Source organism: Ceratotherium simum, chromosome 2, assembly GCF_057802395.1.
Source record: "Ceratotherium simum simum isolate JZ-2026a chromosome 2, ASM5780239v1, whole genome shotgun sequence".
Taxonomy (NCBI): Eukaryota; Metazoa; Chordata; class Mammalia; order Perissodactyla; family Rhinocerotidae; genus Ceratotherium; species Ceratotherium simum.
In genome coordinates this window covers 46,022,393-46,157,626 of record NC_141901.1, presented here as the reverse complement: position 1 = coordinate 46,157,626, position 135,234 = coordinate 46,022,393, and the positions used below count along the sequence as shown (strand labels likewise).

General features: G+C 44.2%; 8 protein-coding genes across 14 annotated transcripts; 2 read left to right on the top strand and 6 right to left on the bottom strand.

Moving 5' to 3' along the window:
• Window positions 1–22,313: 22,313 nt before the first annotated feature.
• Window positions 22,314–24,580, bottom strand: H2BC21 (H2B clustered histone 21). Its single transcript, XM_014791746.2, has one exon. The coding sequence runs from the start codon at window positions 24,549–24,551 to the stop codon at window positions 24,171–24,173; it is 381 nt and encodes a 126-aa protein (XP_014647232.1). The 5' UTR covers window positions 24,552–24,580; the 3' UTR covers window positions 22,314–24,170.
• Window positions 24,581–24,756: 176 nt separating this feature from the next.
• On the bottom strand, window positions 24,757–25,876 carry H2AC21 (H2A clustered histone 21). The gene has a single exon (XM_087444152.1). The coding sequence runs from the start codon at window positions 25,822–25,824 to the stop codon at window positions 25,432–25,434; it is 393 nt and encodes a 130-aa protein (XP_087300278.1). The 5' UTR covers window positions 25,825–25,876; the 3' UTR covers window positions 24,757–25,431.
• Window positions 24,819–25,582, top strand: H2AC20 (H2A clustered histone 20). The gene has a single exon (XM_004435937.3). It carries the CDS (start codon window positions 24,881–24,883, stop codon window positions 25,268–25,270), a length of 390 nt encoding a protein of 129 aa, XP_004435994.1. The 5' UTR covers window positions 24,819–24,880; the 3' UTR covers window positions 25,271–25,582.
• A 9,237-nt stretch (window positions 25,877–35,113) lies between the features above and the next one.
• On the top strand, window positions 35,114–36,321 carry BOLA1 (bolA family member 1). The gene is made up of 2 exons (XM_004435939.3): window positions 35,114–35,210; window positions 35,589–36,321. Exon 2 carries the CDS (start codon window positions 35,592–35,594, stop codon window positions 36,003–36,005), a length of 414 nt encoding a protein of 137 aa, XP_004435996.1. The 5' UTR covers window positions 35,114–35,210; window positions 35,589–35,591; the 3' UTR covers window positions 36,006–36,321.
• A 2,257-nt stretch (window positions 36,322–38,578) lies between these two features.
• SV2A (synaptic vesicle glycoprotein 2A) lies at window positions 38,579–53,705 on the bottom strand. 2 transcript variants are annotated; one of them, XM_087444131.1, is made up of 13 exons: window positions 53,682–53,705; window positions 48,182–49,159; window positions 46,700–46,880; window positions 45,733–45,884; window positions 45,488–45,621; window positions 44,722–44,811; window positions 44,365–44,475; window positions 44,092–44,180; window positions 43,249–43,413; window positions 42,904–43,037; window positions 41,830–42,036; window positions 40,862–41,021; window positions 38,579–40,437 (listed from the first exon to the last, which is right to left on the bottom strand). In XM_087444131.1, exons 2-13 carry the CDS (start codon window positions 48,801–48,803, stop codon window positions 40,254–40,256), a joined length of 2,229 nt encoding a protein of 742 aa, XP_087300257.1. In that variant the 5' UTR covers window positions 48,804–49,159; window positions 53,682–53,705; the 3' UTR covers window positions 38,579–40,253. The 2 variants fall into 2 exon arrangements, with proteins under 2 accessions (XP_087300257.1, XP_004435997.1); XM_004435940.2 differs by lacking the exon at window positions 53,682–53,705 and adding an exon at window positions 53,075–53,189.
• An 8,377-nt stretch (window positions 53,706–62,082) lies between these two features.
• On the bottom strand, window positions 62,083–66,380 carry SF3B4 (splicing factor 3b subunit 4). Its single transcript, XM_004435941.3, has 6 exons — window positions 66,265–66,380; window positions 65,686–65,814; window positions 64,880–65,422; window positions 64,353–64,559; window positions 62,689–62,862; window positions 62,083–62,483 (listed from the first exon to the last, which is right to left on the bottom strand). Exons 1-6 carry the CDS (start codon window positions 66,296–66,298, stop codon window positions 62,296–62,298), a joined length of 1,275 nt encoding a protein of 424 aa, XP_004435998.1. The 5' UTR covers window positions 66,299–66,380; the 3' UTR covers window positions 62,083–62,295.
• A 1,211-nt stretch (window positions 66,381–67,591) lies between these two features.
• MTMR11 (myotubularin related protein 11) lies at window positions 67,592–75,653 on the bottom strand. The gene is made up of 17 exons (XM_004435942.3): window positions 74,589–75,653; window positions 74,145–74,235; window positions 73,585–73,706; window positions 73,292–73,352; window positions 72,982–73,124; window positions 72,415–72,493; window positions 72,168–72,303; window positions 71,836–71,923; window positions 71,588–71,676; window positions 71,378–71,502; window positions 70,855–70,921; window positions 70,565–70,635; window positions 69,860–70,026; window positions 69,392–69,565; window positions 68,951–69,133; window positions 68,220–68,513; window positions 67,592–67,889 (listed from the first exon to the last, which is right to left on the bottom strand). Exons 1-17 carry the CDS (start codon window positions 74,652–74,654, stop codon window positions 67,743–67,745), a joined length of 2,103 nt encoding a protein of 700 aa, XP_004435999.1. The 5' UTR covers window positions 74,655–75,653; the 3' UTR covers window positions 67,592–67,742.
• Window positions 75,654–80,240: 4,587 nt separating this feature from the next.
• OTUD7B (OTU deubiquitinase 7B) lies at window positions 80,241–131,648 on the bottom strand. 6 transcript variants are annotated; one of them, XM_014791750.2, is made up of 13 exons: window positions 131,361–131,502; window positions 115,999–116,201; window positions 101,352–101,501; window positions 96,524–96,712; window positions 94,555–94,782; window positions 92,998–93,099; window positions 92,098–92,225; window positions 87,725–87,837; window positions 85,705–85,832; window positions 85,248–85,397; window positions 84,279–84,393; window positions 83,286–83,370; window positions 80,241–82,303 (listed from the first exon to the last, which is right to left on the bottom strand). In XM_014791750.2, the coding sequence occupies exons 3-13, from the start codon at window positions 101,434–101,436 to the stop codon at window positions 81,095–81,097; spliced, it is 2,532 nt and encodes an 843-aa protein (XP_014647236.1). In that variant the 5' UTR covers window positions 101,437–101,501; window positions 115,999–116,201; window positions 131,361–131,502; the 3' UTR covers window positions 80,241–81,094. The 6 variants fall into 6 exon arrangements, with proteins under 6 accessions (XP_014647236.1, XP_087300196.1, XP_087300201.1 ...); XM_087444070.1 differs by lacking the exon at window positions 131,361–131,502 and adding an exon at window positions 127,538–130,820; XM_087444075.1 differs by lacking the exon at window positions 131,361–131,502 and adding an exon at window positions 125,017–127,526.
• Window positions 131,649–135,234: the final 3,586 nt, after the last annotated feature.

Below are 135,234 nucleotides of genomic sequence, written 5' to 3'. Positions count from 1 at the left end.
TCCTCTAAAATCCACCCTTTTCAGCCAGGGTTCAATGCCCAAATTGTGTCCCCACTGAGGCCCCACGTGGAGCTGGCGAAGTTTGCTGAATTGAGTTTTGCAAGAGGACAGCTGCTCCATAGGGAGAATCCACAGATGTTGTGCTTTCTGCATCGGAAAGAATTGGCTTTTTCTGAGAAATGTTTATTATTTTAAAAAATCTTGTGTGCCTTTTTGCATCTCTCCTTTGGTTCTACCTTCTATATGGTAATGAATCCCAAATCTGTATCTGCATCCAGACTTCTAGGCTCCAGGCACGTAGATCTTCCTGGTTGTTCTTTAGTCGTTTTAAACTTAAAACCCCAAATCTCCCCAAATCAAAATATTTAAACTTAAAATCTCCAAGGTGTGACTCTCATGGGTGCTGAGGGAATTCATTCTGCTCCTTCTCCCCATCATCAACCGGGTTCTGTGTCTGCTCGTTGAATGGTGCCACCGTGCACCACGTGCCTAAGCCAGCACCCTGGAATTCACGCTAGGTGTCGAAGGGTGGTAGACCATGCCACCCCAACATATGACTGTAGGAGTTCAGGACATGCCACCCCAAAATATGTTGCTTTGGTATATTGAGTATTTCGAGCTGTAGGCACTTGAAAAACAGCAAATGCAGGGACAGACTTCCTTTGAACTCCTCTTATCTGCCTAAAGATAGGGCCTCCAAAAGGAACTCGGTTGACATAAACCCCCTTCCCGGGAGTTTCATCGACCAGGGGAGACTGACTCTTGTCGCAGGAGAGAAGACTAGAAGTCCACACCACTCTCAGACAAACTTCGTCACCAACTATCATACGTCCCGTCTATTCTAAGGGCCCGTTCATCTTTCGTAAAAATCATTTACTCTCCCTTAGGAGGCCTACCTGCTCCCTCCCCTTTCTATTGAAGTCTGAACTCTAAGCCACCTCAGGGAGTTATTTATTTTTCCCCGGATATCTCCCATGTATAAATGTGGTATAGGTGTTACTAAACTTCTGTTTGTTTTCCTCCTGTTAGTCTGTCCTTCATTACAGGGGTCTCAACTAAGAACTCAGAAGAGTAGAGGGAAAATTATTTTCCTCCCCTACAATGTCTTCCTCTCCCTTGGCTGCTTCAGGGCAGAGAAGCACACTTGCTCTTTTCCGAGCCCTTAGCAACTCTTGCAGAATCGATCGCTTTATTTTACATCTCTTTTGCTCTTACACATTCCGCCCGCTCGACTGTCTGGCACTGATTTTTGTGTATTTTGCTTTGTCAACTGAATAGTTTTAAACACTAGTAGGAAAGAAAGGCACAACCGAATTGCAACATGATAAAACAGCCACAGGCCAAGGCTGACAGAAGTGATGGATTTTGGCGTCAGAGAGGACAGAACCCTAGGCACAATCAGAGATAGTCTAAAAACTTCCCTTTCGATACTGCATCCTCCTCCGAGGGGCCTAATCACCCATTACCTAAACAAAATTATCTCCAGAATAAACTCTCCCTTTCCCTGTTGCAAGTAAACTCAGACTGAAGAAGCAATTCACATGCAGGTGTGAATGACTACCTGGGGTATTTATAGCAAGATGTGACTCTGATGGGGGGTGGTAGTGGGAGATTGAATCTAACTGGTGGGATTAATAGAGTGGTTATTTTTGAGTGGGAGTGGGTTTCCCTATAGCCTCTAAAAACATTCTTCCTAAAAGAACAAGGATTGGCAATTCTCTCCAAGAGAAGTTTGGGGGGAAAGTGGTATAGAAGACTGTGAGAAGCTCCCAGCTTGCTTAGTGCTCAATGCAGGTGCTAGCCCAGCACAGCTAGCACAGGTTTGGGGTTTCTTCTGACAGTCAGGCAGCTGCTTTGCTCTAAGTCATGCTAGGCAGCCACTTTTAGCCGTGGGCAGGAGTCAGCCGAACAGTTTGATGGAGAACTGACATCTGCCATGCACTGCCTGTTAAATCTTAACATCTCTCATCTGAACTACTTTGCAAAACTCGATCAGAATTTCTTTTTGATTGATTCTCCACCAGGTCACAGAGTTATCTTGCTTAAAAACCATTGCTTCTCAACCTAATAAGATTCTATAATAGTGCATTGAGTCTCCTTCAACCTTGTCCCCGCCTGCCTTTCCGGAACTGTCCAGTTGCCACATCCTTCCCACCCACTCTAGCCACAACAACTACTCTATAGATCCTGAGCTCTATGGATACTATGGTTTACGTAGCCTTTTACATGTGAAGTTTTTCAAGCGTCCGGTTTGGGAGGCTGCTGGTATGTGGGGGAAAAAAATTAAAATAGGCTTATAAAATTTTAGCATATTTTCAGGAATTACGTTTAATTAATCAATGCTCTACACACACAATTACAAGGCAACGTACAATTTCATCTGTAGATTATATCAAAAGTCTAACTTAGAAGTCATCCACGAATTTGAGACTTGTGTCACGGTCCTTCTGAGTTTCCTACAATAGGCCCTATTGGGTCACACCTTTGCTTCCTGCCTCCATATATGCTGTTTCCTTAGTCTAGTTTATCTTTTTATTCTGTTTGATAAAATTCCTTTTTAAGGCATGGCTTAAATATCAATTTCCAAATTCTTTCCTTCTTCCACTTCCCATACATACTTTGGGTATATTTTTTATCAATAATACTATTAATTGCTATATTTTAATGAATTCCTTCCTTGTTCCAGGCTCTATGAAACATTTTTCGTGGATTGTCTTATTTAATTCTCAGAGCAACCCTATGAGGTATCTAATATTTGCCTTTCACTTTGCCAGTGAGAAGACTGTTGGTTTCTGAGTTCCCCAGGGGAAGGAGTGGGAGAGATGTGGGCTGGAATCTTTCTCCACCACTTTCCTCATCTGTAAAATGGGGCTTATAATACTTTTCTCTCAAGCCTGTGAGTATGAAATGAACGAATATAGGTATACTGTTGATTACAAAAATTAAATGAAAGGAATGTTGAGGAAGACGATACACTAAAAAAAAATAGCCCTTTTCTTTTTTTTTGGAAAAAAGGCTATCCATCAGTTGAGTTGTGAGCATTTTGTTCTAATTTTCCCCAGAAACCAGAAGTATTAAGCATCATGCTAACATCTGTGGCCTGAACACACACACACACACACACAAAGTCCAAGTCGTTTCTTTTTTTTTTTTCTTTTTTTTTTTTTTTGGTGAGGAAGATCAGCCCTGAGCTAACATCCGTGCTGATCCTCCTCTTTTTGCTGAGGAAGACCGGCTCTGAGCTAACATCTATTGCCAATCCTCCTCTTTTTTTTTTTCCCCCCAAAGCCCCCGTAGATAGTTGTATGTCATAGTTGCACATCCTTCTAGTCGCTGCACGTGGGACGTGGCCTCAGCATGGCGGGAGAAGCGGTGCGTCGGTGCAGGCCCGGGATCTCAACCCCGGGCCGCCAGTAGCGGAGCGCGCGCACTTTAACCGCTAAGCCACCGGGCCGGCCCAAGTCGTTTCTATTTAATAAATAAAAATATATAGCCCTTAAAATTCCTGCAATATGTAGCTTAAATCTCATGGGGATGGTTAATGGGATAAAAATACTTCTCATTTGTATAGCTTTAAAGTCCTGTGTGTAACGCGTTACTTGAGCCTCCCACATTCCACTGGGATATGTTACATTGGAAAGCCAGAAATCGTATGAACTTGTAGGGAGGGAAAACTTCCTTCTACCTTTCAGATTCTGTGGCTAGGCCTAAGAATTAAACTGACGTAAGACTGAGCAAAAAAGAAAAAAAAAGCGTTTAATATTTTTATGTGTACATGAGAGTCTTCAGAAGGAAAATGAAGACCTGAAGAGGCCATTAGGCCCAAAAGCTTATCTATCCCTTTTAAAACAAAGAACAATAAATTCTGGGGATGTGACAAGACAAAGGGGCTTGGGTAGGGACAGTAGATTATGGGAGAATGACTAGGAAATATAGGGAAACTAATGGAAGATAAGGGTTATTTCAGTAGATTTGTTTGTACAGATCCAGTTCAGTATCAACTCCCAGTCTCCGGTGATAAGAATGTTCTCCTCCTGGTACTGGGAGGGCACCTTTCTCGTGGGGAATTTTATGAGCTGCTTTTAGGCAGAAAGGAGGAGATCAGAGAGCCCTTCCTGCATCTGCTGTTTCTCAAGTACCTTCAGTTCAAAATAATCAATATACCAAAGTGGCACATTTTGGGGTGGCGTGTTCTGAACCCCTTCAAACTCTAAGCTGCTGTAGGAAAGGCAAATTTTTACCTCTACCCTCTTAGGGTTTTTGGCCGGGCCTGAGAATTAAATTGATGTCAGACAGATTAGCAAGAGAAAAGCATACACATTTATTTACTATAGGTTTTACTTGACATGGGAGCCCTCATAAGGAAATGAAGACCCAAAGAAGCAGTTAGAGTTGAACTCTTACATACTGAACTGGACAAAGAGTAGTAAATCACGCCAATGTAAGACGACGAAAGGGCCTGGGCTGGGGCAGCTAATGGTAGAGAGGTAACTAGGAAGATAAGGGTTGGATTAACAAGGTTTGTTTCTACAGATTTCTCTCAGTGTTGACTCCCCATCCTTGGTGATAAGAGTGTTATTTTCCTCCTAGTATAGGGAAGACATCTTCCATATGGGGGTTTTATCTCCTGATTTTAGGAAGAGAAGGGAAGATCAGAGCGCCCTTCTTGCACCTGCTATTTTTCAAGTGCCTTTAGCTCAAAATAATCCTTATGCCAAAGTGGCATATTTTAGGGGTGGCATATTCTGCCACTAATGGGGTTCAGGACACGCTACCCCAAAATATGGCACCTTAGCATATTAAATATTTTAAGCTGAAGAAATCTTGAGAAAAGGACAGAAGCAGGAAGGTCACTCTGACCTTCCCCGGACCTTCTCCCCTGAAACAGGTCATAAAACCCTCTTGGGAGAGGTGCCCTCCCTATCCCTGGAGGAAAGGAGCATCCTTATCTCCAAAGACAGAGGGAGGCCCAGAAGAATCCAAACAAGCAGGCCTTGCTGCTTCCCCCAGTTTGCTACACTCACCTGATACTCATTCACCTATCATATTTCTACACGACTGCCACGCTTCATCAAACCTAGCATAAAAATACTCACGTCTACCTGTTTCTTCGGATATTCCTTTCCTTGTGAAGCTTCCTGTGTCATGTAAAACTTATATTAAATAAATTTCTGTGCTTTTCTCCTGTTAATCTGTCTTTGTCAGCTTAATTTTCAGACCCAGCCAGGGACCCTAAGAGGGTCGAGGAAAACTTTTTCCTCCCCTACACCACCCTTCGCTGTGCAGTACAAGCAGTGTGCTCAGGACAGTTAGAAAGGGGAAGTTTTTTATCCAATGAGCAGGATGCTGAAGGAATGAGTTTGTCTCAGAATGGGATAAGGACAGAAGCTCAAGTCCTATGGCTTCTCAATTCGGCCCAGGGCTGCAGCCCACTCAACATGAAAGGGAATCAGGCACAGGGCCTGACCAACCCACAAACCAAAGATTCAGTCTCGTCTTGAGAGGTCCTTGAAGCGCTGGGGTTACTTGAAGTCAAGGACTCAAGACAAACCGTCTTTCTGCAACATTTATTTTAATTTGCCCCCTTTTCTTTCAAAATGCCACCAAAACTCAGGCAAGTGATACAGGCAGCTCCGGGCAGGAATGGACAAGACAACAAGGAGGGATCTGGTGTGTCTCGCTTGGCGTTCAGTTCCGACAGTCCAGTGAGTATCTCGGGTCTGAGCCCATAGAAGTGGCAGCGGGGAGGATGGTGGACCTGGGTTCAATGGTTGCCATAACCCAGGCCATTCCCTAGGAGCTCGGTCCTGTCAGTATCATTACCTGTTCACGTCCATAGGAGCAGACGCATGATTCTTCCTGGAAGACATCCCGAATTGCAGAGACCTGAGCTCTGTGTAGATATTTGAGGAGTCTTCCAGCTCAAGGATCTTGGAGTTTAAGCTGTTGGCCGGCATTGAACCACTGGTAGGCAGGACATACCTGCTCCTTGCCTCCCTTGCCCTCATCTGCCCGCCCCAGCCTATGTGAGGGCAGAGACTTGAGGTTGTCTCAGAGGGGCGATTCCTGCACCAGATGAGAGTGGAAGTCAAAGGCCTCTTAGTCTCTTTTAGGAATGAGCCTATTCAGCTGAGGGAGTGGGACATGATCTTGCAGAGCCAGCACTACAGAAGACTCAGACAGGAGCAACTGTGTGGGTCTTAGGTGACACCTCTTCTTAACCTTGATCATCATTTATTTCCACCTGGAAGAGGCCAGAGTTAATGTTTTTGTTTTGTCTCAGCACAGTTAATAGGTAAAAGCGTTACAGAGATTGGTGAGAATTCACTGAGGGGAATAGAGCCTGAAGCAGAAACACTTTTGAAAATATTTTTGCACTTTGCAAAGACTGTGGGGAAAAAAGAGAGAGCAGTGTGGACTGTAGCTGCTCCTGACAGGGGGTCCCCAGTTTTCAGCCCCAGGTTCACAAAGATTTTCAGAACAGGCCCTATTATGGGTTAAATTGTGTACCCCTACCCCCAAATTCATATGTTGAAGCCCTAAATCCTAGTACCTCAGAATGTGACTGTATTTGGAGATAGGACCTTTAAAGAGGCAATTAAGTTAAAATGGGGTCATTAAGATGGGCCCTAATCCAATATGAGTGGTGTCTTTACAAGAAGAGGACATCAGGACACAGACAACATGGAGGGAAAACCATATGAGGACACAGTAAGAATGCAGCCATCTGCAAGCCAAGGAGCGAGACCTCGGAAGAAACCAAACCTGCTGACAATTTCATCTTGGGGCTCTAGCCTCTAGAACTGTGAGAAAATAGTTGTTTAAACCACCCAGTCTGTGGTATTTTGTTATGGCAGCCCTAGGAAACTAATACAGGCCCTATGGTCTCTGTCCAGGGCCTCATTCCCTGCTCAGACCAATAATACATGATGGGATCGTCAGGATCTGTACTCTGTGTTATAAGCAGAAGCAGGAGTGACTTAGGGCTGTGCAGGGATGACACCTCTGCACCCAGCATCTCATCCATTGAAGTTTGTTTTCAAAGGTGCAGGCTGAAGTTCTCAGAGGGTGAGTGACTTTCCAGGGTGTCAGAGCCATGGGTGGCTGAGCAGACCCCTGAGCATGCAGATTTCCATGTCAGGGCCCTTCCTCCCCAGGATCATACTCCCTTTACTGATATACAACAGGTGTAAAAGTAAAGTACCAACCAACTTAAAATACCAAAGATAGGGGCCGGCCCCGTGGCTTAGCGGTTAAGTGCGCGCGCTCCGCTACTGGCAGCCCGGGTTCGGATCCCGGGCGCGCACCGACGCACCACTTCTCCGGCCATGTTGAGGCCGCGTCCCACGTACAGCAACTAGAAGGATGTGCGACTATGACATACAACTATCTACTGGGGCTTTGGGGAGAAAAAAGGAGGAGGATTGGCAATAGATGTTAGCTCAGAGCCGGTCTTCCTCAGCAAAAAGAGGAGGATTATCACGGGTGTTAGCTCAGGGCTGATCTTGCTCACAAAAAAAATAAAAATATACCAAAGATATCTAAGACTTCCCTGTGGCCCTGAGATTTGAGGATAGCCTGTGCATCTCTCATGGCTAAGGCAGTTCAGGGGTCCCTAGCTTAGTGGGAATGGCTATATCTTGCGTTCACTCCTCTCCTCACCTGTCTACCCACCTCTGTTCCTCCTGCCACAACAGTAGAGTGCTTACCCACCAAACTCAAAGATTGCAGAGTGTGGAAGGAGAATGGTGAAAGGAAGCAGAGGGAGAGGAGCACTGTTTCTTGCTGGTGTGGGACAGTGGAGGCCCTCCCTGGTTGCTCTTTCCAGGTTTCCTGTCAAAGGTAAAGAGTCCCTTAGGGGCAAGGCCTTGTCTGCATCATTGATCTCTCTTCCAGGGCTGCTATACAACAGAGGCTCTGGGCCTCAACCATGGAAGGCTTCTCTACTTCGCCCGACTGAGCCCCCTGCCCTCACATAGGACCAGGAAACAACACGCAGTGCCAATAGATGTGTGCACACTAACTTTCTGCAGAAGTGGGGCCCATCTGAGCCAATCCCTCTCACCCAGCGCAGGCTCAGGCCTTGGCAGGACACTGCTGGCTTACCTATCAGCAGCCCTCTTGGGGATTTGCCCCACAGGGCTAGGGCTCAGAATCTGGTTCTCACTGTGTGCATGTTCTGGGAAGACTATGAGGAATTCTCCAGTGCCTTCAGGGCTTCCCAAACTGCCACAGGCATTTTAGTGACAGCTTTGACACCTTTTTGGTAATAGGACAAAGTTGGCATTCCTGCCACTAACCTGTGAGGGCCAAACTTTCTAGGCCTAGTAGGAAACTTTTGGAATATCTTTATTGGTTTGAGAAACTAGGGTGAAGTGGTATCCAATTTTTTTATGTCAATATCAAAAGCTAATTGTTTCAGGTACTTACATAATTTCTCACTTTCAGTTTAGTCTTAAACAAAAGAAAATCAAGCAAAAGACTATTCACATTCTCTTAAAAAGTCTTGTCATGTTCAGCCGTGTTCCAGGAAAAGTCTGCTGTGGAACTGCATTGTGAATTGGACTTCAGGTCCTTTAATCAGAGCTGATAGTGGCCTCAGCTAAGGCAGTGGCTGAAAGTAGACAGAGATGAAGTGACGGATTTGAGGGTATTGTAGAACGTAAATTTGATAAGATTTGGTGATTTAGGCATTTGGAGAATGCAAGAGAGAGAGGAGCTTCTCCTTGGCTTAAGGAGCTGGGAGATGATGGTAGGTTTCACTAAAGTGGAGAGTTCAGGGAGAAGAAATTGCTTTTGGTACCAAGAAGATGCATAAAGCCCCTTCCAACCTGAATCTTGAAGTTGAGATTCCTGTTATCCATCTAGAAGGACACATTCACCATGAGTTAGCAATATTAATCTAGTCAGCAAAGGGGCTCAGCTGGAGCTACGTTAGGGGAAGCACTCAGCAGACAGATAAGGAGAACAGAAGGCAGGGATTAGATGAGATCTACCCAGGGCTCAGGGAGAAGAGGACTGAGGCAGGCACCCTGGGCAAGCAGGAACAGTGATGGGGCTGGTAGATGATGAGAACACCAAGAGACAGAGGATAGCTGGAGAGATAAGGACCACCAGGAGAGAGAATGTCCCAAGGAGGCAGAGGTGGTATCAACAGGGCCATATTGTACACTAAAGTTCAGAAATAACAATAACAACTTATGCTCATTAAGCTCAGTCACTTCTGACTATGCTTTATATTTCACATCTCTTGTAATCACCATGACAACCCTGCAAGGCAGGTAGGTGTTTTATCATCCTCATTTTACAGACTAGGAAGCTTTGAGCATTTTGCCCAAGCTTCCACAGCTAGTGAGTGCCAGGGCCAGGGACTCTGACCAAAGTGCTTGGACCTCAAAGTTCATATTCTTAAGCAGAAAACACCGAGGGAAGAGCACACATTGGAAACTGAGAGGGGAAGTGACAGGAGGTTCCTGATGCTCAGGGTTGAGGGCCACATTGCTTCAAGGGACTCTACCTGCTCACCTGCTCCCCGCCTGTCTCCACTGTCAACAAGTGGAGAAAGACCTGCACCCTGTGCCAGAGTAGAGCTTGTCACTCCTATGTTTTACAATCTTTCCATGCCCCCCACCCCATGACCTTCAGAATGACGCGCCCTAGGGGCCAGCCCCATGGCTTAGCGGTTAAGTGCGCGTGCTCCGCTGCTGGCTGCCCGGGTTTGGATCCCGGGCGTGCACCGACGCACCGCTTCTCTGGCCATGCTGAGGCCGAGTCCCACATACAGCAACTAGAAGGATGTGCAGCTATGACATACAACTATCTACTGGGGCTTTGGGGGAAAAATAAATAAATAAAATTAAGAAAAAAAAATTTTTTTTTTTAATTTAAAAAAGAAAAAAAGTGATGCGCCCACATATCATGGTCAGTACAGAGAAGCAGAGGCTAAGTGCAAGACCACAGACTTGAGCTTGAGTCCTGGCTCTGCCTCTCACTACCTGCACAACTTTGGCAAGATGCTTCATCTCACCAGGCCTCAGTTCCTCATCTGTAAAATGGGGATAATGGTACCTGCCTGGTGGTGGTGTTTGGAGACATTTAAAGAAACAATTCCCATAAAGTGACAAGCACATTGTCTGATCAAAACTAAATAATAGAGAGGCCGGCCCTGTGGCTTAGTGGTTAAGTGCGCACGCTCTGCTGCTGGCGGCGCGGGTTTGGATCCCAGGCGTGCACCAACGCACCGCTTCTCTGGCCATGCTGAGGCCGCGTCCACATACAGCAACTAGAAGGATGTGCAGCTATGACACACAACTGTCTACTGGGGCTTTGGGGGAAAAAAATAAATAAATAGATACTGTAATGGTGGATACATTTCATTAAAAAAAAACTAAATAATAGAAAATATTTAATACTATTACTAGCTATTCAGAAAAATTAAAACAAAATTACAAAGGTAAACCTCCTTACAATTCCTAAATTATAAACCTTCCTTGGCTTTTAATTAGTTGTTCACTAGCTATTCTCCTAGTTGCACAAGTTTGTTCTGGCCCTGCCCAAAGTCTGCAATTCCCAATTACTCCCATGACTTGACAAAACGCTTTCTTCTGTCCAAATATGTGCCCCTCCTGCAGCGGCCTACTGTTTAGTCTGTAGAATTCAGCCCAGTGTAGCTCTCCTCCTGTTCCCCCACCACCACCATCACCACCTCTACCTCCCCTGCCGCTCCTTCTCAGGCCGCCAGACAGCATTCTCCTGAGGTTCTAGCAAGCATACCCTCTCCTCTGTTTTAGCAGTTCCTCCAGGATTAATTTGTCCTTCCAGTCCCCCGCTAGATTCTGAGTTCCTTCAGGGTGGGCCTTTGTCCTATTCATCTCTGCAAGTCAGCATCCTGACAGTGCCTAGATGGTCAGGAAATACCTGAATAGGGGCCTAAAAAACCTGGCCTCACTCAGAAGGACACGGTACCCAGTCCCATCCCAGGTCTCAGAGAACTCTCAGGAATTTGCAGGCTAGGAGCAAGCAGGTCTAGCCTGGATGCTGGAAGGAACTTCCTGTATGTTGGCCCCAGAAGAGGGTGGAAGGTAGCTGCGAGAGGCTGTAACCCTTCCCCACAAATGGCTAAACCCTGCCATTAGCCTGCTTCTGGTGACCTTAGCTGACGGCAGAGTTCACCACTATCAACCCCCTCAATGGGATCAGTGCATGAAGGGAGATGCTTTAGGGAGCAGTGCATATTCGTAGTAGACTAAATAGCCCACCCCCAAAGATGTCCACATCCTGATCCCTGCAACCTGTGAGTATGTCACCTTATATGGCAAAAAGGATTTTGCAGATGTGATTAAATTAAGAACCTTGAGGCAGAGAGATTATCCTGGATTATGTGAGTGGGCCTTAAATGTAATCACCACAGACCTTACTAGAGGGAGGCAAGAGGCTCAATGGGGAGAAGACATGAAATGACAGAAGCAGAGATTAGAGTGATGAGGCCAGGAGCCGAGAAATGCCAGCAGCCTCTAGACACTGAAAGAGAGAAGGAATGGATTCTCCCTCTGGAGCCTCCAGAGGGAATCAGTCCTTCTGACACTTGATTTTAGCCCCTAAAGACATTTTGGGCTTCTGACCTCCAGAACTATAAGAGAATAAATTTGTATTGTTTTAAGCCACTAAATTTGTGGTAATTTGTTAAAGCAGGAATAGGAAACTAATACCATCCTTTCATTCATGAAAGACACTAAATTATTTTTATCTGGGGGGAGAGAGATTTGAATGTGATCAGGAGCAGAGTATGAAGTGGACTTGGAGGGAAGGCAGGAGGGAGGGAAGGAAGATAGCAAATGATAAAAAAGGAATCAGGATTGGGAGACTTAGTGCTCCACAGTGAACTGACAGGCTCCTTCATGAACCTGACCATCTTCCCGGACCTGCTTAACCCAGAGTTCCTCAGTACATCTCCACCTTTGCACATGGCACTGAGCGCCCCTAGACAATGGCTGACCTCTCCCAGCCATGGACCTCTGGAGGGCTCCCTGAGGCCATGCCAGGGCAGGAGGAACCCAGACTGGCTTCATTGTTGCCTTGCAGCAGTGGCAAGCTCTTGCTCTTGAGGGAAGCTCACACCCACACTGCTGCTAGGATGCAGTGTTAGTTTCGTAGGGCTGCCATAACAAATTACCACAAACTTGGTGGCTTAAAGCAACAGAAATTTATTCTCTCACAGTTCCGGAAAGCAGTAGTCTGAAATCAAAGTATCAGCAGGGCCACGTTCTCCTCAAAGCTTCTAGGAAAGAATCCTTCCTTGCCTCTTTCAGCTTCTAGTGGCTCCTGGCGTTCCTTGGCTTCTGGCAGCATAACTCTAATCTCTGCCCTTGCCTTTACATAGCCTTCTTCCCTGTGCCTTTGTGTCTAAATCTCCCACTCTTTTCTCATCCCACCCTAAATCCAGGATGATTTCATCTCTAGATCCTTAATTACATCTACAAAGACCCTATTTTCAAATAAGGTCACATTCTGAGCTTCTGGGTGGACATAAATTTCAGGAGAACACTATTCAACCCACTACAGATACTGAGCTCTGAGCCTCTTAGGGCCCTTTGGAAGCAGGCCCAGACTTATCCTGGTTTTCCCTCTCTAGATGCCCATGCACTTTCCACCTCCAAAAAGCCCTTCTGTCAGTCACTTACACCTCAGTATAAAACTAAGAGTGACAGCTTTGCATTTTTACTAATGATCCCTGTGTCCACGAGTGTGGGGTCTAGAGGGGAAGCTGTGTCTCCACTCGGGGAACTCCAGGATTCAGAAGCAGTACAGGGAGATATGTATGGCCCTTCACTAGATGCCTCTGGTAACCATGAGAAGGCCTGACCTGTCTGGACAACCAGTAGACTTGCCTGGGAAAAGCTGGAAGAGAAAAGATGTGGAGCTAGAATAGGGGCTCAGTGTCTCAGTTTCAATATCTGTAAAGTAAATGTACATACCTCATAGGATTATCATAGGAATAAAATGAGATAAATACACTTCATGGAAAGTACTTAGAGCAGAGTCTCAGCATGGCAATAAATGAATAATTATTGGCCATTTCATTAACATCGTGATAAACACTAACTGTTACAAGTCCTAGATCTTTCCATGGGAATATTACAGTCATGTTGTGGAAAGAAAGACTAATACACGGGAAACAGTTGATACATTATCTGAACTCTAGATGACTAGCATCTAGAGATCCTTCTAGACTGTGGCCCAGATAATAAGACTACTTGAGTTCCTGGGTGCCTTATGATTCACCAAAGCCTTTCACTTATGCCCTTTCATTTGATTCCACAACAGCCCTGGGAAGGAAAAAGGGCTTTTTATTCTTGTTTACTGAGAGGGAAATTTCTGGTGAAGATAAGACACCTGGGAACTTGGGTCACTCCACTAAAAAGTGGCCAAGATGAAATTTGAGCCTAAGTTCTGTGTTTTATTTTTCTTTTGTATTGGATTCAGTGTTTCAGGGGAAAGTGATACACACAATAGATACAAATAATATGATATATGTACTGTAGGGGAGGAAAAACAGTTTTTCTCTCTACCCTTCTGAGTTCTTAGCTAAGAACCCCGTAATAGAAGACAGATTAACAAGAGAAAAACAAACAGAAGTTTAGTAACATGTATACTTCATGTATACATGGGAGATACCCAGTGAAAAATAACAACTCCCCAAGGTATCTTAGAATTCAGACTTAAATACCATCTTAATAGAATGGGGAGGGAGCAGGTAGGCCTTTTAGGGGAGGGTAAATGATTTTTAGGAAAGAGAACTGGGCCCTTAGAAAAGATGGGAGGTATGATAGTTTGTGACAAAGTTTGAGTGCGGTGTGGACTTCTAGTCTCCTCTCCTGTGACAAGAGTCAATCTTCGCTGGTTGATGAAACTCCCAGGGAGGGGATTTATGACAATTGAGTTTCTTTGGGAGGATCTGTCTTTCGGCAGAAAAGAGGGGTTCAAAGAAAGCCTGTTCCTGCATTTGCTGTTCAAGTGCCTACAGCTCAAAATACTCAATATGCCAAAGCAGCATCTTTTGGGGCGGCATGTTCTACAACCCTTCAGTACAGAACCTCTCCTGACCTCAATCCACAGTAATAAATACATTTTACGTTGCCTCCCAATCCCATTCACACAAGAATATAAATTGCAACAAGTTTCACAAAATGATACTTATTATTTGTGATATATTCTGATATTTTCTCTTCTGCTTCTTAAATAAAGGAGAAATAAAAAGTGATCTCTATCAAGTAAATTGATTTCACAACCCACTAATGGGTTACCACCCATAGTTAGAAAAACACTGGCTATAGGAAACTACAAAGGATACAGTAAAAATCATCTTACTTACTTTAAAAGTCTTAATATCTCTCTGAACCTACCTTCTGAATCTCTCTGTGCTTGCACACACAACCTGATGCCTGTCTTTATGGGATGATGATACTCACATGAGTAGCTAGGGTGGCAGGTATGTTGTGATAGACGACAAAGAGAAAAGCAGGTTGAGCTCTGTGGGAGCTGAGAGGGAAAGATCAATTCCAGCTAAGCAAATCAGGGAACCCTTCCTGTAGGAGATGATATTTGAGCTGGATTCTAAATATTTAGTATTTGACACATGTTTAGATTGGGCGCTAGGGGAAGGTGGTGTAATCCAGGCAGAAGGAACAGCGAAAACAAAGAATTGTTATTGGACCACATGTAGCATAGGCAAAGGGCAGTAATGAGAAGTGAGCTTTTAGTACTGGGGATATTGGGGACCACTTTCAGGAGCTTCAAATGCGAACCTAGGGAGGGGCTGGTTTTACTCCATAAACAATGTTGGAGCAAAGGATATGAACAGGCAATATACAGGAGAGTAAACACAAAATCTATCAAAGTCATGTAGAGATGCTTGAACTCCTTAATAATCAAAAAAATGAAAATGAAAACAACGAAATATCTCTTTACACCGGATAGTCTGGAAAAACTTAGAAAGTTGGATGACCCAAGCATTGGCCTGGATGTGGGCTCCAAGGAGTCCTGATGCGTTGATGTTGGAAGATGAGGGCAACCATTCTGTAGGGGAGCCTGGTACTCCTTGGTTCAGTTAAGAATAAATGGACCCTAGTAACCGGAGTTCTGTTCTTGGGTTTTTATCCAAAAGATGTTCTTACATAGATCCATAAGGAAAATGTACAACGATATTCATCGCAGCATTTTTTGTGATGACGAGGATTTGGAAGAAACCTGGGCATCCATCACTGGGTGAGTGGGGACATAAAATGTGGTGTTTGCACATCATGAAATTTAATGCAGCCCTTCAATCAACAGATTCAATGTTCACATAACAACGTGGATAGCAAAGAGAGGTGCAGGTTGAGTTTTGTCGGAGCTGAGAGGGAAAAGCCAATTTTTTAAATACAGGTTAGAGAGAGGAGAAAGTAAAAACTAGAATAAGATAGAAAACATGATACCACTTAAGTGCATTGTGAGAAAGTAGAAATTAGCTAGGACTGAGAAAGTAAAAATCTGTTCTGCCATTCACCAGGCTGAGATGAACTAGCAAAGAAGAAACAGGAAGTTCATCTCCCAAGGACATGCTGCAGCTATAAAGAGTCATAATCCCCTTCTTTGAATGACTACTGCTTTCTTATTCATTGATAAACTTTGTTCTCTAAAAATCACAGACTATCAGAACCTTTGCTGTTTTGAAATCATAGCAAGAATAAAACATCCCCCTCCTGCCTAGAGGACCTAAATCGCTCTGACACAGAGAAGCGGCCTCGACTTTCAACCCAGATACCAAACTTCAAAAAAGAGGTTTCTAAACACAACGTTCCACCTTTATCTTAACTTTGTAGTTTCCAAGGAAACAGGACCCAGGATGCACTTCAAAGCCTAGTTCTGATGTCCATTCCTTCCACACAACACTGCTTTGCTTTGAGCCCATCAAAACTTTATACTCTACCTTCCCCACAACCTATGATAACTCTATTTTTCCTTTGTTTGGTGAGACATCTCACAGTTTCTTTGGTGTGTGTTTATTGAAAACAAGTCAATAAACCCAGCTTGTTAGACTAAGTGGTCGTCGTAGGCTGATTGAGATAAGATGATTTTTTTTCTTAGAGTTGGTGTAACTTATTTCAGGATTCCTATATTGATGGTTATATCTAATATTGTTAACTGCTATAAATGCTGCATCAACATCTTGCTTCTTTGACATTAGTAGTGTAGTATAGTGACTGAAAAGAGACTCTGGATTTTAATCCTTGGCCACTTACTGACTGTGTGACTCTGGGCACAGTGTTTAACCTCTTTGTGATTCCCTCTCCACATCTATAAAATGAAAATAATGATACTACCTACCTGATAGAGTTATTGTGAGGATAAAATGAGTTAACACATATAAAGTGTTTAAAACATCATTTGAGACCAAGGAAGAGTATATAAGCAATAGAAAAAAATACATATGCCATTCTAGTTTACCTTTGCATCTATTTAGTTAGTAGTAAAGCATGTTCTGCAGCTTTCTTAATTTTTTATTTTGAAATAATAATAGACTCACAGGAAGTTGCAAAAATAGTACAAAGAATCCCATGGACCCTTCCCCCATGGTGACATGTTTTATAGCTGTAGTACAATATCAAAACCAGGAAACTGACATTGGCACAGTACTGTTAACTAGTCTGCAGACCTTAATTACTTTTCACAGTTTTTTTAACCTGCGTTCATGTATGTGTGTTCATGTAATTTTATGCAATTTTATTTCATGTATAAATTTGTGTAACCACCACCACAATCAAGATACAGACCTGTTCAATCACCTCAGAAGAACTCCCTAGTGTATTCCCAACCACCTCCCACCTCACTCCCCTCTCCTGGAAACCACTAATCTGTTCATCTCTCTAGTTTTGTTATTTCGAGAATGCCATATAAATTCAATATACAGTATGTAAGGATAATTATTTGTAATGCATAGAAAGCAATACACTTTTTTCAAGAACACATAGAAGCAAAATTAGAATGACAGTCTGAAAGGGAGTAAAGAATGAACATAAAAAGGAATAATAAATAAGAAAAAGGAAAAATGGTTCTATTAAATATGTACTAGTGAAGTCCCAGTCCCAAACCCATAGGTCAGCCCATAAATCCCAAGGACATTTGGAGTTTGTTATTGCTGCTGTTTAGGTTGATTGCTGTTTATATTGTTGAAGGTTTTTGTTTTGTTTTGTTTTTTGTTTTGTGACGAAGATTAGCCCTGAGCTAACATCCGTTGCCAATTGTCATCTTTTTGCTGAGGAAGATTGGCCCTGGGCTAACATTGGTGCCAATCTTCCTCTGCTTCCTCAAGCCTCCACAGCATGGCTTGACAAGCGGTGCATCGGTCTGCGCCCAGGATCCGAACCTGCGCCCAGGATCCGAACCTGCGAAGCCTGGGCCACCGAAGTGGAACGTGCAAACTTAACTGCTACGCCACCAGCCCAGCCCCTTGTTGAAGATTTTTTTTTTTTTTTTTTTTTTTGTGAGGAGATCAGCCCTGTGCTAACGTCTGCCAATCTTCCTCTTTTTTTGCTGAGGAAGACTGGCCCTGGGCTAACATCCATGTCCATCTTCCTCCACTTTATATGGGACGCCACCACAGCATGGCTTGCCAAGCAGTGCGACAGTGCGCGCCCGGGATCCGAACCAGCGAACCCCGGGCCACGGCTGCGGAGCGCGCGTGCGCACTTAACAGCTTGTGCCACCGGGCCGGTCCCCCCTTGTTGAAGATTTTTAAAACTGTTTTTCAGAATTAATTAAAATGAACTGAGGGTCTACTAGGTGCCAGGCACTAGGATAGGCATTTGAAATAACATTTTCACCAAAAATATTCTCACAGTACGGGGGTGCTTTTTTTTATGGCCAATAATTCCACTGTCCAAATAACGTCGGCTGACAATGTTTTTAAGTGCACATTGATCGAAAATTCAAATGATATTGAAAGTTATAAAGGAAAAAGTAAAAGCCTCCTTCTGGCCTAACCAAATTCTTCTTCTTCTGAGTATCGACTATTATTAGTTTGACTTTGAGTTGATTTGACCTTAAGTTGATAATTGTTGAAGTTGAATAACGGGTATATTGGCATCTGTTTTAATTTCTCAGTTATCAAGAATTAAAAATACTTTTTTTAAAAAAAAAAGCTGATATTTGCCATCCCTGCATGAATATCTTGGAGTGTTTTGTTTAGAGATTCCCCCCCACCCCGCAAAGCCCCAGCAGATAGTTGTAAGTCATAGTTGCCCATCCTTCTAGTTGCTGTATGTGGGACGCGGCCTCAGCATGGCCGGAGAAGCAGTGCGTCGGTGCGCGCCCGGGATCTGGCCCGGGCGCCAGTAGGGGAGCGCGCGCACTTAACCGCTAAGCCATGGGGCCGGGCCCCTGTTTAGAAATTTTTGTTTTGTATTTGTATATGAAAAGGAAATTTTTTGTGTGTGTGTGAGGAAGATCAGCCCTGAGCTAACATCCATGCTAACCCTCCTCTTTTTGCTGAGGAAGACCAGTTCTGAGCTAACATCTATTGCCAATCCTCCTCCTTTCTTTTTCCCCCCCAAAGCCCCAGTAGATAGTTGTATGTCATAGTTGCACATCCTTTTAGTTGCTGTATGTGGGATGCGGCCTCAGCATGTCTGGACAAGCGGTGCGTCGGTGCACGCCCGGGATCCAAACCCGGGCCGCCAGTAGCAGAGCGCGGGCACTTAACCGCTAAACCACGGGGCCAGCCCTGAAAAGGGAATTTTGATAGTCATTGTTAAATTACCCACTAAAAAGTTTGCACAAAATTCTTCTCCCACTAATAGTGTATAAGAGTACCCTATTTCTCCAACCCTAACCAGCACTGGGTATGAGCAAACCTTTACATTTGGCCAATTATGAATCTCACAGTCCTCCTCAGAATCTCACAGTCCCCTCAGAGCTCAAAGGTGGCTGACATCAGCCTGATAGCCTGATACAGCCATTTCCACCTTCAGGGAAGCCCTGTTGCAGTGAATGAACACTCATTTGAGGTGGGAGGGTGCCATTTGCACTTGGATGGACACAGACCATGTAGCCTCTGAGACTTTCACTGTTCTATTCTCAGTGCCATTCAGCTCCTTTCTGTTTCCATAGTCATGTTAGCCTAGAAGCTATTCGAGTTCCTCAAAGTCTGTTTCCATATGTCTGCCTGATCCTGCAAGGTCTGGTTCTGCCTACCTGTGTAACCTCATGTTGCCGCACTCTCCTTCTTGTCCTCTAAACACAACCCATGCTAGACTTCTTGCAGTCCCTCCTATCTTCCTGAGGTTGCTGTCTTTCACTCTCCTGCAGGCCTTTGCCCATGCCACCCACTGCCTGGAACACTCTTCCATCCCAGCCTCTTCAGGTCTCATCCTAAAAGGCCCTTCCTCGGGGAGGCCTTCCTTACCCCATCAGTATTAGGTTAGGCCTCCCACCATTACGCTCTATCTGTACTTCTCCCATCTTAATACTTGTCAGACTTTATTATAGTCGCTGGTTTAATGTCTGTCTTCCCTTCTAGCCTAAAAGTCCAGGAAGACAGAAGCCACTCTGTTCTGTTTAACCTTGTATCCTCAATGCCCAGTAGATTGCATGGTATGTAGCAAATACTCAATATATTATTGAATAAAAGAATTAATTAATGATATCATACCTAACAATCCTTAGGAGTGAGAGAAGAAGAATGGTCCTAGAGAGCCTTTCTTATAAAATGTAAGAATGTTAATAGATACTTTAAAAATATTTATAAAATTAGTAGATACAGATTTTCAATCACCCGTATTAAATGAATGATTAAACTTAGTCTCTCTAGTCACAGAGACTCTCTCAGTTAAGGGTCAGTTTCTGAAACCTAAACAGAGCTGCCCCTCAGGCTTACTCCCTGTGCCAGAACTACTGCTTAGCCATATTATAAGCTCTGTTAGCCTCCCTCTTAAAGGAGCCAGGCTCCCCAAACGACATTGTGAAACCAAATATGGTATCAGAACTGCTGATAAAGTTTTACATTTTAAGCTTTTATTTTTTTCTTTTGAAGTTTGAACTGAGGCAGTGAGCCAGGCCACTGGAGGTTTGAGAGCAGGCGGTTGATGAGGTCAGATCTGTGTGTTAGAAGATTACTCTGGCAGCAGGACATAGAATGGATTAGAGAGATTTTGAGCCTAGGAAAACAGAAATGAAACCCTAACACTTACTCCCACTTGAATAGAATAAGTATTTGTGCAAATCTCTCATCCCCCATCTGACTTCCTTCCCAACTGAGGGCAGAAAATTTATCATGTTCATCTGTGGAACCGCCATGACACAAAGTTGGAGTGCATTAGAAAGTGGAGGAAGGACTGGAAACAACCCAACTATCCCTCAACAGGTGAATGGATTAACAATTGTGGTTGCACTCCATACAATGGAATACTGCTCAGCAATAAAAAGGAAGGAACTACTGATAAATGCAACATTATGAATGAATCTCAAAATAATTATGCTGAGTGAAAGAAGCCAGACACAAATGATACCACTGTATGCTTCCACTTACATAAAATTCCAGAAAATGTAAACTATCTATAATGACATAAAGCAAACCAGTGGTCGCCTGAGGGCGGGTTTTGGCGAAAGGAGGACATTGGTGAAGGCTGCAGGAGGAAAGAATTATGAAAGGGCACTAGGAAACTCTGGGGGTGGGGGAGGTTGATGGATATGTTCATTATTTTGCTTATAGTGATATTTCCATAGGTATATATGTATGTCAACTTAGCAAATTGTACTTTAAACACGTGCAGTTTATTGTATGCCAATTATACCTCAGTAAAGTTGGTTTTTAAAGAAGTAGAGGTGGGTATTGTAGAGAAATGAGTTAAGAAGTGTCATTTGAGCTGGAAGATATGGCCTTGGCTTGAAAGAAAGCTCTGGCCAAGCCAGAAGGAAAGGGCAGGCCAGGCCAGACCTGGGAAAGAGCAAACAGGTTTAGGGCAAGATGAGTAGACCATTTTAACCAGAGCAGAAAACCTGAGAGGAGAGCAGTAGGAGATACAGCTGTAAAAGAAGGAAGAGGCAGATTATGAAGGGCCTTGAATATCAAGCTTTTTAAAAGTGTGCATTGGATTGCAGTTCCACCACTTACTTCCTAAATGATCCAGAACAAGTTATTTAACTTCTCCGAGACTCAGTTTCCTTTATCTGTAAAATAAGAACGATAATAACGAAATCTATCTTAAATGGTGACCGTGAGGATTAAATGAGGTAATGCGTGTAAACCACTTAGCAGAGCACCAGGTAAATAGATAAGTGCTCAGTATGTACAAGCAATTATTATTATAACAAGTATTGTCATTAACCCCAATATAAGTAAACGTATACAGATGTTTGAGCAGGAGAAAGAAAGGATCAGAGAGGTTCTTTAGGAGGATTAATCTCACCATCACTAATTACCTCCCCTCCAGAGTTAAAATACCAAACTCGATCACTTCTACCCACTCCTCATTCTGTAACTTCCTTCCTAGTAAACACCATACCCAGGCGGAGCCCACAACCAGCAACTAAGGTTCTCTCATGTTAGTGAAGGGATTCCAGCTGGTGAGCCCCCTACCACGTGGGGACAAACTGAGATGTGTCATGGCCTCTAGGATGGAGAACCAGAGCCTCCAATCCCATCCTCAAGAATTTTAGCCACCACCACCACCATAGATTTATATCCAGGGTACATCCTGAAGAGAATAAAGCAGGTGGTATTTCTTTTAATTTTAAAGCATATATATTTCCCCCCAAAACCCAGGGAGGGGTCCAGGTTTTCAGAGTGGTCTTTCTTTCTCAAGTCCCTTAAGCACTGAACTAAGAGTTTATTCTCCGGAGAGTTTCTGAGGAGAAGCCTCTCTGTGCCTCAGTTTCCTCATCTGTAAAATGAGAGATAATAATGGTAACTACTTCATCAGGTTCTTATGAGGATTAAATGAGTCAATGTGTGTAAAGGGCCTAGAACATTGGCACATAGTGAGTGCTCTGTAGGTGTCAGCTAAACTTTCTTAAGGACTTGACTTTTTCTATCTTGTTTATAATACTTCATATTTGTGGTCATGTATTTTTCAATTACTAAGCAATTACAGTGTCCTCATAACAGGATATTTCAGCCCCAGTGCTCCTCTGGTGTAGAAGTAAGTCTTGCTGATGGCTTATAAATACGCATCCTCCAAGTCAGAGGCACCCAGCTTTTTCATAGACCCAGTAGTCGTTGTATCTGTTAATTTCATTTAATTAGAAAATATACTGCAGATAAAAGAATCCAGCCAAGCTTTTAAATTAATTGGTAACTTTATTAATAACAATAGAATCTACACACATTTGAAAACATACATGTAGGAAACATAAGATTTAATCAGTCTATGGTAATGTCTGGAGTCCATTTGGATTCATGAAACCCCTGCAATCAACTCCGGGACCCCTTAGCCAAAAGCAGAGTTTAATAACTGATCAGACCATCAGTGTATTTATCAGCAAAATCAAGGCTTGGACAGAAAGGTTCAACATTCTGTAATCACACAAAATAAAACTAAAATGCAATTGTCCTCGCATCTGAGGATACAAAGGTGGACAATGTTAGCTGCATGTCCAGCGGACCAATCACTGTGCTTCTCTCAACCTCATTTGTAGAAGGGATATTAACTTTGCGTATCTTACAGGGTCTCCTGAAAAGCAAATGAGATGGCGAGTGTAAATTAAAAGCTCATCTCGGTGGGGAACACAGGATGAGGACGGTGGAATTGGGGGAAGGGTGTCAGAAAAAGAGAAAGGAAAAGGATCTTTTCAGGGACCAACGCTCTGAATTTAATTAAAATCCAAAATAGGTTACATTAAACTGAGAAGCATAAAGGGAGGACTGACCACTGCCGCCTCCTTCTTAGGCGCAATAAGAATTTTAACACAGGCCTCCTCCTGGTTGTTGCCCTGAGGTGACTATCATCAGACTTGGGAAAGGAGCTCCAAAACTACTTCCATTTTCATCAGGTCTTCCCATATATTTAATGGAAATGAACCGCACCCATCCATCCAAGGAAGCGATTAAGCAAGGAGTGGAATAGGATAATTAATTCAAAAAGTATTAATTCAATAAGTATGTACATGTCCACTACGTGTCAGGCACGGATTGGCACTGATGATACAGGGGAACACCAGACCCGCCAAGTCTCTGTCAAGGGCTTGAGGAGAAAGCCCCACAAACAATAAGATAAACGAACCACACAATTTCTGACAGCAGCTAACAGGAAGATAAAACAGTTGAGGCACCAGGACAGGCAGGAACGGGGCGCGAATTCCTGAGTGGATGACTTGGGTAGGTCTCTGGGAGGTGACTTTCAGCCCAGACCTAAATGACCAATGCCTTGCGGTGACCCGAGGCTAGAACGGTCCAAAGAGAGCATTCAAAGAAAAAATGATTCACAAATCGATCAATAGGAATTTCAAAGTCTCAAAGTGAGCGGCGAAAACCAGAACCTACTAAGTCTGGAGCCGCGTGTGGTTTTGAATATTCACGTCGTCCAATCAGGGGAAGGCTAGGAACCAGAACCGCTGGGTCTGCCCGAGGTGCCCGAAACTGCTGGTATCCACAGGGAGCCACACCGCAGGGCAGAACTGGTGACCGGAGACCCAAGAGGCTGCCACTCTCGGGAGAATTCTTCAGAGCTGTGACGCAGTGTTCGCAGGACCCCGAGCTTAGTTGTGTCCTGGGGTCCTTTCTTAAATGAGGATGCCCGAAATCTCACTTCGTTTTAGAAAGCCAATAAAACATACCCAACAAAGCCACCAAGACACTGTAGTCTGGGGCCGGACGGTGGGGAGGAGCGTATTCGTAGCATCCTAATTTAGAACTGACTCATAGGAAAACCAAACACAGTAAGGGGTTAAGACGCGCCCTAGATTCAAAAGCAAAGCCAGTCACGCGCCAGGAACCTCAAGTCAGAAGAGCTTAAAATGCTACGAGTGCCATCTTCCACGACCTTTAGCCAACTAGAATAATTTACTTTGCGAGAAAGAACTAAGAGAAAACGCAAGTGAACAGAGCTCTTTTCTGGTGATTAAGTGGGTGGCTCTGAAAAGAGCCTTTGGAGTCAAGCGGGCGGCGGCTCGCGCGAGCACCGCGTCCCGGCAGGGACTCACTTGGAGCTGGTATACTTGGTGACCGCCTTGGTGCCCTCGGACACGGCGTGCTTGGCCAGCTCGCCGGGCAGCAGCAGGCGCACGGCCGTCTGGATCTCCCGGGACGTGATGGTCGAGCGCTTGTTGTAATGCGCCAGGCGGGACGCTTCGCCGGCGATGCGCTCGAAGATGTCGTTGACGAAGGAGTTCATGATGCCCATGGCCTTGGACGAGATGCCGGTGTCCGGGTGCACCTGCTTCAGCACCTTGTACACGTAGATGGAGTAGCTCTCCTTGCGGCTGCGCTTGCGCTTCTTGCCATCTTTTTTCTGGGCTTTGGTGACCGCTTTCTTCGAGCCCTTTTTGGGCGCGGGAGCAGATTTTGCCGGCTCAGGCATTGTAGCACACAACACCGATTAGCAAATAAAAGTACGAGAATGGGCGGGCCTGATCTTTTTATAACTACCGTATGCAAATTAGGGCTCCAAAAGTATCTCGCTCCCATTGGGCCATGTAAGGACCTTGCGTTATCAGTAAAAGCTACGTAACAACACACACTCTTGACCTTATTGGCCGATTCTGGAGCCAATTTAGGACCAATGAAAAACTCGTTCCTGACTCCACCCCTAGGAAAGCTTATAAAGGCTTTCCAATTGCCGATCTTTCAATACTGTTTTGTTGCAGAGTTTCTGGGCTTTAGATATTTGTTATAACTTGATTTTTTAATATGTCCGGTCGTGGCAAGCAAGGAGGCAAGGCCCGCGCTAAGGCTAAGTCGCGCTCGTCCCGCGCTGGCCTTCAGTTCCCGGTGGGACGAGTGCACCGCCTGCTGCGCAAAGGCAACTACGCCGAGCGGGTGGGGGCGGGCGCGCCGGTCTATATGGCGGCGGTCCTCGAGTACCTGACGGCGGAGATCCTGGAGCTGGCGGGGAACGCGGCCCGCGACAACAAGAAGACGCGTATCATTCCTCGTCACCTCCAGCTGGCCATCCGCAACGACGAGGAGCTGAACAAGCTTTTGGGCAAAGTCACCATCGCCCAGGGCGGTGTTTTGCCGAACATCCAGGCCGTGCTATTACCAAAAAAAACGGAAAGCCACAAAGCCAAAAGCAAATAAATCCTGACTAAGTAAACCAAAGATCAAAGGCTCTTTTTAGAGCCACCCAAGTTTTCAAAAAAAGAGCTAACGCGCTATTTCGTGATCAGCCCTTCAGTTGATACTTTAGTGGCTCTTAAAAGAGCCTTTGGGGAGAGTGGGGATGGTGTCAAGCCTCCTAATTACTTGTTCTTGCCAGGCTTGTGGCTCTCCGTTTTCTTGGGCAACAAGACAGCCTGGATATTGGGCAAGACGCCGCCCTGGGCAATGGTGACACCCCCAAGTAACTTGTTGAGCTCTTCGTCATTTCTCACAGCTAGTTGCAAATGGCGAGGGATGATGCGCGTCTTCTTATTGTCTCGGGCCGCGTTCCCCGCCAGCTCCAGAATCTCTGCGGTCAGGTATTCGAGAACCGCCGCTAGATACACCGGCGCGCCGGCCCCCACCCGCTCCGCGTAGTTGCCTTTGCGCAGCAAGCGGTGCACTCGCCCCACCGGGAACTGCAGGCCAGCGCGGGACGATCGAGACTTGGCCTTGGCGCGAGCTTTGCCTCCCTGCTTTCCGCGTCCTGACATTACGGCTAAAAACGCAGCTACAGCTTCTTTTTCAAGGAGAAGGATGTGGAAAGGATAACCAATTTGATGTAATTTATAAGAGCTACCGGGAGGGGTGATGGGAAGTAGTTTGATTGGCTAAAAGCGGAGCCCGATCAAACAGCCAATAGGAAAGCAGAAAGCAGACTCTTCGTTTGCATCCTGCACTGCGAGGAAGTGACGGATGTCCTAAGTACCTACCAATCGCTGGGAGCCACATTAAAGGCCCTTATTTGCATGCCAGTATTTTTAAAGAGAGAAGGCTTTCAAACAAAACGCTATTTTGTTTTGTTTTTTACTGAGTGGCAATTTTTTTCCAGTTTAGAGTGGTAGGTTTTTTCCAGCTTAGAGCAGGGGGAATTCCCAAGGAAGACCCAAAAGGACTGCAGAGGGCCTCAAGCAGATGCAGAGTTATTCCCACTCAAGGGTACGCGATTCTGAAGCCAATTATCCCCTTGAGCCCTAAATTACCCTCCAAGTCCCGCCCTTCTGTCTCGCCACAGCCAAACTACCCTAAAGAATATTCTACTAAGGGCGCCTCCTTTCTCTCTCAATTCAGTCGCCGCCTGCTGTCTGGCTTCGCCCAACCCCCACCCGCCTCCGCTGCTCGGAATCCTGTGTGACCAACAGCTAAAATAGATGTCATCCTCCTCTTGACCTCCAGGAGGCGTCCGATATCGCCTTGAAACGTGCTCTCTTGGCTTTCAAAATGTCGTCCTCTGACTCTTCTTATCCTGCCTCTTCCTCTGCCCATCCCGAAATCCATCTGGGCTCTGCCTCCCTACCTGCCCCACCTCCATTCTTCACTCTTCCTGAAGAATCTTACCCATGCTTTCAACTAATATCCAAATTTGTTTCAGAAGCTCAGGCCCTTAAACCTAACTGCTTACTGGATACTTCAACCCTTTTTTCCCAATAACTCGACCTATCCAAACGCAAACTCATCCAAACAACTCACCCCACCCACCTCTCTTTGCCCTCTTTCCCTGAATTGCACCGACTGTTTTCCAGGTACTTACACCAGAGTCTACTCTTCCCTGCATCTCAACACCACGTCCAGTCAGTTACTTCCTTAACATCTCGTCAGCTTCTTTTCTTGTCGGTCTCATTATTGCCTCAGACTTCAGCAACAGTGCCTTCAGACTCGTGTGTATAATCCTCCACCTGCCTTCCACTGAAATCTTTCCTGAAAGTTCTGTTTCTTCCTCCTCAGCTTCCCGTCCCTGGGAGTTCTACATCCCCTACACCATTTTCACCCTTTCCTGAGTAGCCCATAGGGACAGGAGGTGGAATACTATAGAGAAAAGAATAGATTTAAATTGTCTTCCTTGAACCCTTTTCTGATCTCACTTTTATCCTCACCTTTATTCAACCAACATTCATCTACTACATGCTACCTATCAGGCAATGGGTATACAGATAACTTAGACTAGTACAAAGAACTGTAATGAGATGCCTCTAGAAAATGGAGGAAATCTAAACTCTGGAAGTTAAATTTGTTAATATCTGTAGAGACTACCCCTGGCAAGAATGCTGGTATAGATTTGTGAAACACCCAAGTCCAATCAAAGGTGATGGGAGTGTTTCCTCAATAGTAGAATGTAACTGAAGATAATTCTAACCCAATCGGTTATATCATTTCAAAAGACACATGTGTTAATAGAAAGATGTGGTTCACATAGAGTCTAAACAGGGAGCAAGTACAGTAGGAATGTGTTGTGTTTCTCCAACACTAAGAGTATATGTCTGCTAGACACAAAGGTTTGGGCTATTATAGAAGGGTCCTTAGTTGTGAAATCATCAGCCTTTTTCTCACAGCCTGGGTGAAATATTTCTGAAGACTCTCCAACTTAGGTCAGATTCGGTGCTCAATTAACAACTTTCCAATTATTCTATTTCAAGATAAAAATATGAGACTGAGAAGGGGAGAGCCAGTTACAGGAAGATATATCTATGACTAGAAGTTAATGAATTTGCATTCTGGACTATTCATAAATTTCTTGTGTATTTTGTTAGCATGAGTCTCCTCGAGAAGCCAGTCAACTCTGGAATTTCTGATAGTGTCAACTTTTCAGACCTACAGGGCTGAGAACAAAACCCACGTAGCGGGGCCCCACCATAACTCTGGTACCCTTCCAGGCCCTACTTGAGGGGTCAGCTGACCTCCCCCTCTCTGACTTCTGATCTCTTTTTTACTTCTGTCACAGTGACCCTGTGCTATTAGGAAGGGTGAAGGGGAAAGAGATTATATTGAACCCTTATTATGATATGCCCTATGCTAGGGGCTACCTGTGAAGTGGATATAATTGTTTGCTTCACAGATAAGGAAACTGAGGCTCAGAGGAGTTAAAGCACTTGCCAAAGGTCATACAACCACTTAGTAAGACATGATTAGAACACAGGTCTGCCTGACTCAAAGACTGTGCTCTTCACCACTTCATTCACACTACTTCACTAACTAGATGTTGGGCTTCATGAAGTCACTTACCTCACCCAGCCTTGCTTTCTTCCTCTATTAAAAAGAAAGAGAGAGAATTAGACTTAATACTTTAGATTCCATCCAGCTTTCTTCCTCTATTAAAAAGACAAAGAGAGAGAGAGAAAGAGAGTGGAGGGGAAGAGAGAGAATTAGACTTAATACTTCAGATTCCATCCAGCTGTAAAACCTTATTAGATAAGTCTAGATAGGCCAGTATCCTACAAATTATACCAGGCTCAATTACTATCTATTGCTCCCCAGAGCTCCTTTCCCAACATTCTTACCAGAGCTATTAAAAAATAAAATAGAGCAGGTCATTTGTAAAAGTAGTACACCATCACAGACAAACAGGCTCAATCTTATTTCCTTTTATACCTCTAGGATTTTTAAGCAAAGGCAACTGAGTTCCCTCCCAGGCAATCTAGTTAATCAAACATTTATTTTGCATTCCAGCTCCATTCCACCATTCCATCCATAATCCTCTTTCTCCCCCTTTCCCTCCCCCTCTCCCACCACCACCCCCAGCCTCCTCCACACTGAGCTGCACACCATTCATGAGATGAGCTAGGCCTTTCCACAGCTCCCTGCCATTGCACATACAGTTGCCTCTGGGTGGAATGCTTCATCTTCCTCTTGACCTGGCAAAATCCTCCTCATCCTTCCAGTTTCAGCCTAGATATCACCTCCTCCCCCCACACACACAGCCTCAGTGTACCCACATCTCTTTGTTCACATCCTGGTGACAGCACTTACCACTCTGTACTGTGCTTTGACCTTGGTCTCACTTCCTTTCTGTGACCACCTCAACGAAGAGACCATGTCGTCTTCATTTTTGAATCAAGAGTCCTTAATTTCTTCTACCTGGCTCTTAATAGAGTAATTAAATGTTTTTGGCATGAATAAATGAGATAATACTCTTAAAGAATTAGTGTCTTCTTTTTTTTTTTTTTTGTGAGGAAGATCAGCCCTGAGCCAACATCCGTGCTAATCCTCCTCTTTTTGCTGAGGAAGACTGGCTCTGAGCTAACATCTATTGCCAATCCTCCTCCTTTTTTTTTGCCCCCAAAAGCCCCAGTAGATAGTTGTATGTCATAGTTGCACATCCTTCTAGTTGCTGTATGTGGGACACGGCCTCAGCATGGCTGGAGAAGCGGTGCGTCGGTGCGTGCCCGGGATCCGAACCCAGGCCGCCAGTAGCAGAGCACGCGCACTTAACCACTAAGCCATGGGGCCAGCCCCTAGTGTCTTCTTTTTTTAAATATTTTTCTTTAGTCAACAACCACTCTCCAAACACCAACCATAAACAGTAGACTGTGGTAGCCAGAGTGATGGGAGATATAATAGAAGCTCATCAATTCAATAAAAACAATATACCCTACCATAATAGAGTTGTTAGACTAAGTGAGAATAAATGTGAAGAACCTAGTACAGAGCCTGGAATCTCCGAGTCCCCAGTGCTGGTTAGAAGGCAGGATAGCTTAATGGTTCAAGAGCCCAAATTCTGCAGTCTGACTCTGGGTTGGTTTACCAGATCTGTGACCATGGGCAAACTACCAAACCTCTAAGGGTCTCTGCTTCCTTATTGGTAAAGTGAGAGTAATAATAGTAACTACTTCATGGGATTATTGTAAGAATTAAAAGAGTTCATAAATGTAAAACATTTAGAATAGTACCTGGCATCAACAAAGCAGGGACATCCCAAAAATCCTTTGAATGAATTTGCCATTTCAGAAATAAACATTGTGTTTATCCTCTGACCTAGCAATTCCACTCCTGGACATACACCAAACAGAAACGAATGTTTACATCCAACAAAAAGCATATACAGGAATGTAGTATAGTCATATACTACAATACTACACAACAATGAAAATGAACAAGTTACCACCACACATATGGATGAATCTCACATACAGTGTTGAGCAAAACAAGACAAACACAAATTAATTCATACTATGTGATTCTATTTATATGAAGTTCCAAACCAGGGAAAACTAATCTATGGTGATAGATGTTAGAATAATGGTTATGGCAAGGTGGTATTGACTTTCCTAGGAGCCTTCCAAGGTGCTGGAAATTTTCTGTATCCTGATATGGGTATATTCATCTGTAAAACTAAGCTGTACACAAGAATTGTACGTTTCTTATGTGTAAATTATACATCAATAAGCACAAATTAATTTTTTTAAATGAACAAATATCGAAGTAATCATCATGGGGGGAAAATTGAGTACTTTCTTGGGCATCCCAATCTTCATGGTACAGATTAGTGTTTATTGTTTTTGTTTTGTTTTGTTTAATTACACATGAGGTGGCCACCATAATCTCTTGGTGCTTAAAGCCTCTAAAATTCTTATTCTGGCCATGAAAAACCTTCACTAAATAATATATATTATTATGACAATATTATTATTAGAAACAAAGACACTAAGTTTGCCCTATGGAACTTGCAACCTGCAAAGCTTTCATTTATTTTTGCAACAGGAATAAAAACGATGTTGGCCTTGTCTAGTCATACACTCATCCATCCAATACATTTTATTGAACACCCAAGTATGCCAACACTGAGCTTAGCATAACACATCTAGAATGTAGTGAATACATTACCTCTGCTGAGATCTCTCTTTCCACATGGTTAGTTCCCTCTAGTCATTCAAATCTCGGTTTAAATGTCCCCTCCATAGCAAGGCCTTCTCTGACCACAGCATCCCCCCATTCCCCACCACTATCACTGGATTAGCAAGTTGCAAGGCCCTGACCAAAAACAAGTCTTATAGATTCCACCCCTCTAACAGTGTTCTAATTGATTTACTTCTCTCTAGCCTATCTCCGGTTATCTTTCACCAGACTACTGCCAAAGGCTTTTCCACTCTTCTCCCTGCTTCCAGTCTTCCTGTTCCTCTAATACATTCTGCACACACTAGCCAGAGTGATCTTCTAATAGAAAATCTGATTCTTTTCTCACCATATACTCTCTCCCCAGGTGATTTCACCCCCCTCACCCACTTCCCCACCCACCCACCCCTGATGATCTCATTTCATCTTCAATAACTCCTGCTTCAAATACACTTCTCAGATGCTAAAATTAGTAGACAAAAGCTTAATGAGAAACAGGATATTACATAGACTCACAGTATCTCCCATGATTACAAATGGACAAAGAATAATTTTACAATGTAGAACTAACTTTCACCTCAAAAAATAAAAATAAAAGCAACTAATTTTCACCCGAAAAAAAAATAAAATGGAGAAACCTGAGAGATACCACCTTAATCAGGGGATCAGAATTATCACTACCAATAGGACAAATCAAGTTATCTGCCCCCTGGTATGGTTCACTGAGAAGGACGCAACATCACTTCTGCAGTATTCCTGCCACAAATCCATGTCCTAAATCCAAATCATAGAAAACATTAGACAAACCCAAATTAAGAGACATTCTACAAAATAAACGGTCTCTACTCCTCAAAAATGTCCAAGTCATGAAAGACTAAGGAACTATTCCAGATTAATGGAGACCAATGAGACATCACAACTGAATGTAACATGTGATCCTAGATTGGATCCAGGACCAGAAAAAATTTTTTCGGCGGCTGGTCCAGTGGCATAGTGGTCAAGTTCACATGCTCTGCTTCGGCAGCCCGGGGTTCGCAGGTTTGAATCCCAGGCAGGGACCAACGCACCACTCATCAAGCCACACTGTGGCGGCATCCCACATACGAAATGGAGGAAGACAGGAACACATGTTAGCTCAGAGGCAGTCTTCCTCAGCAAAAAGAGAAAGATTGGCGATGGATGTTAGCTCAGGGCCAATCTTCCTCAAAAAAAAAAAAATTTTTTTCATTTTGTATAAAGAACATTAGTGGGACAATTGGCAAATTTTTGAGTAAGATCTGTAGGTTAGATAATAGTACTGTATCAATGTTAACTTCCAGAGTTTGACAATTATGTTGTGGTTATGTGAGAAAATGTCTTTTTTTTTTTTACTAAATACAATTAGAATTCTCCAAAGAAAGAGACTAATAGGATATATACAGATAGAGAGATTTATTATAAGGAATTGGCTCACATGATTATAGAGGATGACAAGTCCCAAAGTCTGCAGAGCTGATGGTGTAGTTCCAGTCCGAGTCCAAAGGCCTGAGAACCACAAGAACCAAGGCTGTAGTTCCAGTCCAAAGGCCGGCAGGCTGGAGACCCAGCAAGAGCCAATGTTTCAGTTCCAGTATGAAGGCAGGAAAAAAGCCAATGTCCCAGTTCAGTGGCAATCAGGCAGAAAAGAACTCTCTTTCTCAGGGAGGGTCAGCCTTTTTGTTCTGTTCAGGCCTTCAACTAATTGGATGAGGCCACCCACATTAAGGAGAGCAATCTGCTTTACTCAGTCTACCAATTTAAATGTTCATTTCATCCAAAAACACACTCACAGAAACACCCAGAATATTTGACCAAATATCTGGGCACCCTGTGGCTCAGGCAAGTGGACATATAAAATTAACCATCACAGGTAGTTAGACATAAATGGGCTTTATCTCTGAAACTTACTCTCAAAAGCTTCAGAAAAAAAGTATATATGTGTAGATAGATACACAGAGAGAAATAAAGCAAACATGGTAAAATGTTCACATTTGGGTAATCTAGGTACCAGGGTGAAGGATACACAGGAATTACTTGTACTATTTTTGTAATTTCTGTAACTCTGAAAGTACTTCAGAAGAATAAGTTAAAAATAAAATATATACACAGAACCATATATCCAACTTGATATCTTTTCTTGGATATCATAAAGACTCAAGTCCAAAACTGAATTCAGCACCTAATCTTCCCCCAGCCCACCTCCCCACCCTCTCAAACCTGGGCTTCTTCCAGTATTCCATATGTCAGGGAACAAATGCCATCCATCCAAAGGCAGAAATCTGATAGTCATCCTTCACACGTCCTCTCCCATAACTGACCCACTACCATATCCTGTGGATTTTACCCTCCTGATATACATCCTGTAGCCACAATTTTTTCCATCTCCACCTCCACCACCACCACCACCTTGGTCCAAGTCATCCTTATCTCTCACCTAGACTGCTACAATAATCTCCCAACTGGTCTCCCTGTTGGCACTCTTCACTCCCCTACAGTTCTCCACGCTGCAGCCAGGGATCTTTGCACAATACAGATTTAAGGAGAGCTAAATGCAATGCATGATCCTTGACTGGCTTTCTAAAAACGAAAAGTTGTAAAGAACACTAATGAGACAACTGGGGAAATTTGAACATCAATTGCATATTAGATAATAGTATTGTATGAATGTTAAATGTCTTGGGTGTGGTAATGGTATTGTGGTTAGGTAGGAAAATGTCCTTGTTCTTAGGAGATATATGCTAAGGTATATAGTGGTGAAGTGTAAAGATTTTTGCAACTAGCTTTCAAATGCTTCAGCAAAAATAACAATTATTTTATTACTATTATACAAACACATATTCAAAGAGAGATACAAAGCAAATCTGGCAAAATGTTGTCAACGAATATAGGTGAAGGGTAAATAGTGTGCTCATTGTACTAATCTTGCAACTTTTCTGAAAGTTTTAAATTTTTTAAAATGGCTAGGGTAAATATTACGTAATTAGGTTAAATTTCTTGAGTATGACAAGGGTATTGTAGTTATGTAGAAGAATATCCTAGTTCTTAGGAGATACATGTTGGAGTACTTAGGGGTGAAATGTCACACTATCTGCACTTTATTTTCAAATGGTTTAGCCAAAAAAAGTATATAAAATATTTAAAGTATATCAGTATATATAAAGTACTTAAATATGTCAGTATATAAGTATGTAATATATATAAATGTAAAAAATAGTGAAAGGTAGAGGATATTGCTTTGTACTATTCAACTTTTCTGCAGGTTTGAAATTTTTCAAAATTAGAAGCTGAGGAAAATACTTAGGCATATATAGAGAAATATAAAATATTAAGGATACAAAATAAAATATAGATTGAATTGAAAATTTATATATCATCTTGGAAAAATCCCATCCTGTTACATCCCTGCTTAAAACCTTCACTAGCTTCCCACTGCTCCTAGGATAAAGACAAAACCACCCAACAAGGCCTACAAGGCCCAGCGGGATCTGGTACCTGCCTCTTCTCCCGGAAGGCCCACCCATTCACTCCGCTTCCCATCACCATCATGTCTGCACTGTCGCCTCCAATCATACCTAACTACACCCGAAGAAACCACTCCCCCAAAGTTCTCTCTCCTCCTGGCCTTGGCACTTGCGGCTACTACAGCCTATCAGGGACTGAGAAAGAGGTTTTTGTGTTCCCCTAAATCTCCTCTCGGAAGTTTTCTGTGCTCTCCCAAGTCTGAGTGGCATGCCTCCTTAGCATCCTGTTCTTAGTCCCATCATAGCACCTAGCACACGATATTGCAGTTGTCCGCTCACTTGTCCATCTTCCCCAGTGTTCTGTAAACTCCTTTGAGGACAGGGCCTGTCTTTATTCCCCAGCCTCCAGGACTAGTCTGGCGCACAATAATTATGTAGTCAATAAATGGAATGGATTTCCATTTTCTTGTATGTAAAATAAAGGAGTTAGGCTACATGATCTACAAGATCTATTGGCAATAAAATGGATCGAAGAATCCCAATCCCAATTGCGCAGGAATTCCCATTTTCTTTGCGATTTCTCAGGTTCAGCACGTCCGACGACCTCACGAGTCGAGACAACCAGAGACTACAGTTCCCGTGAGCCTTCGGGACATCACTTAGCGCCTGCCCATTCGCTCGCGCAGCTAGGACTCTATTTCCCAGCGTGCCTCAGGACTCAAGGACCGCATTTCCCAGAACGTCAGGAGTTCCGTCCGTGAGCGGGAACTGCGGTAGCCAAGGCTGAGCGGAAGGTAGAAAGGGCCCAGCCCGGGGTTCAGAGGGGACACAGGGACACTGGCTCAACCAAAAGCCTGGAGTTTCACATACCCTCCTTTTGCAACCTCCAGCCCATTCCCTGCAAATCCCTTTAGTAGCGAACATGCCTCGCGCGGTGGCCGTCTCCAATCCCCCCTCGGCTGCCCGCGGCTGGAGGCCAGATTCCCCCCATGTCACACAGAGGAAAGGGGCGGTGTCTCGGGGCTCGCCGTCTGGCGTCCAGGCGGGCTCCCTGGAGGAGCAGAGTATGGACGTTGGCTGGGAGTAAGGGGGTGGGGAGGGTGGGGAGAGACTGCGTCTCACCAGGCGCGAGGCCCTGAACCTCACTGCTCTGGTCCTTGTCTCTGCTGTAGCCGATGCTGAGTGGGCAGCTGGTCGGGCGCCTGTTCTCCATGGCCGGCCGCGTCTGTCTGTCCCGGGGCCGCGCGGGATTGGCGACTGTCGGTCCCGTCGAGGCCGCCATTCGCACGAAGTTGGAGCAGGCCCTGAACCCCGAGGTGCTGGAGCTACGCAACGAGAGCGGTGGCCACGCTGTCCCACCAGGCAGTGAGACGCATTTCCGCGTGGCCGTAGTGAGCTCTCGCTTCGAGGGACTGAGTCCCCTGCAAAGGCATCGGCTGGTCCACGCTGCGCTATCCGAGGAGCTGGCTGGGCCGGTCCATGCGCTCGCCATACAGGCGCGGACCCCCGCCCAGTGGAGGGAGAACCCTGAACTGGACACGAGCCCCCCCTGCCTGGGTGGGAGCAAGAAAACTCGAGGAACTCCCTGAAGCCCCAAAGAGAGGGAGGACTAGGATCCGAATGGGTTGGGTGAGAATAAACTACTGGGGTCTGCTTCCCCTCAATACAGTCGTATTTGTAAGGGGTGAGGACCCCTGGGCCATTCTACTAGCGCATCCATATTCTCTGGAGATAGTAACCCATTTTAGATCAAAGCTAACCCAAGGAAAGAATAGAATTACTGACTACTGCTCTTGCCCTGAACTATTCAGGAAAAGCTGCCCAGTTTCATGTTAAATTGTGACTAAGGAATCACCAGACCTGATGACTTGGAAATAATCCTGTACATTAAAAGATAAATTATCATATGAGGTGAATTGCCGTGTTATTAATAGCCTGTTGAATTAGTGCTACGGATGTTCTTGGGCGAAGAAGAAAGGTACCTGTAACCTAGGGTGGTCAGGAAGGGCTTCATGGGGGAAGTAACCTAGTTGGATCTTTAAAGGAAAGCACAGAATTAAAGCAGAAAGGAGAGGAAAGGTGTTGCAGGCAGGGGAAGAGCCCAAGCAGAGGCATAGAAGTTGAACTGGGCAGTGAGTTATTGGACAAGACAGGAGTTATAGACACATTTGAATTTCATACTAGAGGAGCGTTCGGCTTTCTAACAGCCTGTCCATTTCCAAAAGAATTTGCATTTGTTTGTAAGAAAAATCTTTCACTAAAGCAGTGAAAAGATGATGACCTAGGAAATAAGTATAGAAGATGGAGAAAACTTTGTGTAGCCCTTTTCCTTATGAGCCTTCCAAATGTTAAGTCATATTTCTGAGGGAGCTCAAGTAATGTCTAGATAAGCAACTTTCTGAAGATCTCAATGTGCTATTCAACTTTTCTCCAATGAACATGAGAGTGCTAATATCTCTCCAACTTAGATACTAAAGAAGAAGCGTGATTAACATATATCTTGACCATTTCTGGCTAAAGAGATTAGACTGCATCTGGTTGGGCAGTAGGGAGTCATTGAAGCGTTTGGAGGAAAGGCATGCCAAAGAGCATTTTGGGGCAGATTGATCTGACAATGATGTGTAAGTAGGTTGGCATAGGAGACTGGAGGCACAGAGATCAACCAAGAGTGAAGGTGAAACCCTGACTTAGGTGTCAGCTGTGGAAATGGAAAGGAAGAAGTTGATTTGAGAGCTAACATAAAATAGTCAGAAAAAGGCTTGATTAGAACAGAAATAGACCAGAGAGTGGGGAGTCAAGTGTAACCCGCAGGCAGTGGTTTTCAGATTCCTCCCAGATAAGAATTCCCAAGGGAGCTTGTTTAAAATGTGGATTCTAGGTCCACTCTCTTCAAAAAATAGGGTTCTGATTCCCCAAGTCAAGAATGGAATCTAGAATCTATATTTTTAAAAGGCACACGAGAGGATTTGGAGGAAAGTTCTGTTCTCAAGAAACTACTCCTCTTTTTCATTTTTGGGGTTTTTAAATTTTTTTTAATTTATTTTTATAAATTTTGATTGTGGTAAGAACACTTAATGTGAGATCTATCCTCTTAAATGTTTAAGTGTACCATACATTATCATTGACTATAAGTACACTGTTGGACAACAAATCTCTAGAGCTTTTTCATCTTGCTTAACTGAAGCTTTATGCCTGTTGATTAGTAACTCCCCATTTTCTACCCCCAGCCCCTGGCAACCACCATTCCACTCTTTGAGTCTATGAATTTGACTGTTTTAGATACCTCACAAGTGGAATCATGTAGTAGTTGTCTTTCTGTGACTGGCTTATTTCACTTAGCATAATGTCCTCATGGTTTCATCCATGTTGTCACTTATTGCCTAATTTCCTTTTTTAAGGCTAAATAGTATTCCACTGTATGTATATACATTGTCTTTATCCATTCATCTGTGGATGGACATTTAGGTTGCTTCCACATCTTACCTACTGTGTATAGTGCTGCATTGAACATGCTAGTGCTAATATCTCTCCAAGATCCTGATTTCAATTCTTTTGGATAAATACCCAGAAGCAGGATTGCTGGATCATATGGTAGTTCTATTTTTACTTTTTTGAAAAACCTCCATATTCTTTTCCAGAGCAGCTGTACCATTTTTCATTCCCACCAACAATGTGCATGCGTTCCTATTTCTTCACGTCCTTGCCAACACTTTTCGTCTTTTGTTTTTTTGGTACTAGCCATCCTGACAGGTGTGAACTGATATATCTCATTGTGGTTTTGATTTGTATTTTCCTGATGAGTAGTGACATTGAGCATTTTTTCATATACCTGTTGGCTATTTGTATGTCTTCTTTGGGGAAATAGCTTTTCAAGTCCTTGGCCTATTTTTTAATCAGGTTGTTAGTTTTTTTGCTATTGAGTTGTAGGACATTGCCCCCAGGTTGTCAAATCTGGGAGACTGAGAGCGCCCTCCATCTGTAGAAGTGGATAGGGCAGGGTTGAGAGGCCAGTTTAGGAAGTAAATGTGATGCATCCTATTATTCTGGCCTTCAGTTTGGAGAGAGAGTTGTTTTTCCATCTCACCATCTTCCCCTCCCAGGACTATAAGGAGGCAGAACAGAGTTGGATGTAGGTACAGAGGCAAATAAGCAGACATAGCCGTTTCGGATTTTAAGGATTTGTTTCCTTTTTATTTTTCATCAATATTTTTCATTTCATTTTTCACATCAATGGAGTTGGGTTTAGGGTTCCCCAGGAGGGCAAGGGAGATGGATGGGTCCCTCCAGGAGGTGCAGGGAGAGGGCTGCGTCCAGCAAGTGAAAGGTGAGGAAAGGGCACACACTCACACACTGGGCACTGGAGGAGAAGGCAGTCCTTTGAGCACAGACACCAAAGAGTTAAACAGTCACCACCCGGTTCAGTGTTACAAAATGGGGGGAGTGACCATAGGGTGGGGCACCAGACGCAGCATGAGGAGAGTGAATTTGGATTTTCTTTTTTTGTTCTTGTTTTCACTTTTTTTTTTAACATTTTACAAACAGCTAAAAACTACAACACATCACAGCTACGATGGGAGGAGAGTGGGCACCGAAGAAAGCAGCCACACGGAGTATGGTAGGGCAGGGGCAGCTTAACCTTGAGGAGCCACTGTGTGGAAAGGGTGAGATGGGGAAACTGAGGCTTCTGCTCCCTGCATTAGGGGTCCCTGGCTTACTGCCCAACCTCTTCCCACTTTAAAGGAATTGCCAGGAGGGCCCCTGCTTCTTGCCCCTGCCCCAGCTCCTTGTGCTTTTTGATCTGCTGGTTTGACCATATGCCTGGTTTCTTTCCCTCTCCTGCTCCCCTGCCTGTGAGGGGACAGGTTGGGGTGGGAGGGCAGTTGTGCTCTTCCTGTCTGTGCTATAGTGGGTGGAGCCTCTCACTCCAGATGAGGCCTGTGCTTCTCAAGAGGGGAGAAGGTGGACCTTATCAGTTGCCCTCAGAAATCCCTAGACTGTGGGACTCTTATCCCAGCCTGGCCTAGCGCTCCTCCCTCCCAAGCCCGGCACAGAAACAAGACTAGGGGAGGTACTATGGGAGGCAGGGTTGTGTGTGTGTCCACAGAAATTACCCTTGGCTTGTATTTTAGGACAGTATAGTGACACCCCTGCCCCACAGCACATACACACACATACATAAGTGTACGCACGCATTCACACACACACAGTCCTGCTGAGCTGCCTCAGAACTTAAGATATAAATAAATAAGAATCAGAAAGCTAATTTCATAAAATTTAGGCTTCTTACTTATAGCCCAAATTGAGGGGGAAGTGGAGGCCAGGGGGCTGAGGTTTATTGCTACTCCCCCAGCATCCAACAGGAGGTGTGAGAGGGCACCCAAGGCCCTTCCGACTCTAAGAAGTTCTTTTGGTCCGTGGTCTACACCAGGCCCCAGCCCCCGGCATAACCATATGCCCGTGGTTTCACCAGGGCCTAGGCAAAAGGAATGAAGGGGAAGGCAGGAAGCCCTTTCTGGAGCCCCTGGAGCCGGGAAGAACACGGGCCCCTCACTAACACTGGGGGAGAAGGGTGGAGCCAAGCCTTCTCCTGTACAAAGTCGAGGGTGGTAGGAGGTGGGGAGTGGAGCTGCATCCCAAAACAGGGATGAAGGAGCCTTCTCTGTAGTCCCTGCCCCCGGAGTCACACACATGCACACGCGCACGCACACACGGCTAAGACACCAAACACAGGGGAGTGGGGAGTGAGGGCTCTGGGGGCCAGGATGGCAGGGCAGGGAGGGGGAAGAAATTGTTGGTCTCACAGTGTGCCTGCCACCCCCAAAGCCCCAGAGACCCCTTCACTGCAGCACCTGCCCCCGGGTCTCAGGCAGCTTCAGGGCCAGAGAACTACCGAGGGCCAGGGCAGCTGAGGCAAAGAGGATGGGAGCAGCCTTGGTGATTCCCACAAAGGATGTGAAGATGCTGATCCCCAGCACAGCTGCCAGCTTACACAGGGCATTCAGGAAGCCGAAGGCTGTGGTCCTGCTCAGGAGTCCCCCAGCGCAGCAGGCAGCAGGGAGGGGCCCCGCCCAGGAGGGAGACAAAGGAAGAGGCAGGGGAGGATGTGGGGGAAGGGTGGGTAGGCAGGGAAGTGAAGCAGGGATGGCAGGCAGTGTCCAAGAGGGAGAAGGAAGGACAGAGAGATCAGAGAAGTGAGGGAGGTACATCAAGGAATAAAGATACATTGGGAGGCAAGGGAGAAAGGAGACCAAAAAATGAGATTAATAGTTAAGACTTCAAGGAGTGAACACAAAAACTACCGGCTTTTAGAGGAGAAACTCAATGGGAATGTGCACCCTTTTACCCCTAAAGACGCCTTTCTCATTCAGCCCCCTTCCTCACCCCACTTCTCCCCTGCTCTCTAGGCCCTAAACCTGATGCCCTGCCCCTACCACACTCCAACTACCTCTTGTCCGAGGGGTAGAGTTCAACAGTCAACACGTCCAGCGCGTTCCAGGATGCAATGCTGACCCCCCCAAAAAGGCAGAGCAGAGCGATCATGGCTGACTCGCTGTTCCCGAAAGACAGGAAGAAGCAGGAGACACAGGACATCACGCTGGAGCCAGCTGGAGCCAGGAAAGGAGAGAGCAGCATGAGCCTGGCCACAGTGAAACCCATCCACAACCCACCCTGTCCCATCAAGCAGCGTTGAGGGCAGCCCAGGATGAAATTCTCTTTTTCTCAAGGCTTCCCAAAAAGAAGCCTTTTCACTCATCCCCAACTTCCTTTATAATTGTCTTTTTTGTGTGTGTGTGTGAGGAAGATCAGCCCTGAGCTAAAATCCATGCCAATCCTCATTTTTTTGCTCAGGAAGACTGGCCCTGAGCTAACATCCATGCGGATCTTCCTCCACTTTATGTGGGACACTGCCACATCATGGACTGACAAGCGGTGCATCGGTGCGCGCCCGGGATCCGAACCCTGGGCGGCCAGCAGTGAAGCACGTGCACTTAACCGCTACACCACAGGGCCAGCCCCTATAGTTGTCTTTTTATTAATAATATCAGCACCAACAATTTCTTCAGTGCCAGCTACGGGCCAAGCAATGGCCCCCATGTTGCAGATGAAACAGCCGGGCTCAGAGAGCTTCAGGAACTTGCCCAAGGTAGGGGCTGGAGCTGAGATTCAAAACCCATAACCTCAAAGCCTGGGCTCAACCACTTGCTATTCTGTCTGCCTCCTTTGCCCCTGAGAGGAGCTTCCATGGCAGGCCCCACCCCATCCTACAACCACCCCCTAAGCAGAAGACATGAGAGAGAGAAACTTCTCTGGCCAAGTTCTTCCACAGACTAAGGTGAGAAGCCTGTTGACATCCTCCATCCGCCCCCGGCCCCCTGATCAGTTCTGACACACCACCCAGCCTCTCCCCCTTACCAAGCATTCGGAGCCTGCCAATCTTGTCCATGAGCAGAGCAGACACGATATTCCCAGGAAGCACAGCCAGTGTCCCCAAGAAGCTGACAAAGTACACCATGTAGGCGCCTTCACCCGTCCCTGTCACGTCTAGTGGGCAGCCCTCTTTGTTGTGCAGGAATGTGCTGTTCACCAGACGGCTGTTCACAAACTTGTACTCAAACAGGTCTGGGGGCGAAGGCCAAGACAGGCAGGTGGTCACAGCAAATGTGAGCAGGAGGCAGCTCCTGCTTATGGCTCAGGGCTCTGCTTTGAAGGCTCTGCCTTCAGCAGTGAGGGCTCTCAAAGTCATTCAGGGCACTTATTGCAAAACATTCAATTATATCACCATAGGAACCAGGAACCTTTACAGCAGAAAATGACCATGGCCTATCAAATGAAACAGTGTGACTGGCTGTTTCCAAGTTTCTTCATTAATAGTCTTTGCTTCTGGTTCATTCTTTTTGTCTACCCTAGCTAACTATAAGCAGTAGCAGTGCCATGGGTTTAGGAAAAATTGCTGAGAAAAATACTAAAAATCATTAAAAGTCCTACCCATTATTTTTTAGTGCAAGGTGGGCAAAGCTCACCCAGTACTCCATTTAGAGGTAGGAAACCTCAGTCTAGCTCACACACCAGCATTTCATGTCCATATAGTTTGAGAATCACTGTAAAGAAATGGACTAATGCAATGATTCCCAATCTTTTCCCCACAAAATATCACTTTTACTGTTTTTGTTTTTCCCAAGGACCCTGTTTTTATGATTTTTTTCCCTCTTCAAAAGTGCATTAATATCACTGCAGAGTCATTTTAATTCCACCCAAAGGCAAAGAAACTTGATGTTTTTGTCAGATATTCTATCACAGAAAAGTGTTCAATTTCCATTAGATTTTTGGAATTATTGGTAGTAGCTAATAGGCTCCCATAACTCTTCCTCTAAGGCTCCAGAAAGCTCAGCCTCAGAACCCTGAGCTAGGGAATGAGGAAGGTTCCTTCTCCCCTCCTCAAGGTCCACCCCACCCTTTCGTCTGACAGCCTCCGCCATGCCACCTTACCAGTGTTGTAGAACACGGTGTTGATGAACGTACAGTTGCGGAAAAACGTGTTGCTGGAAGTAACATCCTCAAAATAACACTCCTCAAATAGGGAGTCCTCAAAGGACACTGACTTCAGACGCAGCCCAATGAACCTGTGAGGCCAGGATGGTGAGAGACACTGTCCCCTCATCCTCCCACCCTCCTCAAGACTCATTCCCTTAGAGAAGTAATGGGAAGCTGCAGCATTGAGGAGAAACCACGGGTGTTTGTGCCAAAACACTTTGTCTCCAAACTCCCAGACTCATAAAAGAGACAAGGGTAGAAAGGACAAGGGAGGAGTGAAGTGTAAAAGTCCCCACATACTTGTCATTGAAGTACTGTCCCCCTCGGTGGATCTGATTCTCCAAGGTGAAGTTAAAAGTCACATGCTCTACACGTTCCCCAGGGAACACTTTGGTGCGGGCTGCGTAGTCCACCGCCTGGAGATGGCGGATCATGTCGGGAAACCAGACAGTCAGGCCATAGTAGCTGAAGAGTCAAGAGTGATAGAATCAGACAGGCCTCAGGGATCAGAACCAGGCAGTCCAGAATGAGGGGGAAATAGAGGATCAGCCCATGTCAGGACCTTGCTCACCTCTCCAGCCCCATCTCTCACGACTCCTCCCTTCACCAACTGCTGTGGGTCTTGGGGGACTTTAGATTCTTCTAGCCCATCCATTATACTCTTTCTTATCTCCCAGGCATTTGCTCTTCCCTCTGCCTAAAACAGTCTCCCCATCCCACCCTCAGCCTGTCTCCCGTTTATCCTTTAGGACTCAGAACCCCACCCCACCCCTGGGCTGGGAAGGCTCCCCATATGCTCCCAGAGCACTTTGTACTTCCCCCACTGTGGCACTCATCACACTGCTTTACAGCTAGTTTTGTCTAGCTCCCTGACCAAGATGTAAACTCCATGAGGACTGGGACCACTTCTATTTCACCCCAGCACAGTACCTGGCACAGAACAGAAACTTAATACTGTTCAGCCTGTAATATAAGTTTGTTGGATTAGTGAATGAAGTAGAGGAGCAGGGTGGAGGATCAGAGGGGCTCTGAACAGCACCTTCCCTCATCATTTGTCCCCTTCATTTCCATTTTCTCCACCTCTCTCCCAACCCACACACCATGACATCCACCACATACCACCAGCGCCACCCACCTCCTCACCTGAATGACATGGTAAACCACACACCCATCATCATCAGAGTGATGCGTCGATATTCTGGACCAAAACAAGAGAGGAAATTCCCCCAAACCTAGGCAGAACAGAACAAAGTCAGGCAGTGGCTGCACTAACTTCTAGCACTCCCAGATCCCCATTTTTCTGCCCTACCACCTCCCTTCGGTTCACCCATCACTCCCACACACAGGCGCGAGCCCTGCTTTCCTCTCCACCTCTCCCATTTCCTTCTGTCTCTCCACCATCCCATCCCCCATTACCTGTCCTCCCAAGCTCAAGGCCCGGACCCCCCAGCGCTGGTACCAGGTCCCTGTGTCTGACTGGATCTCAATCAACTCATCCTCCTGATGAATTGTCTTAATGTGGGTTACCTAGGGTCAAGAGAAGAGGTGAGCAGTCACACAGTCTATATTTCCCAACCCCTTCCTGGTACCTCAGTTTCTCTTGCAGTAGCAAAATGGGAGGCGGGGGTGGATATGATACCCTGAGAGCTCTCGTTGAGGGAGAATGTGGTCGGAGATGCCTAGGAAGGTGGGGGCGGGGGGGTATCCAGAGAGGGGCCAGGTGGGGCTGGGGCTGCAGCGGCTTGGAGAACTGAGGGGAGGGCTGTGGCTTACTGAGAAGACGCGCTCAGGATGCCCCTTGGCTCGCATGTTGGTGTCATGAACTTGCTTCAGCACCATCCAGGCCTCATCGTGCTTCCCATTCTAGAGCCATAGACACAATCCTCACATCTAGGTTAGTCCCCCCTTGACCCAAGGTTATAGACTCCCTCCCTCAAACCTGGTGTCTAGAGTCATAGGACACAAAAAGGCTCCCACCTCAACCCATGACCTATGGACACATCTGACACCCACTCTGAAAAAGCCCTAAGTGGGGGTACAGCAGGACATAATCAGACTTGGGCAAGAGTGGGGGGAGTCCAGGAGACAGACACAAGCACAGGTCCTAGGGATCCCCTGGTACAACGGAAAGAGAAAACTGAAAACAAGGGGAAGGATGATGATGGGCAAGTACGTAGTCAGAGAAGGGGCAGCATCCTAACCCTGCTGGACCAAGATATAGCCGGGAAGGCAGTGGGGAGGAGTACGGGGTAGAAACTTCTCTTGAGCTGTAAAGTCAGGGCCAGGGCCAGGGCCCCTGCCTGAAAAGTCTTAAGCCACCCATGGGTGAACAGGTCCCCTGGTTTCTCCACCCACAGAACCCTTCTGGAGATATATTGCAAGACAAAGGAAGCAAGATGAAGTCCCCAGGAGTATGGACCCTGTGAGGAAGGAGTATGGACCCTGTGAGGAAGGAAGGTAACCACATATGATCAAACCAAACCCACAGAGGGTGTTTGAACAGAGGAGCCCCTGCTGCCCTCCCCCCAGCCCCATTCACCTCCAGGAAGAAGCGGGGACTCTCAGGCTGTGTGGTCAGAGCCCCGATGGCAAACACAGAAGGAAAGGCGCAGACAAGGACAAAGACCCTCCAGCTGTGGAACTGGTAAGCAGACCCCATCTGAAAGCTCCACCCTGGCAGGGAGAGTCACAGCATCAGTAGAGAGGCCAGAGGCTGGGGGCTCCACCACAGGGAGCACAGGAGAGGAGAGAGAGTTTGGGGTGCATTCCCTGGGGGCTGCTCACCATAGTGGGGGATGATGGCCCAGGCCATAGCAGCTGCGTACACTCCGCCAATCATCCAAAACATGCAGAGCCAGCTCAAATGCTCCCCACGTTTCTCCTGGGCCAGAAACTCCGAGAAATAGGAGAAGACAATGGGGATGGACCCTCCAATCCTGGAGGGCATTGCAAGAACTCAGCATTGGAAAATGGCCATATTCCTGATCCCCTGCCCCAGTGCTCTGGATCCACAAGTCCGTTTCATCTTCCAGACCTTTTCATAGAGACTTCTTCTCACACACAGTGCCCTACAAGCTCCCTCACCACCAGCCATCAAGCACCCATCCTTGGGACCTTGGGAAATAGGCAGACAGGTCTCAGGGAAAGGGGGGAAACATGGAATCTTGAAGAAGACTACAGAGTTGGAAGGGAAGGAAGATAATTACAGAAAAGAAGGGAAACCCTCAAAGAGCAAAGATGAGCAAACAGGGGTCCTGAGGGCAGGTAAATGGGAGCAGGCCAGAAAAGAGTTTGGAAACAAGGCAGAGAATGCATGCAGGTAGAAATGTAGGAGTGGGGTGGGTCAAGGCTGCAGAGTTCTGGCAGCTAGGGGTATTAGCAAGGTCTGTGGTTGAATGCAGGGAATACTAGACTTTGGGAAGGGGATAACTCAAGAGCCCACAGGGGCCCAGAGGTGAGGCTGAGACCCACTAGGCCTCTTCTTGGAGCCAGGCTCAGAATGGAACTAGATGGTGGGGTGGAGGACTCAGGAGTGGACCAGACATGGAATGGCATTCAGGACAAGCAGTAGACAGGTCCTGGACAGGGAGAAGCTGGCCTGAAGATGGTGAGAGGAGAAAGGAATTCATTCGTTCAACTCATATGTATCTGAAGTGCATCTGATGTGCCTGGCACTGTGCTGGGCCCTAGAGATATGACAGTGACCAAGGCACAGTCCTGCTTTCTGGGAGCTTAGGAGGAGGACACTCACCCAACCCCAGAAAGGAGGCGGCAGAAGAGGAAAGTGCCATAACCCTGGACGAAAGATGAGAAAAAGGCGAAGACGCTGTTGACCGAGAGTGAGATGAGCAGACACTGTCTCCGACCCAACCGATCAGCCAGACCTCCCCAGAGGAAGGCTCCCACCATCATGCCCAGGTAGACGATGAGGCCTGGAAGGAGGAAAACAGAGGCAGAAGGGGTATGAGCAGACACACTTCAATTCTCCCACTCACTGAACATTAAATGAGCTGAACCTGTGCAAAATGGAACAAGGATCTGAAGGACTTCTAGAAGCTAGTCTACCCAGAGATGAGAGCAAGTGAGAGAAGATGAATTGTGTGAGCAAAGATGTTGGCCATCTCTGCAAGCTGGGGGTTCAAAGGGGGGAATGCAGATATGGGAGAACCCCAGAATTCTCCTCTTTCCCTCCCTCTCGCTCTCTCTTGCTCACTCTCTTGCTCTCTGTGACACACACACACACACACACACACACACACACACATGACACCCTCATCTCTGGCTTTCCTGGAATGAGGAATGGATCTGCCTAGATTCCCAGCCCCTCCCAGGGTCCCCTCTATCCTCTCTGCCTTGATGCCCTCAAAGCTGCAGGAGGTGTCTCTTAACATTACCTGGGAAAGCAGTTCCATTCCTTCAATCCTTCTAGGAAATCCCACACACAAAATCCTTCCTTTACTCCTTCCAGCTCCAATACTCCTGGTCCTAAAACTCTCCTGTTTCTCACTTCCTTCATAAAATTCAGAGCTGGAATTGATCTTAAAAATCATTTACTCCAAACTCTGCATTTTACCCACGCCTAAGCCAAGCCCCAGGGAGAAGAAACCTGCCCAAGGTCTCATGGCAACTTGGTGGCAGAACAAGACCTAGATCCTTTCTGATTGAGTCTAGGGGGGTTCCTCCCTCAGGGTCCCCATCAGGAAGGACCGTTAAAAACCCTCGCTAACCCCTGAACACTCCCAAGGCTGACTGAGAACAAGTGTAACCAGCTTCTCTGGTTGAAGGCCCAGGATTCTTCCGTTACACCCACCACCCCAAACTCACCCTCCCCATTTAAACCAGGGAGTGGATACTGACTTCTCATTCCCCTAATCAGGGAAAGGGAGAAAGATAACAAGAGGGAAGGCTCTGAAGAAATATTAAATGGGACCCATCCCACCATGGCCACCTCCTGCAAAAGTAACTAAGCAGACCACCACCCAACCACTGGCCCAAGCCCCAGCCCAGCTGCCCTCCCCCAGGCTCCTCGCACAAACAACCTCACTAAGACCCAACCCCAAGGGGGGGCAGTGTGAAGGGAGAGTGTGCAGAGGAACCCTAAGCCGTCTGGGGACATCTTGGGAGCAGGGTCCTAGGGAGCCCAGTGGTGAGGACAAGAGTAGTTCTCAGAAACAGGGATGTTTCCAGAGTTTGGGGCAGGACAGGGCTGGAGTGCCCCCCCAATTTGTCTTACCCAGCATGCCTTTGTTGGAGTCAGACAGGCACATGTCTTTCTCAGCACTGGGCAGCACGAATCCCACCACAAAGATCTCAACACCATCAGCCATCAGCGCCAGACCAAGCACGAAATAGAGTGTCCACTGGAAGCGGCCGTGGCCACACTCTCGGAGGATGGCTTCATACTGCTGGGCCAGTTCTTCCCGTTCTTTCCGCCGTTGTGCCTCCCCTAGGCCCCCAGGGGGGCCCTCCCCATCACCCAAGCTGCCCCTCACTCCAGCCAGGGGTGCCCCATCTGCCATCCGCTCGCCTTTGCCCCCAGACTCTGCCCGGGGGATGCCCTGATATTCCCCCTCGTAGATCTCATCATCCTCATCATGGCCCTCAGTAGCATCACTAGATGCGCCACCTTCCTCCTCGTCCTGGGCCCCTTCCCCACGGTAATAGCCATCAGCAGGGGCAGGGAAGTCATCATCATCCTCCTCCTCCTCAAAGCGGGAGTAGGATCTGCGGGAATATTCATCCTGGACTCTGTCCAGGCCCTTCACCACCTTTTTGGCTGCATGCTTCTTGACTTCCTTGGCAATGTCTTTGGCCCCACGGATGAAAGCTGCCCGGTCTCTGAAGCCCTCTTCCATGATTGGGCTTTGGGAACACTTCACTGGATCTCCACCACGCCCTGATCCTTATCCAGCTTTTGCTCAAGGACTCGTGGAGTTAGAAAGATCCCTCCCCCAGTTACTGAGATGAAGTGTGTTTGAGTATCTTTGGGTTCAGAAGAGGAGAAAATAGGACGTGGCCAGTGAGTGTCTGGGAGGATAAAGGAGGGAGAGGAACTTTGGCCTATACCCAGTTCAGTTGGGTGCATGGGGAAGGGAGAGAAGGGATGGGGGAAAGGGAAGGGGAGGGGGAGCCAGGTTGAGGGGTGCTAAGCTGGGGAGCCAGGATAACTCAGGAAAGGCCGCGTACTTCTCTTCCAGGAGCCTCTGGAGATCTAGGAAAAATAAGAGGGAGAAAAAAGAGGTTGTGAGAACTAAGATGGTGAAGAAGGCCAATGTAGACCTCCTGTTGACCCAGAGCCCCACCGGGACCATGTGATACAGAGATGATCTCCTTGCTTCAAGCCCTCACTCAAAAGGAGATGACTGTCTGGGCCAACTGTGGGTCATTCCGTATAAGCCCCCTTACTTTGACCTTGGAGACTACACCCATGGAATTTGCTCCAGAGTCACAGTCACCTATCCAGAGCCTTTCTGCTAACCCCCATCAAGATCAGACCCCTTGCTTTACCACCAACCTGCAAAGAACAAAACAGGAAATATGAGAAACCAGAATTCCCTCCTCTAGTCTGGTCTGGATTTCTTACTGGGGGCAGAGCTTGGGGAGAATGTGCAGAAGGAGGACCAAGTCCTTCAACCTGTTGCCTTCAGTCCACTGCTGGCATCTGAAGGTGGGGCTTCCATAGTCCTTCCCTCAGGTTGCATGTTTACAGGCCTCACAAGGAAGAGTCTTCTCCCAACATAGCCCAGTGGGTAAAAGCTCGGCTTCCAGAGTCAGACAGATTGGGTTTGACTTCCTCCTTCAGCACTTGCTAGCTAAGGAACCATGGATATGTTTCTGAATATCCAAGCCTCAGTTTCATCTTATTTAAGAAGGGGAAAGTAAGGATTAAATGACGTAATGTGTATAAGCTCCTTACCATAGTACCTGGCATAGAAAAAATGATGAATAAATATTAGTTATTACTCCTTGTGGTGACAATAATATAGTGAGATACCCTCTACTCCCTTATAAGACCACAGAACGAAAGTCACCTCTGGATGCTCTTTAGTGTGAGCAGCAGAAAGGGATACTGGCAAAGAGAAAGCTGGTTTAGTGCAAAGCACATGGCAGTTACACAACCTAAGTTGAAATCTCAGCTCTGCCATTTACTTACTAACTGATCTTGGGCAGGTTACTTAACTTCCCTAAGCCTCAGTGTCCTTTTATTTATTTATTTATTTATTTATTTATTTATTTAGTGAGGAAGATCAGCCCTGAGCTAACATCCACACCAATCCTCCTCTTTTTGCTGAGGAAGACCGGCCCTGAGCCAACATCCATGCCCATCTTCCTCCACTTTGTGTGGGACGCTGCCACAGCATGGCCTGACAAGCGGTATGTTGCTGCACGCCCAGGATCCGAACCCGGGCCGCCAGCAGCGGAGAGCAGGCACTTAACTGCTATGCCACGGGGCCAGCCCCCTTTATATTTAAATTAGGGATAATAATCTCTATTTCTCTGAATCGATGTGAGAATTTAATCTTACAGTAAAAATTCTATAAATATTAGTTTCCTTCCTTCCTATTAGATCGAAAAATGTGAAAGAAGCAGGAAGCAGCAAGGGAAAAGCCGGGGGTCATACTTAGATGCTTTTGCCTAGTATCCTCCCAAAACAGAGTCTCAAGACCCCTCCGCCTGTATTCAAACTAATTCCAGCAGCTTGGTCCACACTGTCTCCCTCCAGACAAGCAAGGGAAGACTCAAAAAAGGGGAGACCTGGAACCTGAGGTCATGGAGAAGAGGGCAGATCAAAAGCTAAGAAAGAGGTGATGACTGGCTGCTGCCACCTTCCTTCAGGACATCATACAAGGGCCCCCTTTCACTGGTGGGGGTGGGAACGGAAATGACTGGTCAGACATATACGTTTCCAACATGGAGGTCTAAGGTCTATGGTCACACCTCATTCCTCCAGGGGATCCCTTCCTAATCCCCCTTAATCCTTTCTGCTCCTCCGCCAGAAGTCAAGGAAAAAGGAGTCCATGAATACCGCATTGCGTAGGAGGCTGGTATAGAATGAAGGGGGCCTTGGGCCTCCCCCCCAAAAAAGACATCCTCTAGAGGGAGGCATAGGAGAACCACCCACCACCACCCCCGCCCCCCGCAGCTTCCTTCATAGAAGCAGAGGAAGCAGGACTAGATTCTGATCAGAGATCATCCCCTAAAAATATCCTGCCACCTTCTGCTCCCACCCATCCAGGGGCTTCATTAAATGTCACACATGCATATACACACACACAGTAGCCCAGGTAGAGGAGGATAAGCAGTGCTATGTGGTTCAAAGAGAAGAACTGGCAAGCAGAGCCTTAGCCCCTCAGGACAGATGTGAGCAGTGGACCACAATAACCAGAACCAGTGACCCCTATGTCACCTTCTTTTCTTTGTGGTTCAGGACCCAAACCATCCCCCAAACTGCATGACAGTTTGCTTTCTTCTCCTTTCTTTCCCAACTAGGATCTCCTCACCAACCCTGAAGAAGGCAGATGGACCCACCAGACGCCATACCCTATGTTTGTTAACACTATTTACCCCTGAGAGGTACACATAGGGTAGAAAAGGCCCCCAGAGCCACAGCAGGATGTGATGGCTCAACAGCCAGCTTCCCCAGGGCCAACAAGCCCAGGAGGTCAGGAGGAAGAGAGAGAAGACAAATTCTTTGAGCTGGTGAGGGAGCAGTGCTATTTTTAGCCCCGAAAGCAGCACAGGGTGGCTAAGCCTGTGGGAGAGAGACAAGACTTGGAGAGGTGGAGGTTAAGGGAGACAAGATTCAGGGTTACATGGTCCTTTAAGGTTGACAGGCTTCACCTGACGGGAAAAATGTGCTCAGGAGATTTTCTGCAGAGGATGGAGGGGGGCTGAGGGGACTCCTGAGCAAACGCTTCCTTTCAGGACAACTAGCTCAGCCCTGGATAAGAGGGGGGTCCAGAAGCGCTCCCCGAATCAAAATCCCTGACTTTGGGGCCACCCAGATTCCCCAGTCCACCCTAGCCCAGGTGACAAGGTCATTAAGAAGTAGTCACTCATCAAAACATCGACCGAGGGGGAGGTGGGAGTATGATGGGGGAGGAGACGCTGGAGTACCCGTCCCCATTACAGCTGGGTGATAGAGCCTCGGCCTCCACCTCAGCCCCTACTCAGGACAGCCAAGGCTGCCCCTCCTCTCTCTACTGCCCACCCCAGGGTTAGGAAGATGGAGCATCCACAGTGCTGAGAACAAAAAGATGAAGGTGTCAGCTGAGAATGCACACGGAGGAATACAGAGAGGCAGGGACCCAAGGAGAGACCTCCACAAGCACAGGCATAGAGACCACCCCTGCCGGCATTTGCGGCGACCCCCTCCCCATCTCGCCTCTGCTCTGGTATAAGGGAAGAGCCCCTAGACTTGACAATCGACTCGCTGAGCGCCTCCTCCCCTTACCCACTTGGTCTTGCTGCTGGACAAGTGCCCATCATCACACAACACCCCTTCCCCTCACCCCAGAGCAAGAGCCTCCAGCCCACACCATCCGTGCCCCCAACCCTGGTAGTTTACCATCTCTATCTACCCAGCATTTCCATTTTTCATTCCCCTTCCCTCCCTCCTTCACCTTCCCTTCCTTCTCTGCCCCTCCGCACACCCAAGTCCAGGCGAGCAGACTGAGGCAGCATCCATTCTCTGGCCCCAGCCAAGGTCATTTATCATTAACGAGGCGCGCGCGGGGGCGGGGGGGGGGGGGGCAGCGCCAAGGTGAGGAAGAGATTGGCGTATTAGGGAACCCTATCCCACCTAACAACTCGCCCTCCCCCCCCCCCCCGTAATACCTGAGGAGGGTAGTAGGGACTTAGCTAAGGTAAAGAAAAACACCCATATCATGTATATATGTATGTATATATGTCATACACATATATACTGATCATACATATATATACTGACCAGCACAGCAACTGAAATAAATGTCCATTCAAACCACCACCAATCCCCTCACCCCTAAAGCGGGGACGGTCACCCTCCCCACGAGCAAAGCATCGGAGGATAAAATGGCTGCAAGGTAAGGCAAAGATGCTCTGCCTGCGGCGGGGTGGAGGTGAGAGACTGAGAGAGGGGTCTCACCTGGGCTGGGTTCCCCGATAAGGGAGTCCCGGGTAAGGGCGGGGGTCTCGGCCGCGGGGCTGGCAACAGCAGCGACTGCTCTGGGTACCAGGAGAAGCGGCAATGCAGACCTGCCCCCCCCCCCCCCCCCCCGCCACCACGCGCTCCGGCCCCGCCTCCGCCCGCTCCCCCCCTCCCCCCTCCCCCCCCCCCCCCCGCGCCACTGAGCATCGGGAGAGACCATTGTTGGGGGCGGGGGGGGGGGCGGTGGCGGTAGAAGAAAAGAGGATGGGGAGGGACACGGGGCTGTGGGAGAAATGATGAAGGGGCTAGGGAGGGGAGTTGTCACAGGGACAGCTGGAGAAAACACGGCCCTTCCAAGTAAAAGATGAAAGGAACTAAGGAAAGAAATAGTGATGTCAGGAAGACAAGTGGGAAGACAGAAAGAGAGGTGGCCAACGAGGCAGCCCATTTCTCAGTGCCCCAGTGCCAGAATGGCAGGACTCACGAATTTCAGGGGCTCTCGCTGCCTTCAAAGCACCTCCCTTTCCCTTCTCCCACTGCTCCCGGCCAAACTCCATTCCCACAACCCTCTCCCGAATCCGGAGTGCTCAGACTCCAAGTTTACCTGGCTATTTTAGAAAAAGCAGGAATAACAATAACTATCCTGAACTGCCGGAGGCAGAGACTCCTGGATCCCTGCCATTTCTTTCAGAAACAGTCCAGATTATTTGTTTACAGTGCAGTCAGACCTCCCATCCTTCATTCCGTTGGTGGCAGCAGAGGTGAGTACTGGAGAAGCTGAGGGGGTTTTACAGGCCTAACCAACTGGACATCTCCCCTTCCATTCATTTGCTGCAATGACTCAGAAAGGGCCTCCCGCAATACTCTTCCCTCTTTCTTTTACTATACACACACACACACACACACACACACACATGCACACACACTTCTGCTTCCAGTGCAGGAAGGAGTGAATTGGTTTCAGTTCTTTCATTTGCTCCTGTACCAACAATCTGGGCTTAGAGATCTAAGACATACCACTTGATGACCATCCCTGCTCCAGGTGTGAGGAGATATGTGGTGGTTTGGGGATGTACATACTGAATATGTCTACTTATTTTAGGTAAGGCCTTATGATATTCTGGACGGAGCACTAACCAGGGCCTCTGACCTGGGTTCTCACTTCTAATAAGCTTTGGGCTCTTGGTCAAGTTCTCTGACTCTCTGAACCTGCTTTCTCCTCTGGAAAATGGGGGGCTTGGACTAGATGCTGCATCAGCTCCCTTTCAGATCTAGTAGTATGTGTTTCTGCTTTGCTAAATATGGAGGTTTCAGAATGCTGGGATGTTACATGAAAAGGGCTGGCAAGCTGTGTCCCAAGAGACCTCACAGATGGCACTTGCGGTGTTGAATTTACCACTGACAGGGATGTGGGCCTGGGTTTCACAGACTCGAAAGCTACCTCTTGGAAATACTCATTTGTGCCAACAAAGTTCACAATTTACTGAACTACAAAGCCATAATACATAAGTATTAATTTACCGTGAAAAATTTAACCGTCACTCAGACTGCATGAAAACTCACGTCTGCATGTCCAGCCCATTCTCTCATAAGCCAAATCAGAATCATGATGTCAACATATAAATGCACAATCACATAACTGAACAGGAGTATCTGTATCTTTAATGGCATCTGGCCATCCCCAGTAAGGAGTGGTGCCAATGGGTTCAGAAAACTCTTCCTGGCTACAATTCTCTCCCCCATCTCCATGCTGTGGGCAGCCCTGCCAGTGCTCCTGGACTACTCTAACTCTGTTGGCTAAAGCACTCTTTCCAGGATGATACTTGGAAAGGCTGTGCCCATGTGGGCCTCAGAGACTCTCCCTTTACTAGGCTTTCATTGCTGATCCCTCTTCAGGTTGACACATTCTTTATTTAAATATGTTAATATTTTCAATTAGGTTATAGCCAAGTCCTGCTGGCAGGGAGCCTTTTCTTCTCTTTAAGGTGACTTCGCATACTTGCCACTTATCCATTACTTGCTAAAATAGAAATCTTGTACCGTACTCTTAGAAAGAAAGGTTGTACATATTTTTCAAGTTCTGAGGAAAGACTTCATCATTTTTCGCAGGAACCACGGACCCACGCACCTCACCAGCCACCCCTTCACAGTCCCCTTTGCTGGGTCCATTAACATTAGAGTTCTTAGGGGCTCAGTCCAGGGCCATTCCCCCCTTCCACCTACTCTCTTCTCCTTGGTCACCTCAGGTATGACCTGAGGTCATACCTCACCATGACTTTAATGCTGACTATATGCTAATGATTCCCACATTTATATGTCTAGTCCAGACCTTTCTACTAAACCCAAACTCAAATTCTCCATCTGTCAGTTCAACATCATCACATGGATACCTAATAAGCTTCTCATACTTAAGAGATCCATAAACAAACTTCTGATCCAGGTCTTCCTCATCTCTTCACCAAGGTGTTCAGGCCAAAAACCTTGGGGTTGTCCTTGTTTCCTTTCTTTCTCCTGTCACTACATCAGCAACTCTTGTCAGCCCTACCTTCGAAATATATTCTGAGGGGTCGGCCCCGTGGCTTAGCGGTTAAGTGCGCGAGCTCCGCTACTGGCGGCCCGGGTTTGGATCCCAGATCCCTGGCGCACACCGACGCACCGCTTGTCCGGCCATGCTGAGGCCGCGTCCCACATACAGCAACTAGAAGGATGTGCAACTATGACACACAACTATCTACTGGGGCTTTGGGGAGAAAAAGGGAAAAAAAGGAGGAGGATTGGCAATAGATGTTAGCTCAGGGCTGGTCTTCCTCAGCAAAAAGAGGCGGATTGGCATGGCTGTTAGCTCAGGGCTGATCTTCCTCTCACACACACACACACACACACACACACACACTATATATATATATATATTCTGAATTACCATTTCTCCACCACTGCCCATAGTCTAAGCTGCTGTCATCTGCCCTTAGCTACTGCAACAGCCTCTGTTTTCCCTATGTCCAATCTTGCTCCCCTAAAACCCACTATTCTCAGCAGTCAGGGTGATCTTCTAGAAACAAATCAAATCTGATCCAGCAAATACTCTCCCAAGAGAAATGAGTGCATATGTCCCACAAAAAAGACAAGTACAAGTATTTTCATAACAGGTTTATTCATAATATTCAAAAACTTCAAATGTCTGTCAGCCAAAGAGTGGTTAAACTTGGTATATTCATATGGGGACTACTATATAACACATTTTTAAAAAATTGGACTACTATATGCGACAGCATACAAAGATCTCACAAACAAAATATTCAGTAAAAGAAGCCAGACCAAAAAGAGTACACACAATATGATTCCATTTATATAGTTTGAGAAAAAGCAAATTAATCTACAGTGATAGAGAAAATAGTGGTGCCTTTGGGAGGTGGATATTGACGGTGAAGAGGCTCGAGGAAGCCTTCTGGGTGCTGGAAATGTGCTACATCTTGATCTAAATGGTGGTTAAAAAGGTGCATACATATGTAAAAATACACTTAAGATCTGTGTGTTTTTCTGAATATATGTTATATTGTGATTTTTTTTTAAAGTTTTAATGAGATCTTACACTCCCCTTTCTCCAAATCTTCCATTGGCTTCCATTATACTAAGAATTAAAGCCAAACTCCTAACCAAAGCCTAAAAGGCCCTGCAGAATCTGGTCCCTGCCTGCCTCCCCAACCCCCTTCCCCACGTCTCTCCCAGGCTTCAACTCTGCTTCAGCCTCACTGGTCTCCCTGCTGTGCCTCCAACATGCCCAGCACATACCCATGAGAGGACCTGACCAATGAGCATCCTGCTGCCTGGAACTCCCTTCTCCCAGATCTTTGCCTTATCATTCAGGTCTGTACTCGAAAGTCACCTGTCAGACACCCTATCTAAAAGAATTACATCCCTCCCCACTCCCCAGTCCCTATCCTATCACCCTGCTATATTTTTTTTTCTTACAACATACCCCTATCTAAAATTACGATTTTTGTTTACCTTTTTGTTTTTTTGTCTTCTCCTACTTAAATTCTCAGTTCTAAGGAAGCAAGGACCTCATCTGGCATACTTACTGCTATATCCCCAGTATCCATTAAGTGAACACTTAATGCAGGATTATTCCACATAAGCTAAATATTTACCTTTAGTGTATGTGATAAATTTCTTCTTACTCCTACTAAATATGAGTATTGAACTAATAGGTAAAGAATTTGTTTGAAAGAATATAAATTAATTGCCCACTGAGAGCTGCCCTATTTTTTAGTCTAGACTTATTCCTACCCCCCAGACTCAGCTCTTCTCCATAAATGGCTTATTTGGGTGGGGGAATAAGACTATTACCCAGGAGGTGATAAATGGGTATATGGTAATGATCGTTAACATCGTTAGAGCATTTACCCGATGTGGGCACTTTTATGACCACTTTACATGGATTGACTCACCTACCTCCCCCATAACCATATGAGATGATCCCCATTCACAGATGATGAGTTTGAAGCACTGATTGGTTAAGAAACTTGATACAGCCACACAACTCAGAACTTGAACCCAAGCAATATAGATTCAGAGCCCATATTCTTTTTACATGCATCCATTTTAAGTGTATAGTTCTATGGTTTGAACAAAAGTATACACCCATGTGAACACCCCCTTGCTCAAGAAAAGGAACATTTCCCTTGTCCCCAAAAGTTCCCTGTGCCCTTCTGCAGTGAATCTCCCCATCCTTGGCAACCACTGATCTTCCTTCTGTCACCATAGAGTAGAAGTGTCTTTTCTAGAGTTTCATGTAAGTAGATTCAGACAGTATATAGGTCTCTGGCTTCATAGCTTTGGGTTTCAGAGCTTTCCAGGGTTTTTAACCACTGCCTTATACTACTTCCTGGTGTAACTTCTTTCCCCACTTACCCATCAAATTGGCTACTCCTCAACATCAGCCACCCACCTATATTTTATCACTGCTTCTACCCACCCCACTGGAAGCATATGAGATTGTCAGGATAGGGAGGGTAAAGAGGGATAGAACAGGGTCAATGTCCGTACCTCTAAAATACCATAAAGTCCCAGTGAGAGATGCTAACAAGTGAAGCACCAAAATTCCTATCCTTTAGGAGCTTATAATCCAGTTAAAGAGAAGGGATATTTTATATAGAAAGCCAATAAATAGCAAAGCAAAACATTCATTCATTCAACAAGTATTTACTCAGTAAATATAGTGCAGTACAATGTGACTAAGCAATTGGCTCTGGATTCCAGATAGATCTTGCTTCAATTACTGTATCCACCACTTCTTATCATGTGACCTTGGTCAAGTAAATTAATATCAGTTTTCTGATCTTAAATTGGGGGTAATAATAAAACCCACCTCGAGAGTTGTGAGGATTAACTGAGATAATGCATATAAAATACTTAGTACTGTACCTGGCACATAGTTAAGAGTTCAGTAAATATTAGCTGTTATTATTTTTACAATTATTGTATATGTCAGGGACCTTTCAACACTCTCGGGAGATACAGATTAATAAAATGAAATCCTTTAAGAGTTCTTAAGAGATTCGGTTTAACGCAGGAATAGTTAGATTGGGATCCATGACCTCCTGGAATTTTTGCTTCAGGATATTGGATATATATGCATTTATGTATTTTTCTTGGGTGGGGTCTATAGTTTTTGTCAAATTCTCAAAGGACTGTCTATGGCCCACAAAACATTAAGGACCCAAAATCTAGAGCATGCATTCTCAATGGGGGTGACACTGCCCCCAGGGGGTCAAAAATTTGTTTGGTGGGGTGGGAATCTTAGATATTACAATAGTTCATGTCCCTCCAAAGGGCCATAGTAAACTGATATTCAGCATATATGTGAAATTAAAATTTCATGCATGGGGGGAAGACAATTAAGAAAAAATGTCTTCTTAGTGGAGGCAATTAAAAAAAAAAAAAAGGTTGAGAAATCCTGATTCAGCAAATAAACAGATGTGTGAACTGAAGTACCTAAGTGTACAAGCGATACTAGCTCTGTTCTGAGAATTGCTGAGCACCAGAGTCTGAAAGAGCTAGAGGGCAAAGATGAAGGGGAATATGGGGGAGTCAAAACGTAACCACTAGAGGAGGCACTCAAAAATTATTGTTGAATGAATGAAAGCTCAGAGATTCTGAGAATGAATGCCTGAGAAAATAGTGGGTCCAAAGAGAGAAATAGGGAATTCAGCAAAGGCACTAATTTACTCTGTGATGGTGTGAATTCATCAACGTCATATCAAATAACAGCCAAAAATACCACACAGGAGCTTATGAGAAAACAAGCTAGAAATTTGAGAATCATCAGCATAAGAGTAACAGTCGAAGTCTCATCGAGGATCAGTTAGAAGAGTCAATTCACTTGATAGATGACATGGAGGCAGAAGGGACACAGAGACTGAGACAAAGCCTCCCACCACCTGGGGCTGCTCCAGTGCTGGCCTCTGGCACCCAGGGCCGGGAGCCAGCTGCTAGCTGTGACAGCTTCCAAGTGCTCCTGGGACCTCAGCTTATAACCACATCAAAGCAACTTTATAGAAGAACTCTGTTTGAAATTAACGGGTCAGTAACTCCTGTTATGATTCAGAAGCCTGGCATCATCAGCCATTCATGGTGAAATATCATGTCTAATCTTCCTCAAGCTTCTGACATACATAACCAGACATCCACTAGATGACCCCACCTGCATGTCTCACAACTCACCTCAAAGTCAACATCCAAAATTGAACTTATCACTTCCATCCCTCCCACGAAAATTCTTTCTGCTGCATACTCTCACCCTTGATTCCATGCTCTCCTTCATTTACTATATCCAATCTAACACCAAGTCCTACTATTTTGCCTTTTAAACACCTCCCCAATGCATCTCTTCCTCTTCATCCCTGCTCCTTTCACAGCCCTCATTTAGGACTTCATTCATCTCTCACCTGAATTATTGCCAGATGCATAACTTGTTACCTTGCCCTCAGACTTTCTCTCTCTCAAATCTACTCTCTACACTATGACCATGGTTCTAAAACACAAATCTGTCACTCCCTTCCTTAAATCACTACTGTGGCTTCCTATTATGGATAATAGCCTCCCAACCAGTGTGCCTTGACAATGGTGCTCAGATACTAATTCTCTCAGTATTTGGGGCTGCTAGGCAGACTGGGACACTAGAATTCCTGAGCCAATAGCCTCCAGCCTGAAGCAGCTGTCTCCCTTTACCTCAGTGCGCTCTTTCAAATGGTTCTGTACCATGATGTGAAAAGGGACTCCGGATCACTGATGTGTGGGAGCTCCCTAACTGGCTCTGAGCTCACCCTGCCTCCAGCACCAAACAGCTTTAGCACATCATATACCATGCTATTTATCAATCTCTGCTTCTGCTCAGAAACACTCCATCCATCTAGAATGAGCTTCCCCTTCAACTTTGCCTGGGAAACTTCCTTTAACATTACGTCCAAGTATCACTTTTTTCTTAGGAACTTTACTTGGACTTTCATGTCAGGTTAGATACTCTTCCTCATCTCTCAAAATATTTCATTTCATAATAGTCTTACTCTCTTACTCTTTGTTTCATAATACTCTCATAATAACCCCTCAGTAATGATTGGACAGCAGAACTGCCTTCTCATCTTTGTATCTTCAGCTGCCTCCAGCACAGAGCCCAGGTAGGTACCATAATGTTACATGAATAAGAATGATGCCAAAGAACAAGAGGGCCAGGCTCACCTTTTCTTGCCAAGAATTTAGGAAAGTTCAGTTACATAAGCCAAAAAGAGAGGTTCAAGAAGCAGGTGATAGGGGCCAGCCTGGTGGCACAGCGGCTAAGTGCCCGTGCTCCGCTTCAGTGGCCTGGGGTTCACAGGTTTGGATCCCAGGCACAGACTGACGCACCGCTTATCAAGCCATACTGTGGCACCGTCCCATATAAAGTAGAGGAAGATGGGCACGGATGTTAGCCCAGGGCCAATCTTCCTCAGCAAAAAGAGGAGGATTGGCATTGGATGTTAGTTCAGGGCTGATCTTCCTCACAAAAAAAAAAAAAAGGGGGGGGGCCTGATATAACAGGATTAAATGCAGCAGAGAACAAAAAAAAAGGCCATTAGATTTGGTCTAGTTACTGAAAAGCTTTGAGTGCAGATTTAAATGTGATGGAAATCAGGTTTGGAAGGATTGAGAATGAGAAGAAATATAGGAATGAGATATAAATCCCTTATCCAAGATGTCTGGTGGTAAAGAATGGAAGAAAAGGAAGGTTTATCGAGTTCTTACTATCCCAATTCCAACTGCTTTTGCAATTATCTAAGATATTTACAGGTTCCAAAGAAAACCAGATTAACATAGTATGCTCAGATAAATCTAGCTTCCCTCCATAGTCCCTCCCTGGCCCAGTGGTATCAATTTCCATTAGTTTTTGGTTTATCCTTCTATTTTTTTTAATATAAACAAATGTAGACGTTACGTGCCACCCCTTAGATAAGGTAGCACACTATACGTTCTGTTCTGCATGTTACTTTCTTTATATATCCCGGAGATCTCTCCAAAACAGTATGTAGTCTTCCTCATTCCTTTTTACTGCTGCTCGCTACTCTATTGTGTGGATTTACCAGTTTATTCAACCAGTCCCTTACCGATGGATATGTAAGTTGTTTCCAATCTGTTAATACAAACAGTGCTACAATGAATAGCTTTGTGTATGTTACTCCATATTTTTGCCAGCATAAGTGAGAAGTTATGTTCTCACTTAATATTCACAATAACCATATGCTGTAGACATTGGGTCTCCATCTTATAAACCAAATGTATAAGCTTGATGTAAGGAAACAACTGCTGTAGTACACAGTGGTCCAGCAACTGCAACAGCACATTACAGAATATGCCTTTAAAACATGGAATAAACATCCTCACTCCTACCTTACCCTTCTTCTCCCAATATACTGACATCTCTTCTTAGAGAAAGGGAGAAGTTACTTTGCCAAAGAAAACACCACAAAGAATAAACAATGAGTTTAGTTTTATTTTCTCTGTGCCATTTGCAAAACACTTAGGACCAACGTAGAAAAAAGTAAAACCCCCTGTGAAAAACATTACACTTAAAAAAAAGGCTTGAGAGGGATTAGTGCCTTAGCCCCAGGGAGCTACAGCAACTCTGATTGGTCCAAACTGAAAAGATACTGGGAGGATATAACAGGAGGAAAGAGAATGAGAAACTACTGAGGGAGAGGGCCTCGAAGTGGGCCACGAGGGGGAACTGGGGGCCGGGGAGTGGGTCTGGGTGGAGGGAGGGGCCCCCGCTGGTAGCCATAGGGTGGGGGTCGTGGAGGGCCAGTGTATCCATGAGGGGGCATCAGTGGAGGAGGTCCACGCATACCATGTGGAGGCATAGGACCTGGGTGACCTACAGGAAGAGAAAGAAAAGTTAGTAAAAGCAAGAAATAGGAGACAGCTGATATTGGAAAAATGTAGGAAGAGGACAGACAGAGAGACAGTGAGAAAAAATTTAAGAAGTAAAAGTAAAAGAGGGCAGGAGACAAGTGGTGTAACAAAGGAAGCTGCAAGAATGTGATAGGTGAGGATGAGGGAGGTGGCTAGGGCCTACTCACCCATGGGAGATCCAAATGGAGGCCCTCGGGGGGGCATGCCCATTGGAGGAGGTCCAGGATGAGGCATTCCAGGTGGTGGTCGGGGTGGTGGCTGTCCCCCAGAGCCTGGGGGCCCAGCGTGGGGGTGTCCTAAGCCATGAGGGCCATGGTGGGCCAGCTGCATCTGAGACATCCCTATGAGACCAAAACAGATACAAAGAGAAAGGAAACAAAAGGAAGTTAAGAGAAGAAGGCAAAGAAAACAGAGAAAAGAAGAGAATAAAATGGAGAAAGAAGTGACATCAGGAAAAGAAGGGTATGTAAAATAAGGCTGGTAAAAAGTGCCCCTGTCCTTGACCCCATTCCAACGGTACAAACCAACCAACTACCCAATCAACTCCTCACCCACTTCACTTGCTCTTTCCATGATTCAGGCACTCTAATACTGCTGCCAAAGTATATAACAAAGGAGTGATTATTGTGTTGCCAGGATTTGAGAAGGTAGAAGAAACATTCTCTGAGAAAAGATCTAATTCTAAAGGATGAATAAAAATTTTTCAGGTGGACAAGAGAGTGGGAATAGAACATCCCAGGCAGAAAAGATTAGCATGTGAAAATCACAGGTATGTCAAACAGCGCAGTACATTCCAGGAAAATGAGTAACTCAGTAATAAAGGAGCAGCGTGCAGTCACAGCAGTAATGGGCAGGGGCCTGATCACAAAAAGCCTAGAATGCTATGGTAACAACTCTGAGTTTCACTCTGTAGGTAAAAGGGAGCAAGAGAAAAATTTTGAGCAAGAGTGTGTGAACATCTGTGTTTTAGAAAAATTACCGTGAAACTGGATCAACGGTAGAGAAATTGGAGTCAAAGTGTCACCTAGGAAATTACTACAATAAATTAGGTATGAAATAATGAGAATATGAGGGCCTTAACCAGGGCACTGGCAGTGGGGGCTGTTGCCAGAGATATTAATAAGACTTGGTATTAAGAGTGGGGTGATAGGTAATAGTCAAACATAGCTCCAAGATTTCTGAAAACAAATACTACAGGAAGAATAGATTTGAAGGGGAGGGATAAAAAAGTGGAGCTGTCTATTAAGCAGCAGGATTAAAGATCTGAAATGTTAATAACGATGGACCAGAAATATAGATCTAGGAGGCATCAGTGTAAAAGTAATGGAACTATGCAGAACAGAGAACCAAGCACAAAAACCTAGGGACAAGCGGAGAAAAAGAAGTTTATTAAGGTGGCTGAGAACGAGGAATCAGACAGACAGATGGAGAATCCAGAAAAACCAAGAGACAAGATTTCCAAACAGGAGGACATGGCTGGTTTCAAGTACAGCAAAAGTCAAACCAGATAAGGAGCAGAAATGTCCCCTAATTTGGCAATTAGGTCACTGCACTGAATGGAAGTCAGAGAGAATGGAAATAAAAGTTAAGGAAACAGAAAACAGCAAGTATAGATTACTCTTTGGAAAAACTTAACTAAGAAATCGAGACAGGATGGTAATTGGTAAAGTAAACACAGTAAAGAGTTTTGTGTTTGTTTTTGTAAATGAACGTTTGAAGGAAAGGAGAGCTCTGGGACTATTATTGTTGAAGGATAAAAAGCAGCAGCATGAGTGATGATAGAGCTCCTCTACGAAGCTCATCCCTCCCTTTCCCAGCAAAGAACACCCACCTGGATGGGGCATCCCACCCGGTGGGAATGGGTGAGGATGAGAGTGTCCATGTCCAGGATGTCCAGCCCCTGGGGTTCCTGCTGATGGGGGGCCATGTCCCCCAGCCCCAGGAGGCATAGGTGGTGGGGGCATGGCTGGGGGTATCCCAGGTGGAAGGGCTCCAGGAGGTGGCACTGGAGGTGGGAAGGAGCCAGGAGGAGGCATGCCTATAGAAGAAATGGAAGAAGAGTTAATGCTAGTGAGGAGAGACTGTCTTTAGAGAGCCAGTTCCAATCACACCTCTCCAGGCAGGATGAGCTCCTTTCCCCTCCTCCCAGCCCTCTAAAGCCAGAAGCAATGTTAGGCAACTCATACAACTTCAACTTTCTGGAGAAACTCAACAATTTTCTTCCCCACCACAACCAACATCCCTCAATCCTTCTCACAACCCACTGACTCAATGTCTGTCTTTATCAAGTTCTTTTTCCTTCCTCCTGCCCTCCCCTCCCCAACCCAAGACAAACATATTTTAAATCAAAAGCTTTACCTGGTGGAGGAAGCCCAGATCCCAATGATGATACCACAGGATTAGGGGCAGAAGGTGGAGGGGGTGCATCTGCAAACAGCTGATGGGGGCGGTCAGCCTGGGAGAGTGGGTTCTGGGCTGCCAGAAGTCGTTCAGCTGCTGAGCCATGGCGTTCACCCTTGGAGTCCTTCTTGAAGGCATAGGACACGGTGATAGGGCGATTACAGAGATACTGCCCATTCATGGCCTCAATTGCTGCATCCGAAGCATCAAACGAAGCAAAATTAATAAAGGCATAACCTTTGGAGTTGCCTGTGTCAGGGTCCCGCATAATCTTGGGGGTTTGTAAGATGACCCCAAAGGCACTGAAAGTATCATAAAGTAGCTTCTCATCAATTTCTGGGTCCAGGTTCCCAATGAAAATGTTGGCCCCCACATCCAGGTTTTTGTTGTGAGCTGATGCCTTGTTCACCCGTATTGGCTTCCCATAGAGTTTGATCATGTTCATAATCTTAATGGCATAGTCAGCATCTTCCTCACTCAAGAATTCCACAAAGCCATAGCCTGGGGAAGTGGAAGAGAGGAGGTTAACAACTTACGTGAAGTGATTTAAAATGGTGTAAAAGTCATTCACCTCCGAAAGCACAAAGAACAAGAAATAATAATCTCACTTCGATTGAGAATCGTTCCAGAAACAAACTGTGAGCTAGGCTTAAGAGAAAGAAATCTTTAGGTTGCTCATTACAAAACAGTTGTGAATACTGCTGGGGTCCTCCAGGAGCAGTTTGTCCCCTCAATAGCCAAATGCACTCTTGCCATGTACTCACCTTGGTGCTGACCAGTGACTCTATCCTTTGGCATGTGGGTGTTGACTACTGGCCCTGCCTGGAGAAATAGCTCCCACAGCAGTGGTTCGCTAACTTTCTCGTCCAGGCCCCCCACGTACACCGTGGCATCTGGAGGGCGGGAGCAGGAGGTTAGAGCAGAAATGAGAGTATGACAGCAAAGGAGGTGACAGAAATATGAAGATGGAATCCAGGCGGGGGAATTGAGAGTGAAGATAAGGCAGAGGAGCAAAAAGAAAAAAAAAAAAGACGTTAAATTAAGCCCTTACACCTTTCTCTTTCCAGGAACTGGAGAATCTTCTGAAGTCTAAGAGTTCTGACGCAAATTCTTTTTGAATTTTTTTTTTTTTGGAGCGGGAAGGCAGCAGGGGATTGGATATAGAGAGCATCACACCTACAGGCCTCAGCCCGCACCCAGCCACCCCGCCCCCAGCAGGCACCGGGGCCGCTCTCGCGCCCTCCGCGGAGGTTCAGTCTCCCGCCCCGGTAGAAACACTGCTGGCCTTAGTCGAGACCTCCCAGCCGCCCTGAGTCCATTCCGGGCTTGTCCCCTCCAGTCACCCTGGTTCCGCTCGGAGATGGGCCCGGCCGCCATGGCGAAAAACGTCCCGCCGCCTCCAAGCAGCGATTCCGCCCTCTGAACTCAGTCACTACTTCCACTTCCGGGGCGAAGGCGTACGGGAGGCTGTGGGCGGGGCCCCGGCGGGGGAGGGGCCGGAAGCGGCCGCGGCCATCTTGGGAGCCGCTGAGACGGCGCGGCTCGAGAGCCTCAGTTCTCCAGTGGCTGGTTTTGTGTTAAGGTGCCGCTGCGAGCGGGGAGGGCGGGGAAGGCGGAAGGGAAATGCTCAGACCGTCTTAAGACGTGCTAGACGTTAAAGGGTTATACTGCTCCCAAAAGTGTAAATTGGAAACCTAAAAGAACAAAAGTTTACTTTTCATATATTTTGTAGCCAGATGTTCCTTCTTTTGTTCCCCAGAGAAGGGTGTGCTGAGGAACCCCCCCACCCCAAGGACTCGGCTGCTTCGAGCGCGGAGGCAGCTCTCCACCCCGGGCAGCCGCCTTTGGGCAGATGCGGCTTCATCGCAGGGCTGGGCTTCAGGTATTTCGTTTTTCCTCAGGGGAGGGGATTGCGGAATGTCTGAGCTGGAGCGACGGATGAGTTCACCGAGTCGTTATTGCACAGGGGGGTGAGGGGAACCTGGGGCTCAGAGATGGAGTGCGACCGAAGCTGAGGGCGGTTGACACTGACGCCCGGGGTCCTCAGTCTTAACGTCCAGAACATACCGCTCGCCGCAGCGACAACACCTTGATATGCTTTTGCCCCATGTTTCCCCTAAATGAGAGGCACAGAAAAGAGAACACTTTTCCCAAATTGCATATGAATTCTGCAGAGCCTCACTTGACACATACCCTTATTTCCTTAGCAATATGTGGTGGGTGCCGCCTTCTCTTGGGTCACACCCACCCTCCATCCACCACTTACCTGAGATCTTTTATTCAGACACAAGAAACTATGCAGCAGTGTGTATAAATACTGAGCTTTAATGAACTCATTAATAGAAATGTCACTACAAAAATACACAATTGGAAGAGACAGGGTGTCTGCCATATCCACTCCACATACCCATAGAAAACTGTAAGGGAAGAAATAGAAATTAGAGTTGAAGAAGCAGCAAGAGGAGGTGAGACTGAGGTCTGTAGACCTTCTTGTTGGGACTGTTGAATAGCATCTGTTATCTCACAATTTAACAGCTGGATATCCAAAATGGATGCAATTTCCCTGAAAAAAAGAGGTGATCATACTTTGGATTATTTTTGTTTCTTAATTCTTCAAATTATAAGAAACAAATGAGACGGGACAAGAGTTAGAGAAGGTTAGCACCCCGCCATCTGCAATGGAAACAAGTCAGCCAGCTTGTTTAAGGGCTGGAGTGTAAAAGCTGAGGCAGCAAGACCAGATAAGAAAAACTGAAGGATTAGAGGAACCCTCCCCCATCTCAGACTGCCCTCTGCCCTGCCCATGAGAAAGCCAGCAATTTCAACGGGATTGGGAGAGAATGGTATTTGGATCTCTTTTCTTGGAGTGATCCTCAGGAGATATTCTTGGTGTCCATTTCCTTAATAGCTCTTGAAGATGGGATAGCTCATCCTGGAGGCCAGAGATTGTGGGAGCCGAGAGGCCCATCTGGGGAGGGGTGAAGAGAGGCAGAGAGGACTATTATTGCAGCTCTAGCTCTCTGCTTCTAAGATCTGTCCACTGCTTCTGGCGTCTTTAATTCTCTTTCCCCCTCCACTTATGCCCTAGGTTCCACTTGATCTAAGTCACAAGCAGGTTCCCCCGTGCCCCACACTCCCAAATGTATCCACCTGGATACCTACACTAATAGAACTTGACTTCCCAGTCCCTCCAGCCTCTTGCCTTTCCAGCTCCTAGAAATAGCTGGTTTCTCTTGGATCATCTAGTTCAGCAGTCAAGCCCCTTCTCCCACTCCCAATCCCTGTCTTCCCTACTCACCTGGACCTCAGGCCTTCCCCTCAGGTAGCAGCGTCTCCAGAGTCTGATCTGGGGTCCCAGATATCCAGGCAGCAGCAGCCCTGGGGGTAAAGGGCAAGCTCCCCAATGTGAGGGGAGCCCCCACTCCTGATCAGCTAGACTTTCAGAGGAGATAGCAGGTCGAGGGAGCCAACGAGAAGAGACTGCCAGCAGGGAGGGACTGTCCCGCCAAGGGCAGAGCTGATTCAGGGGGGTCAGGGCCCCTCTAGAGAAGAGCCACACAGAACTGGGGGGTCCAGGAACCATGAAGCTTGGCTAAAGGAGAAAGAGAAATCAACTAGCAACCTGGAAACCATATGACCCCAGTTTCCCCAAACCAGGTCAAGAAGGAATGCCCAGCTACCACCCACTCACACTGCACTATTGATGGAACTACAAGCCTACCCCTGAGAACTCTGTTTACTCTCCTCATTAGGTTTCAGACTAGACCTCAGGACTGATTAAAGTTGACTTTAGGGAAACTTGTAAAATGTGTGCATGAGAAAGGAGATGAGGAGGACAAAAAGGATGCCCTCTGTGCAATTCCAGGATTTCTGTCTTCCTGGGGACAGCGACTATAAATAACAGCTACAGAAGAGGAGTGGGATAGCTTTCCCTGGGGAACTCAGACACTGTGCCTTTCCACTTCTCCCCATCTAATAGGATGAGTCTGTGAGACAGTCAAGGGAATTTAGGAAATTTAGACACCTCACCTGCTGTCTAGGGAGCCAGGAATCTGGGCAGTGTTCCGGGTCATAGCCAGGATTATGGAATTGTAGTATCTGTTCATTGCTGTAGCGTAAATCCCAGTCCCAGACAGACAGCTGTGGGTTAACAGAGTTCCCAGCTGGGAGCTGGGAGTACCCTGGGGTATAGACTTGTGGATAGGAGTTGAACTGGACAGAAGAAACAAGAAAAAGGATGGTTAAACAAACATAAAAAAATATAATCCTTCTCTCAAGTCTATAGAGAAATCATGAAACTCTTATCTCTTACTCCAAGAATCAGATGGAGTGAAAGTCCGGTCCTGAGAGTGAGCACCAACCTCCCCCTTTCCCACCGACAGACCTCACTTTTCATAAATCAAGACTAAAATTCAGAGAGTACTTCTCAATGGGGGAAAAAAAGACAAGTCAAAAATGGAAGTCACTGACCTGTCCACTCTGCTTTCCACGCTCCCAGGGAGTGTCTCTCAAGAATGTAAGGGTGTCAGGAACCCTGACACTGTCTTGAAGAGCAAGAAGGAAAAACTCAGAGAATTCAAACTCAGCTGGAAACTGCTGGAGGAGCTGCCAGACGCAATCAAGGAAGAGGAAAAACACTGGGGCCTGAGGAGGGAAATTACGAGGTTGGAAGAGATTGTGGGGACCTAGAAGGGGAGGATGACAAAATGACGGGATGAGAGACACAGGGAACAGGAGCCAGTAGGAAGGTCAGGAATGGAATCTGAATTGAGTGTAAAGGGTTGTGGTCCCTCACTCATCTGGGTCTCTCTTCAAGCTCAGCCTAACTTCAGGACCCTTCTGACCTGATTCACCTCCAATGGATTATACTATATAATTTTCTCATCCCCTTACTTCTTTAGTAATACCCCCCCCAATACACTCCCAAAACATTCTCACCTCTTCACTGGCCCCAGTTCCCCCAAGTCGGGTCAGGAAGGGATGTCCAGCTGCCACCCACTCTCGCTGCACTAGTGATTGGAAGCCAAGCAGTGTTCGGGCTTCAGGGGCTGAAAGCAGCTGGACGAGTGAAGAGAGGAGGCCATTGAAATCACGATCACCGCGCTCTGGGTGATAAAGAGGGAGAAGGGACAAAGAAGGAGGGACCAAGAAACTAGGGCAGAAGAGAATGAGAAAAGGAAGCACGGCAAGAAGAAGTGAGAGGCACAGAGGGGAAAAGTTTTGGGTAGTTAGGATTGAGAGGGCACATAGAAGTGAAGACAAAACAAAGACCTTGAATGATTCACTTCATAGACTCCACTTGGATAGAAATACCCAGCTTCACATGTAGGAGGCAGAATCACAAATCTCAAACCAGCTTCCACATTGTCCTTCCCACCCCAATCCCAATCCCCATCCACTGATGGAAGGACGGGAACAGAGAGCTGAGAACCCTACTGTTAGGGACCACAAGCTTAGTGGGGAGGCAGAAGTAGCACTGAAGGATGAGTTAGAGCTCATGGGTAGTTCCTAGTAACAGGAGAGGAGGATGCTAGCACTAGAAGGGAACAAGGAGGCCTTATAGTTCTCCCTCTCTGAGCAGAACCAGTCAGGTGGGTAAAGGAAAAAGGCAAGGAATGGAGGGAGTTGACCCAAGAAACTCACCTTGAAGTACTACAGAGCGAACTCTGGATGTCACTAAGACTGAGATGTCACTGGCCTTTCGAAGACAAGACCTGGAGGGGCAGGTGAGGAAGGGGAGGGAAGAATGAAAAGCCTGAAGGGAGGGAGTGATGGGTCCTGGGATGAAACAGGCAGCTCCTTCTAAGGAGCAGCAAATAACAGTCTTCTTGGGAAACCAAGGAGAAGAGTTAATGGAAGGCCATTTAGGAGTCCAAGTTAACAGAAGGTTGGGGAGGGTCGAATTATAAATGATGGCCAGAAAAAGGGAGTACCTGACATAGTCCAACCATCGTGTTCCTTCCAGTGCTGAGAGCCATTTATCCTCAGCTACAGATGAATCTGATAAAGAATAGAGGTGTTAGAAGGGCAAAGAGATCAGAACTCAGGATTCAGAGTCTACAGCCTGAAGGGTTAAGAGTAAGTGGGGTAGTAGTTGCCTAGGGGTAGGGATAGGAATGAGAAGCAACTATAAATGGCCATGAAGTTTCCAAAATTAAATTGTGATGGTTTTACAACATTGTAAGTATAATAAAATTCATTGAATTCAATGACTTTTATACTTAAGAGGGTGAAGGGTGAATTTTTATGTCAATTATATCAATAAACCTGTTAAAAAAAGAATATGTTCGGTCAGGAAGACAGGAAATCAGTGAGTCTGTTGGAGATAGGAGATCTTGAGTAGAAAACTAAGGATTATCAGACTGAAGTGGTGCTTATCTATAGCAGGCAAAAGGTAAACTAGGTTAGGGTCAGCAGGTCTAGGGGTGGGGGTAAGGGGTCAAAGGTTATTCTCACCAGGCAGGCAGAGGTCCCTCAGCCTCAAGTGAGCAAGTTGGACATCTGCAAGACTAGGCAGCTCATCTATTGTATCTACCAGGACAACATCTGAATGCCCAGCCTGGAGCATCGACTCCACTGTTCTGGAGGGGAGGGAGTCAGAAAGTAAGGGAAGGAGTCTGCCCTGAACATCTAACCTTTGATTATTCTCATCAAACCTCCCCTCACCTGATATCCTCCTTGTTGGGGTCACTGGCTGTATAGAAGCTGGCACAGCGGAGAAGATCACTGCCCCCAGGGTGATGCCAGGACAGGCGCTTCAAATGGGTGAGAGGAGGATCATTGTGGGAGAAACTCCTAGCCTCACCCTACCCTTGCCCCCACACTGAGACCACAGGGATTCCCTCCCTCCACAATGACCCTTGACCTCCCATGACCCTCTAATCCCCAGCCATTACCCCGACCCTCACACTGACCGGTCCACGGCCCTGATGGAAGTGGCCAAATGCCCTCCTGACCTCACTGTCCAGAGTTCGGTTAGGGACCCACAAGTAACGGGGAAGGCTGTGAAATTGAGAGTTATGTCACAGCTTGGCTCAGTGACCTTGTTATAATGCAAAGCTTATTAGAAGAAGGCTGCTTAGGTGGGGATCCTTCCAAGGGATCGCAGGTTTAGAGATCTAGAAGGGGGATAGCTTTGTGGATGTCCTAGGGGACTGGAGTTTGTGAGAAGTCTTAGTTTTAGAGGATCAGAGAACTGTGGAAAGATTGCAAGGGCAGCAGGAGGTGGGGTGGACTGGGAGATCACCTGGTGGCTACGTCGAACCTCTCGTTGATGGTGCTGACCCTCCAGCCCTTGGCCCCCTGCTTTTTCCGCTCAGTCTCCCAGTCTTCTGATGTCTCCAAGAGGGGAATAGGTGGTTTTCTGGAACCAGAACTTTGGCCTAGGGAAGGAGTGAGGCACAGAGGAGGAACCAGAGACGCATCTCAGTTCTTTTTCTTCAGCCAGCCTCTGCTTTTTCACACTCTTCTTACCCACATGCACCCTTACTCACCAGCCTTGCTCAGGGTTATCCCTGCATATTGTTGGGCTTGACTGCTCTGGGCTCTGGCTTGGACAATGGCCATGGTCACCTGTGAAGGAAAAGACATCCCATCCTTTTGGCTCAGATTGAAGAAGTGAAAAGAAGGAAATGGGACCCATGTGTTGCACTACTGTCTTTGCCACCAATAGAGAAGAATAGCAAAGACAGTCCCTAACGAAGGGAGCTTCCACGGGTCATAAGGATTAGGTTCAGGAGAATACATCTAGAACCACAGAATCACAGAGTGTTAATTCTGAGTGGAATCTTAGGAATAATGTCATCCAACCCTCCCTGTTTTTCAAAGGAAGACACTTGCCCACAGTCACATTCCTGGTAATGGGCAGATCTGGGCTAGAATTCAGGCTCCTTTTTCTCATTATACTATCATTTATCCCAGCCTTTTAGCCTCTCCTTCAGGAGAGAAGCAGAGAGAATGAGGAGAGGAATCCTAGGAGATAGGGGAGTACTGGGAATTGCCAGAGAAAGGATCCCAAGGCTCGAAGGGGAGGAAGGATCCTTGGGTTGGGGGCCTCTTACCTGAAAGGCCTGAGGCTCTAGTCCTCCAGCCTCAAAACCAACTCTGAGCAGCCGGAAGTCTCGGCCGTGAATCAGAATCTCCTCAGGAATAAATTTAAGCAGGGACCCTGGACGGAGGAGCTGGATTCGGGACAGGCCACCCACTGAAGTCAAGAGTTAGAGAGCAGTGTAGCCATGGATTAGGGTCCCTCTAGGAGGAACTCTTCCAGCCCATCCCACTCCATCCCTGGCTGTCCTCTGAGAATAGAGGAAGGATGAGGTGGGATTCCAACACCCCCAGTGGGCCCCTTCACCCAATGCCCACACTTACCAGCCTCTAATCGCCCAATGTTGACCAGGGAAAAATCATATTCACTGCTCAAGGGAGTCTCCTAGAGGAAGCACATGACTGATGCTAAAGAGAGGAGATTTCACTCATTGTCCTGCCTTGGCAGCCCCATTCCTCCCTAGAGATAGTCCCCATTGACTATCCCTGATACATTCAAAAGACAGCCCTTAGGCATACTCTCAATATCTAACTTCCTGTAATGTTTGTCTAAATCCTTCTAGACTCCCCTACCCATTTCCTGCTAGCTGTCCTTTCCATCGCCCTAACCGTCTCACCTGACTCCGCTGCCATCCATAGGGCTGAAAGGTGACCCTCAAGTTGGTGCAGATCAGGGTTCCAGGCAATTCAGGTTCCAGCCCCTTCCTCAGCCCTGGGGCCCATGCTAGGATCTGCTCCCCTACGGGGGAAGAGGGGAAGCCAGGTTATGACTATTCCCAGTGTTGCCCACACTTGTATACACCCACTCCTCGGAGACAGGAGGACCTAAAGAGGGAAGATTAAGATCCTCCCTTAGCCCCACTAGAATGAAAGCTTAGGAGGAGAGAATTCTTTTACTCTAGAGCCTAGAACAGTGCCTGACACATAGTGGGCACTCAAATATTTATTGAATAAGTAAATGAGAAAAGGGGTAACAGGGTCATAAAAACAGAGGGACCATCAAGGTCCAAGCTGCCAGCCAGCTCAGGGCAGAGAAGAGAGCAAGCCTCAGGCAGAAGCACTTTGAGCCAGGAATGGAACACAGAGGTATCTTTGGCAAGGATATGAAACAAGGTTTGAGTAGGATGAAATTTGGAGGAATCTTTGGAGATCAGATGGATTGGAAGGGCATTATTACCTGGGAGGCATCCAGAGGCCAGGCAACTGCCAAGCTGACGATTCCTGGGCTCCGGCATCTGACTCCCCTGAACAGACTTTGGTCCAGAAAGCTGTGAAGGGTGTAGGGTTAATCCCCAGGCCTCTCCACCCCTGGGGTCTAGGATTACCTCGGCAGCCACCTTTGGAGGCCTCAGACTCTCAGGGGAAACTGAGATCAGTGGCTGTAGGGAGCTCAGGACCGAGGTTGGCAGACAGTAAAGGGAGGGGCTGGTTAATGGATAATGAGACAATGAACTTGAGACTGAAAAAGACAGACCAAGCTCCATCAACCGAAGTTGATATGAGACACCACCCTCCTCCTCCCCTAGATCCTTTTCTTCCCTCTTTTATCTCCACATCATCCCCATTCACACCCCATTGCAGACTGCCCTCCTCCCCCCAAGCCCAAGTTTCCTCTCCTTACCCCCATTTCTGGCTCCTCCTTCTGGGGGGCGATGTTGAAACTCTGGCCCCGGCCCCCCCACCACATTTCTCTGGCTCCATCCGGGGACGGAGCAGTTAAGAGTGGGAAACCTCGAGGATGCTCAAGCCCCTTGGGGAGAGGCTGAATCTTGTAGTTGAGAGGAGGCAAGTCAGGGCGAGGGGCAGGGGGAGGACTCAAAGGAAAGGGGTATTTGAGGTGCACAGAGCACGATTTGGGGTCTTTTGAAAGGTGTGTCCAGCCCAGCTAGAGGAGGCTCCTCGGAAACTTCAGTTGACTCTCGAGAGGGCGGGAGAGATGCCCGGCCCCTTAAAGGAGAATACACACAATTTTGGAAAAGAGAAGAGGAAGTGGAGAAGCCTGAGAAAAGTGAAGACAAAATGGGGAACTGGGAAAAAAATTTCCAGATTCCCTTCTTCACCCCAATCCCAGATCCTGTTCTCTTCCTGTTCATGAGCATTGGAGACTGTTTGAGGGAAACAGTAATACCAAGTATTAAACTAGAATAATTTGGGCCACTTCTCTGGACTCTCTCAGTGATGGCTTCCCTGGGAAGCTGTTTTCTTCTGTCTTCTTAAAGGGAGCCCGAGTTGGGGGATGGAGGGAGTGGGAGGAATGCAAAAGTAGTTCAGGCCTCCTTACTCCCTCCCCTGATAGACCTAACAAGTGGTTGAGAAGATGCAAATGGAAATTGGATCTCAGGGGATTTTTTGCCTGGGGAGGCACAAGAATTGGGGAGGGGGGTGAGTTAAGGTGTTTTTGCGTATCCTTCTCCAGAGAGCATGAAACATACCTCATGTGAAGGGTGCAGTGGAAAAGTAGGGAGAGAAATTGAAATATCTCCAGGGTGCAGACACAAGTACAGGTATGTTTACGTGCAAGTTCTTGGGGTGGGAGTGGGAGGCCCAAGGTAAAGATCTTACCACTACACACACACAAACCCACCAACCCACCCAACCAACCAATTGGAAACTATAGCCCACTCCAGGTACACGACTCCTCCCTCCAATCCAGACACCAAATCTCCAAATTAATGATTCATGTTGAGGACTTTGAAAGCTGAGGGCTGGAAACCTCCGTTCAGTTCAACAACCCCATCCCCCCACCCTCCCTCCCGCAACCCAAGAAGCGAAGATGGTGGGGAAGGCATGAGAGGGAAGTAAAGGAAATGTAGCTGATGGTGACTGGGGGTAGGAATGCAAAAATCTACATTTAGATATGAAAAAGACTGGAAATAAAATACAAAGTAAGAATTAATGAGCTGCTGTTTTATTGATTTTGAGTCTGTACAGAGGCAGCAATCCTTAGGTGGGGCCCCAGTTTTCCACAGTGACACTCAACTCTCTCCTCCCCCCAATACACACACCCTTCCGGCCTCAGCTTTAATAGGTCCCTGTCTTGGCTGCAACTGTGGAAATAGTGAAGAGGTTGTGAGACAGGAAGTCGATCTAGAACAAAGAGGCATACACCTGCTAGGAAGGTGGCCCAGAAGCCTGATTCTAGAAGTCCTAAAAGCTACCAAGTACCCCCAACCCCCACCTATATTACATGGGCCTCAATCTCTTGGGGGAAGAAAATACTTCCCAAGATCTGTTGCAACAAGAAGAGGTGTGTACCACAATTTTAAAATCCCCTTAGCTACTTTTCTTCTCCCTACCATCTTTCATTCAAGAGCCTCGTTCTATTCTTTAATACTCTGAGATGTAGGAGCAGCAGAGCAATATAGAGAAAAACATCAGGAGAATGGGGGAAAATCAGCGACAGAAAAAAAATGGGTGACTTGGATCAGCATCCAACCAGGAATGCAAAAGGGGCAGCAGCTGAGGGTTAAGTAAAAGGAGGACCACGTCTCACCCACACACATCCAGTGAAGGTTTAGTGGATGAAACGAAGGGTGGAGGGGCAAGGGGCTGTATCAGACTTCTCCATTTTCAGAATCCTGGTCTGGTTGCAGGTTTGTGCCAGGAGTGAAGGCTGCTGGGAGGGTAGCTGGAGGAGGGAGGTGGAGCTGAGTGAGTGACTCACCAGATGAGTCACAGATCCAGTTATAAGCATAGAAAGAGGCCAAGGTCCTCCCCACCCCCATTCCTCTCAGCGCTGCTGTCAGCCAGCTTCCTTTCCTCTCTTCTACTGCCCCTTACTCACGTGGCCAGTGAAGGGAGGTGGCAGGGAGAATGTCTACATGGGGGACGTCATGATAAATATTTTGTTAATCAACTTAAGTACCTAGGGCAAAACACCCTGTGATTTTCAGACTGGGTATCTACAAAGGGGAAGAGACAGAGTGTCTGTATGACTCACTGAATCTGCAGTTGAAGGGCCTGGAGCGAAAAGGAAATTAGAAAAATCTGGGGTGCAGGTGATTCCAGGCCAGGCAGGGGCTTCTAATTCTGTCTTCTCACCTACGGCTGTGCATCTGGGGCACTGACTCCTTGGAGAAAGAAGAGGACACAGAGTCCAGAGGTGTCTGAGTAATTCAGGGACAATCATCTCTGAAGCCCCTTTATTGGGAAAGAGAAAATGTGACCGGAACTTTGGACGTGTCGCTGTTTAGAAAGGAGTAAGAGGAATGGCAAAAGCTAGGTTCTCAGAAATCATTCAGAACCAGCTCCATTCTTTCTGGCTCAGTATCACCTCCCAAATATACAATACAAAGTCAGTGCTAATTTTTGTTTGTTTTATTGGTATGTGAGCTTTACTTTCCCTTGAAGAAGAAATTGAGCCAACAGGAAAGGGAGGGCACTTCCCTCCAGGCCCTGTACAGCACTGAGTTTAACACCATCCCCACTCCATAAAGAGATTGAATCTTTAAAAAAAATTTTTTTTGATACAATCTTTTTATTTTGTTGATAGAATCCAGTAAGAGGGAAGAACTCTTCATTAAATCTTATAACTCTCAGTAAAACCAGCACAGATGAAGGGAAGAACATGGAGGCCTATCCTACAGTATACCTGCTCCATCAGGGCTGGGGTAGAGAAAGTAGGGTAGAGGGGTAGCACTGTCTTAAATCAAAAGGGGAAAAACAAGAACCCTGAAAATCTACCCTCTCCAATAATAACATCAGTAAGTACCCCAATGCCCTGGGTTAAAGGAACTAAGTGCACTTATTTAAGCCTGAGAGATGATATCATCCCTCATCTAGGGTTACAGGGTCTACCTCCCCCATTCATCCACATACCCCTCCTTAACTAAGGAAGTTTTGTTTATTTTGAGTGCATGCCATGTACCCCTGTCCTCCCTTTTCCCCAACACAGTAATTGCATGGGCTTGCCTCTTTTACCCCCTCATCTTCCCAAAATACCACAAACCAACCCAAGTCTGTTTTCAATTCCCAGGCATTATTCCTTCACCTCTCTTCCCACACAACCCCCTCAAAGAACAAAGCAAAACAAACTTTACTCATCCCTATAGAAAAATATCCATTGACTCAGGGTCCCTCATCCTTAGAATGGAGAGTTTGTTTAATGCCTCAATAGTTACCTTCTCAAATTAAAAAAAAAAAAAAGTTAATTTATTTCTTAATACAAAGCTATAGGGCCTAAATAAAGTCCTATTTTACCATACTCATTCACCCCTAGCCCACCCCCAAGAATTTCCACCTTTTTTATTTGAAAAGAGGTCAAAAGGAATTAGGATTAATTTATAAATCGAAACAAAAACAAACATGACACAAAGTTTCTGGTTTTGTTCATTTGTCCTCAGTTTTTAAAAACAGAAGTATTAGCTAGAATCTAATAACAGATCAAATCCAAACACAGCAGTCCAGTAGAGAATCAACACTTTCCTGGTTTTATTCTCTGGGAAAACCCCTGGTCTGTTTCCATTCCTATTGGTCCAGGCCAGAATCCTATGATAACGATGGATGCCTATGGGAAAGACAGGTGAGCTGTGAAAATTTAAGGTGTGAGCTTGAGCCATCTGCTGGTTGGGTGCATGTTAGGGATGGAAGTTCACCAGGTGGTGGTCTCACCAGTGTTGTTCTAACCCCAGAAACAGGGTGAGGTGAGCAAGGCACTCAGACTTTGGGCACAAAAGTTAAAGGGTGCCCAAAAACCCAGTATTTTTTGAAAATCAAAATTTTAATGCAGTATTTTTTGAAAATCAAAACTAATGTAGAAAACTCCACAATGAACAAAGTATCAAAACTTTAAAGACAAGATTCAATCCCGTACTTGCTCCATTCAGCCTTACTTCCCTCACCCTAATCCCAGTTCTGTTGGATGCTGTCTTGATTTTGATATTTTGTTCATCATGGATTTTTTGCATTGATTTTTTTAAAATACTGCAATAAAACAGTATTTATCTTGATTACTGAGTTTTTCGGCACTCTCTTAAGTTTTGTACCTGAGGGGAGTGCTCTTCTCATACTAGTCCCAGTCCAGATATATATACATTCCCTCCTTTGGAACCTATTTCCTTTGACCTCATTGCTTGCCTAACACCAGTCTATTTTCAGATAAAAGCCTAAGAATTAATAGCCATAGGACATGATTAAACCAACAGACTATCCGATTCGGAAAATAAGTGACTTTCAAGTTTGTTGAGGAGAAAGGAACCTTTCTAAACTGTGAGAAGTTCCAATGAAGAGGACAGTCTTGGCTGGCTTTGTTACCAAGGGGGAAATATGATGACAACTTTCCTGATTGGGCAGAAGCAAATACGAGTCACCCAACACATACACCCAGCCTATCTCTGCCTTAGATCAAATGTGGGGATTACATTCCACGGGATGGGTTATGCGTACATACCTCAAAAGAGAAATCTAAATACAGAGAAATAGCCCCAAGTAACACTCTGGACACTTAAGTATACTTATTCCCCTTCTTCATATGCACCCAGGAGTGTATACAATTGCATAGTTGATTTTTTTCCCCAGAAAAAAAAATAAAGAAAAAGGAAAATCGGCCCAGGATAGGTCCTCCAGTTTAAAGCTCTTAGAAATGGTGCTGGCCAGAGCATAGGCTGTCCAGACTTGTGCTTTGTGCAAAATGCAAAGGAGCTCCCCCTATTGTGTCCACAGGCCCACTCCCACCCCCTGGGGGAAAGGGTTGGGTCAGGGAAAGGGGGAAACCCAAAGACAGATCAGCTCATTGGGAGTAATCTGTGATCTGTGGTTATAGTTCACTAAAATAGATTTCTCTACCTTTTTATAAATTGCCCCTAACCCCTATCCCATGTTTCAACATCAGTCCTATTATCAAAAATATCTCTTACAAATTTTTTTTATTATTTTAATAAACTAACCACAGATTAAGGTCAGCTATGGCTTAACAAAAGAAGCCGGGATGTTACGTTCTTTCTCCAAAAGTAGAGAGGAAGAAGAATCATTTAAATAGGAAAAAAAATATCAGTCTTTAAAATGTTTTTGCTTGCTGGGGTCTTTTTGTTTGTTTCTTTTCCGGAAAAAAAAAAAATAGTCAAAAAAATAAGTTGCTTTCTACAGAAACACAGCAGCAGAGGATGGTAGTGCTCTATTCAGGTTTTTGGTTTTGTTTGAAACAGTCTGGCCAAACGTCTGTCCTTCTCCTACCCCTCCCAAGGCGCATTCAAACCGCAATGTGTGGTTATTGCTAAGTAGTTAAAAAAGATCACCCCTGTGCCAACTCACCTGGAGAAAATCCAACACACACCGCTGCTCTTCCCTTCCCCACAGGGAATTTTTTTTAATAAAATTAAAGTCTTAAAAAAAAAAATCACAACCTTCTTAACTTAGCTGAGCTCAAACCTCAAAAAGGATGAGGAAAAGATAGGGGGCAATCAGCAATCTCCTCTTGAACTAGAACAGATGACCGATGGCTGTTTAGAAGGAAGTAAAACTTAAGAGGAAAAGGATTCTCCTTTTAAGTTCCTCCCTTACCCATCTCAATAAACCAATTTAATCTACCTCCCTCCTAATAAGCACCCATGAGCACACATTACTGCCTTGTCTTTCCAGATCCTTCAGGAGGAAGAATTTATCCAACCCTAATTTCCACCTTAATTCAAATTAATAGCAAATTTGTGTAATTTCCCATTTTCTTTCCCCACTCCCGACTCCACCACCATGTGCTTTTTTCCAACCTAAAAGAACTTTGGTCTGCTTTTTCTTTTATTAACTGAGAACCTCCTTTGCCTGTTCCTCCTCCAGACTTCTGCCCACCTCCCCACCCCCACACACCAAACCTTCCCCTCCTACTTTCCCTTTGGTCCTGGGATAGACCCAAGGGGTTATGCGACAGAATCACCATCTTTCCCCCCTTGTACCTCCTCAGTCCCATCAAGTCAAGATTGGCAAAGGACTAGTACAGCCCACGAGGCACCGTCCAGCCCTGACCTGCTCTTGCCAGCCTGGCAGCTCTCCAGGGCACACACACTTCAAAGTTTCTAGCCAGGCTCCCAGAAACATTACTGCATTTGCCCCGTCAACATGGGGGCTGGGTCTTGATGAGCCAATTAGTTGAGCTTAACTTTCTTTGTTTAGCCCCCTTGCCCGCCAAGGTTCCCTCATTCAGAACCTGTGCACCAGCAACTCCCCACCGGGTTCACGTTCCCTCCTCCTCAGTTCTTCCCTGTAACAGCAGGAGCAGAAGTTGTTTGTCTCAGGGTGTCCATAGAAGCTGCAGTTCGGTTGTTTGCATTTGGTCTGGGTTGGGGGAAGCCCCCGGGCACTTCCGGCCCATCCATCTGGCTCAGGGGGCTCTCTGTAGCCATTGCTATAGGAATCAGTAACGCGGAAGGTGGGTGGTAACAATGCACCCCTGTGAACTCCATCCTTGGAGTGACTGCCTGGCTCCAGAGAAGGGATGCTGTCCTGATGGGGGTAGGGTCGCCCAGGAGGGCATTGTCTGGGGAAGGTGGCATATGGTGGTAGGCCCCCAACACATGGACCCCCTGCCAACTGCCTCCGGGGTTCCTGGCAGTGGACTCCACCCCCAGAAGGCCGAGGGATAGTAAAGCCCCCAGGGTAGCCAGTAGAGAATGCCGTTGTCTTGGACTCTGCTGGGGGGGCAGTCAGCAGCTCCTCCCCGCCATCTGGCTCTGGCTTTTTGGCTGGAGGAGGCCCACTCCCTGCTCCTCCGTTCATAATCTTCCTCTCTGCCTCCTTCTGCTTCTGCTCTGCCAGGAATCTCTCCTCCGCATCAGAAAGGTAGCGCTGGATCATCTCCTCCTGATATTGGTGACGGTGACCCATCTTCAGGGTTCCAACAAAAATAAATTTCCCCTCCCCTTGCATTGCAATCCTCATAATGCTCAGGCTTTGCATCACCTCCTGGCTATACTTGCTACCTCCATTACCAACAGACTCAGATGTAGGCTTCTCAGATACAGGCCCATCCCCAGCTGCCTCCTCCTTACCACCCTTCCAGCTCTTCAGTGTGTTTTTCTTCTTCTTCTCCAGTGTCTCAGTGCCACTGCTTACCCCTGACCCCATTCCCATCCCTCCAGGCTTAGAACCCTTGCTGTGCATCAGGCCTCCCATGTTCTTCTTAAGCTTGCTCCCCAAGGTTTTGCCAAAGCTGCCCAGTTTGTTAGCCACAGAATCTGCCCTCTTCTTGTCCTTCTCCCGATCTCGTTTTGACTTCTCTTTCCGCTTGCTGCCCTCATTGCTGGTAGAACTGCTGCCAACTGACTCCTTGTCTGATTCCCCAGACTCAGGAGTGGACCGGGGCTCATCTCCAGCCAAGGCTGTGGGGGACTCAGGCTGGGCCAGGGGAGCCTAGAAGAGACAAGAACAGTATTGACAGTCATCCCATTGGTCTGAGTTGAGGGAAGCCCCCAGGGACCTCTAGCCCACCCAGCTGGCGCTCATGGGGCTCCCTGCAGCCACTGATGTAGGAATTAGTCATGTGGAAACAGCATAGTAACACCCCTACAAACTCCATTCTTGGAGTGACTGCCAAGTTCCGTGATGGGGTCCCCCAGGAGGGCATTGTTCTTCCCCAGCTCAGTCAGCTCTCCCATAGACCAGGGAAAGATGTATCTAATATTTAACTTTTATCTCACCCCCTGCAATTTGACTCCCTTCTATAATAAGGAGATATCAAAATGAGGCCTGACTGTTCTTCTAGAGCAGTGAGCAACTATACAATACGTGGCCTCTGGGTGAGGAGGGAGAATATTCTATAGATACTAGAAGGTCCTTTATTATAAATTTCTCTATGCCAAATTCTGCCCAAAATTAATCTCAAGCATGTCTTAACTAACCACAGCCAACCAAGTCTAACCATGCTGCATCCCCCTAGACATTCAGCCCTGGAGTCCATCAATTTGCCCTGGCTCCTGTGTTCCTGATCTATGGATAATAATGACGTCCTCAGAACCTCCTGAATCAGGAGCTCTTTAAGCTATTCTGTCTCCTCTGGTGCCCAACACAGAGGTCTATGTATAGAGGGCTTGGGACAAAGTAATGACAATCTCAAGCTCACCAAAAAGTCCAAAAAACTTTTCTTGAAGAATGTGTGTTAGTATCAGAAATCAGAGCTTGGTTGGAGAGGAGATGTGGAAAACAGAGGGCAGTGACAAGTAGAAAGGCAGGAAAAAGTGTCTTTTGGAACTTATCTGATATTTTCCAGTTATTCCTAACCTTGAATCATAAGCCACCACTCAGAAGAGATTCAGAAGGAGACCACCACCAGATGTCCTTGTTCTGTCACTGAAAATGAGGACGTACAAAGGTGAGGTGGTTGAGAAGTCCTCACCTGTGCATCAGAGGACACTGGGATCCACTTCACATTCATGTAGCTATGAAGCAAATGCAGTTTGACCTCTAGGGACAGGATTACACTGTGAAAAGGAGAAAAAAGAATTAAAAACATACTGTGACCTTTAAAAAGCAAAGCATTGTGATCCAGTTGGGAGGTGGGCTGGGAGAGGACTACATGGCTTGGGACTCAGACAGGGTTGGGTTTGAGTTATAGCTCTACCAAATACTAAAGCTTTATGACCTTCAGCAAGTCACTTCAACCTCCCCGAAACTCAGCTGGGGTTGACAATGGGGACAGATAATAATATCTATCCTGTGGGGTTGTTGTTAAGATTAAAATGGTATTTGGAAAGGGCCCAGCACAGTGTCTGGAAAATAGGAAATACTAAACAGTAGCCATTATTATTGTTGTTGTTATAAATATTATTTAAAAGGAGCTTTTGATAATCAGGTGAGAACTTTTTAAAAAGCCGTAAACTCTGGGTTTTTGAATCAATCCCTCTCAGTTGGGTCCCAGTTTCAGGAGCCCAAAGAAGGAAGCACAGGGTAAGAGGTAAGGAAGGAGCTTTTAGATTCATATGCCCTTCACAGGAAGCTGTGGAGGGAGGTAGGAGGAAGGGTAAACCAGATTCCGGGAGGCGGGACGGGGGGTAGGGGAGAATGTGTTTTCCTTGCTGTTTAAATTCCAGAAAGGCAAAAATCAAGAGCAAACTATTTTGGTCAACTACTTAAAAATCCTCTCACTTGAGCCAGAGAAGTGTGATTTGATTATCTTGATTTTCTGATTACTATTTTGGGATTCTGGGATGTATCAATGTACGAACACTCTTCATAGTAAAAGGAAAGAACAAGTCCATCTTCCCAAAGATACTGGAGCTAGGATATGACAGTCTTGCCTCAGAGCTGAGGAAAAGTCCCTGGGAGACAGATGCTGTATGTGGAAGAGATGGCAGCTACAAAGCAGATGGAAGGGCTAGGCCTGCCTCACCTGGCCAATCGGACATTGTCATTGTCATCTTTGCCCCATTCCCAGCCCTTTCCAGGGTCCACAGCAAAGTGCAAGGGCAGCAGCTTATGCTCTGAATCTGTAAGTGGGATCACAGCTGGAGAGGAAAAAACATGACATCAAAGAGTCTCCTTGAGGAGAGACCAAGGCAACTGAACACAGTCTGACTTAACTAAAAAGGAGGCTGAATCATAACACAGGTCTCTAACTGAAGTCACTTCTCAACTCTTACATGTAAATTACCCTAGCATTAAAAACTAACAGACTGGGAGGGCTGGCCCAGTGGCGGTCAAGTGCGTGTGCTCCGCTACGGCAGCCTGGGGTTTGCAGGTTCGGACCCCGGGCACGCACTGATGCACCGCTTGTCAAGCCATGCTGTGGCAGCGTCCCATATAAAGTAGAGGAAGATGGGCACAGATGTTAGCCCAGGGCCAATCTTCTTCAGCAAAAAGAGGAGGATTGGCATCAGATCTTGGCTCAGAGCTAATCTTCCTCACACACACACACAAAAAATCTAACAGACTGGTTTTCCCTTAATATCCAGCACACAATTTAGGCCACTAATCTCCATGACTCCCCACCAGTCAGTCAACTAACACTCATGATGTTCTTGCCAGTGAATGTGAATTCAGGGAATTCAAAATCATTATTAAGACAAATACAGCAAAGCATCATTTGGAAGGTTATGACCTCAATACATATGCTCTTTACTCCAGAATAGGGAGCAGGGAAGAGAAACTACTGTGTTTTTCCCCCAAACCATTTTCTTTTTTCTTAATCCTTCATTTTAAAACCCTGGTATATCTTATAGCTTAGTAAAACAGTATCAATATACGTGCTGTCTGGGCTTCATGTCACTTAATTCTTTCTTCTTACATTCTCTATCTGTTTTTCCAAATGAAAATAAAGCAAACCAAAAGACACCAGAGACACAGACATTGCATTCGATACCTTGTTCCTTGGCATTCTCCTTCTGTTCCATGGACACAAGTGCAGAAAAGTGGGCCTGATCGTAGGCGAGCACCAGAGGTGAGCGGTGACACTGGCTGGCTGGGACCTCCAAGGGCAGATAGATTCCCCCAAAGGGAATAGGGGCGAATGCTACAGGAAACCATGAAGATTATTATCAAGGCTATGTTCTTGCCTAGTGGGCAATCCCTCCACCCCACTGCCAATTGAGTCATCCCTTTCATTCCAACCCCTGTTTAATAATTCTTTCCTGAGAAGCCCCATCAATTAACCCCAACTGCTTTCCTCTGAATCTCTTGAGAATTTTGTATTATTCTAATTTATACCTTGTTTTTTCCCAAGGGTCTATATTTCCCCTTTCCTGCCCTCCTCCCAGTACTTAGCCCAAGGCTCTGCAAATAGGGGATGCTCAGGCTGGAGTGAGGATTAACTGACTCACCTTCCCCACCGGAGTCCCTCAGCATGGTGTCTGCCACGACGACTATGGGCCTCCTAAGCACATGGGCAAGGACAAAGACGTGGAATTCTTCTAGGCTCTCATATACAGGCTCCTCTGAACTCTCCACCCTAGAGTTGCAAGAGGGGAGACAGTGGAAGGGATACAGTGGAAGGGAGAGGGAAGAAAACAAAACAAGAGACCCCTGAAGACCAGTTCTGCAAAGAGGAAAAAGAGACTATCCTTTTCTGGTTTTCTAACCTTAAGGCTGCCACAGACATAGCTGATTATTTTATGCTACCATGGCTATTTCTACTTCCATTTCACAGATGGGAAATCTGAGAAAAGAGATTTGAAGGCTCTAGGGTTAAAGTAGTGTTAGGAATCTGAAGGTAATCCCTCTCTTAATACCCATGTTGTTCAACAACCTTTCCCAATTCTCTTTATCCAGTAGCTCAGTACACAACTGTGTAGCCTCATCCTGCTTACTTTACCCACCACAACCACTCACACATCACACTCATCATGTCCTACAAAAAAAAAAAATTCCTCCTCCTATGTTCCCTTACTTGAAGAACAGCCTCACCATCTACCTAGTGAGCTAATCAGAAATCTGTGAAATAGTTATTGTTCTTTATCTCTGATCTTCAATTAGTCACCTGGCTTAACCAATTCCATCTCTTAAGTGTCTCTTATATCTGTCTCCTCTGGCCCATCTGCAATCTACCACTCCTGCTCACACCCTCTCCTTCCTGGATTACTACAACAGCCTCTAGTCTCATTCTCCTGCACTTCGTCATCTACTCGGCTGTCAGTGTGTTCAAACACACGAATTTGCCCCTGTCACTTACATACTCATAATTCAGTGGCTTCCTGCCCCCTAAAGCAATGTTATTCAACATTGGGTGCTTGCTACAAATGCAGATTTCTGGGCCTTACATCAGTCCAACTCAACTGGACTTCCTTAGGGTGGAGGTCCAGAAATCTGCATTTTAAACAATCCTCTCAGATTATTCTTATGCACAATAGAGTTTAGATAGGTTATAATTTTTAACTTTTTATTACAGAAAGTTTCAAAATTTTAAACATACTCAAAACTAGAAAGAATATTATACTAAACTCTCATGTATCCATCACCCAGCCTCAACAATTATAAACACATGGTCAATCTCGTTTCACCTAGACCTCAATCTATTTCCCTATCAGCCCCCAGCCCACCCCACCAGATTATTCTGAGGCAAACTGGACACCATATCATTTCATCCATAAATATTTCAGTTTCTATCTCTAAAAAATGTCTCCTTTTAAAAACAACCACAATACCATTAATATCACATTTAAAAAATTTTACAATAATCAAACATAGACATTGTGCACATTTCCCCAACTGTCTTATAAATGTCCATTCCGATTGGTTGATATGTGTTTTTTTTTTTTTTTAAAGATTTTATTTATTTTATTTTTTGCCCCCAAAGCCCCAGTAGATAGTTGTATGCCATAGCTGCACACCCTTCTAGTTGCTGTATGTGGGACGCGGCCTCAGCATGGCCGGACAAGCGGTGCATCGGTGCGCGCCTGGGATCCAAACCTGGGCCACCAGTAGCGGAGTGCATGCACTTAACCACTAAGCCACAGGGCCGGCCCCTTAACTGTCTTTAAACTTAGGTTCCCTCTCCCTTTTTATTTTCATTGAAATTTATTTATTGAGGAAACTGGGTCATTTGTACTGCAGTTTCCCAAAGTCTGGATAGGATACAATTTTACTTCCTTAGCGTGATTCAAGAGAAACCTTAGCATGGCACACAAAAATCTGGATTGCCCAGCATCATCTCTCTCTCATTCTGCACCATGAACTCTATATTCCAGCAACACTGAAGTACCTGTAGGTCCTAGAACATACCATCCTGTTACACCCTTGCCATGGCTCCTCTCTTTCCTTCTAACATCCTCTTAGCACAGAGCTCTTTGGACACTGAGGACTCAGTAAAGATTGTTTCCTGCTCCCCCACTTAGCCATACTTACCCACCACAATTGGCTCCATTGGTACCTAGATGCATGCGGGGTTCACTTGAGGCAAGCTTGATCAGCTCATTCCATTCCTTCTGCCATTCATCCTCTGTGTATACCAACCCTGACTGTGTGAAAGACAGGCAGGGATATCAAGCAATTAGAGGCTAGGTTCAACAGGCAATAGCCATTCCAACTCACTCACATTACCCCACTCCCTATTCTATTAGCACCTGGCTTACAATTTGTACTACAAAGTCAAATCTCCTTTTTATAGTCAAGATTCACGAAAGAAAAGTCTATGATCTCTCTCACACTTCTTTCTCTTCCATTCTCTTCTGACCCATTCCAATCTAGCTTCTGTTTCAGCCCTCCAGCATACACCCCTCACCCCCTACATATCACTTAACCTAACTGACTCTGGCAAAGGACAATGACCTTCTAATTGCCAAATTCAGTGGACTCTTTGGTTCTCATCTTTCTTAGCCCTCATTTGGCATTTGATCTCCTCTTTAAATTTTCTTCTCCCTTAACTTCCACGCTACTTTCTCCTCCCTCTCTGAACTGTGTCTACTCTAGAAATATTGGTGTCATGTCAATGTTTTTAGCTTTGTTCCTTCTGGGTGATATCTTCTACTGCCATAATCTCATGTACTGCCATCTATATGCTCAGGACTCTAAAATCTCACTCTCCAGCCCAGAATTCCTCTTAATTTCTGTATTCACATCCAGCTGCCCACTGAAAATGGCCACTTGTCCATGACTACCTCAAACTCTATACAGTCAAAACTGAACTCCTACCTCTTCCAAAACCCACTCTTCTTCCTATATTCCTACCTTAGTGAATAGCACTATCTATCACCCAAACACCCAAGACAGAAACCAGGGAGTTATCTAAGACTCCTCTCCTTTCACCCACCCCACACTTGGATCCCTTTAGTCCCTGGATTCTTAAGTATGAACTATCGCGATGGATCCTTAACTGGTTTTACTACCAGTCATACATTCTTCTGATCCATTTTCTACAATGCTACCAGAAAGACTTTCCTAATATTGAAATCTGATGATGTTTGCTCCCTGCTACAAATTCTTTTAAGAACTGTCACGGGATATTAGATATAGGTCAAACTCCTTAGCATAGCATACAAAGTCCATTTCCTGGCCATTCCCTACCTCTCTAGTCTGATATATCATTTAATTAGCTGGAGTTCCTTGAATGCACCATGTTGTTTTATACTTCTGAGCTTTTGTGTAGTTTGTTTCTTTTGCCTGGAGCAGCCCATTCCAACCGTCAGGAGAGAACTCAAGTATCATTCCTCTATGAAGCCTTTCCGAAATCTCCCTGGTAGATTGACTACTCCTTCTCTTGTGCCCTCCCTCCTCAACTGCTATACAGACTTCTAGCATAGAAGTCGTAAACTGTTACTTTGTTGCAATTATGTATTTACATGTCCATCTCCTATTGCTACTCTTAAGGGCGGGGACTATGTCTTATGCAGTATGCCTAGTGCCTACTATGTGATCAGTAATCAATAAATACATGCTGAGTGAAACTATAATTTTTATCAAAGGAGTGGGAGAAGTGGTATAAACAATTTCAAAAAATCATATTGACTTTAGGATCTATATGATGATTTGGGAGACAGTCTACCTTATTAATTATATTTGCTTACATTCGTATTAAAATAAGTTTATGTAGCTTAAACACACACTGAGAGAGGAGAATCACACTGGAAACATGAGGGGCATCAGGAACAAATTTAACAGGAATGAAAGAGCTGTTGCGAGCACATTTTACTTTAATAATAAAAAAAATGCCAAAGCTATTTTCAGTTTGTAAAATGCTGTCACAAGTTTTTTCACTCAAAAATTAAGAGCAGGGGCCAGCCCGGTGGCATAGTGGTTAAGTTTGCACACTCTGCTTCGACAGCCTGGAGTTCATGGGTTTGGATCCCAGGTGTGGATCTACACACCACTCATCAAGCCATGCTGTGGCAGTGTCCCACATACAAAATAGAGGAAGACTGGCACAGATGTTAGCTCAGGGCTAATCTTCCTCACCAACAAAATTAAAAGGACAATGCACAGGTTATATATGGGGTGCTCTGGTCACTCTGCTATATGGTCCCCAATACACATCCAGGAGGATCTGTCTCCCTCTTCCTCTCACCTGTTTCTGCTTCCTGTTTTTATACACATAGCCACTAGGTGGTGTACCCTTCTAGCCTGAAAATGTTCTTACTGGGTTTTACCACCTATTTCAACACAAAGGAGGCTCGGGAAATCAAAACTACTTTAGTTTGTTTGGTGTTTGGTACTGGCTACAAGAAACTCCCCAGTCCATCACCCCTCTCCCCACATTCCCACTCCCAAGGTGGGGTATAATGCTATGAATGGTGAGCTAAAGCAATTATCTAGGCCACATTTCCAGTATGGAACTTTCAATGTGCTGAGTAAAAAGATTGCTCCTTTGCTAACCACTCTTTTCTATGCATGTATTTCCATTGGGGACTTTGAGAGGGAATAAGTGGCTGACCAAAAATAGAACTTGGGTATTTCTGGGTGTCCTGGATAAATCCATCATAATCTAACCCCACTTTTAAAATAATAACTATAATAGCTTAATAGCTGGAATTGGGCACACCAATTGTCTGACTGTTGCTGTCACTTCTACTTAATAGCTAGCATGCTCTGGTTTGGCCTTTTCTTGTCTCTAGAGTGGGAAAATCTAAGGTTCAGCTCTGGTGTGAATTCAACAGTGAAGAAGGCAAACTCTAGCCTGGCTCCAGCTAAGGCAAAAGAAATTCTCCACAAGGTCAAATCCAGCTCACCAGGGAGCCATGGGGTTTGGTGGTGATAAAGAATGCTGTTTACTTGGCCTTGCCCCGCATTTATTTCCCTCAGGAATCTTCTGGGGTAGGTAGGCTGATCAAAGGTAGGATTCTGATCTTAATATCATCCTAATTTTAACAATTGGATTCTTTGTTTTTGAGAAAGAAACATAACACATTCTACTCACATATTTTAAATCTTCAGGACATAAAATTCTTTTTTTTTTTTCTTGTGAGGAAGATCAGCCCTGAGCTAACATCTGTTGCCAATCCTCCTCTTTTTGTCAAGGAAGACTGGCCCTGGGCTAACATCCATGCCCATCTTCCTCTACTTGATATGGGACACCACCACAGCATGGCTTGACAAGCGGTGCTTCGGTGCGTGCCCGGGATCCGAACCTGCGAACCCTCGGGCGGCCAAAGTGGCGCGCACGCACTTAACCACTACGCCACCGGGCCAGCCCCTGAGGACATAAAATTCTAATAACTAAAACAAAAAAATCTCTTAGTTCTACATTATGGCCAGCTATGATAGAACAATAAATGGAGAAAAGAAACAACATGGGAAGAAAAAGATAAGTTTCTGAAGAGATATTCCCATATTAATGCCAGAAACACCTAGCCATATACATGGCAAAATACAGATATACATGAAGAGCAGGAGGTAAACATAGAAGACAGAGAGAGAATCAGGGGAAAAGCAAATAGGGAGACCCATTATCTCTATGTAAATGTGTAATGTCATTATTAAAGGGCAAGAGTCCACAAACTTTTTCTGTAAAGGGCCAGACAGTAAATCTTTTAGGCTTTGCGGGCCATGTGCAACTACTCTATTCTGCTGCTGCAGCAGGAAAGCACTTACCTAAACATACACATGTAAATGAATGGGTGGGGCTGTGTTCCAATAAAACTTTTTTTTTTTTTTTTTTACAAAACCAGTTGGTGGGATTTGGCCCATAGGCCATAGTTTGCCCAACCCCTGTTATGGGGATAGAAAGTACAAACAGTCCATTGTTACTTTCTTACACAAAAGCAACCTCGACATTTGCTAAACCCCTGAGAAGTACCATTCAAACTCAATTTAACAGGCATGCTTTTAACATTTTTAAACAAACAAAATGAGTATGTGAAAAACGAATGGTATATATGGCCAAAAAAATTTTTAAGCATTTACATTTCTATAAGGGTTGAAAACATAAGTCCTTAAAAATTGGTCTAGCCTTATTATAAGCAAAAAAACAAAACAATAAAAATCCTATGGACTTGTCATATGTCATTTTGCAAAGGACTGCCACTAAAGGCTTATTGAGAGCCCACCAGTGAAAAGTACAATGTTAGATACCTCCTCTATAGGTCTCTGCTTCCCCACACCAGTTCTCATGACTGTATCAGAAGGCATCTACCCTATGGTGTTATCTGCATTTTCTACAATTTCCAGGATTACAGGAGGAGGTTAACACCGACCTAAGCACCTGGAGACATTTCCTACTGGTAGGCACTGGGCATTTCCCCTAGGTAACTTTGGGGAATGAGGTGCTCCCATCCAAGCCCCCTCACCTCTTTATTCTGCTGTGTTTGCTGCCACCTCCAGCGCCGTTTTAATGCTTCCTTCTCGGCTCCCTTTTCCATCAGGGCATACAAAGCTTTCCGCAGCATCAAGTCCCTGTCATGGAAACCCCACATCCCTACAACAAGAAAACCTAACAGTAAAGACACCTTACTTTGACTCAACTCAACTTATTAATTATGATACACAGACTCTGGCATGAAGGAAATCAGGCTGAAGCCCAGATTCAAAGAAACCCCTGCTGTGACTTAAGGGAAAGGTACTTAAGAAAGAAAAGATGTTCCTACTCTGGAAGTTCAGAAACTCTGAGTGGGGAATACACCACATACTACAAACTCCTGACAGGAAGCCCTTACTCCTGATGCAAGTCTAACCAACTAAAATAAAGCACAGCAGCAGATAAAATGGGTCTGGCACATGGCAATCAGCATCAAAGCTTGAGGGATGTTTGGAAAATGGGGACTTTTTTAAAAGCTAAGGCAAATAATATATTGAATTATAAATAGGCTTTATAATTTAAAGTAAACATGTCTCACAAAGGACTGATGAAAACATATTTTTATACATCAAAAGAATAAATATTAAGTAGAATTATATACACACACATACAGCTATATACTTCTTGCTTACTGCTGCTCATTACTTCTGGGGGTCACCTCTCAGAGTGGGACCCATGCTAAACCCTATATTCTCCCCACAATCCCTGAACAAGACTGGAAAACTTAGGGAGGTTCTGAGTTGACACACACACACACACACACACACACACTCTTGCTCTGAATCATCACTTCTGCCTAACATCAAGGTGGGTTGGATTAAGTCCTGCACATGAGATTCAACTCTATCGTTTCCTTTCTACAAGGGAACGGAGGACCACTTTCAAGACGTACCAAGAGAGGCTGCATGCAGGAGGCAGTTTCCGTCTCCAGTAGTTGCCAAAGGAAGCAGCCTCTGACAGGTGGGATCCACACTCACCCACCAGTTCAAACGCCCTACAGAAACAGGAGGAAAAGGAGAGGAGCACATTATCCATAAAGCCCTTTCCACTTCCCGATTTCTAAAACAGACTCCAAATCTGCCTCCTCTAGGAAGCCTACCCAGAATAAAACCATAACTCTATTTCTCTTTATATCTTCTTTACTTATACCTAGTCGATCAGAAACTGGTGAGCACGATTGGTTAGATCAGTGGTTCTTAAGTGAGGTAAATTTTGTCCCCAAGGGGACATTTGGCGATGTCTGGAAATATACTTGGTTGTCATAACTGATGGGGGATGCTACTGGCATCTAGTGAGTAGAGGCCAGGGAGGCTGCTCAACACAATATAATGCACAAGGCAGCTCACACAACAAAGAATTATCTGGTCCTAAATGTTAGTAGTACTAAGATTGAACAACCCTGGGTTTGATGATGAGGCCAAGGTCATAGATTGAAATCTGTGTTGGCTATTTGGTCTGGCTCTGATTCCTTCACTCTGGTCAGGAGACTAGTAAATACTGTAGCAACAAACTCAGCACAAATCTATCATTGGTAAAATAAAAAGAACCCAAAGCATGTATTCAAAATGTCATGCAAGTTTCAACTGCATATACGATAGTCAGCATGTCAGCATGCATGCAGTGTGACTTGAAAGACAGGAGCAATACGACAAAGTACATAAAACACCTGAGAAAGAGAGTCTCAATTCTGTACAGTCATCCTACAATTGCCAATCCATTATATACATGAGGAAAATATTTTATGAATGATGTTTAAAAGTTTTCTTAAATTACTGAAAAGTCTACAGAAAAAAAAAACTGGCCTATAATCTCACTAGCCAGATAACTTCTAACTTTTAAAACAATTATAAATAGATGCACATGGTTAGTATAGAAGGGTACAAAATGAAAAAGCTTCTTTTCTGTGCCCCCTCCTCTTACTCCCCAGTCCTTGTTCCATGGGAGTTTTTAATACCTGACTAGCTTTCCCAGAACTCCCAGCTGCCTCAACCCATCATATTAACTAATTTTAACAATAATTTAAGACAAACACAATTGTAAAGGTAAATAAATCTTTTAAGAAAGGTTCATATAAATAAATGTGACTTTTAGATTAATTGCTACTGTGCATCATCTACAGCATTGGTTCTTTCATTCATAAGGCTGTTCCAGAGCCAATTATAATTCATTTGTATTTTTTTCACACATTGATTTTTTTATTGATTCCTAGACTTTTCATGTGTGTTTCTGGTTTCCCTTCCATCAAACAGGAAATTTCCAGAGGAAAGTGTCTAATTTGTGTCCTTTCTTTAACTTGAAGAAGCACCTAGCTCAGTACATGTTTATCTGACTGATGCTGACTGACTGTGACTGCAATCAGATCACACACTTAGACTGCAAGCTACTGGTCAAGCCCAGCCCCTCCGTGGAGAGCAGAGGGAAGAGCACAGGAAAGGAAGCACTCACTGACCTGCCTGTTCCAGGGCAACCAGCATGGACTGCTCAATGAGGTCTCTCTCTATGAAGCTGCGGAAGTCTTCATTGTACACAGTGAGATCTGGAAGCTGGAAGGCACAGATGGGCATTTCCAGGGGGTGCTCACTGCTCCCCCCACCCCCACCATTGGAGGAGACATGGGACCGGGCCAGGGAAACAATGCTGGAGCTGGCGTGGGAGATGCCCCTAGACAGGCGTTTTTCTGCAATGAGAAATGGAGTCACCTTAGAACATACACAGCCCACTCAGAGAACTTTCCACTCATGTGGTGATGGTTACCTCTTGACAAAGTTTCCAGTCAGGGAAAAACCGTGAGTCTAACTGGCTACCAAATTTTACAACCCTCTTTCTCAAGCCAAACACAATTGGAGAAATACAGAAAGTGGTATTTTTGCAGGCATTCACATACATTCCTCTTTCTACCCTTTTTGGAATTTGCCTGAACAACTTCTCCCTATGACTCTGTCTTCTTCCACTTCCATTTCCCAACATAATAGGGACCCATTCCATCTGGCAATTTGGTCATTGTTTGGTGGGAGGAAGAGGGAATAAGGGAATGGGGTTTCATTTGGCTAGACTGAGTCAAATTATCTCTCTGATAATTTTCAAGGTCTTGGAAATGTAGAAAAGGATTTCCATTATAGAAAATCAATGACAAATCTTACACATTCAGGAACTTTCTTACCTACCATCAATAACATTTATTTATATTATTTATTACAACTTTTCTTGATACTCATATTTATCAGAAATTTATAGGTACAGTCAATTCTTACTTAACATGCTACAGAGGAAGAGAGTAATGTAGATAGTGCCCCGAATTATTTCATTTGTTTTGACTACATGGCACTTACAATTCCCCAGCAGATATTCCATTGTGATCATAATTTGCTCAGTGTAGTATTATAATTCATTTGCATGGCTTGAGTTATATAAAGATTATCAAAAGAGCTAAAAATTGTGTTGGGTAGCAATTCTTAATCCAATGTTTGCCAGAGATGATGCACAAAGTAAGACAGGAGCTATCTAAAGTTATTTTATATTGATATTATTTTTTAAACTCTTTTTTTAGGTATTTAAAAAGTGCCAAGTGCCCATGGTAAAAAATCAAAATACTATCAAAATGTATAAAGGGTTACAAAGAAATCTCCCTCTCATTCAAAATTCCTGATCTCTTCCCCAGAGGCAAACTCTTGTATCCTTCTAAAATTGTTTATGCACATAGAAGCACATATAGCTTTTAAAATTATTTTTAAAAACATAAAACAGGAGCATACTATATACACTTACCTTTCTCAATAGATTTTAGAGATTCTTCCAATACAGCACATCAAGTTCTACCTAATTCTTTCTAATGGCTGCAGAGTATTCCACAATATGGATGATTACAATTTATTTAATCACTCCTCTACTAATAGAGATTAAAAGTTATTTTCAAGCTTTAACTTTCAAGCTTTACACTACATATGTGTGTCTATTTATGCATGTATGTATTTATTTAAAGGATATATAAATATACACACACACAAATATACGTAGATGGTAAATTTCTAGAAATGAAATTGCTATATATGCATTTTTAAATTTTGATAGATACTGACAAATATTAACCAAATACCCTCCCAAGAGGCAGATGGTAGTGATCCTTTGAATTCTTTCTTTTTGTGTACCATATGTCAACACTTAGACTGTTATCCTCCTCCCTCTATTTCTTTCACAGCATCTAAAGAAGGCCTTTATACAGGATAACACTCGAGATGCAGAGAGACAGTGAGGGGTTCCAGCACCTAGAGAGATTAAGGCCACCTCTGATCAGTCTGGCTGGGGAGAAGGGGGAGGAATGGAATCATCTTCAAAGGATCACTAAACTCTGACTCCACTTAGTAGTCCCCTCCCTTCCTTTCTACTCTGTAGACAGAAACACCCCTCAGTTACCCCACTACCTTGAATGATGTCATCCTGCCGCTGTAGGGTGGGTCGGGGAGGGCGAGCAGACTCTCTATCAGAAAACGCTTTCTCAGGGGTCCTGGAGCCACCACTCCCTTCACTAAAGGGCGGGGGCAGGTTCCCAGCATGGACTTGACGTAGCTGTTCAAAATCACTGAGGGCAGCACTCATGTCCCAATTCTTTCCTGTCAGGAGACAAAGCAAAAAGTGAATTGGGCACAGAGTATAGGGGAATTGAGGAAAGACAGAGAATGAACACTCTAACCGTCCTATCAAAACTAGCCAGCATATATTCATGTACTTCAGTCATTCTCCTTTTCCATACCCTGCTTTAATTTTCTTCATAACACTTCAATCTAAGATATCACAATTTATTTGTTTACTTATTGTCTATTTCCTAAGTAAGCTCCATGAGCAGAGGAAATTTGTCTCTCTGAACTGAAAGGGCCCTTAGAGACCTAGTAACCTCATTGACAGATAAAGGAAATGAAGCCTAAAGAAGCAGCGTCTTGCCCAAAGTCACAGCTAGTTCACACCAGGGCCCAGCAGGACTCAAGCCCAGGTCTCCTAATTCTGAGATCCAGAGAGTTCTTAGCCTAGAAGTGCTCTAGGGTGTCCTAAACCACCTGAAATTGTATACAAAGTCATAGGTTTATGCATTTTTCTAAAGAAAGAGCTAAGGTCTGTCATCAGATTATCAAAGGGAATCGTTAACTACCCCCAAATTTAAGAACTACTTGAAGAAAACACCCTAAATAATAGATTTGTCATAATGGATTTTTTTGTTGCTTTCTCCAGTTAAATTTTTTTTTTTTTTAAGATTTTTATTTATTTATTTTTTTCCCCCAAAGCCCCAGTAGATAGTTGTATGTCATAGTTGCACATCCTTCTAGTTGCTGTATGTGGGACGCGGCCTCAGCATGGCCGGAGAAGCGGTGCGTTGATGCGCGCCCAGGATCCGAACCTGGGCCGCCAACAGCGGAGCGCGCGCACTTAACCGCTAAGCCACGGGGCCGGCCCTCCAGTTAAATGATTCAATAAAAAACACTGCATAATTGTTCACACTTCTTTCTGTTCTATTCCATCTGCCACCACCTTAATTCAATTCCTATCACCTAGTGTCCACCCCCTCCAGTCCACTCTAAGAATCCCATGCGATTAACCTTTCTAAAGCACAGTTCTGATCATGTCAGTTCCATGATCAAAATCTTTAATGGTTTACCACTGCCTACAGAATAAAGCCTGGGCTTTGTCTGATATTCAAGGCTTTCTATGGTCTGGCCTACTTTTCTAGCCTTTTCTCTGTGCTTCAACATCCCTGGCTATGAAGTAGAGATGATACCATGTAGGGTTGTTATGAAGATTAAATGAATTGAAAGCACTTAGAACAGTGCTTGGTACACAGAAAGCATTATATATGTATTTACTGCAGTTGCTGTCATGTTTCTTATTATTATTATAATTCTCCAGTTAAGCTGTATTAATCATCTATGCCTGATGAAGTTACTTCTGAACCATTACAGTCACCATTTGTTTCAACTCCCTTTGCTCACTCTGCTTTAGTCACACTGGCCTCTTTGCTGTTCCTAGACTATACTAAGACTGCTCCCACCTACAGCCTTTCCACTAACTATTCCCACTGTCTGGGAGGCTCTTTCCCCAATATATCTACACAGACAATTCCTCATCTCCTTCAGGTATTTGCTCAAATGTCACATTCTTATTAAGGCCTACCCTGGCTACCCAATTGAAAATTGCAACCTACCTCATCATTCCATAGCACTTAATACCTTATAATATACTTTAGAATTGACTTGGTTATCAAGTTTATTGTTTATTGACTCTCTCTCCCACTAGAACATAAGGGCAGAGATTTTTGTTTGTTTTTCTTCAGGCATCTAGAACTTGGCACTTAAAAGGTACTCAATAAATATTTGTTGAAGAATGGAGGACTTGTGTCCTGCATAAATGAATGAATAAATGACACCTGTCTTGAGCACTGGGTCTGTATTTCCAACTGTCTGCAAAACTCCTTAAAATCAGGTCCTCCTAACAATCAACATGTCTAAAACTGAATGTCCATCATCTTCCCTCCTAAAACTTGCTTCTCCTCCTCCTCCTTCTATATTCCCTAAATCAGTAAAGGCATCACAATGCCTCCAGGCCAGAAACTGCAGTCATCTTTAGCTCCTCACTATTCCTTAGATCCTACTCCTCCTCTTCCCTCACTATCTAGTCAATCCTCAGGGTTGTTTGTACCCCTAAAACATCTCTCAAATCTATTCTTTCTTGTCCATTTTTATTGTCACTGCCCCAATTCAGGTCCTCATAATCTTCACCTGGTCTTTGGTCTTTTGGGAGGTGGCTCTCTAGTCTCTTTACTCCTAATCTGTCCTTTCTCTCATTTGTTCTTTACACTACAACCAGAGTTAACTTTTAAAGGAAAAAGCAAGAGATAGAGAGAAAGAAAGAGAGAGAAAATGGAGATCAGGTCCTTTGAGTCCCCTTCTAAATTATATCTTAGGGCCGGCCCCGTGGCTTAGCGGTTAAGTGCACACGCTCCACTACTGGCGGCCCGGGTTCGGATCCCGGGCGTGCACCGACGCACCGCTTCTCCGGCCATGCTGAGGCCGCGTCCCACACACAGCAACTAGAAGGATGTGCAACTATGACATACAACTATCTACTGGGGCTTTGGGGAAAAAAAGGAGGAGGACTGGCAATAGATGTTAGCATCTATTGCCTTGGTCTTCCTCAGCAAAAAGAGGAGGATTAGCATGGGATGTTAGCTCAGGGCTGATCTTCCTCACAAAAAAATAAAATAAAAAATAAATTATATCTTAAATCCATCCACTTCTCACTCTACTGCTACCCCCGTAGTCTAAGTCACCATCATCTCTCACCTAAACTATGGCAATATTCTTAACTGACTTTACCACTTCTTCTCTGGCCACCTTCCAATCCATTCCTTATCCTTCAACAAGTACACTACTAAAAACTCAAATCCAATCATGTCACTCCCCTGATTAAAATCCTTCACCAGCTTCCCACTAAACACAGAATGAAATTTTAAACTCCTTACCCTGGCCTACAAAGGCCCATGTATTCTGCTTCCTGCCTATCTAACCAGCTTCCTACCTTTCTTGCATCGCTCTTCCTACCTCACTCACTATTAGTTTCTCCAGTGTGCCAAACTCTTTTTCACCTTAGGGTCCTTATATAAGCTATTTCTTCTACATAAGCACTCTCTTCTACATCCCTTTGTCTTGCTACTCCTATGTATTCTTCCAGGTTCACCTCAAATGTCAGTTCCTCAGAAAGGCCTTTTTTTGCACTTCATATCTAAATTAGGTTTCTCTCTTACAATTCCATAGCACCCTCAATGTTTCTTTCACAGCATGAGTGTATGTGCACAGGGAAGAGAGAGCACAAGCACTAATTTGTAACTTAATTGTTAAGAGCCAGACTGAAACCAGATTGCCTAGGTTCAAATCCTACTTAACTTCTCTGAACGTCAGCTTTTTAAATCATAATACTGGGATAATAAAATCTATACCGCAGAACCGTTGTGAGAATAAAATAATATATCTCAAGTGCCTCACACGTATTGAACACACACAGGTGTTCAACACATGTTACAAGAGGAAGAGGAAGCATCTGAGCTGAATCTTGAAGGATGAGGAGAATAATTGAGGAAAGGACACTGCAGATTCAGGGAACAACTTAACATGATAGGGGAAGGGTGACAAGTTGGGCCTGGCTGGAGCACAGGACATACGGGAAAAGGTAATAGGAGATGAAACTGAAAATTCAAGTGAAGGGCAAAGTCTTACTGAATTAGCAAACCGAAATTTAAACCCTGATCTTCCATTTCCAAACTAATGCTCTTCTCACAGGTAGCTAAGCAAATGTCAAACTGTCACACCTTGCTAAGAGCTGACAATCTAAAAAATTACCTCCATATGCTAAGAAATTGCCCCTTCCCCCACAGGCTTATCTGTTTGTGTCATTATATATTTCCATCATCAAAAAGCATCTGTTTAAGGGGCCAGCCCAGTGGTGTAGCGGTTAAGTGCATGGGCTCCACTGCGGCGGCCCGGGGTTCGCCGGTTCGGATCCCCAGCGCACACCGACGCACTGCTTGTCAAGCCATGCAGTGGCAGCGTCCCATATAAAGCAGAGGAAGATGGGCATGGATGTTAGCCCAGGGCTAGTCTTCCTCAGCAAAAAGAGGAGGATAGGCAGATGTTAGTTCAGGGCTGATCTTCCTCACACACACACAAAAAAAGCATCTGTTTAATTATGACTCGAAACAAAGAATCCTACTGGCATGATTCCAAGCCTTAAGGACCTTAAAATCTACAATATTTACACTTATGTATATATACAGATAAAAGTAAACAAAAGCAGCAAAATGAAAACATTAAATTAATTCACTCTATATAGAATTACCCATACAAATTAGGGAAGGAAAGAAACAAAACCATGGATGATCCCAAATATGAAAATCCAGAAGTCATTTATATACAAAGAAGAAGTCTTACAGATCTAGAATTATGCTTTTAGTGGACTAATACAAAATTTCACTTGCATCACCTCAGCATAAATTGACAGTGGAGAAAGCTACCCCAAAAATTCAAGGTGAAAAGAGGATTTCACATTTTAAAATTATGGTAGGTCATACACAAAGTAGATTATTAGACGTAACAAACGTAAGGCTTACCATACACAAAGAGTCTTTCACCTTAAATCTTCCAAATCATCCTAACAATAAATATCACATTTTACTTTCTCTCTTCTCATTCTCCCCCAGAGACTCCTTACCTTCCAGGAGATCTCGGGCCAGTCCTGGCTCTGCCCCTGTGGAACGGACAAAATCCGACAGGACAGCATCCATGTCCAGGGTCATGTGATCATTAAGTACTTTCAGGCAGCTGATGTAGAGAGGACATAGATCAAAAGTCAGGCCTCCACCTGAGGAGAAAATAAACACATAAGGCTCAAATTGCACTGGAACGGGATAATCATAGCCCAATTTTAGCAGCTTCCTAACCAGATGGGGACACTAGCTCACTCATTTCAGTTGAATTTATTACGACGAGTAACATCTAGTTTCCTAATTCCTCATTAATTTCTTCACTACTACATTAACCATAAAACCATAATACCACTCGGAATAATGCTTTTCCTCTACCTCTCCAGAGTATTACATTTCTACCCATCAGTTTGCTTATCCAAACTAATGGAAGGAAGCAGCAGACTACCACTCTGAAGAAATCCCCACCTGAATCATTCTCTAACATAGCACCTTGTTTATTTCCTTCCTGGCACTTCATATACCCTGAAATCATTTTAATTAGGGGCTGTCTAGCCGCCTCCTCTAATATGTAGGTTTCTTGAAAGTGAGGAGCTTGTGGTCTTGTTCTCTAATGTATCCCCAGCATGTATCACTTGGCACTTGACACGGTGCCTGGCACACAGTCCCGTAGTAAATATTTTCTGAATGAATGAATGAATACTATGCACTTAATAACAGTTGATTAGTATTCTGATGCTGAGGAAATGGGAGGAGCAAACTGATAGTCAAAACTACTCTCAAGGGCTGGCCCCGTGGCTTAGTGGTTAAGTGCTCGCGCTCCGCTACTGGCAGCCCAGGTTCAGATCCCGGGCGCGCACCGACGCACCGCTTCTCCGGCCATGCTGAGGCCGCGTCCCACATACAGCAACTAGAAGGATGTGCAGCTATGACATACAACTATCTACTGGGGCTTTGGGGTAAAAATAAATAAATAAATAAAATTATTTTAAAAAGGGAGCATTTTAAAAAAAGAAAACAAAACTACTCTCAAAATAAAACAATAAGCTATTCACAAAGCAGAGTGGAGATCCCAAAGGTTCATAACAAAAGTCCGTCTTTGTCCACTAACTTCATGAACCCAGGACACTTGCCTTTCTCCACTCAGGACAAATGACTACCAAGTAAGTTCACCTGAAAAAGATCTCTTCTTTCAGACTTGACTTTGGCAGAAACTATGTCATTGATCTAACAGCCTGCAACAATCCACATCCTCTCAAGTTAGCAGCCCCCAATGAGGAAGCAATAACGGAGTGCCGAACAATCTCTAACCAAATTCTGCCACATCAGACAGGTTTATAGTTCTCTGCAGAAGAGGACTTGTTCATAAAGTCACCAGGTACATACCTGCCCTACCACACCCACCACTCCTCTGCCTTCTGGGGAAGGCCAAAAGTAGAATTCTCAAAGGTAACGGGTGACTCAGGTAACTGTCTCTTCAGAAACATCTCCCAAACAACCTGAAGTCTCTCAGATACGTTTTCTTCACACATCCCCCGGCCCCATGACCCAGCGTGTTTAGTGGTGTGATCAGATGCTAATTTTCTGCATTCCTTAGAAATATTAAGGCCAATAAACAGCAATGATTTATGGGTTATATAACCAGTAGGTCACTAACTTGATAACTTAACTTTGAACTTTTTTTTGAGAGCAAAATAAAAAGTATTCTCTCTTGTACTGTTCCAGGAGTACAAGAGATCCACGAGTGCAGGGATATGTTTTATTCATACTTGTAGCCCCAACCTCTAGCACAGCATCTACAGTATTGTAGGCAGTCAATAAATGCCTGATGAATAAATGATTAAATGACAAAGTGTACCTCCTCCGCAACAGTCACCACCAAACCAATCAATTTAAGGCTTAACTTAACAGATCAGAAATTCTTCATATCACCCCTCTATTTCTAAGGGTCTGCCCTGGTCCCAATCCATCTCTCAAAGTTTGAGAAACTCTCCTTTCTAAAGAGACATCAATTGTATTATTACTACTTCCACCATCCTCATATCATATGATTTTTACCTACACCCATATATATTAGCTGGGTGACTTTGGTCGAATTACTTACAGGGTTTCAGGTGTCTCTTGTATATCCTAGACTAGGTGACTTCTAAGATCCTTTCCATGTTTAAAAAATGAACTTCTTCAGTTCACTACAGCCTCATAAACTATGATCCTTACATTCTCTTTTGGTCTATGTATTATCAATGTCTAATTTACTTCCATTTCAATATTACAATTGTCAGCAAAGGCTACCAATACATAAAGAACTTTTGGCCTAGGATACCTCAAATTCAAAAGGTTAAGTTATAAAATAAATTAATTCCTTACATTCAATACTTAAGAATTAAATTCCTTCAGAATTCATAGACTAATGAGTGGCTTCTCCCTCCCCCAATAAAGACAAGAATTCCTTCTCTAAGCCCATTTCAGTCACAGGACATGGTAGTGGCCCAAATAAATTATAAATAATCCAAAACCAACAGCATAGCTGCAAGATTAATTTCAATCCTCTCTCTTGAAAAAAACATGCAAGGGAACTTAGTAAAGCCACTTTAATAATTTTCTGAAAGTATGTGGGAAATATACAATAAGCATACAAACAGCAGTCAGCAAAAAGGTGCTCAGCGGAAGAAAGAAGAGCTGATTAAGCCACAGGCATGTAGGCGATTTCTCAGCCAGATACAGGCTTCCAAGTGAGAGAAGCCAATGAAAACCATCAATGTCATGGCATCATAGATATCATATGCTAACAAAGTAGGTCATTCTTTTCAAAAAATATTTTTAAAAAATAATTTAGAGATCCAACATTTTCTAGAATGACTTGCTCAAAAATTCAAAGCACTAAACCAAACTTCTTGGCAGATTCTTATACTTGATGTCTCCAAGTGCATGCCATGGACTCCACCCTAACCCCACCCAACAGGTGAGGACAGCGGCTTTTGTTACATCACCACCACCACCTGGCTTGAGCTTCTCAAATTCCAAATGGATCCAAGGCAATAACTAAGACTCACAGTCCTTGGCTCTGTCTCAGCACACAGGAAGGAAGAAAAGAAAACAAACACTGGCTTTCAAACTTTCAAATGAAATAGAGGAGGCACTCAAATATTTGTTGATTGAATGATGTTTAGACAAATCTCAATTGGAGTCAAAATCCTCCAATCTTCCAATTAGAAGAGACTTTAGCAATTATTTAATCCAATATCTGCCCCTATGCAAGAATCCTTCTATTACATCTCTGACAGATAAATCATCCAGTCTCCAGATGAATACAAGCTCTGATGAGAACTCATTCCTTTGCCACAATGTCCATTTTATTGTCGGACAGCTCCAATCATTAGAAAATGCTTTTCTAAACTAAATCAATAGCCCTCCTCCCCATATACCTTTCACATAATAGTCCTTGTCCTATTCTCCAGAACAATAAAATCTACTTCCAGGAATGAAGGAATTTTCATGGAAAATGATTAGATAAAGCATTTCTTCACATAAAAATTTGTTGTGGATCAACACTGCCATGTTATGATGAGCCAGCCAGTGACCTTTATTTTGCAAAATCCTTCCTTATGTCAGTACTTGCTTTTCCCTGTATTCATTTGTAAATGTTTGTGTTGACTCTATCATATAAACTCAACATGTGGAAGAAATGAAGTTGTGTACCTTGTTCAAAATTCACTTCCGCTGCTTTGCCTCTCATCCCTACTTCCACTTCCCGGCCCTCTTGAAATGAGGACAGCAATCAAGAATAAAAACTAACAAGATAATATTAATTCAGCACTTTCAAAAACACTATCTTATTCATTAATGACAAAACTCTTGAAGCAGGTTTATTCGCTGTTTACAAACAGAGAAATAAATAGGCTTGAAAAGCCACGTGGGTTGCCCAAAGTCCGAACCCAGATATTTTGAACCCATGCTCTCTCTAATGTACCACACTGCCTTCCAAGGGACTAAGGCATTACTGATTCCCAGAAGTGCACTGATTCTTACCCATTTCATTCTTTCACCATAGGAAAGGGCTGTGCCCATCTCTCATATTTATTAAAGACTTGGACGCCTGCCTTACATTTTCCTCACTTCAAATCCTACCATTTTCCTCAGCAATTTCAACATCCACCTGCACAATCTATCCAACATTTCTGCCTTAGAGTTTCATAATCTCATCAAATGCAAAGACCTCCATCTCCACTCTAACAACTCAGTCCTGGAGCCTGCCATCTCCTGAAACCATTCCGCCTCTAAATCTTCAACTCCCAACATCTGACTCTGGCTACAACCTCATCTCCTTCCAGCTCTTCCTCTCAACCACTAAACCTACTCTCTTACCTCAAGACATCCTCATCTCAGACTAAAACATCCAATTCCGTAACCACCTTATTCATTAATTCAACAAAAATTCATGGAGTGCCTACTATGTGTTAGGCACTATGGTCAGAATTAGGAACACAATAGTGAATAGACACAATCTCTACCCTCACAAAGCTTCCAATATGGAGGAAAAAACCCACAAAATTTCCTAAACAATTATAATACAGAAATTTTGGAGTTATAAACCAATGTTACCACAATAAACAAAAAATAAAAGATTTAAAAAAATTAATAAATAAAAATAAAAATTCCTCAGGGCCAGCCTAGTGGCGCAAGTGGTTAAGTGCACGCACTCTGCTGTGGCAGCCCAGGGTTCACCAGTTCGGATCCCGGGCACGCACAGACGCACTGCTTGGCAAGCCATGCTGTGGCGGCGTCCCATATAAAGTAGAGGAAGATGGGCACAGATGTTAGCCCAGGGCCAGTCTTCCTCAGCAAAAAAAAAGAAAGAGAGAAGGATTGGCATATGTTAGCACAGGGCTGATCTCACAAAAAAAAAAAAAAATTCCTTATAAAAAAAATCAATATTTAAAAAAAAAAAAAAGAAATGCTGGGAGGAGGGTGTTATCTCCAATAGGGAGTCAGAAAAAGCTTTCCCAAGGAAGTGGTATTACACCTAAGAACAAAGAAAGGTAGGAATTGGAGAGACAAATTGGGAAAGAAAGAATGCTCCGAGCAGAGGAAACATATTTCCACATTCCATGGCAGGAAAGAACAAAGAAGTGAGAATGGTGCAAAATGAGGATGAAGAGAGGGCCTAGGTGACCCTGTTAAGGACTGAGATTTTATCCTAAAAGTGATGAGAAGCCATTGAAGGGTTGTAAGCAGGGGCAGGATATGATCAGACTTGAATTATTAAAAGATCACCCTGGTTGCAGTGAGAAGAACAGTTTGGAGGGAGCACAAGTGGATTTAGGGAGAATTGCTTAGAAAATTATTGCAAGAGAGATGACAGTGAGCTGGACTAGGATGATAGCAGTGAAGACTGAGAAAAATGGATAGATTCCACTTTGTCCCTTGTTGCCTAACTGAACATGAACCCAATGACTGATCACTTAATTTATTTTCCTGTAAAAACCTAGTTCCCTTAGCCTTCTTTTTTTTTTTTTTGGTGAGCAAGATTCACCCTGAGCTAACATCTGTTGCCAGTCTTCCTCTTTTTTTTGTATGTGAGCTGCTGCCACAGCATGGCCACTGACAAGCGGTGTAGGTTCTCGCCCAGGAACTGAACCCAGGTCGCTGAAGTGCAGTGCGCTGAACTTAACCACTAGGCCCCAGGGCTAGCTCCCCTTATCCTTCTATTTCGTCTGCCCAACCTGGATGGATCCCACATTCAATTTCTCTGCTACTAAATGGGGCTACTGAGCAAAACAAGATCACATAACCTTGCAGAGCAATATGACTACAAAATATGGTATTCAGTTTCATTCCTTTCAATGAAACACTGCTGTCTTTTGCTTGACTTTGGAACCTCAACCAATCTTCTTGACTTTGGAACCTCAACCAATCTTCTCAGCTCCTATCCCATACCTTCACCATTCTCCTTGAGCTGCCTACCCAATCATTATCACCTCCCTTACTCCTGGCAGATGACCTTGCCTCCAACTTCACAGAAACAATTACAACACAAAGCAAGAGGAGTTCCTTCAGGTTTCCTCCCCTGCCCTCAGCTGCTGGCTGCTATTCTTCTCTTCCCTGCAAAACTCCTTAAAATAGACTACATTCACTGATGCGACTTTCTCACCTTATGTTCAGTCCTCAACCTACCAAAATGGACTTCTATAGAAGGAGAACGGCACTGACTTATAGATAAGATCATTACAGTCCTCCTTACTGCCTATCTAAAGTGATCTCTTTGTAGCATTTAGTGACCAGCATACTTAGTGACCACTCTTCCTGCCTCTCTGGCTCTGCGTCTTCGTCACCTTTGTGGACTCCTCTTCCTGTTCCAGCACCAGCAGTTAGTGTACCCACAATTCTAACCTCAGGCCTTCCATCTTCTCATTTTATATCATCTCCATGACAAACTTCAGTCACGCCCCTGAGCACCAAATGCTGATGACTCCAAATGTATTCGCAGACCCAGACTCTTTCCGCCTGACCTGGGAATCCCACAGGCACTTCAAACAGCACATAAAAAACGAGAGCTCATTCTCTCATCTCTGTCCCCTACCCTCTCAAACTATTCTTCTTCCAGTATTGCCTATTGTAGCAAATGGTACCATCACCCCCCACCAATCACCCAAGCCACAAGCCTGGGGGCCACCCTAGACTTCTCTCTTGTTTTTTCTTCACTCACAAATAGCCCTTCACTAAGTTTTACTAATTTTACTTTAAAAATTTCTCAAATCCATCCAACACCTTCCACGGGATACATCTTTTTTATTCTCTCTCAGGTTACCATAACCTGGACCCCAGGAAATACTTTCCTAATTTCTCCACAAGCAACCTCCAGCAAGTGGTTGCTTGTGGAGGCTGATCAACCAAAAATGAAAATATGATAGTATTCTATCCCACTGCTCTAAATTCTTCAATGGATCCTCAATGACTAAAGCTTAAGATCCAAATTCCTATACATGACAAACAAGGCCCTTCATACTCGGCTCTACCTAACTCTCCGGCCTTATTTACCTCCCATCATTCCCCTTCTGGTACTGTAGTTCCCCAAGTACACTATGTGCTTCAAATTTCAGTCCCTTTGCACATATTGTTCCCTCTGCCTGGAGTGACTCCTGGTTTAGCAAGTGAATTCTTATCTCTTCTTTAAGACTAAGCTGTGTACTACCTCATTTGCAAAACCTTCTCTGGCTTCCCCAGTTAAACTGCCTACTTCCTCCTTGATGTTACACATTGTACTCTACTTCGATCATATTATTTATCACATTGCACAGTGTTTGTGTTTATTTTACATGTTTGTCTCCCCACTAAACCATGATCAATTTGAGGGCAGGAATCTTGTCTTGTTCATCCTGTATCCTTAGCATCCAAGCACCTGGTAGGTACTCAGTTTTTGTTCAGATGCACTGACTTGTATTTGTACAGTACCCCACTACACACACACACAAAACAGTATTGTTGATAATCAGATAATCAGTGTTGTAAACAGGTAAGTCTAAGACAGTGGCTCATCTCAAAGACATTTGCTTAAGATTGCTATATGACCTTATTTGCAACAGATTTCTCTCCCTAAACATTGTTTAACTCAGACTAATATTAAAATCAGTCTGCATGCTCTGAGTGCCCAACTACTTAGTAACAGAGAAAAATGACTCAAAATTAAATACTGATTGTAGATAACAGAGCTACGTTAAAATGCCTGAGAAACTACTGACCTTACATTCTCTCGTCTACAATATCCCCCAAAGCATCCACATTCTCACACTATACCCACTCTCCTGGTTCCACTGATGCATTACAGCTGTGTCTGAGTACGCTCCAATTCCTCCCACAACTCATTGGAAAACCACAACATTCAAGACTGTCAAGAATTTTCAAAGGTCAGAGACTCCTCCATGTCTATGATGTCACTCCCAAGGAATCCAGACAGGGAGAAAGAGGAGGAACAGAAAACCTTAGAAATTTCACACAATTCTTGATTAGGTGGGAGGGAGAGATGAAAGACTATCTTGGCAGATTGTTTTCAGTTAATATGAGTCCTTCCAAGTGAAAGAAACAAAATAAAAACTTCTTAGAAAAAAGAGAATATGACCAAATTCCATACTAAAGAGACTTATGTATCACTAAATGTTACAACTCAGAGATAAAAAGATGGGTCTAAAGTGAAGAAATGAAGTGAAAAGAAGTAATATGTGTTAAAGCTTAAGACATTATTTCATTTAAACTTCCAAACAACTCGAAGAGGTTTGTTTGTATTGTTAACCCCATATTATAAACGAAGACACTAAAGCTCACAAAGGTTAGGTAATCTACCCAAGGTTACATAAGTAAAAAATGGTAGACCCAAGATTTTTATGAACTCAGCCTGACTCCTGAGACCAGACACTTGCACCATACCACACTTAGTCCAGGGAGGAGGACGGAGAAACACGGGCATTCACCCTCACTGCTTCAACTCCTTTCAACTTCACGCTGAGAGAGAGAATTGGCTCTGGATTCAGACAGACCTACATTCAAATCCCCAGTCTACTACTAAGGGCTGTATAATCGTGGGTAAATAATACAACCACTGCCTCCGTTTCTTCATGTATAAAATGGGGAAAATATCTGCATTTCAGACCTCTTGTTAGGATTAAATAACTTAAGATATGAAAGGCTTTAGCGCAGCGCCTAGCACACAATAAGTCCTCAAAAAATGTCCATTGCTTTCTTTCTGCCTAACTCCACCCTCACACCCCCCCTCCACTCCCCCCGCCCCACCCCACCCCCCGCCACCTCCCTCCACTGGTGCCCAACACAGCCCCTGTAATTTTGCTTCAAAACCTCCCTCTATTCCTCCCAATCAAACCCTCCAGTCCTACACCCATTTCCAGGCACAGTCTTAACACATACACACAGTACCCAGTCTACCAGTCCCATTCCAGTGTCTTTCAACTCCTTGGGCCTTCCAGAAAATGTCATAAAGAGGCTTCCTTAGTTGTACCTTCTACCAGATAGTCCCTCAAAAATATCAGCAAAAGAAAAATGTCTGTCCTCTCCTAGATGTACAGGCACAGCTAAATACCTCATTCATTCCCAAATCTCTAGGAGGAACAATTTCACACATATTTACTGAAATCCTAATGTTTTAATCTACCAGTCCTACCTCTCCACCTTTACCCCTTACTACTCTCTTCATTCCAGATTCAAAGATTTTATAACATTCTCTTAACCTCATGCATGTTGTCTATTTTTTGGATTATTGGAAGGAAATGTTTACATCTCCTCCTATTCACCCTACACAATTCTGGGTTGTTTTCTACCTCCATTACAGCATATAATCAAGGAATATCTACTTTCTCTCCCTAAGTCAAACTTAAGAGGAAAAAAAACTCAACCCAATCATATAATTTGCCACTCCCAAAACAATTTATTAGTTTACCATATGCTATTGTGATACACACCAGTAAGGACTCAAGAATTAGCCCCATGGCTTCATCACTACCACTGGTATGTATTATGTGTCAGAAAAAGATTTAACTATTTTTTCAGGAGTTTCTAGTTTTTTCTAATCAGGCCTACAAAAGGTAAAACAAATCTCCAAGAGACAAATCCCATTAACAGTCAAATGCTAATATAAAGATCAGGGAGCACTGCACAGAGAACTCCTTTGTGAACTGGCATTTGTCTTTTCAGTGCTACTGACAAAAGACTCCTTGGATTATAGTTATTTGGGAAATTTAATAATTTGGAAGGCTTGTACAATGGAAGTGACCTTCGGAAAAATAAGGGTGGAGAGCGTCATAGAGAAAGTCTGTTATTATAATATTGGCACAACAACAGTAACTTGAATAGAAACAGAAATCATGTTAATGTTTATTTTTTTTAGATCCAGGCTAGTATATTTGCCACTCACAATGAGCTTTTTTTTTTTTTTTTTTTTTTTTATTTTTTATTTTTTCCCCCCAAAGCCACAGTAGATAGTTGTATGTCATAGCTGCACATCCTTCTAGTTGCTGTATGTGGACGCGGCCTCAGGATGGAGGGAGAAGTGGTGCCTCGATGCGCACCCGGGATCCGAACCCAGGCCACCAGCATTGCAGCGCGCGCACTTAACCACCAAGCCACAGGGCCGGCCCTCACAATGAGCTTTTTCTTCTTCCTTTCAGCTAGGGCCAAGGACAGTCCAAGGATTGGGTTCTCAATAAATTCAACTTTTAAAAGAATAGCCTATAAAAACAAAAGTTCTACTTGAGCCCTTAAAGATTCAGATTACTGAACTTTTGACATGAGAAAAAAAGTAAATACTACAAATCAACAGAGGCTAGTCTAATAGCAAAACACACTATTACTCTAGAATCAACTCTCAAACACTCAATAGCTGACAACCTTCTCTCCACTTCTTGATTCCTAGCTGTTGGTCATTTCACTGTCAATTACAGAACTTCCATTCAAGGTGAGAGATAGCAGAAGGAAAAAAATTCCAATTACTGTACTATCTATAATTAGTTATCCACAGGAAATTAACTCACTTTATAAATTTCTTCTGGTAAATTAACTTTCTTCAGCATACAACTACTAATTTTTTTAAAAGCCTCGAACAAGAAAAAGAAATTTGCCTTTTACAAAATTATATAATTCAGTTCAAAGAAAGATACTTTTTCTTAGTATTATTATTTTTTAAATTCTCCGTCTTCAAGTTCCACAGTTCCATCTTTCCTGGCCATATCTAAACCTCATTTGAATTCCTACAGGCCCAGCATGTGAAACATTTCCTGGCACTTGCTGTTATCATATACTGCCTTGTAATATTAGTTGGCCTTCTTAATACTCACATCTTATCTCTTCAATTTGACTATTAGTCATTCATTCAAAATTTACCAAGCTGGGTCCACCACATACCAGGCACTGCCCTAGGGTCTGGGGATACAAATGAAGAAGAGAAGCCACAGTCACACCTTCAAGGCACTCCAGTCTGGCGGGAGAAATCTAAACATGTTATTAGTGCCCAATGGGGTAACAAGAGGTATAAGGAGCAAGCAGTTTACCTGAATGAGTTAGAGAAGTTTCTCAAACTGAGTCTTTAGGATGTGTAAGAGCTCATCAGGCTGGAGGACAAGATACACTCTAGATAGAATTAAGATCCTTGAGGTTGGCACCTTTCTTTTATACTTTTAAAAATTCTAAACAGGCCTAACAAATTGCTTGGTACATAGTTGATGCCTAAAAAATATCTGTGGTTCTAAATTAGTCATGCTAGTCCACGTGTGTGGATAATTGAAGCTAATCTATACCTAAAATAGGCTTGCGAATTATTTACTGGTTTTTTGTGGGGTTTTTTTGTGAGGAAGATCAGCCCTGAGCTAACACCCATGCCAATCCTCCTCTTTTTGCTGAGGAAGACCAGCCCTGAGCTAACACCCATGCCAATCCTCCTCTTTTTGCTGAGGAAGACCAGCCCTGAGCTAACATCCATTGCCAATCCTCCTCCTTTTTTTCCCTTTTTCTCCCCAAAGCCCCAGTAGATAGTTGTATGTCGTAGTTGCACATCCTGCTAGTTGCTGTATGTGGGACGAGACCTCAGCACGGCCGGACAAGCAGTGCGTCAGTGCGTGGCCGGAATCCGAACCGGGGCTGCCAGTAGCGGAGTGCGAGCACTTAACCGCTAAGCCACGGGGCCAGCTCCTATTTACTGGTTTCAAATGTCATCATGCACCCCATAGATCCATATAATCAAGGTCTACATGAACAAATATATTTGTATAGCTGTCTGTTCACCTAAGAATAGCTTCTCTTTTGCTGTAATTTTTTGTTTTTAAAGCATTTTCACAAATATAGCCTCATTTAATAAAAATTTTAAAAATTAAATACTCTGAGATTTTTAATCCCCTCTTTTCTTATGGAAAACACATACACACAGAGAAGCTTACAAACTTAAATGACACCCAGATAGCAAGGAGCTTGGACCTAGGTATTCTAAATCTGAATACAGGATTCATATCAGTTCTCCAGTGATTTATTATTTTTTTTTATAATTTTTTTTATAATTTTATTTATTTTTCCCCCCAAAGCCCCAGTAGATAGTTGTATGTCATAGCTGCACATCCTTCTAGTTGCTGTATGTGGGACGCGGCCTCAGCATGGCTGGAGAAGTGGTGCGTCGGTGCGCGCCCGGGATCCGAACCTGGCCCCGAACCCAGGCCTCCAGCAGCGGAACGCGCACACTTAACCGCTAAGCCACAGGGCCGGCCCCTCTCCAGGGCTTTAGAGCTAACTCAAATCAGTCTAGCCATGCAAACTTCACAGGGTAAGGAACTCTTTAATATTTTGCTTTTAAAAATACTATGTTCATCCACACTGTCTACTAGCTACCACCATCCTCCCCACCCGCCACCAACCCCACCAATACACACATAATTCTTTTCCAGGTCGGAGTTAAGAAGCAGAAACTCCAACCAAGGGTACCCTGAGCATTATTTGGGTCTATTTCATTTGTATAGGTTGCGCCTTTTGTGGTAATAATTTTTCTTTTTAAACGCAACCAAGCCTCTTATATTTATGCACATAAAATTAGTTACGAGCATATAATACAATCTGGCAGTTCTAGTCCACCTGGGAATAAAGACTATACACTTCTATTATTTACATAATTAACACTTCAAATTTGGGTCTTATGTGGAAGAAGCCTGATGATAAGGTACAGAAAGTCAGTCTATTTTCCTCGTTTGGCACTTCAGAATTATGGACTTCAGAACTAGGATATCAGAGATCATTTCATTCCATACCCTCAAGTTATAGATGAGACCACGAGAACCAGGTGAGTGAGATTAAGTGACTTGCCCAAAGTCACAGAGCTAACTAGTGATAAAACTGTGTACTATATAGGACATAAATCTGTTGACTCCCATTCCAGTAATCTTTACTTGACTTTACATATGCCAATAACTTTCAATTTTCCATGTGATCCACTTTGTGGATTTGTCTATGAAAATTTCCTTTCCTCCTGCCACCCAGCTAAATCTCTTACTTGTACAGATGTGTACCAAAGAAAATGATGCATACTTGGAAATTTAATAGCTTAAGTAAACCATATTAAGGAAGGAAAATCATCTATAAAGAAAATCATGAAGGCACACTAAAATCAATTCATCACTTTGTTTTGCTCGTTACGACTAGAGAGATAAACTGGATTTGAAAAGATTCTTCTAGCATTATATTCCTAAGGGCTGAAGTCTTGTAGCCAGAGGGTAGGATATAATTATGTGTGACATGGGGATAGATATTTCTTTCTCTTTTCTATTGATAGTTTGAAGCTATAATATACTTCTCATATGCTATTAAGAAATCACAGCAGGGCCAGCCCCGTGGCTTAGCGGTTAGGTGAACGCGCTCTGCTGCTGGCGGCCCTGGTTCGGATCCCGGGTGCGAACCGACGCACCGCTTCCCCGGCCATGCTGATGCCGCATCCCATATACAGCAACCAGAAGGATGTGCAGCTATGACAAACAACTATCTACTGGAGCTTTGGGGGAAAAAAATAAATAAATAAAATTAAAAAAAAAAAAAAAGAGAGAAATCACAGCAATAACTAAATTTTTTACAGGATAAAATATAAAATAAAAACCAAGAGAGAAATAAAGCACCAAGTTTTTTGTTTTTTGTTTTTTTGTGTGTGAGGAAGATCAGCCCTGAGCTAACATCCATGCTAATCCTCTTCTTTTTGCTGAGGAAGACCGGCTCTGAGCTAACATCTATTGCCAATCCTCCTCCTTTTTTTTCACCCCCCAAAGCCACAGTAGATAGTTGTATGTCATAGCTGCACATCCTTCTAGTTGCTGTATGTGGGACGCGGCCTCAGCATGGCTGGAGAAGCAGTGCGTCGGTGCGCGCCCAGGATCCGAACCTGGGCCGCCGGTAGCGGAGCGCTCGCACTTAACCGCTAAGCCACGGGGTGGCCCAAGCACCAACTTTTAGCATACTACTTCTCCTTATCCAAAAGTGTAAAATGCCTGGAAGCATCAAAGCAATCACTTGCCTCACATTCACATTTATTCATGTTTATTTGCGGCAAAGCTACATTTCTTCTTCCTCTTAGGAAGGGCTGCCATCAGCACAGTAGCACCCAGTCACTGCAATTCCCTCCTAAAGAAAACCTTAACCTCCTGACAATCATTCAAGAAGCACTTATTAAGGACCCACTCTGTGCCAGGCAGTCTGCTAAGTGAAGCGGATGCATCAACCAATAAGTGATCATCCCTGCTTTCCAGAAGTTCATCTAACGGGCTAGTTCCAGAGAAAACCCCAGGACAGGTATCAGGTAATGTCCTTTATTCAACAAACATTTACTGAGTGTCAGGCACCAGGGACAGAAAAAGATAAAGAGGAAATTTTAAAAAGTAAGTGGTCTTTTCAAAATGTACTAAACAACTTGCTCTTTTGGAGTATTAAAATTACATATTCTTCTCTAAGAATGCCAATCATCAGAAGCTGACTGTAAAGGCTTTTGATGATAACACCTAACCAAATATTATGGTCAAAGGCATTGTTTCCTTAATCTTACTACTTTGGGAGGCCAGGAAGATACTGGCCTGACCAATACATTTTTTGTTATTCATTATAAGATCCATATTACAGGAATGTGATTGATCTTACCAACAAACTGAGATGAGTTGTTTCCTATGCAGACAGATGCTTCCAGTAGGATGTACTATAAGCCTCTAAAGTCAAACATATGACCAATCCTGTTAAACTTTCTTGCCACCATAGAGTACATCAAAGTAGTGTAGGCAAGCCTTCACAATGACGTAGCACCAGGCCAGGTTTTCAGGGTGACAGATCTCTGCTTTTCCTTCTCCCTTCCACAAAAAGTACAAAAGGTATCAATTAGTACACAAGTCATCTGGTAAATACCCCACTGTCCTCTGAGTTTTTTTCCTTGAAATAAATTCAGGAAACCAATCCTTGGAAGAATGAGTCCTATCTCATTAATATTTTTAATATTATTATTGGTAGTGGTGGTGATAGCAACTGCTAGCTTTGCAGTTCACAAAATACTTTCAAATGTATTATCTCATTCACTGAAAAAAATGGAGAGGGGATAAAAGGAAACATCATAGGCAACTATCTCAAATATCAAAAACCAAACCCAGTTTAACTGGAAATGAAAAGCAAGTATTTTCAATTCTACCAAAAGGTCATAAAGTGACTTCTATAAAAAAAAGCATAGGATTGACTCTAGCAAAGCAAAATCACAAATTTCCCCTTAAATTAGGCTATTAAATGCTAGGCCTAATTGACTCGATTTGTAAATGTTAAGATCTTAGTCTCAGCAAGAATCTGATATTATAAATCTTTGTTACTCCAATCGCTTTCCCAATGCTTCACCCACAGTTAAAGCCTTAATAAGGAATACTTACTGATGAGAAAGCTGCCCTAGAAAGACAAACTGACATGACAACACTCAGCATTCAAGTACCTTTTTAAGATTTAACTACCATTTATTGTGCACCAGTCAAGTACCAAGCACTGGGTTAGACAGAGCCACATAAATCATCTCATTAACCTCATGAGCCATGCCCAGATACTCCTGGTTCCCCAATACTAAAATGACTGGATCCCAACACTAAATAGTTCTAACACTTAAAATCCTGATCCTACCTAATTAACCCCTAGAACTCAACTGGAACTCAATTCCTACTGGAACTCAGCTCCTCACTCTCTCTCAGTCTTAAGCATTTTTTAAAGCTTTCTACTAGGTACTGTTCACAAAAAAAAAAAAAAAAAACTTGTGCCTGTTTTTACGCTCCTAACTCCAGAATAAATAGCACTCATCTCAGATATGGCATATATCATAACGGCATAATCTAAAAACAAGTACTCTCTTGGATCACACTAGCTAAAGAATAAACCCAGAATGCTAATAAAATTGAATTTCAGCTGGGCAGAGGACATTGGATTTTAAGTCTTCCCAACCTTGAGACTATTTTCTAGTCCTCTGAATACAGAAAGCCTTGTCTATTTGAGTTAACTGCAGAAGGCAAGTTTGACCCAAGAGTCCCCACTCACATACTCATCAGAGAAAACTGAGGGAAAAAGAAAAAAGTATTCCAACTGGCATGACCACATTACAATGTTAACAACACATTACTCACCATTGTGCTACATGAAAGAACTTGCAAGTGGGCAAGGAATGTTCAGGAAGCCAAGAAAACAAACAAAACTCTCCCGGTCCTCAAAGCACAAACACATCCAAATGCCAAAGCAGGTCACACTCTCCAGTTTATACCCAGGTATGAGTGGGTGGAGAGGGAGTGGGAAGTGGGGAGGAAGAGAGGAAAAGCATTATTGGGCAGGTGTGCTTGTCAGCATCAAGGCAGATTTCTTTTTTGGATTTATCAAGAACCTTTTTAACAATGAAATACTGGGGGTTCCACCTATTTTTATACCTTGATTTATTTACATAATCACAGAGAACATGCAATATATGTAAATGGCAGCATAATGTAATAACATTCCCTGTGGAATCCATCAGATCCACATCTAATCCTGGCCCTGTCACTCTCTTGCTGTGCGACCTAGGGCAAGTTATTTAATTTCTCTGTGCCTCAGCAGGGACCTCATTTGATATTCACTGTGGTATACTCAGCACCTTAATGCCTAAATATTTTGGATAAATTAGTAAATATTTTACTAACACGGTAATAAATATTTTGGAAGAATTAATCTATAAATAAGTACAAGAATATCTATCTATCTTATGGAATTGTTATGAATATTAAATGAGGTGATATATAAAGCATTTAGTTTAACTGAGGGTAGGGTCTCACTATTAAAGTTTTCTTCCTTTACTCCCCAGCCAGGTCACAAGTTAGAAGAGAAGAGTCATGGCAAGGATTAGGATGGGATAAGAGTTGCAGAAGCCAAGCACCAGAAGATGTTTACTACCAAGGACCTAGTCATAAAATCCAGGAATATTTAATCTTGGCAGATGAAATTCAATAACAGTGCCAGACCCTTAGAGTAGGCACATAATAAATGTTAGTTGATCCAGAAAGTACTATTTTGAATCTTCAGGTATCTGTTACCAGAGAGATAATAGCCTGGCAGAAAAGGAAAAGAAAAGAAAAACAATGGGAGGTGAGACTGAGTTGCATCTTAAATATATCCGACTACATATTTAAAAACAAAATATAAAGGATTTTTTAAGAGACTATTCAATTCTCTAAAATCTTCCCATTAACAAAAATACTCTATTGATTCACAGTATTTACTCGCCTTTTTAGGTAATAAGATCTCTGTAAGTAAACTGTTCTCAAACTGCTGACAGGGTAAATAAGCTTGAAAGATGTGGGTCCAAAGCTCCCCTCCTCCCTTTACTCCAGAAAGACTAACAGGGCTTTTGAGGCTACTTCACCTACAGCTTGTAACAAAAGCAATCTATCCACATGCAGGGGGAAGGACTATTTCATCTTCAAAACTGGGGGTCAAAGAGTACATTCAATTAAAACCAAAATCTGAAGGAATCTTTTTCCTTGACTATGAAGAATCGAATTTCAGAAGAAAATAGCTCTAAGAAAGCCAGGTCACTGTTGCATCATGAGCCTGACAGACAGAAGAATAAACATTTAGTGACTAAATATAAGGAAAACCTATGCAGAACTGAAAACAGCTTGTGGTTAAACCTCATCATAATGTGGTCTTCAACTTCCCATTTCACTTCCCAGGCATCTGCTGTTTTTAACCACTTGACCCATCTCCTCTTAAGCAATATGATATAGTAGAAAGAGCATTGAAGAACAGTCAAAAGAATAGGCTCTACACCAAGTTCTACTACTTACGAGGCATGCAAACTTGAACCAGTCACTTAAACTCTCTGTAATCCGTATTAACTGAGAATGTTGGGCTAGACTCAGTGCTCTGTGAAGGGTTACAGCACGGTATCCCTCTGGGAGCAGATGCATCAGAAACCAACCAAACCCAGCTCCCCTACTGCTATAACCCAGACTGAAATCACATGCATTGCTCTTATTTATCCCTTTCCCACAAAAGCAGTTACCAAATTCTACTTATTTTTCTTTAAATCACTCGAATCTCTCCTCTTTCGCCATTCCCATCACCCCCATAGAGACTCCCTTCCCAGGACTATTGTTAACAGTCCTCTAACTGGTATCCCTTCCCCCATTTTACACCATACGGTTGAATCAATTTTCCTAAAATACTAATTTACACATACAGTTCTCTGCTCAGGGATTTTTCACTACAAAGATAAACCAAACTCCGCTGCCTGAGATTTAAAGCGCTCTCCAACTTTCTTCATCTCATTGCTCTCCTAGGTGAAACACTATGTGACGAACTGTCTACTTGTCCTGCTCCCAAAACAAGGGGGGCTCAGCTCGCTGTTCTCCTGCCTTAATGTTTCCCCTCTATGCTTACTGGGTCTTCTCTCTTCTCTAAGGTCTAGATTATCTTAAGGGTAAGACTTTTTCCCTACCCACTCCCTCTAAACTTTTATATAACTCTATATACCGTACTACTCACTTGACACTATTTATCTTTTTATGCAAATATTCAGTCTTCATAACTAATTATTAGTTGATGACTTTAACTCTTTCTATACCTGAGGCCTAACTTTTCAGAGGGCAGATATCCAATAGAATGATTGTTGTTGATGGTAACCACTATTTGGACAAGTCATTTAAATTTTCTCGGCCTCATTTTCCTCACTTAGAAAATGATGACAATATGTAAATTTCCTTTCAGTTCTAAAACGCTATATGATGGTAAATATACTACTACACAGCCTGTATTTGTTTCTCACATTTCTTTTCTTCTCTACATGTATTTATATATATATAACTATGTTCTATTTAACCCAGAATGTAAATTCCCAAGGGGCCAATTCTTCTACTACTTGTTTAGTTTATTTACTAGGTGACACTTCCTTGGCATCTCCTTCGAGCATCTTGTCCAAATTCCAGCACACAGCAGGTGTTCAGTAGAAAGGAATTTATAGTCTCAACCAGGCAGCAAACATCAAGGGAAAGTTGTGTAAATGATTTTTTTCATCTTAATTTCCATAATGAACTAGTACATTATAAAAAATTACAAGACAATGTGAGAGGGAAGGAATTCAATGTTGTTAAAATGAGAGGTCACCTTGTGCCAAATAGCCAGGAATTTATTTTAGGCAACCAAAGCTAGGATACAGCAAATCTTAAGTCTAACTCTCAAATTCTATTTTCAGAATTCTGATGAGTATGGGAAGTCTCTATCCCTGCTCAGTAAACAGGGACCAAGTATTCTTCATGGCAGATAATCTTGTCCTTAATATTGATGGAAATTTTCAGAACATGAATAGTCTAAAACTCAGCCAGGTGAGCTCCCAGTTCACAGAAGATGAAAGCAAATACTCACAAAGGGACTCATAAGAGCAGGCAAGTTTTTAAAACAGATGAGAACTTGCTGTCTAAAATATTTTTGTTAGCAGCATTATATTTTCCCATTGTCTTGCCTCAATTCCTCACATGGGACTATCTTCATGTAACTATCAAGACTTACTAACACTAAAGCCTCAGAGGAATTCTCTTCTTTTCCTTTGATGTCAGTTATTAATGATTCAAAAGGCACTAGTAGACCAACTCATTTAAAATGACCCTGACTTTTCAAAGAAGAACTATTTTAGGAAACAAAACTGATACTTCCAAAGCTGAAGTCTATATATGATGTTTTCCAAGTAGGTATGCAGCCTGGATACAACTTTGATATAGTTAAGGTATACGGTTTATAAAGGATTCTAAGCCAGGTTTTGAAGGATGAGAGAGAAAACAGAACCTCTTTAGATGTTTATACCTATCCCCTTTTTTCCATTCTATTCCTCAATCCTATTCCGTAATATCTGCTAACTCCTACTACCTACTCTGTTTCTTTGCTCTTTCCCCTGATTTCTGCATCTCCCTCCCCCCTCATCCTAAGAACTGTTTGGGGAACCACAGGTAAGAGTCTGGTGCAGGAGCCAGGGCTCTTGCCCTCTTCCCTGTTAAGTCTCCAAATAAAATCAAGGGGCACAGGCAATTTTCTCTTCCATGGTTTTCCCCATCACCAGATCTCCCTTATTAAGACTAGAGAGGAGACATGTAGGTGGCAGGAAAGGGTGGGGGGAGTCATTTACTCAAAGGAACTGTAAGCTCATTAAAGCCAACTTGATCAATTACATGTAGCTATTGACAGCAAAAGTTTTCATCTCAGGCTTATTTCCCAGACCATGCTCTGGCCTACAACCCTCACACACTCCCCACAACCTTCCCAAATATACTAGGTATGTGCTGAGAAATAAAAATGTTTTATCAAAAACTTGAGCTAAAGATAACTACAAGAGAAAATCAGTTGCAAATTAAAGGTCAGAAATGCATTTTAGAATTATAAATGGACTTGGGATTACCTACTTCAAAAAGATCCATGATAATATCTTTAGAATCCCCAAGGGGAAATCAAGACCTGACATATTAGGTGTAACCATACAAAATTGCTGATACTTGACTGCTTTCACCTGCAAAATTGCAATTTCATATAGTTCAACTTAATACTTAATTTCTTCTTGGCGGGTGAGGGAAGAGCTTCTGTGAGGCCAAAACGATGTTATACTGGGACTATACGTTCCAGAATTAAACGCTTCAAAATATTCTGCTGAGATACAATCTAGTCTCATCAATAAAAAAGGAAGGTGTCATCAAAAATATATGTACATATGTATGTACAAATGTGTATATTAAGCTTTTTTCTTTAGGGGCCAAAGAATTCCTGGTTCTCAACAGTGTTTATTAAGTGAATAGATTGGCTGCTTTTTGTCAATGCCAATATCCCATCTCCAGTGAAGGTGTCAAGACCTTGATGACAAGAGCAGAATTTGATAGCTAGTGAAATGAGTCCGGCCACAGGAGCACACTGACTCAAAGGCCATCAGGATCAATTCCCAGGAGTTTTCTCATCGGGATGATATCACCGATCAATTCCCATTTCATTTCTCAGGGAATGTCTGTTCTCATCTCCTGCAGGAAGTTACTCTTGACTGCTCTTACCGTTTATATGCATTTTTATATAATTTTCAGTGCTGATTGTTTTTTATAAGCTTTATTTTTTATGGGAGCCACTATAATGCTCATAATTAAACTAAGTTCACCAACACAAAGGATTGTCTTCATTTTCTTATTCGTTAATTAACCATTTAGTCACTAATAGTTACTCAATGCCTACTATGTATAAGTTACTGTGGCAAGCCCCAAGAAGGATACAAAGACAAAACAGACTACTTATCTGCCTTTCAAGGCGCTTACAGTGTAGTAGAAGAGGCATGCCAAGGGCACAAATGAACTAAAATACAGGAATATACAACTACCACCAGACAAGTACCAATAAAATGAGAGGTTTCAGAAGTGGGAAAGATCATAACCTGTTGGAGAAAAAAAAAAACTCAGGAAAGTTTTCATGGAAGATGTGGTTTAAACGGGGACTTTGATGAGTAGGATTTTTTAACAGGGCAAGCCGGCGGGGCAACAGAGGAAACAGGCTTAAAGATTAGGTGATTAAATGAACTAGATCTACATGTAGATATATCTGAAAAACAATGCTGAGAGAAAAAGTTGCAAAAGGATATATACAGTATGATTCTATATATGTAAGATTTCAAAACAAAACTGTATGTCGTTTGTGCATACATAATATGTAAAAAAAAAAAAAAAAGTATAAAACATGAAATGGAATGATACATACCAATTCGGGCCAGTAGTCATTTCCCAAGAAAGACAAAGGGGGAAAGGATGCAGAGTAAGACTTCAGCATTTTATATCTTAAAGAAAGCGAGAGATCCAAAACAAATACAACAAAATGTTAACATCCATTAAATCTGGGTTGTGGGCTCAAAATGGTGTTAGGGTTCTTTCCCTGAAATTGTCTCAATATTTAAAATACCTCATTATTCAAAATTTTTAAATTAAGAAAGGGCCAGGTGCCTGGAAGAATAGTGGAGTCAGTACCACAAAAATAGTCAGGAGCAGGATGGTTCCCCTAAACTTTAAGGGAACATTTGATTAGTTCAGTTTTAGACTGAAGAAGATCCTTCATATCCCTCACATAAAGAGGCATGGAGGCTGACAAATACAGAAAAGAAGGAAGTTTTATTGCCATCCTAAATGGGATATCTGAGGGGAGTGAGAACCACCTTCCCACATAACATAAATGCCAGTGTAATCAAGTCATCTCCCCCAAAACAAAGCCAAGGAAACTTCCAGTTACATAGGAATTCAGATAAAGACTCACTGTGAGTAGCTATTCTGTGCTTCTTCTCTCCCCTCTCCTCCCCAAACACTCACAAACAAAAACAAAATGTACCCTTGCCCACTTGAGAAAGAATTAAGAATTGGCAGCTCTGCTAAAGTGGATAGTTTCCAAACCAAGGCCCTTCTCTGGAGAAGATGTTGACAGAGCCCAGAGAAAAGAGTAAAGAAATCACAGCTCAGTTCTGAGGAAGACATATCAACGGAAGGTATCCATCCTTCCACATCCCTTTGTGTCCCAACTTTACCCAGGGGAATATAAAGACCTCTAAGATGTCCTCTATCCTGTTCTTCTGCTCTTCTCTAGCAAAAATGACTAAAACAAAACATCCAAACTCTCACTTAGCACTTTAAACCCAATTTCCCTTCACAAAAATCCAGTGAAATTAAAAACACATGGAAGATTTAGAATCCAAGTATAATGACAAATCTTGTTTTTTTAGATACATATACTTTTTGTCAGTGCCCAATTTATCAGTCTATTTCTTTTACCAAAGTTTCATTGGCACAACTTAAATCTAAGTTTAAAAGAGAACAACTTGAAGGAAACTTAGCAGGAAAGACAAATACATCTGCACACTCAATAAAACAAGTACCTTGACATTCTTCTACATCTGAATCATTACAGCTGACTAACCCTAACATCGTATTCACTCCACTCCAGGGCACCCAACTGCCCCAGGTCAAAAGTCCCTATTCCTCGAGGTACTCTCACGGCAGATTTTCCTCAGCCACACCTGGGAAAACACCACTGTTCGCTTTGGACTGGTAAAAAGGACAATGGAATGGAATGACAGAAGTCCCTCTGTCTTCTAGAACGATGCAGTGTGGCAGAATGTAACAAATACTGGAGTGGGACTTGTGAGGGAATTAGAGAGGTAAACTAACATTTATTAATCACCTACCACATTACAGCCACTGAAGACTGAATTCCAGACCAAGCTATCACTAAACTACTTCTGTGATCCTGAGTAAATCTCAGATATTCCATGTGAAAATGAATAAGGGAGACTAAGAAAGCATAACAGTCCCTCTAGTTCTCTGATTCCATGATTCTACAAAAATGATCACTCAACAACAAATGTGTTATTGGTCAAGCATAATAAAGTTATTTAAAAAGCCTTTTGCTTTGTTCCTCTCCAATCCACCCTATACACCACTGACAAAATAATCTTTCTAGAACATGAAACTTACTCTATCACCCAATGCTTAAAAACTCTTAAATGGCTCCCTATTCACTGCAGTCCATGATCGGCCTTACCTACTTCTCCAGCCTCATCCCTGCCCTCCAACCCTGCCCTCCAACCCTGTCCTCCAGCTATAATAGTTACTTAAAAGTTACCTGAAGAAGTCTGGCTGTTTCATTCCTTTAAGCTTTTGTTCATGGTGTTTTCTCAACCCGGAGTGTACGTCTCCCTGTCATCTCCAGGGTATATCCTTAACTCATCTTTCAAGACTCAGCTCAACGGTCATCTCCTCTGGGAGGCACTTTCCAACCTCTGCATGTCCAAGGCAGACTTGACCTTTAGGCCCCCACTTTCCCCCTACATATTTCTACTGCAGCATCTATCACACTTCATTCCATCTACATATTTACACATTTGTCCCCTCCCACTAGACCCATAAACTCCTTGTAGGTAGGACCTTGTCTGACTCATCTGTTTCCTCAGTGCCTAAGACAGTGCTTACAAGATAAGAGACATTCAACGGATATTGGATGGAGTGGGGACCAGAGGAACAGAAAGCAGGAAAGGAGAAGTAAGAACTCAATTAAGATGGCCCAAAGAGTGGAGAATAGTTAGTATTTATCAGTACTGCTATCTTCGGCCTTCTGCTCTTTCCCTAAACTCTAGTCTTCAGAGAGCTTATTCATTCTCTTGGCTACAGTCACCACATCTATGCTGATGAACTGCAAAACCACACTTCCAGACGTATTCACCCCCTCTGACGCCAGCCTTAGGCTCATGTCTAACAACTGGAACAGCTTTCACTTGGACGTTTCATTGCCACCTTTAACTCAACACATCTCAAACTGAACTCATCATATTCCCCTAAAAAATGAGGGAACCTTCCTAACTTCTTCATCTCAGTCAATGTCTCAGAAACTCAGGCTTAAAATGTCATAGTCATACTTGATCACTCTCCTTCATCTTCCACATCCAGTCCTCACTGATTTCAATTCTTCCTGCACAATCTCTTTCTCACTCTTTCCTCTCCTTATCCCACCCTCCATAACTCTAGCTCACGGTTCATCTCCTCAGATGTCTCAGGCGCCAATCTCCCTTCCCTCAAAGCCAATCTGTTTCCTACTATCATCATATTATTATCCTAATCAAAAATTCTCAACGATTCACTATTTTCTATGATTTAAAATCTAACTGTACAACCCGGCTTTTAAGAACCCCTATAAACATGGCTCCAAACCAGCCTAACCTTCAGTTCACTACCACTCACTGCACTCAGGTCAGTTCACCACTGCCCCAGAACATCCCAGGTACAATCCTGTTTCCAGGCTTTTGCTTGATCCCTCTCAGCTCCAAAATGAAATGATTTTTTTATTTGCTTCATCTTCATCCCTTACACCTAATACAATTTTTATTTTTTAAGATCTGGAATAAGTTACAGTTCTTCTGTGACATCATTCATAACTACCTGACTACTCTTCTCCCAAAATACCTATGGTGTGAGGTCTGTTACTATGCAATTGCTAATATACTTTCACATTTCCAAATTTTATTTGTCTGGCATAATAGAGGCTCAATACATATTCATTCCTTCCTATTTCCCTTACGAATGGAGTATTGGACTGTAAATTCTTCAAGGGCACAAAACTGTCATTTTTCCTAGTCCTCCACAGCTCCTAGCATAGAACTAAACTCATAGCGGGTCACTAAAAATAACAGTTTAGTAATTTCTCCTATCCAAAACTATTTCTTAGAGCAGATAAGGCATAATCCTAAAAAACACAGTTGAAAATAATCCTGAACTAAACTGTATAAGTTAAGATTACTGACTTTTCCACCTCTGATTTCCAGCTCAGAAATACTACAATCTCCTGACTTAAGAAGTAAATAATAATCCTGTGCTCATGACATCACAAGCACATAGTTTGGTAGTGATTATGAGAAGGTGGGGGCTAAGCAGGGACGGAGGAAAGCAAGTCAACTGAGAGAACAAGGTTGGAAGAACAGCTGTGTGATTTTTGTTGTTTACTTCTTAAATGTGGACACTTCTCCCCATTCCTTTTTTTTTTTAATTGGCCATATTTTCAAACAAGTTTACTTGAGGAGGAAAAATGACAGATTTTCAGTAGAGCTGATATCTGGAAGAGCCTCTACAAAGCTCAAGTCCTTTGAAAAAGCCAGCTTAATCTTCATTGATGCAACATCACACAATAGGATTCCTCCAGATATTGTGAGTAAAGACTTATTCAGGCTGCCACACAGGCATCATATACCGACCACTCTTCAGCATAAGGCAGACAGCCTGAGAGGCCACACTGGACCCACACAGATGGTGAAAAGAAATTGGTCTTTATTAACATACTCAGTATAGTCCAGCCTTAATTACCCACTAACTGGATTATTCATTTTAGGGATTTCTGAGGCAAAATCTTTAACTCAAGATTGACTGTTCTTTGCCATCAGTATACTCTCCTCACCATCAGGTAATACAGACTTAAAAATGCAAATTCATTTCAACATCAGTATGGTCCCCAACACTAAAATAAATCTGGTTTAAAAATAATGCATTTTCAAACCAAGAAATTTCTCTATTAATCCTGAATTACCTAAACTAGTGCTCCCTACAACAAGAGAGATAACTGAAAGTTAAATGCACTTAAAACATGACACTATCCTTACCATAAACTCTTGAGAATCCAGGCATAGTCTTGAGATTTCCCCACACGTTGGTACAATGTGAGACAGGCAGAAGCAGAGCTCATCATAGTGAGTAAGGTGTGTGACTACAAAAACTACAAGGAATCTTATGTCTCCTGGCTGGTCCCTTTAGGCCAGAATGTACCGGTGCCTGCCTGACTCCTTGTCCCTAAGTTCCTGGACCAGAGGGCTCAATACTTCTCATTAAATCCATCCTTTGTTCAAGGACCTACAATGACTCTATTGACCCTTCCATCAACACCCAACAGAGTCTGGCCTCTGAGTCCCCTCCACCCTCTTGCCTGCTCTACCCATGACTTGACCAACCCACATTCTCTCCAGTCACTCTCATTTATTCCCCCCACAAACACAACTTAGTCATTCATACCATCATTGCACACTGTACATTCTATACTTTCTGCCCAGAAGATCTTTTCTTTTCTTTTACTCCTAACACAGAACAACTACTTCATTTACTTGAATGCTCACACATATTTTATAGATAAGGATGGAAAAGTAAATTGTCCAAGGCCACAGAGTAAAAAGTAGAACCAAGATTTGAACCAAGACCCATAACTCCATAGCCCATGCCTCTTGATGACTCTTACTTATCTATAGAGCCTCCTAAATCCATTTCAAATTTTACTAACTCAGAAATCTTCCCTAATTTATCTCATTCTTACTTTGTCAATTCAAGTTTTCTAGCCTTTACATGCTCCATTTGTAGCAAATTAAACTTGTTTTTGTTTATATGTTGTTTCCTAAACGTTAAAGCTTATAAAAATAGTTTGCCTTCCCATTTATATACCACTTTCCTCAACCCCACCTCTGTCCCAAGGGTAAGGGAACCTATCTTTACATCTTTTATATCTCCCAAAAGCCTGTCACTGGAGCTTGGAGACTGCTTTATTCACAGGAGTGTTCAATCAGTATTCAGCAAGGATTTCTTGCTTTAAAAAAAAAAAAAAACAACAACTCCCTTCAACTATCCTTCAACTCCCTTCTTCTATCACATTAAAAAAAATCAACTGAATTCAGCCATTCATGATAAAACCACCCTGTATCTACATTCTAGTCACACAGATTTTAATTATCTGAATCTATCAGGGGCTGTTGAGAAGATTCCACAGTCTGCCATTCCACAAGTCCTAAGTTCCTATAGGAAAAATGCTGCCGAAGTCACACTTAAAAGTATTGTTTCAAGATTTTTTCCTTGATGGGATGAATGTCTGGGGTAAGAAGAGAGGTGCCCCCTTACAGTGTCTTCTGTCAGCATCCTCAGCATGCTTGAGACATTCAGGAGCTCTAAAACTTTAACCAGCGGCACTCAGTGCCCCCATAACAATCTGAAAACTTATTTTTAATATTGAGTTATTCCATCATAATTCACTTGGTTACGTACATTGAATCTCAAAATTCCAAACAAAGCCTTCAGAGAACTGGGAATAATGGTGGGCTATTGGGCTGCCCTACACTTGTCTTGGGGTTTACTCAATTCCTTCAAGCCCCACCCCCAAAATAATATATGTAGTTCAACCAGGGGAAGTTGAATACAGATATAAATACAGAAATAACTAGAATTTACTAGATATCATCACTAATACTGGCACCAACCAACTCACAAATTAAAACAATTATTGATAGTCAACACACTCTGGGAGGGTATGTGTGATTTTTAAAAATTAGATTTTACCCTCCAAATTAAATTTTTTTTTCAAGAGGCATCCCAAAAGAAAGAGATTAAGGAACTAAAGCTTCAGGAAAATTTCCAAGTTGTTGGTGACATATCTCCACCAAAAGTCCAGCTAACAATTAGCATTCATTACTGGTCAGCCTGCCTTATACAAGTCAGCAGACAGCCTTTTCTTTGGTAAAGGTTTACTTTTTTTTTTTTCACAAGGCAGCCTGGCATTAAACGAAAAGGATAAGTCAAACGAGGCAACAACAGCAAAAAACTTAGTAATAGTTTGGGAACTACCTTCCTTCCATCCTCTTTCTGCTTGAATGTGCAATGTCCAATATCTGTTCAATTCTAAATTATTCATGTTAATGGATAATTATCAGCAGAAAGGTGCTGATAAACCAAAATGGAAAAAATTGAAAAATAATCTATTTCAGTTTTGGAATATCTTTTCAGCATATTTACCCTCTCAATTATTCCTAGCATGAGCTAATATTTGTATTCATTTGCAATCTCTAAGTACATAGTAACTGGCCACTTATTCAGGGAGGTGCCCGGAGGCACGCCAGGTAGCTAGTGGAAATTAGAACAGACTGGTATTCAGCTTCCAGATGAGCAACATCAATTTCATTTATTTTACAGTTCTGTTCAGCCTTCAAAATATCAATAGACTAGCTCAGCAGGTTGGTTACTAAACTTTAAAAGAACTGCTCAGAAAAACAATGAGGACAAAGAGTATAAGTGTTTGCCTATAATGTATTCATTTGTAAATTATGCAAAGCAAATGTTTAATTACAAGTCTGATTCTCCCTAGCCACTCAGCCTAAGTCCCTGCAGTCTTTTCCATCCCATCAGGAATGCAATCTCATTTACTAAGAAGGAAATTTTCTAACTGCTTTTTAAAGTTATATAGCATAGAAAACGTTTTTAAAAGATTTAGGATTAGCTGCCCTCTTGGACTAGCCTCACCACTACCTCCTCTCACCACTTTGTCCTTTCCCACTTTAGAAACAGGTTCTGAAAGACAAAGGGATCCAGTCTTCTCAAAGATCTAAATAGACAGTAAGAGAAGCCTAAGACTGAAAAATCACCAGCTTCTGATTTTCTAAACAGCATTTTATACACATACTTATAAAAGATGAGGAAACTACAAGTCAAAGTCCTGCTAATTCTTCCATTCACATTCATGAAAAGAAAACTCCCCGAAGAGTTTGCGGAGAATCTCTTACAGAAAATTTCACTAGTCAGCTTCTTTCAACTTAATTTTTATATCTGTATTGTGCCCGGAGGAGCCACCTAGACAGAGACGGACAGAGAGGGTGGGGGAGAGAGACACAGAGTGAGAAGGAGGGAGGGAGAGAGAGAGAGAGAGGGAAAGAGAGAGAGAGAAAGACTGACTCGCAGAGCGCTGGTCCTTGCGAGCCGACAAGCTAAAAATACGCCGGCCAGTAAACAAATCCCATTCCATCCCGACCGGAGCCACACCGTTAACCTAGTAATTATGAGAAGAGGAGTGAGATCACGCACCCCCGGCTTACTCATCATCAGCTTCTAAAGTTTCCATCGGCTCATGGCAACTTTTCTTTTTTCTAAAGTTCATAAGCCTGCCCACACACACACACACACACACACACACACACACACACACACTTCTTTTCGCTCCCTTCCTCCATTACTGGACGCACCTCAGTGTGGCTATCAATGGGGGAGAACAAGCTTGTTTTCATTTTACTTTTATATTGAGACTTCAAAATGAATTTTATCCTACTATGGGGATAGTAGCCTGCACTCCTAAACACCTTAAAACTCCACCATCCCTCCCCGAAAGTCTAGCTGACGAGAGGACCGTCCAAACTGCCCAGCACAGCTCGCGAAGGGAGGCCGGGAACGGGGGAGGGGGCCAGGGCCGCGGGGCGCAGGTGAAGGGGAGGAGTAACCGGGGAAGGCTGAGATGAAGCGAGAACAGGGCGAGAAGGGGGTCCCGGGAGAGGACGGCTCCGGGTGAAATACCATCAGAAAGGAGAAGGGGACAGTGGAGATCTGAGGGTCAGAGTTCGGGAGTCTGAAGAGGCGGGAGGGGCGGGAGCAGACGGGGGAGGGTGACAGGGCGGGGGGCTCCGTTACCCTCGCGGCTCCCGGGGCAAGGCCCTAGGCCGGGGCGGAGCGCGGGGCCCGGCCGCCTCTCCTCATTCCTCGGCTGTGACCCCGGGGTCCGGCCGGCCCCTCCCCCGACGACGATGGAGGCGGTGGCGGAGACTGCGACCGCGGCTGTTGGTCCGCACAGGATCAGGAGTCGGAGCCAGATGGGACTGATCGAGACTGGCCTCCCCCAGTGGCTTTTTGCCTGCTCCACACCCGGCCGCCACTCTGACTCCGGCTGCTGGTTCAGGATCGGTGGCTTTCGGCTGTCCGGCCGGAAACAAGCGCCAGTTTCCGGCCGGAGCGGGTTGGTGGTGACACCCAAGCCGCCCCCGGGCCTCCTCCCGCCCCGCCCCTCCCCGCCCGTAGCAGCCCCGCCCTTAGCGCCGCTCCCCTAGCTGCGGCCAATTTGACGCCTGCCCCGCGCGTGACCCCGTGTGTTCCTGGTCCGGGTTCCTAAAGCCCCTGGCCTGGAGAGTTCTTGAACCGAAGGTGGAGGGGTACAGGGTGGACTCTTGAGACTTTGAGATAGAGTCAGTTGGCTACAGCCCTTTGGGAAGAAGCAGAAAGAGGCGGGGTAGTTCTCGAAAGGTGAGAGGGATGAAAATACTTAGAATGAGACGACTGAAATTCTAGTTACTGTAGGCAATTATTCTGGACCGACCAGAGAAAAATTAACAATCCTTCCAAACCAGTCTCCACCCAGTTATGCGCTCTCCTTCCTTCACTCATGAAGTGAACATACCCTTCTCTATAAACACTCGATATTTATTTACATTATGATGATACCCTATTGACATATCTGCCTTAAGACTGTTAGCACAATCGAAAAAAGTTATGTAGTGCTTTTTTGGTAGTGCCTTTTAACAGCTTTACAGCATAATTCAATAAATATTTATTTAGTCCCTACTATGTGAAAGGCACTGTGCTCATTGATATTGGGGACACAAAAATGAACAAGACATAATTCCAGACATCAAGGTTCCTATACTTTAGTAAAATACACATACATATGTATGTATGTATATGATACATATATACATGTATGTATCATATGTATGTATATGATATATACATGTATGTATCATATGTATGATACATACATAAGGCAGAAGTCACGTATGTGGTATGTGAGTTGCAATGAGCTATGGCTATGAGAACATAAGCCTTGCCTGGCACAGAGCAGACCTTCTATATTTGTTGAATGAATAAATAAATATTAGGAGAATGTGGACTGTTTCAAGTAAGAAGAGCCATTTAATAAATACTCTTTATGACAAACACAAAATGGGGCCAGCCCCTGGTGACCAAAGAAATCCTAAATTTTGGGGCCGGCCTGGTGGCGCAAGCGGCTAAGTGCGCGCGCTCTGTTGCAGGGAACCTGGTTTGGACCCCGGGCGCGCACTCATGCACCGCTTGTCAGGCCCTGATGTGGCGGTGTCTCACATAAAGTAGAGGAAGATGGGCACGGATATTAGCCCAGGGCCAGTCTTCCTCAGCAAAAAAGAGGAGGATTGGCTTCGGATGTTAGCTCAGGGCTGGTCTTCTTCACACACAAAAAAAATAAAATAAACTCCCTAAAATTAAAAAAAAAAAAGAAATTCTAAATTTTAATTCAGATTCCTAACATGTTGGCACCTGGTCTGCGTATTCAAAATGTTTATTGTTTCAGTTGTGCTCATTAGGCCTATTTAAAAAACAAATATTACAGCCGATTTTTCTATCTCCTCACTACTTCCTAAAATCCTCAGTTTCTAAACCGGAGGGGTGGAGCATAGAATTTTAGAATTAGCCAGCTCAAGACTGGAAAATCAACACCTGAAACAGGACACTTCCTAGACAGCTATATCTCTTTGAGATACCTTAGGTTTAGAGGTGAAGATTTAGGGCTGGGCCTAGGGCCACACTAAGGCCGAGCAGGTTAGAGTGCCTTGCATGAGGCATGCCCAGGACCAACAATACAGGTTGGCAGGCAGAGGCAGTTGGCCTGGGCTTCAATGTGGGGACTACGAATTTTGGGTCCTGTTCAGCGGCAAATCTGAGGAGGACATGGTCGCCTGATGTTGATTCTAACTGAACTGCACTGATCACAGCCACCCCTTGCTCACCTATGATGAGACTTGGTCTCCTATGTTGATTCTAACTGAACTCCACTGATCACACCCACTCCGTGCAAGCTAAATCTGGGGTAGGAGGACAGGTCCACAGATGAAGAGCCTCAAAAATCTAAATTTGTCTTGTTTCACCAAGGCCCTCGCAGGACCAGGTTATGCCCATCTGTTAACTATGTCTTTCTAGTCTTAACTCCAGTACCACAGACTTATTAGGACCAGGTATGGAGTTCAAAGGCACTTTCCACCCTCAGTACAAGGAAGACTTTTACTTTTGGCAGTGACCACAAAAAGTTTCCACATTTGAAAGCTGGGCCAAGTTGCTGGTCAAACTCATTTAAGTGACTACAGTTTACAGGCTTGCCTGGAAATTTAGGGGCCAGGAAGTGATAGGGTTGCAGTTGCTTTGTGCCTGTTTCTTGCTCTGACCATCCATCATTCATTGTTGTTTGTGCAACTGCTCAATGGCCTGCTTGTTTGGGGTCAGCCCAGGCTGTGTGGGTAGCAGTGTGGTCAGCTGGGCTGGGAGCCAGGCCACCTGGGTTCTGGTCCCAGCTCAGCCAGCCCCTAATCCATTAAGTGACTCCCTTCCTATTCCTATGTGTCCGTTTCTTTGCCTAGAAACTGGGGACGTCTTCTGTAGTGATGTGCAGCCATTCGGGCTGTCACTATGTTAAATGCTCAGAAACAGCTGGCTAATGTCCTTGTGGGCAGCCAGAACACAGCTGATTATGTTTTGCTGCCAGGTAGAAGAATAGAAAGAAAAGAAAGTAAAAGCAGCACAGAAAACCCTACCAGTGTACCTAGGGCCACACACTCTCATCTGCCATTGAGTACAAAGTTCTCTTCCGCCCTAAAGGCCTGTTCTTTTTTACTCATTTTAGCAATTCTAAGGGCTGCTCCAAGGAGCTCTCTGAGCTTTCATTTCACTTTAAGCAAGAGCAGAAAAAAACAGAGCTTTGCATTTCACCAGAGAAACTACAAGGAGAGACTATTTCAACACTAGGGCTAATGGATAGAGTAGGCAGGAATGTTCAGAGAAAGCTATTTTGCAGCTAACCAGGAAGGGAAAAAACAGCAATTGTTTGCATTCATATGCTTTTGTGGTGTAAAAGAAAACCAAACCAAAATAACTTCCTTTCTACCACCACCACTATAATTTAGACCAGTGGTTCTGTGGAGTTTTAAAAACTACATCCTGTATGTATGTGCCTAGGAACCTCAGACTGACTAACTGGGAATTCTTGGACCATGAATCCATATATTTTTAAAATATCCACAGTTCTTATAACGTTAAACACTTTCCTGCCCTATGACCCAGGAATTCCACTCCTAGGTATTTACCTAATAGAAATGAAAATGTATGCCTACAAAAAGCTTAGACATGAATGTTCATAACAGCTTTATTCATAATAGTCCAAACTGGAAACATCTCAAATGTCTACCAACAAAAAAATGGATAAACACATTGATCAAACAGTGGAATACAATTTTTAAAAATGAACTCCATTTAAACACAACAACATAGATAAATCTCAAAATCATTTATTGAGCAAAAGAAGCCATTTATATGAAATTCAAGAACAGGCAAAAGTAATCTTGACGATAGAAATCAGAATCATGGTTGCCTACTGGGGAGAGGTGGGGATTGAATAGAAAGGGGGCACTAGGGAACTTTCTGGGGTGATGGAAATGTATATATATATATCTCGATAGGGTAGCTGTTATGCATATATATCAAATTGTCT

What these genes read in the sequence shown, in the direction of transcription:
- H2BC21 (XM_014791746.2), bottom strand. Translation starts at nt 24,551, where the DNA reads ATGCCTGAGCCGGCAAAATCTGCTCCCGCGCCCAAAAAGGGCTCGAAG.
- H2AC20 (XM_004435937.3), top strand. Translation starts at nt 24,881, where the DNA reads ATGTCCGGTCGTGGCAAGCAAGGAGGCAAGGCCCGCGCTAAGGCTAAG.
- H2AC21 (XM_087444152.1), bottom strand. Translation starts at nt 25,824, where the DNA reads ATGTCAGGACGCGGAAAGCAGGGAGGCAAAGCTCGCGCCAAGGCCAAG.
- BOLA1 (XM_004435939.3), top strand. Translation starts at nt 35,592, where the DNA reads ATGCTGAGTGGGCAGCTGGTCGGGCGCCTGTTCTCCATGGCCGGCCGC.
- SV2A (XM_087444131.1), bottom strand. Translation starts at nt 48,803, where the DNA reads ATGGAAGAGGGCTTCAGAGACCGGGCAGCTTTCATCCGTGGGGCCAAA. An exon ending in ATCCTGAGCGCGTCTTCTCA is followed by an intron (nt 44,476 to 44,721) that starts GTAAGCCACAGC and finishes TCTTGACCCTAG; the next exon opens with GTAACCCACATTAAGACAAT. An exon ending in CCTTGAGCTTGGGAGGACAG is followed by an intron (nt 44,181 to 44,364) that starts GTAATGGGGGAT and finishes TGTTCTGCCTAG; the next exon opens with GTTTGGGGGAATTTCCTCTC.
- SF3B4 (XM_004435941.3), bottom strand. Translation starts at nt 66,298, where the DNA reads ATGGCGGCCGGGCCCATCTCCGAGCGGAACCAGG. An exon ending in GGGTGGGATGCCCCATCCAG is followed by an intron (nt 62,863 to 64,352) that starts GTGGGTGTTCTT and finishes TTGGTCTCATAG; the next exon opens with GGATGTCTCAGATGCAGCTG. An exon ending in TCCATTTGGATCTCCCATGG is followed by an intron (nt 62,484 to 62,688) that starts GTGAGTAGGCCC and finishes CTCTTCCTGTAG; the next exon opens with GTCACCCAGGTCCTATGCCT.
- MTMR11 (XM_004435942.3), bottom strand. Translation starts at nt 74,654, where the DNA reads ATGTGGTGGGGGGGCCGGGGCCAGAGTTTCAACATCGCCCCCCAGAAG. An exon ending in GATAACCCTGAGCAAGGCTG is followed by an intron (nt 72,304 to 72,414) that starts GTGAGTAAGGGT and finishes CTCCTTCCCTAG; the next exon opens with GCCAAAGTTCTGGTTCCAGA. An exon ending in CCCAACAAGGAGGATATCAG is followed by an intron (nt 71,503 to 71,587) that starts GTGAGGGGAGGT and finishes CCTCCCCTCCAG; the next exon opens with AACAGTGGAGTCGATGCTCC.
- OTUD7B (XM_004435943.3), bottom strand. Translation starts at nt 101,436, where the DNA reads ATGACCCTGGACATGGATGCTGTCCTGTCGGATTTTGTCCGTTCCACA. An exon ending in AAACACAGCAGAATAAAGAG is followed by an intron (nt 87,838 to 92,097) that starts GTGAGGGGGCTT and finishes TCTTTCACACAG; the next exon opens with TCAGGGTTGGTATACACAGA. An exon ending in GAGGGACTCCGGTGGGGAAG is followed by an intron (nt 85,398 to 85,704) that starts GTGAGTCAGTTA and finishes GGTTTCCTGTAG; the next exon opens with CATTCGCCCCTATTCCCTTT.